Source organism: Eschscholzia californica, unplaced genomic scaffold (genome assembly GCF_041429995.1).
Source record: "Eschscholzia californica isolate CP2 unplaced genomic scaffold, dmEscCali1.0.p SCAF_5, whole genome shotgun sequence".
NCBI lineage: Eukaryota > Viridiplantae > Streptophyta > Magnoliopsida > Ranunculales > Papaveraceae > Eschscholzia > Eschscholzia californica.
Window position 1 is genome coordinate 37,450,851 of NW_028238472.1, and position 120,129 is coordinate 37,570,979.

The 120,129-nt window shown below is 36.9% G+C and overlaps 4 protein-coding genes and 3 long non-coding RNA genes across 13 annotated transcripts; 3 read left to right on the top strand and 4 right to left on the bottom strand.

Annotated features, from left to right (window-relative positions):
• Positions 1-2,777: 2,777 nt before the first annotated feature.
• On the bottom strand, positions 2,778-17,142 carry LOC147538974 (uncharacterized). The gene is made up of 3 exons (XR_015226102.1): positions 16,688-17,142; positions 3,265-5,809; positions 2,778-2,845 (listed from the first exon to the last, which is right to left on the bottom strand). It is a non-coding gene; the product is annotated as an uncharacterized LOC147538974 (long non-coding RNA).
• On the bottom strand, positions 6,965-9,861 carry LOC147538975 (uncharacterized). Its single transcript, XR_015226170.1, has 4 exons — positions 9,544-9,861; positions 9,411-9,458; positions 8,471-8,551; positions 6,965-7,251 (listed from the first exon to the last, which is right to left on the bottom strand). It is a non-coding gene; the product is annotated as an uncharacterized LOC147538975 (long non-coding RNA).
• A 232-nt stretch (positions 17,143-17,374) lies between the features above and the next one.
• Positions 17,375-22,389, top strand: LOC147538976 (TOM1-like protein 9). The gene is made up of 10 exons (XM_086644432.1): positions 17,375-17,626; positions 18,745-18,823; positions 18,977-19,075; positions 19,164-19,277; positions 19,358-19,524; positions 19,599-19,680; positions 19,876-19,961; positions 20,245-20,430; positions 20,873-21,159; positions 21,800-22,389. Exons 1-10 carry the CDS (start codon positions 17,526-17,528, stop codon positions 22,312-22,314), a joined length of 1,716 nt encoding a protein of 571 aa, XP_086500558.1. The 5' UTR covers positions 17,375-17,525; the 3' UTR covers positions 22,315-22,389.
• Positions 22,390-25,958: 3,569 nt separating this feature from the next.
• On the top strand, positions 25,959-30,475 carry LOC147538977 (CURVATURE THYLAKOID protein). Of its 2 annotated transcripts, none has more exons than XM_086641608.1 (7): positions 25,959-26,226; positions 26,367-26,478; positions 28,047-28,141; positions 29,000-29,086; positions 29,361-29,423; positions 29,895-29,932; positions 30,251-30,475. In XM_086641608.1, exons 2-7 carry the CDS (start codon positions 26,376-26,378, stop codon positions 30,303-30,305), a joined length of 441 nt encoding a protein of 146 aa, XP_086497734.1. In that variant the 5' UTR covers positions 25,959-26,226; positions 26,367-26,375; the 3' UTR covers positions 30,306-30,475. The 2 variants fall into 2 exon arrangements, with proteins under 2 accessions (XP_086497734.1, XP_086497735.1); XM_086641609.1 differs by having other exon boundaries at positions 26,068-26,169.
• Positions 30,476-51,669: 21,194 nt separating this feature from the next.
• LOC147538978 (cycloartenol synthase 2-like) lies at positions 51,670-92,403 on the bottom strand. The gene is made up of 16 exons (XM_086639880.1): positions 91,982-92,403; positions 91,649-91,837; positions 91,446-91,535; positions 89,252-89,446; positions 89,067-89,151; positions 66,044-66,210; positions 60,271-60,459; positions 56,963-57,076; positions 56,534-56,782; positions 54,999-55,160; positions 53,716-53,762; positions 53,476-53,619; positions 53,205-53,382; positions 52,577-52,657; positions 52,394-52,477; positions 51,670-52,190 (listed from the first exon to the last, which is right to left on the bottom strand). Exons 1-15 carry the CDS (start codon positions 92,180-92,182, stop codon positions 52,397-52,399), a joined length of 2,172 nt encoding a protein of 723 aa, XP_086496006.1. The 5' UTR covers positions 92,183-92,403; the 3' UTR covers positions 51,670-52,190; positions 52,394-52,396.
• Positions 63,155-64,599, top strand: LOC147538979 (uncharacterized). Its single transcript, XR_015225050.1, has 2 exons — positions 63,155-63,289; positions 63,526-64,599. It is a non-coding gene; the product is annotated as an uncharacterized LOC147538979 (long non-coding RNA).
• Positions 92,404-110,029: 17,626 nt separating the features above from the next.
• Positions 110,030-115,459, bottom strand: LOC147538980 (uncharacterized). Of its 6 annotated transcripts, none has more exons than XR_015224895.1 (8): positions 115,147-115,418; positions 114,450-114,721; positions 113,714-114,365; positions 112,920-113,119; positions 112,547-112,791; positions 110,677-111,999; positions 110,409-110,596; positions 110,030-110,312 (listed from the first exon to the last, which is right to left on the bottom strand). XR_015224895.1 is itself a non-coding variant. In XM_086638996.1 (6 exons), exons 2-6 carry the CDS (start codon positions 114,719-114,721, stop codon positions 111,155-111,157), a joined length of 2,214 nt encoding a protein of 737 aa, XP_086495122.1. In that variant the 5' UTR covers positions 115,147-115,459; the 3' UTR covers positions 110,030-111,154. The 6 variants fall into 6 exon arrangements, 2 of the variants coding, with proteins under 2 accessions (XP_086495122.1, XP_086495124.1); XR_015224897.1 differs by having other exon boundaries at positions 115,092-115,326; XR_015224894.1 differs by having other exon boundaries at positions 110,030-110,596; positions 115,147-115,431.
• Positions 115,460-120,129: the final 4,670 nt, after the last annotated feature.

Below are 120,129 nucleotides of genomic sequence, written 5' to 3' on the forward strand. Positions count from 1 at the left end.
TCGGGAGTCTACTATATTGGAACGGTGACTTCACTAATTCTCAAATTAAAGAGATTGGGAGGAAAAAAAGCTTCGCCAAATCTTTCTCGAATTGATTTCTCAAATCCCTCCTCTGTAAGTGATCACAAGCGTTATTTCTTCTTCCTCAAAGTCGTTTCGTCGGTCAATCCCATTAATCCGACGCCCAAAGTACCGCTAAGATTTCACTTCCAAAAAATGATTGAGGATTAACTCACATTTACTAATATAACAGTGACACAGTCATCGAGAGGCTCCCGAGGGTTCTGTGAATTGTGGTGGTATAGAAGTCACTGATCGGGAGTTAGCTTGTCAAACTAACCTAGAAATCGTCGAACTATCACGAGTGCATCGTCAAACTCTCTCTACTATGATTCACGCTGACATATTTGATCTTCAGAGGGACGACTATTTTCTGAGGGATTATAGTATCGTCATCCCTTACTGTCGACTAGCGCATTATGAGTCTGAGTGGCGAGCTTATGGCTTTTATCGTCATTTTTTGGATAGTGGCTTTATTTGCCCCTTGATGCTTTCATTTGAGCTCTCCTAGGCTTTTACGTCTTGGTGTCATGTCAGTTATTGCTAAACTCCATTATCGTCATTTATTATTTCATCCAGTTACGTGAAATTTAGTTGGAGGGTTCTTTAAGTAAGACGACCTATGAAGAAAAAGTCGGGACTAGTCCCCAGTATGCATCAGCCTGACTCGCCTAGGGTTGAAAACCCTAGTCGAGCCCAATCCCGCTTGAATCCCCGACTCGACCCGACTAGGTCGACTGAGTTGACTAGCTAGTCAGGATTTATAAGAAGCAACAATTTGTTTTTTATTCTTTGCTCGATACAACTACTCTAAGGTTTCAGAGTTTGGCTTCTTCACCAATCTTCTCATCTCCAAAATCACCCAAAGAAGATTCAAGTAGATTTTAAAGTTATCTTCATCTCCAAACAAGATTTCAAGTAAGTTTCTCTCTCTATCTTCTTCATTTTTTTAACTACTTTTTCTCTCTCTAGAACACATATGTTATTGTTTTTATGTCTAAAAACACAAATAAACGTTAAGTTTTAGTATTTTATGCTTCAATAATGTTGTAGAAGTTATTGATAATTAGATGTGGCTTCTTAGGGATGAATTTTTAGTGTTTTATACTTCATTATGAACTGATTTTGTCTCTATTATATTAATTTTGCTGAGCTTTCTCTACGAACACAAATAAGTAGGTTTCTTTTGATCATTAATATTGTAGAACTTGTTGATAATTAGATGTGGCTTCTTAGGGATGATATTTTAATGTTTTATACTTCATTATGAAAGGATTTTGCTGATTTTTCTCTACTAACACAAATAAGCAAGTTTCTTTTGATCAGTAATGTTTTATATTTCATATAATGTACTAGTCTTCCCAATTTCTTGTAAATTCAAATTTGACCCCCTTTTTAAAGATAAATTTCTTAAAAAAGGGGTTTCCCTCTCTCTCTAGAAATTCTGGCGAAGGGAAACCCCTTCGCAGGAGTTTCTAGAGAGAGTGAATTTTTTTTTTTTTATCTTTCCAGATCGCCGGCCGAAAATTTTTCCGACCAGCGAACTGGTCTGAGAAGACAGAAACAGGGGTTGGGAGAGAGAGAGGTGAGGTGGGGAAAGAGAGAGGTAAGGTGGAGAGAGAGTGAGGTGAGGTGGAGGGTTTTTTATTTTGAAACATATAATTTGTAGGAGGGGTAATTAAGGAATTTATCTTAAAAAATGGGGCCAAATTTGAATTTACAAGAAATAGGGGGCCAAGAAGGAAGCTAGCTGGTCACAAAGTAGGGAGCCAAACAGGAATTAACTCTTTTTAAAATTTCGACAAAAAAAAACGGGACTACGACCCCGAACCCCCGTAAAAAGACACGTAATGTAAATAGTTTGTAATTCATCAAAATGTAACATACATGGTGTACATAAATTGAGTTCCTTGAATTAACATCTAAGTTGCAAAAGGATTCTAAATTTATTTATTTGGTGACTTTACAATCTGGTATTCAGTGGTTTGTAAACTGATTTGCAGTGATTTGCAAATTGATTTGCAGTAGTTTGCATTATGGTTTGCAGTGGTTTGCATTGTTGTTTGAAAACAAGTCAGTTTCAATTATTTTTTTCAAAATATTCACAACATACTCACATGTTTATATAAATATTTTTCAATAGATGCAGGAGGAACGAAAGATTAAATCTTTTTTGAAAGATTAGTTCTTCATTTTTTTTATTCTAATAATTATTTTTAAAATTTCTACAAAAAAGAACGAGGGCTACGCCCCCGAACCCCTGTAAAATAATGTGTGAATTTATCAAAATTGAAGGATATGCAAGTATTTCCAAAAGTAATTTCCATCGAAGTTGCGAAAGGATTCTGAATTTTTTGATGACTTCGCAATCTGGTATGGAGTGGTTCCAATATGGTATGCAAACTGAATTGCAATATCGTTTGCAATATGGTTTGCAAACTGATTTGCAATATGATTTGCAAACTGATTTGCAATATGATTTGCAAACTGATTTGCAATATGATTTGCAAACTGATTTGCAAACAGATTGGCAATACGGTTTGCAATATGGTTTGCATACTGATTTGCAATATGGTTTGCAAACTGATTTGCAATATGATTTGCAAACTGATTTGCAAACAGATTGGCAATATGGTTTGCAAACTGATATTCTATATGGTTTGCAAACTGTATGATCAGCTGCGAAGACCAAGATTTAAGGTTCACATACTATTATAAGCAATTACACCGACATTGTTCATCCAATAAAAATGAAGACACTATATGCAAAAAAGGCAAGTGAAAGCTAAGAGCATCTCCAATGGGACACTCAATCTCTAACACTTAGAGTGCCACATATGACTTTTTGAAATTTTTGTTTAAAAACCATCTCCAATGGAACACTTTGTTAGACACTCTAATATGAGATGGACACATTTATTATAGAGTGTCTAGAGAGAGAAACTCTAAAATGAGAGTGTCTACTTGAGACTCTCTAAGTGTTACTTTATCATTCCAACCAATAGAAAACCTTGTTTTTCAACTACTTTTTATCTATTGGATTGAGGAGGGACATGTGTATTAAGTATAGAGACTTTCGAGACCTCCATTGGAGACCAACAAAAATTAGAGTGTCTCTATATTGACATTTAGGAAAGAGAATCTCTTTTCACCCTTGACACTTAGGATTTTTAGAGTGTTTGTTAAGTGTCCCATTGGAGATGCTCTAATGAAAACTAATTTATGAATTAAATTGACATGTCTTATTGTTAAAAAGTAATAATGTAATGAGAACTGGTTCAAATATCACGTTTATAAGTCTTCTTGTTGTGACCAGATGTATGACACACGCTACACTTTATCGACCTCTTCCACTTTGCTCCACTGTTTGGTATCCTCTTTTACCTTGGTCTTCCAGGTTTCTTCTTCTCAGTCGGTGGTAAAGCAATAAGCTCGTCGGGATGATGATTCGGAAGATCATAATCAACCACAGGTTCAATAACTTTCTCGTACGACGCACAATAATGAGAAGCACGATAGAAATCACTAATAAAGTCGTATGGACTATAACCTGCACCTGAAATATAACATAGAGCATGATAGCAAGGAAAATCGTGTACTCTCCAATACCCACAACTACATGTACGATTCTCAAGGTCCACTCGAAAAGATCTACCATCAACAACCTCAAAAGTCGAGGATGAAGCCCGTACTGCTCTAAAAACTCTACCTTTATTCAAATCTTTATGAAGTTCTTTTTCCATCTCCGGTCCAAGAACAGTGGTCCAACTATACCCAAGATCACGTCTAGTAAAAAACCAAAACCATCAATTTTTTGCGAATGTAGTCAACCAAAGGTGTGATTGGATAACTGCGACTTTCTAAAATCCATGAGTTAAAACTCTCAGCTATGCTGGAACATGTATCACCATATTTGTTGCATGGAAAGTAAGCATTTGCCATTTCTCAATAGGTGTTGTCCTAAGAAATGCTTCGAAAGATTGGTCACCAACAGTTTTTAACTCTTCAAAAAGAGGTTTGAACTCTAAATAGTTTGGTGCATAAGCACATCGAGTGAAAAGATCAAGGATGTGAGACGATGCATAGTTATTATCTCTTGTTCTAGTAGATATATTATGCTTTAAATGCCAAACACAATAATCATGGTGACTCGAAGGGAATACAGTAGATATACCATTTATAAGCCCAGGATGTCTATCAGTAAGAAATGTGTAAGTTCTTTCGGCGCGGGAATAATCTTATAAAGAATCTCCAAAAACCACAACCAGTTAGTTTGATTTTCCACATCAACGAGGGCAAATGCAAGTGGATAAAAACCTTCAAAAACAATAAAAGGAACAACACTATAATCAACATGTTTGCAATGCATTTGTAGAAGAGTTGCAAATCAGTTGGCATAGTCTTGCAAATCATTTTGCAAAGTCTTGCAAAATCAGTTTGCAAAGTCTTGCAAGTCAGTTTGCAAACCAATGCAAATCCGTTTGCAAACCACAATGCAAATCAATTTGCAAATCAATGGAAATCAATGCAAACTACAATGCAAATCAATTTGCAAACCAATACAAATCAATTTGCAAACCAATGCAAATCAATTTGCAAAGCACTGCAAACCAGTTTGCAAAGTAATGCAAATCAGTTTGCAAAGGCTTGCAATGATTTGAACAAAATAAATACAAGAACAAAGCTGAAAAGAACATGTTTTACCTCCTTCGACATTCTTGCCCGTTGCAGCTAATAAACATCCACTAAACTTTCCTTTAAAAAATGTTGCATCTAAATAAAGAATCAGACGACAAAATCTTAATCCATGAATACAAGCCCCAAATGCAACAAATAAACGCTGAAATTCTTTCGAATTAGGGGCAATCTCAAGTTTCACAAAACTATTTGGGTTACTTCTTTGTAGAGCATCAACATAAGAAACTAAATGATGATAAGACGATGATGCATCCCCGTGAATATCCTTCGAAGCTAGTGTCTTGCCAGTATAAGAGTAATAGTAACTAACATCAAACCCATATGTATTCAATATATAATCAATAATTTGCCTAGGCTTGATAGATGGATCACTTTGAACACTATGCATTACTAATGTTTTTATAAAAGCTCTTGTGAAACGACGTTTCTTAATGTCTTTTAGTCCAGCACCACAAGTATGACAATTATTCATCGTTTTGATAACAAAGATATCACTCTATTTGGAGAATTTCGTGGAATGAATTCCCCATTTACACCAGTTTCTTTTCTAGCACATTCCACTGTAACCCTATAAGGATCATTTTTTACAAAATGAAATCCATAACCCAACTCAAGAGAGTATTTTATTAACTCCATACATATTACATGTACACCACCTGGAAATTTCTGACCTACATGTTTAAAATTGAATGCCCAAGTACTAGAAAGTAAAGGAACAACACTTGGACTTGTGTTATGATTTGATGATGACGCGGTAGTAACGATAGGTGAAGAACAACTTGCATGATTTGTAACAGTAACTTTTATTTCAATAAGGTGAATATGTTTCGCCAAATAATAATAAAATATTGAGTTTAAATGTAAATCAGAATCTACCTTCATAACTTGGTTGTTTATTTCGCAACTCAATTCGAAAAGTGATGGAGTCAAATCATTCCATTGTTTGCATAAGAACTCTTTCAAATGGAGTATAGTACTATCACTTCCAATCTTGAAACAAACAAAATCACCCACATGTTGAAATACTCCAAGAACGGTCGGAACCATCAAACTGTAACAAAGAAACAGTTATGAGTTATTATAAGGGTCCGTTTGATACGTTAGCATGTATGGGTAAGAAAATCGATTTCTTTCTCGTGGGTAAGAAAGTCAAGATTTTCTTACCCAAAGTATATTTTTTTGTGTTTGATAAGTTAGGAAAATATCGAACTGATCTGGAGTTTTGACATGGGTTTTTTAGGAGAGAGAAAGAGTCGCGTGACGTCAGCCATGCGATTCTCCCCTTTCTCCTTTCCCCCAAATAGAAAACCCTAATTTCATCCCAATAACCCCAAATCCCATAGTTCTCAAGCTCATTCTACAATAATATCTCAACTATAATCATCTATAACCAATTAATAAGTAGGTTTAATGACAAGAATCCACTGGTAAGAAAATCAAGACACTTTTAGCCCTCTTTCCACAATCACGAGGCAGGAACAACAAGTTTTAAACAAAAGGAAGAAGAAGATATGATCTACCTAGGGAACTAGCACAAAGAAGGAAGAAGATCAAAACAAAATCAACGCTATAATCAAGGTTTGTCAATAACTGAATTAATTTCGTCTTAAATGTACTTTGTAGATGTGTCAACACTAATCTGAGAGAATTGGACTGTTCATCGCCCAAACCACTTGCATGCGCCGAACTGAATGCCAAGCTGACTCCTGGCTGCCTTTCACCGGTTGGGTTTTTGATTCCTCCAAGTGTTAGTTCCTTCTCTTGTTCCCGAGAAGCACGAGTGTAATGATGCTTCTTTTCGTCTGAATCTAACCTTGGTGGAGATTCCAAAGTCGGCTTTAGGCTGTTATACCCAAATGCATTCTTATATTCCCATGGTTGTTTCCACCACTATTAATTACCTCATAACTTCCAACCAGACTAAATTTCTCCTCTGCCTCTTCTACCTCTTCATATTAATGTCGTCCCCTTCATCAGAGTTCAACATAGACAAACTTACTAAAAGTATGGCCTTACAACTTAACCTTTCGGATTATGGAAACCTCACCATCACTTACTGTGACGCCCCGTGTCCCAAAATAGACACGACCACGCCCCGGCAATTCACAGACGAGACAAAAATCCGGCAGAGTCTCCTCTGTAAATCGAACCGGTCGCACCTGTAACCTGTCATGCAAACCATATATTCGCATACACATACACAACGGAAGCTAAAATGAAACATAATTAACTAACAGACTCTGGTTCCAAGCCGAACCACCAGAACTCGGTCAACTCATCCTGAACAACACCGTACATCCCTGTACAACCTATGTGATACATATATATTTATATTACATGGTGTTCAGTGTATAAAAGTATAACTTCGAAGATAAATCAAAACCGAAATGAAAAGGAATAACACCAAAGTGGCACCGCGCCACAACCCCTGCAATCCATCTGCTAACCCTGACGCTGCAGATGCTTCTAACTAGGAACCTGCATACTAACACACTGGTAGGGGGTCAGTAACTCACCGACACGAGTTAACTGGTAGAGGAGTCCCAAAACAAAACTGCGATAAACCTTTTCTCGAGTCAAATATGCACACATATAAATATATATCAATCCTAATACTAGCATACAATAGCAGACTTAACTGCCCACCCTTGGTATGCCTCTCAATTAACAGAGAGTTACCCAGAGAATTCTATAGTACTTTGGCTAGTACCGTCCCATTTCCGGCACTAACCAAGGTACTCAAATTCTCTCGAGAAAGTGGCTTACCCCTAGGTAGGTAAGCCCCTCTCCCACTAGGCGACTCCACAGTCATTGAAAAGCTAACCTCGTGATAAATATATACACCTAGCTTAACTAGATACGTTTTAGCTTCACCGAAGTCGAATAGTCAGGTCGTCCCTCCAGTGTTCGTGTTGGGACGAAAAGCATATTCTCATCGGTACCCTAGCATGCAACTATTTCTTCTGGTTATAGAAAAACATTTATTGTGTCAACCGCCGAGATAATACTCTTTTTTTTTTGTGAAAACATCCTTCACCCACAATCTCAGCAGATTCAGAACTCACCCATTACGCCCTCGACTGAGATAGGCTTTTTAAAACATTATTTATCTTGTCACACAGAAGTGGCACACAACACAGAGTCATATCATAACGTGCAGAGGGATCCCAATCACCAAACCAGTCGGGCGGTCAGAGGTGTACAGCCTCTGAGCCCCGAGGGTAAGAACAAACAGGCTTACAGTCCAATCGAGCGGTCAAGGGTAGCAAATCCCTGAGCCCCGAGAGTCCAACCTAAACGAGAATCCTGGCCAGAGAGTGGAGCACTACAACTGCCAAGACCCTCATGACTCGTTTCAGTCCACTTCACCAATCACATACAACATACGAAATCGTTACGTTTTCAAAACATCGATATACAATCCGTTTAGAAAACCATTTCTCTAGAAATCATTTGTAAGATATTTTTCATATATAAACCATCACATCAATAAGGAAAGTTCACGATAACAGTTCCATTGAAAACAGAGTCTAAATCGTTAACCCATCAATAATCAATAATCCAAACCAACGATACTATTTTCATTGAAATCAAGGGTTTAAATCATGCATATATGATCACCTACCATCTACATATAATGATGCATGCATATCTCCTACTTCTAGCATGAATCTAGACAATAGTATAAAAGAAAACAAGAGGTATCCCCTACCTAGCGATGCAGGACTCCGTCCTCATCCGATTTGCTTCGAGCATCTTGCTCCCAACTCGTTTCGGCTTTCCTTCTGACCTCCTAGACAAAGATAAACTTAGATTCCTCGACAAGAATCTTAAGATGACATAAATAACTCTGAAAAGACAATACGACAAGAGGGACAAAAGAGACTTGACTCGCATTAACATCGGAAGACCCCGAGTGACTCTATTCTGTCTTAGATTCATTCTCGTCACAATTTAGTCCCAATTCAAGCATATCTTATATCGTTGAAAAGCTACTTCAGTTTCTAACATTTCAGTACTTAGTATCTCGGTCAAACTTAAAGTGTACGGTCCTCGAAATAGCAAAATACAAACAGCAGCAAATCTGAATTTCCTAACAGCGCGTTGCGCGCTATAACAGTCATAAATCTCTCATCGCTGATCGGTTTCAGTCCATTCTTTCGTCTTCGGAAAGTTTATCTCATCTACAATGTTTTGCTCTCAGGTGGTTTCTCTTAATTCCCCCTCAAACATCTCCGAAAACCACAAACTGTACGCAGCAGTGCATCAGTTTCACTGATCGTACGCTGCGTGTTCTAACGGTCATATCTTTCTCATCCAAACTCGAAATAACATGTACCACACCATTTCGGAAAGATAACATCCTAATCTACGAGTCTCGTGTTTCCGGAAAATCCGTCCGAACAATCTACAAGGCCAGAAATACTAAAACAGTGGACTGCTCGTAACAGTCCCTCACACAGTTGTTTGATCGATAATCAAACACCATTAACCTCTCCAACATCATTTAAATCTCGTAATTAACTAATTCCCTTCCATATTAACCTTAAAATTCCATTGACTATGAAAAATCCCTAAATTTCATACTCATAAACCCTAGATTTTAGAACATGATCAATTAAATCAATTTGGGTGAAATTAACATCATTTACCTTCTCTTTGATGTTGTCCCTTTGATTTCTTTCATCACTTCTTTATCTCTACACATGCAACAATAAACCTCCATTAAAACTAGTTAATTCATCTCACAATCATCACCTAGAGAGAGAAAGTAAGAATTCTTACCAAAGCTTCCATAAAACCTAGCTCAAATCCCATCTTCCATCCTTGAATCAACAAATCAAGCATTTCCCCTTTGAAATTCTACCCGAATCTTCTCTTTGACCAATTTTTCCTACTCCAAAAACCCAACACCACTCTTGAACTCGGTTGCAAGATGAAAGAAAACCCGGTTCTGATATTTTTCCCATTAAACAGCCGAATTTCATTTTTAGTCCCTGATTTAGTACTGATTGCGAAAAGACCCCTGATTCTGACCCGATTGCACATTTAGTCCCTGATTTCACTTAGTCTGAATCCAGAATGGTCCCTCATCTAACTTCAACTCGTGGGATGTTACACTTACCCTAAGCCCTTTGAGATTAAAGAGCTACAGGAGATTTCTTCGGGTTTTGTGGCTAGATTATGCTGCCATTATGAGTATGGGATAGGATTTATCAGGAGGTATCTCTCTCATCAATTTAAGTTTTTTAGAGAATGCAAGATTGACCCCCTCAATTTAGGACATAACTTTTTCATTATCCGTCCTAGAAAACTCATAGTGATGAATGAGATTAATCAGGGTCGACCTTGGATCATTCGAGGGCCATTGGTAGTCATGCAGGAAATAGATTTCCCTCTTAGTGGTGAGGTGTCCGAGCTCATGCAGGAGCCTATGTGGTGTAGTTTCACTGGTCTTCCTTCATCCATCCAGAATCATCATGATCTTGAGATTATTTTTTCGTGTATGGGATACATCATGCAGGTACAGCCTAAAAACTTTAGTATGGTTACAAACTCATACATAAGAATTCAATTTATGTATGATGTTCGCACCCCTCTTCTTGCCACTTCGAACTCAATCTTTACTGATGGAGGATAGCCAGTCAAATTTAGCTATGCCAAATTCCCTAAAGCCATATGCCATGTCTGTCGGATCATAGAACACCCCATCACTCCATGCATGAGAGCAAACCCTCACCCTGTGTTCACTCCTATGGAAACTAACCAACCACAACCTATCACCCCAGCCCACTGGGCGCTCTCTGTCGCCAACTCTTCTGTCAATTCTAATCCTCATATCCCTCCTCACGAGTTATTCCAGCAAAGAGGCAAAAGAAAGGAAGGTCAGACTTTAATAGAGGTTAAAATTGAAGAAGGAGAATACAGAAACAACATGAAGAAGAAACAGAGAGAGATGTTCAAAGGTGGTAGCTCTTCTGGTGCTTTTAGTCGACCTAACTGGACGTCAAGTAATTCTTCCGACTCTCTGAGTCTCTTTCCTATCATCCCTGCCAATTAGTACTGCCCCTCTCCTGAGTCCATTGACAGTCAGGAGGAGCGAAGAAGACACATTTTCGCGGATTCTCTCTTTGAGTCTTCTGGCAACATTTCTGAAGCAAGGGAAGGAGGTCCAATTCTCACTCATTATCCAGCAGGAATAGTGTTTAGTCATATAGGTTTTATTTTGGTTTTCTGTGTTATGTATGATCTTATTAGGTTTTTACTGGTTAATCTTGTTTTGATTTTTGTTTTAACTGGAGATAATCCTTGGCTAATATAAGATAGTCAAGTGATATTAGGTATTTTGTGTCTCTACCTCTTATGGTAGCTTTTGTTAAGTTTGAAAGATCATCTAGCTATAATTATCTTTCTTTGTACTCTTTTCTAGTTTAATGTTTAGTGACTCATTTCAGTTATAGTTTAATTTTAATTGTTTAGTGTTTTATTTCTGTTATAGTTTTTGGCCAGGGTTATTTCTAGAGTAATTTTAGGTTAGTTTAATTTTAATTGTTTAGTCTTATCTTCTGCAGCTCTTTCTCTTGTTAATTATATTTTATTCCTTTTCTTTTGGTAGCCAGTTTTAATAGTTTATTCTTCTTTCTAGTAAACCCTGGGAGTGCCTTTATATTGGGCTCTCCGAAAATTGGCTTAATCCTAGATTTTAGGATGTCTAATAATACTCCCACCATAGAAAACCCATTCATATTAAGTTGGAACGTGAGGGGAGCTTCCTCTTTCCTCACCAAAAAACACTTGCTTAATCTTATTTTGCATAATCAGCCTGACATTATATTCCTGTCAGAGACCAAGAATAAATCCATTAATATGAACAAAAACATCCCCCTCCAGAAAAACTACTCGTGTTACTACGTTGATCCCATTAACAAAGCTGGAGGCCTGGCACTTTACTGGAAGCATCATCTGAACATAAAGATTACTTACTCGGATAACAACATCATTCAAGCGGAGATGCATAATAACAATGTTCACAATCCCATAAAACTTACAGGTTTTTATGGATCCCCATACAACAAGAACAAGCTTAAAACCTGGAAGACCCTTAGTCATCTCAATCAAGATAAAGACATCCCTTGGATTGTGATCGGAGATCTGAACTGCATACTGGACCCCATGGAGAAAAATGGGGGATCAAATGGATCCAACTCCCTCACCACTAAAATTCTGGAGATCATCAATGAGCTTGGGTTATTGGACATGGGTTACCAAGGCAATCCCTACACATGGAGCAACAAACAATTCGGAGAACATCTGATACAAGAGAGACTAGACAGAGCTCTAGCTAATCTACCGTGGCTTCAACAATTACAATCTTCGGGTGTCACTCATCTGGAAGCGGTGGGGTCTGATCACCTGCCCATTCTTCTGGATAATAGAGTTCTTAGTCAGAATAGGCCTAAACCCTTCAAGTTTCTCAGAACTTGGATGACACACCCAGACTGCTTCAACTTCATAGCAGATAATTGGAATATCATTAAGAGCAACCAATACCAGAATAACATCCAAACTGATCTTAAGAAGCTGAGCAAAAAGCTTACTAACTGGAACAAAAAAGTGTTTGGCAACATAGAGAATAACATTAAAAGGGTTACCAAGAAGATTGTAGACACCCAGTCCAAAGAGGAATACAATAAACTTAACATGGAATTAGAAGAGCTTTACAATCAACAAGAAAGTCTATGGAAGGAAAAATCGAGAAACAATTTCATTACCTTGGGAGATAAAAATACCAAATACTTTCACTCCCAAGCCATCCAACGTAATAGAAGCAACAAAATCAGTGCTATCAAAGACAATAACGGAGATTTGAAGGAAGACGTTAAAGACATTCAAGATACTTTCACCTCCCATCTTCTCAACATCAGCACATCTATAAACCCTCGGGTAGACCCTAATACCCATAACCTGTTCAATCAATCTATATCTCTTGTCCAGAACCAAGAGCTTTTGGCTATCCCTAGCAAAGATGAGATTGACTGGGCTATCCAAAGTCTGAAAAAGGAAGCAGCCCCAGGCCCAGATGGATACCCCCCTTTTTTTTCCAGTCTAACTAGGATACGATTAGTTCGGACATTTATGACCTGGTTAAAAACTTCTTTCAGACAGCTTACCTACCCCGAGAGATTAACCACACCCATATCTGCCTCATTCCCAAAACGCCCACACCTCAAACCCCAGAGGACTACCGCCCGATTAGCCTGTTTAATACTACCTACAAAATCATCACCAAGTTGCTAGCTGAGAAATTTAAAAAAAAACTTTAAACCCGATTATCTCCCCTTTCCAAGCAGCTTATGTCCCGGGAAGACAGATCAGAGACAACATCATCATGGGACAGGAAATAATCCACTCATTCAAGAAAATGAAAGGTGCGGTAGGATATTTCAGTCTCAAGTTAGACATGTCAAAAGCTTTCGATAGGCTTGAATGGAAATACATTACGGATATCATGGAAAGCTTAGGTTATGTCGAACATTGGATTCAGATGATCAATACTTGTATTTCGCCATCTTCTATGTCAGTTCTCATTAATGGCCGTCCAGGACAGGCTTTCTACCCTACTAGAGGCATTAGACAAGGAGATCCTCTATCGCAATTTCTCTTCACGATTGCCATGGAAGGCCTTAGTCGAAAAGTAATGTCGGAAAACAGCCAAGATAGGTTTTTGGGATTCCCGACTAATCACTCTGATCTTGAGATCTCGCACCTCCTTTTTACAGACGATTGCATCATCTTCGGCAAAAACACTATCGACAACATTCATAACCTGAAAAATATCCTTCAAGACTTCTGTGATAACTCGGGTCAAATGATAAACTATGCGAAGTCCAACATTTTCTACTCAAAGAATTTGCACCCTAAATTCAAACGCCTCATTATGCGCACTCTCAAAGTCAGACATGTCTTCACATCAGAGAAATATCTGGGGGCGCAGTTATTCATTGGGGTCCAGAAGACTGAGGTTTTCAAAGACATCCTTGAGCATATTAAGAATAAACTGAACAATTGGAATCACACATTTTTATCCCAAGTTGGGCGCACGGTGGTCATTTCGGCCATAGCTGCAGCCGTACCCCGATATCAGATGCAATGCTTTGCAATTCCCAAAGGGATAAGCAAAAGCATCAAGTCCGTTCAACGGAATTTCTGGTGGGGTAAGTCGAAAGGTATATGCACTAAAGCATGGTCATATATTTGCCTCCCAAAAAGAAAGAGAGGGCTAAGGATTCATTTGCCAGAGATAGACAACACAGCTTTACTTTCCAAGATGGCCTGGAGACTCAAAGCTGAACCAGAAGCGATGTGGGTTAAACTCCTCAAAGCTAAATATTTCCCTCATTCCGATACCCCTGGCCCGACGAAAGCTCATCACTCTTGGAACTGGAAAATCATAAGAAAGCACTTCAACTTCATCGAAGACCTTTCCACTTGGGAGGTGAACTCTGTAAATGATATTAACATTTGGACCGATAATTGGATCCCAGAGATAAATGGAACGGTTCCAAATAACTACAACTCCAATCTGACTAAAGTAGCACAACTTATCACCAACAATAATTGGAATAATGAAGCCCTCAATGCAAACTTTGATGCCAACACTCAAGAACTTATTAAAGCTATCCCAGTGAATAGTGAAGGAAAAGATCAACTTAAATGGAAGCTAACCAAAACGGGGATATTTACGGTCTCATCTATGTACCAGCACTTAATCACCAACACCATCAGCCAGAATCCTAACACCCATAACTGGAAGTTCATATGGTCGCTTCCGACCATTCCTAGAATCAAGAACTTTATCTGGAAAATCTGTACCAAAGCTCTCCCTGTTAGAGAGAGAATAGGAAATACATAGACAACAACACTACATGCCCGAACTGTATTAATATCGAATCCATCGAACATGCGCTTTAGCTAAAAATGTATGGTTCTATTTTAATATCATCTCAGAGAATATTTTTTCCATATCGGATTGGATTTTCTCGTGGGAAGAAAATGCTCATCTCTGTTATACGAAGGAGAATATTCACTTTTCCAGTATTCTCTGGATTGTATGGAAAGCTAGATGCGGCTACTGCTTTCAACACGAAATCAATGATCTTAATAAAATCATCAAAATGATTGAAAACTTTTGGAGAATCAACAAAAAACCGGAGAAAAACAAACACAAAAAGAACGATAAATGGCAACCCCCTTCAAATAATTGTATCAAAATTAATGTAGACGCATCGTTTATGAATATAAAATCTAATATAGGAATCAGCTTAATTGCTCATAATGCAGAATCTAAATTTATCGAAGCTCAGGTGAAATCAGATAGAGCAAGAAACAGCGAAGAAAGCGAGGCTATGGCAATCCTTCTCTCGGTATAGAATGGGCAATAGAAATGAATCTTAAGGATATCATAATAGAAAGTGACAACATGAATCTCATCAAACACCTTCAGAACAATAAGCATGCAGTGCAATGGCAATCACTCATCCACATCAACAAAATCCAGAAATGCAGAAAAGATTTCCAGACGATTAAATTCAATTACACCAAAAGAGAACTCAACTCGAATGCAGACAATAAAAAAGGTAGGAAATCATTTGAAATAAATCCTAAGGGCACTTGTATATATTACTATTCGCAGCCATGTTTTTGCATGTAACTGGGCGCCTACTACAAAATACTCGGGGTGCCTATAGTCTTCCCCAATTATATCCCTCTTCCCCGTTCTATCTCTCTCGCTCCCAATTCTATCTCTTTCCAAAAAAACAAATCAACAAGCTTTCCATAATCAGCAAGCTCTCCATCAATTTAGGTTACGAGATTAGGGTTATAAGAAGCAATTAAAGTTACAACATCAACTTGTTTCTAATTTTATCTCTATTGAGTATTGATGTTGTGTTGTTCATGGGAAACAATCAGATTTTCAGGAATTAGGGTTTGTTCATGTTCAAACAAAGTGGATGAGGATTTAAATAGATGAGGTCAGACTAAGAAAGAACATACAGTTCCATTTGCTTCAAACATCAAGCTTCATCAAACAACCGACTTCATCGAGGTTCAAAATTAAACTTCAACAAACAATCGATTTCATGAAGGTTTAACATCTAACTCCAACAAAAAATCGATTTCATGCATGAAGGTTCTAACATCAACCTTCAACAAACAATCGATTTCATCAAGCTTCACAAACAATCGATTTCATCAAGCTTCAACAAACAATCGATTTCATCAAGATTCAACATCAAACTTCTACATATTTCTGGTTCAACACTTTTGATGAAACTTCAACATCCTTAAGGATCATGGAAGCAGTACGATTTGCTTCAACCGATCGATTTTCAATTTGGGTTTACGTTTTTTTATGATTTTTGTTTTCAATTTGGGACTAGAGAGAGAATAAATTCACTGATGGAGTTGGAAATAATGAGACAAAGTAGAGGGAGTTTACCTGGAGAGAAAGTTACGACATAAGTGAGGAGAGAGAACGCGTTATGAACAGTGAGTGAGTGAGAAATCAATTTGACCATCTAATAGGTGGGAAAAAAATTTAGTCCATTTTCACACTTTTCTTTTCTCAAGAAATCGTTTTTCTTACTCACAATGGCGTATCAAACAGACCCTAAATAACAACCGACTATTTGCAAATCAATGCAAAAACAATGCAAACAATTTACAATGTCTTGTAAACCTCTTCCTAACTCTTGTAAACAGAATTAATCTTATAGAACGGAATTTAAAGAAATCAAAATCAAATTGTATTTTCAAATAAATTATCATGAATAACTCTAAATTATTATTCATAACTCATAATCTATTGTGCAAAATATTTCTTATATTTGTTGATGAATGAAAATAAACAACTAAGAAGAAATTATACCTTGAAACAGCAGATTCTCCTTCCATTGTTGTCTATGAGTCCAATAATGAAGAAAACAATGTTAAACCCTAGAAAAATCTTCCAATAGTTGATCAAAACGTACTTTCTCTCTCTAGATTTTTTTTCCAAAAACTAATTGAAAACCATAAAATTCAACTTTTAACACCAAATCCAGAAATTGTAAGCTAAACCTAAAGTAAATTGTTGATTTGATAGAGAAAATCGATCGAAACCCTAGCAAAGCTATCGCCCAACCCACATGTCTCGTTTTTTCTCTCCCACTTAGAAATTATACCAAATCTTAGGGTAGTCGTAAATTTCCCCAAATACAAAGGTTAATTAAGGTATAAAAAATGAGGGGCTTTTAAAATTGTCCTTCAAACTTATTTCTAAAGTTTTCATGGTGCCTAGAAGAAGAAAATTTTAATTTGTCTTTTTAACAAAATAAATTTCCTCCTTAACAAAAAAAAAAAAACAAAATAAATTTCCTGAATTTCAAACTTGCAAAAAAATACTATACCCATAAGGTTGGTTTTCAAAATTCTCTAATAGAACTTGTGAACCAATAACCCCCCTTAACTAATTTTCTATAACAAGAAAGTGTATTTCATTTGGTGGCTTTATTTAGAACATTTTGTCATGACCATCCATGCAGAAGAAAAAGGGACTATTAACGATCACAAAATCAATGATTTCTGTTGGCAAAGAAAGAAAGAAGAAAATACTCCATAGAAACAAGAGCTAGAAACCAGAAATTAATGAGAAACCAGAATTACATGAAATGAGTTCTTGAGAGATCAATTTTTTGTGATCATTTTCAAGACAAGAAAACAAGAAAATGGTGAATCCATTTGTAGAACGAGCGACAAGCGATAAGCTAATCGGTCCTGATTGGGCAATGAATGTTGAAATTTGCGATGCTATGAACCGCGATCCTGGGTAAATTGGTTATCCTAATATCTCCTTCTTAAGTATTCAATCTGATGCAAATAGAATTTTTTTTTAATATGATTCTGAATTTTAATAGGCAGAAGAAATAGCATTAAAACAATGTGTTAGTTTCTATTTGGAAACTCTAAAAAGAACAGATAAATGTCAATTTAATTGGTGAATAGAGAGGTATAGTTCTTGAGAGTTATATGGTTTCTTAGGGAGTTATCAAATTAGAGTATAACTATCTTGCAAGGTTTTGTTGTATTAGGGTTTGGTACCTTAAGATTAAATCTGTAGTTGTGCTGCATTGCATAGGCAGGAGGGTTAGAGTTTCCCATCCTCAAATCAGGTTTAAACCGTATATAGGCTGCAGGTAAGCGGAAGCGGGGATGCCCGTACACGTGAGTGTGTCATAGATGGTAGGTCCGAAACTATAGAAGGGTCGAGCTCGACTACTACTGATTCCTCTTATAGAGATCTTAATAGGTTGATATATTTGGATTTAACTAATTAACCCGGTTCATAATATCCATTAGAGTAGCCTGTATAGATGAAGTAGCAGAAAATTCAGAAATTTTTTAGATTTATGTCCAAAACTTAGAAAACTCGAAAGGTCACAGAGAATATAAGAAATACTGAAATTTTATTGATAAAACTTAATGCATTAAATAACTACTGAGTACCCTTTATATAGTATTAGGGTTTCCTAACCCTAATCAAATTCGAATTAACAACTTCTAAATAAATAAATTACGTAATATCAATAACATTGAGTACCATCTATAAATTGGCTTTAATTAATTAGTCTAGATGTAGAACTTTAGAGGTCAATAGAGAATATGTAGAGAGTTTCTTAGAGATCTTTGAAGCATTAAACCATGGTTCTAGTTGGAAAACGAGAAATGTCATCTTGTCTAGACATCCATTACGAACGCTTAAATAAATTAGAACGTCCACAAAATTTCTTATCACAACTTAGACGACATTGGCACATTGCATATTCGGGTGAATCTCAATGTCTATCATGGATGACTTTTCATCTTTGTATTTGGAAAACCATATTTTTCTAATTTTGCAAGCTAACAATCATCTACAATTTGATGTTTGTTATTGGGTTTCATCAGGCAAGTAAAGGATGTTATTAAAGGCCTTAAAAAGCGGCTTAAAAGTAAAAATCCGAAAGTCCAAGGTCTTGCTCTCACAGTAAGCATCACTACAACTCTTTCTAAATGTCTTCAACTCTTAAACTACTTGACCCTGGAAACATTTCTATTTGTTACCTTCTTATCGAAAATTTATGAATAAGATCTTGAAGAGAACTAACTTGGTTGTACTTTCTTTACTTCAATATTCAAGCTACTGGACACTCTTCTAAAGAACTGCACAAACATAGTCCTTAATCATATTCTGGAGAAAGATATTTACGTCGTGTTGGTGAAGTTGGGAAGGAAGAAGGTTAAGATTGTTCATTTCTTGGCTAGTAATTTACTTGTGATTATAAATTTATAACGCCTTTTAAGATATTGTTTGTTTCGTTTTGCAGACTGAAAATTCTGTAGCAGATAAGTTAGCGGGCGTATTCGAAACATGGAAAGAAGTTTATGGAAATTCTATGACAGGAAACCTGAATCGTTATGCTGCACATAGGGATTCTGGTGTATGTTTTTTTTTTCATTTGGTATTCGTCATTGTTAATCTTTCATTTCTTTTACGAGTCATATCATTTTCTAATTTCAGCATGCTTTTGGGCCTGTATTTACGAAGAAATCTGATAGGTCTATGCCTATATATACTACTTCTTCAAGGACTCATCCTCATGCATCTTATCCAAGAAATACCAATAATATTGACTCCCGACGAGAAGATGCTGATTCTTCTCTTAGTTCTGAATTTCCAACCTTGAGGTACAGTGAGGTACTATTTCAAATGCTGGCTTAAAAATCTTATTGGTTTATTGATATATATCTTATTGCTTTAGCCTGGAAGAAATTCAAAGCGTGCGTGCACTCGTTGATGTCCTCGAAGACATGCTAAATGCTTTAGCACCAGAGGATAAAGAGGTAATTCCTATACGTGGTGACGAATTCTAAGCAGGTCCAACACGTTTATCTATTTCGTTTCTTGACTTTCTTCTTGATAGTTGAACCTGAATATATATATATTAAGAATATTGTTCGAATATTGTTAGACAGTATTAAGTTCTTTTAAAGCTGTAATATTTTGCATAGACCATGATTTCGACGACCATTCTACAGGGGCTGAGACAGGACGTAATTGTTGATCTGGTTGGACAGAGTCGTTCCTACAAGCAGAGATTACTGCACCTCATCAATGAATCTTCGTGAGTCTCTCTACGTACTCTTCTGATTTTGACGGAGGATACTACTTTATTTCTTTCTAATCATCTAATGAAATTCTTTTGTTGTATTTGTTTTGTTAAGTTCTGCTGAACTTTCTTTTGACATAGTTTATTAGTTTATAAGTTCTTCCAAGGAAATTAAAAGTTAATATCTTCTAGTCTAAGTATCTGAACATCTTTTCTCAACGAGTGTCAAACTCGGAATATAAGTGTTGTTAAGCACAGAAAGTGAGTGCCGAAGCTGCTCGATTGTTACTTGTTTCAGGGATGAAGAGCTAATTCAAGAAGGATTAACACTGAACGATGACTTGCACCATATATTAGCCAAGTATGAAACCATGGTTTCTGGAACTCCACACAAAGTAGAAAAGGGCAAAACCGACGGGCCACTAGTGGATATCGAGGATCTGATTGTTACAACTGAAGATCATCCTAAGCTGCAAAATAATAGGTAATAGATCTACTTTTATAGGCTCCTCTCTTGTGTTACTTTATGAATGGTAGCTCAATATTGCCCTCACTTTTGCACTAAAGGCCAAGCCTAAGAGGTAACAGGTCTTTGCTCCGAGTTGGTGAAGGCTCCACGAGCTCACCCAAATGGCCATCTAAGCTTGAGCGCGTACCTATAGTCTAGGCTTTCAAAGCTCCTCGAATGATATGGGACTATCACAATTCTATATCTATGTATCAACTTCACCTGAAAAGCTAAGAGTTTGCACCAAATGGATTTCACAATTGTTTCAGTTTGTTGGAAAAATTAAACATCTATACTATATAACAAAGGGGCATTAGTACATCTCAAACTGAAGCATGGAAGTGCATATATATATATATATATATATATATATATATATATATGAAGTGAATGATGGAAGTATGATTGATCTTTGCAGGTCTAGTTCGAGTGATGCCGCAGCAAATCCTGCTCCTCCGTCTAATGACTCAAGTGCTCCGATGATAGACCTCCTGAGTGGCGAAGATAGTAATTCACCGAAGGCAGAAAACCAACTAGCTCTTGTTCCCGCAAATGAGCCACAACCAACTAGTCCTATATCTCACGCGAACAATATGCTTGCGCTCCCAGACATGTTTTCTCAGTCAAGCAGCACCGCAGATTCTTTGAACTCGCAACCAAACTACCCTTCCATGCAAACATACTCTTCAGCATCACAATTTTATGGTATAGTACATTCTTTTTTTTTCTTGTTCAAATTAGTCAATCAAACCGCAAGCCATGGGCGTTATAGTTTTAGTAAGTAGTAGGTTTTATCCGCTCCGATTTTTTCCGTTAAACAATTTTTACTTTATCGTTTGCTGGGATATTAAGAGAGATAGGCCCCTTTCATATAGGAGTAGTTATCAAGGGCAGGAACAGAATTCTCATAGAGGGGGGCTTGTACTTGAACTTGCCAAGACGCCACTGGGCCCTCGCTCAAGCCGAGTCTGATGAACTCGGCCAAACTGTAATAGTCTCACATTGCTCGCAAGAGTGTCCAGAGACTTGGTTAATAGGTGTACGCTCAAGCTTAGTAAGTACCGAGGCCTTTTGGGTAGGCTTGTGGTGCCTTCGCCAAGAACAAAACCCCGTACCTGTGTGAGGTGGTTAAAGCGGGGCCAATATTGGCAACTGCTAAGGCTTGGGGCGTTACACAAACTTACCTCTTTATTAATTCATTATAATATATCTTTCCCTATGGTGACGAGATTGTGTGTGTGTGTGCGCGCGCGCGTGTGTGTGAGAAGCTCAAGAAGAAGTTACTTATGTATATTTTATATTCTTTGATTTCATTTTAGCGCTCACTTCGATAAAATGTGAATAGGAGGAGAAGCTCAAAACGGTGGCGCACTTCCACGACCACCATGGGAAACTGAGACAACAGACGATAACCAGGCAGTCGGAATTCATCTACCCCAACCACAGCAATTCACTCAGGTTGGAATGTATATTCAGCCAATAACTAGTGATCACTTGCAAAATCAAACAATACAAGGCAACCAACTAACTGGTTTTCCTCAAGGAGGCCAAATGATGGTGATTGTCCCTCACCAAATTAATGGAAACCAAATGGCATTTATAAATCCACAGGCAATGCAGAACCAGCAGTTACAAGGATATGGGTATGATCAAAATCAACAAGTTCAGTATCTTAATCAAAGAATGTATAGTTTATCTGTGAAAGATGAAAATACCACGAGGAACTCATCGTCTGAGACCACTAGTTACTTGGCGATAAATAGGCCACAGAATCCAAAAGATAAGTTGTTTGGGGACCTTGTCGACATGGCAAAACTAAAGCCGAAGAATCAAGATAATGATAAAGGTGGAAATGTGTAAAAGATCTCTGCAGCAGTGTTGTATTTTGTGTATGTTTATATGTTATAAGTATTGCAACAAGAGACTTGTTTGAAAGTTTGGCCTTGCAGATTACTAAAAGATTTGATTTTTTTTTTCCGGAAAAGGTTCAATCGTATTCAAGGTGCCAAGATGGCAACATACACATTATTCTCAGTTGTCCGTTTTGACATTCCGAATATGGGAAACATAGGCCAGGGTCAGAACCGTCAAGTGATTTTAAAACGCGGCTAACATATGGACAAAGAATTATCTTATATGGACAAAATTTTAAGAGCAATACAAAAATTACACATCTTATATGTACAAAAAAAAGTATATGGGACACAATACAGTACATTTTAACTGATAGCCACAAGCAGATTTATTTTTCAAGATAAGTCTCTCCCCTTTCCCATAAGGTCCTTCCGTAAACCCTAGATTAATTTTAGAGAGATAGAGCGTGGTAAAAACATTGTTGAAGAATGCAAAATCAAAAGCACACATGGTTGAAGAACCTTCACAAAGAGAGATACTTTCATATTCAAACCTAAAACATCAAACACGCTAGGTTCTCCATCAACATACTTGGATTTTTGTTAAATAACTCTAAACAATTGGATTTTGGGGAAAGACTTGGAACTAAGATTCTAGGATTTTGGAATCCTAAAAGCCAAGCAATTTGTTGCTTTTAACGTGCAAGGCACATTGCTCTGCTCGTGTCTCGTGGCATCCGAATAAAATTTGGTCAGTCAGATGAGCTGTTACCACGAAATTTGAGGCAAGGAAGCTTCTCACAAAATTTTTGCCTTCATTATGTCGGAAAGTGGTTTCATAGATATCTTCCCGAAAAGCGTCCTTGTTACCTCAGTTTCAGTTGTTTCTCCTTATGTTGTTTCTCCTTGTGTCGAAAAACATCAAACATCAAAGACACGTCGACACTCAAGTAGATTAAGTTTTCCAGGTTAAGAATCAATGAATAATTAAGGTTTGGGATAAGATCTTTTCAGGGAAAACCTGTGTCGTTTATATAGGTTTGTATGACGGTGGTAAATCGTCGACTTAATGAAGGCCATATCGTGGGGTCGTTAATGGAATTTTTCTAATCATAGTTGTATCATTGTATCTTCTCGATATGACAAGTGGATATTCGGCGATATCAGGTCTTCTGCATAATCGACATATCTATCAGGCAGAGCAGAGATCAAGGTGTCGACCTTACATTTGTAGATCTCCGGTCCAGGGCTCAGGTTGTAGAGCTTGTCCTGATCCACCCTTCTATTGGCCTTTAAGTCAAGACAGAACTAAAAGTGCTTTCGAGACTCGTGTTGACTTTCTGTTTCAGGGCTCAAGTGGTAGAGCTCTTTGGGTCCACCCCTCTGCTGGTTCTATCGAAGTCTCCCTTGTGCGTATCCAGGGTCTCGCGAGTGTCACCCAAGTTAATTGTTTGATTTATTTTCTAATTAAGGCTGGCCAATATTTGGCTCAACACGAGTCCCCTATCTTTAGCAGAATGCAGAGATATTACAGAGTAGAAGATTTTTTTTTTTACCTATCACGGTTAGTTATAGGCTAAATTCATATTATCAATAATTTTAATTTATAGACGTAAGTCTTACCTTAGGTGGAGCAGGAGAGATTGTTGTGCTTGTTTGTTTCTGACTTTCCACGAGGCAGAGCATTCGTAGTCAATTTCTTAGATCCTCAACTCCCAATGAGTTTTCTTTTGACATCATCATGATGCCATCGTCTATAAGATCGGTTTCGTCTTGAGGCCTGAATGTCTCTTTGTTCCCTCGGAGTGTACCTCATTGTCGGTAAATCGACATCTTAAACTCTGGTCTATCTGATAACCGACAAATTTCTTTTCTATAGAAATGCTTTTTTGGCCTTGTGCGTCTATCTATACTCTGGCGGATCGATTTTGCATCTGCCAATCGAAGATTTACCTCATGATGAATCTCGTACTTAATGCGCATGTGTGAACATTGTACCTTCCCAATGCTACATTTACTTCACGAAAATCGGGCTTTTACTACAGGGATCGTTGCCTTATAAATACACTGGCCTACGTTTTCTTAGATATGAGGGCAGCCTTTTCTCTTTTCTTGAAATTCTCGAATGATCTTTTTATTTTATGCTTTTCATTCGTTTCATGGAGTTTGATCCCAGTCCATGGGGTTTGGCAGCATTGTCCTTTCTGACAATCATGGGATGGGTATTCGCAACATCTTACTGAATTATGAAAGAAACCCATGTTAAGTTAGAGAACCACTAGAGGAGTCTATGCTAACCTAGCTGCTTGCGTTTCCGTTGTCAGCATCTACCGAAGACTCCGTCTCTCCGAGCGCTGGTGGTAGTGGAAGAGCTTAGGACTAGGTCCCATCTTTTTGTCTCCTTCACTTTTTCTCATGTATTTCTTCTTTTGTCTTTTGTTTGTTTTTTTAGTAGGATTTGAAGCGAGTGTTGGAAGAAGATCATGTGCCACCGAAGGGTTTCTTGTTGAAGCTCCTGCTCATATTATGTTTCGATCAAGCCGTCTGATTCCTCAAGGGCTTCTGATTTCTCATCACTAGCCTCCTTCTTACATGAGGGAGTTTTCATTGCATTCTTGTTTTTCTCCTTCTCTTATCTGTACCCCGTAAGTTCTTCTGTAATAAAGCTTTGCTCTTTTTTTAGGGTACTTTTGTCTGTAATAGAGTTCTAATTATAAGTGAAGGAACTTTATCGATGTATTTTTATTTATTTCTACTATATTTGGTTTTGTCCCATATATTATAATGTTCATTGAACCTATCCTAATTTTGATCTTTGAACGGAATGCTCTGCTCTGACGGTTAAAACCTTGTGATCGAGGATTTTGCCTGAAGCAAAGATTTATCTTTTTAAACTGAAAGCTTTGCTCTGACCTTCAAATTTTTGGACTAAGAGTTTTACTTTGACCTTAAGATTGAAAGTTCTGTTTTGACCTCTGATTTTGAAATCAAAACTATAATTTCTTAAATTTGGAGCCGACTAAGCTTCTGTTTTAGGAACGCTGCCCTAACATTCACCGCGGTTGAGTTACCCCCGACCTTTAAATGGTTTGCATAACAAAATTCTAAAGGCAAAGTTATAAAAGTTAGTGAAAATAAAAAAAGATGTACTTAATGAGTCGATCTACAAGATTTGGCCCAACGCTCCTTTCGCCCGAATATGCTGGTATACTTGTAGATAAGATATAATATTATTTGTGCCTCCGTAGCAAATCTTTTCGATGTTTGTTATTGTTCGTAAGATCATTGAGTTGGGGTCTCTTGTCACGGGACTTCTGGTGTCTAGCAGAGTAGAGTTTTATGCATGGATGGCTGAAAACACTTTCATGTTAACCTTAGGGGACTTTTCTCGGTGTCTTTGTTATTGCTTTAGCAGTTCAATAGCTAAGCTATCAAGGCTTGATACCTAGTTATGGCATGACAATTTTATCATCACACTAGTAGGGCATTTATGGCGGTCTGGTGGCTTTTTTGGTGGGGACACTTAGATATCTAGAACGAACCTATGCTAAGCAAGTCGTGTTTTTTCTGGTGGTCAGCCGAAAACAAAATTTACTACGTGCCTGGTGAAGCAGGGCTTAATATGTGGTATGCTGAAACATGGCTTACTCTGTCACTGGCATGCCGACGAACTCTATGCTTGACGATAAAAAAAAAAAAAAAAAAAAAGGTGAAACCCATTTTTCATACAAGTACAAGGATTTGTCATCTCATTACATTTAGGACTCTTATTCCACCAAATAAAAGTAATTTGTGTGGACACCGTCTTAAGACTTCTCCTCTCACCCACTTCATCTTTCTCTCTCGAAACCCCAAATAAGAGGTAAAGCTTCCATTCTCCACAGGCATATCTACCAGTACCTTTCTCTTCAATATTTGGGTTAGTTAAATTATTTTTCTTTTTGTTTAAAAAGTAGTTAAATTATTTTTCTTTTTGTTTAAAAAGTAGTTAAATTATTTGATTCTAAATTAAATTGAGCTGAAATTCTTCCCAAAATTTTCCTATTTATCCCCTTTCAGGTACAAAAGATGGCATCATTGACAGCTGCAACCCTATCTCCTTCATTATTCTTCCATGCAAGAAAAACCCACTTTAGAATTTTACCAGATTTTCCTGTTTCTACTACAGGAGGTAAACTCTTCCACTTCCCATATTGAATATCTTATCTTTAGTATTCAATTGTGGGTTCTCAAAAGAAATTCAATCATACTGTAAATGGGGTTCTTTTCAATCACTAAAATTTGATTCCATTAGCATATAAAGTAATAAAGATTATGTTCTAATGGTTAGAGGAGGAATACAGTAGTAGACTGCCAATATAGCTTCCATGTGTGTTAAGCATCTAAGCCTTGTAATCTTAAGTCATGCTTTGATCTAAAAGCTCGAACTTGTAGAGATAGTGTCAACTGATTTGTATAGTGTAATAGATCAAAGCCTTAGCTATAACCATGTTTGGCACGCTAGAATTGAATGTCATTACCATGAATCGGATTCCAAAATGGTGTTTTGAATATGGCCCAATGTCTAACCAAAGAGCAACTCGAGACCGAAATTTTGGGCCAACTGGTTTACATAATGTTTGCTTGCCCCAGTCTTAGAAAGGGCGATTATCAATGTAAGGGGTGTATCCTGTTTTCTTGGTTTTGGGAGAGAGTTCGTGGAGGCGGAGTGCTAGGGTTTTAGTGTGTTACATATACTGAAGTCCTTGAGAAATCTTATGTAATCTGGTTCTTTATACGTAAAATCATCGCACCCTTGTTCGCCGTGGAGTAGTTTTTATTACTGAATCACGTTGATCTCTTGTATTTTGTGTGATTATTTACATTCACTTCTTATCTAGTTCTCTAGATCATCATCATAACGGCGGGAATGCATCGGGAATCGTATTTCGAGGCGGAATGTTATTCATCCTCAAGGGGAAATCCCAAATCTAGGGGGTGGATGGGTTTGTGGTTTCTTTCCCCCTGGAATCTCAAATAAAAAATCAAGGCCAGAAACAATCTCTATCATTCATATTCCTAACCGAACCAAATAATGTTGTAGGGTATTGGATTACAAGGAATCACATTATGGGATTGTTATCCTTGTAGTCACATTCATTTCCCTTGCACCAAACATGGCTTTGGTGTCGTATTTGCTTTTGTCACCGAAGCCCAAACCCAATGCATACAGGATCTTCTTCTTGGCATATGCTCCACTTGCCCACCCAAAAGGCGTTAACCTTAGCTTTAGTTTGCACCTATACTCAGCCTTTCACCACTCCCCGAATGATGTGGGATAACATGTAATTATGCAAAAGTAGGAGTACGTGTTCAAGTCCTCCAGTATAGCCTCTCTAGCAATGAATCGTCTTTCATACTTATGCAGTGGTAGAACCCTCTTGTAACCCTATTGAACACTTGGTTGCTCAAAAAGCTGAATTTGTTAGAAATTACCAACTCTTAAATCCTTATTCGTGAATGTGCTTAAATAACTGAGATACTTCACTTTCCATCCCTTAGAGGTGGATTGTTCACAGATGGTATTTGTCAGAAAGATTTGCTACGTTTATTAAACAGCATGCCTATAGATAGAATCTAGTGACACTTTTGCATAAAATAGTTCTCATTGATACAAAAAATGAGTACAATTTCGATGTAAAACAGAGATATTAGATAGAACATCAATCTTTCTTACGCTTGGGTTTCTTGTTATCACAGGAAAAAGAAGATGCCTCACAGTTGTTGCCCAGGCTACAGGAGAAAGCTCTGATTCCTCAACTTCCCTGAGTATAATAAAATCTGTACAAAATGTCGTAAGATTTTCAGCCTCATTTACTGTGTGAAATCAATTCACTGATATTTTCTTTGAGAAAGCATGATCTAGGATGCTTGACTTATATTATGAACGACAATTTTATGCCTACTGGTGAAGTAGTCAATCATGTACCTCCTATGGATGGAAGAATGTTTCATTACTTTTACATGTAAAATGGAAAATCCTTTTTAATATAAATGTCGTGCCGGAGAATGAAACCCGGATACTTCTCAGATACTTGCAGAGTCATAATCACTTCAATGGACGTCATTAGTTATACAATTTGATGGTTGATTCGAATTCAATAATAAAAAAAAGTGATTTTAAGATATGGGAAAGGACCTAATAACTAGAACCAGAAAATAAGTTCTTAACGTTCCAGAGACCTCACTATAGAGGATATGGACATTAGTACCGTATTTGTGCCCATCTACAAAGGTAATATTTATGTAACATGTTTAGGAACTTTATCATTGTCGAACATATAGTTACTCTTCTCAAGCACGCTCAGTCACTCAAGTTGGCATAATATAAAATTTTGTATATACATTTTGTCTGTACAAACAAGATATATTTCCTTGACTCTTATTACAGTGGGGAGGATAAAATGCAACTCTAGGTCAAAGGCTTATGTGTAATGTAAAAATGGTCGACTCAAAAGCAAAAGACCGAATAGCGAGCCACGAATACATAAATATACAGTGGGTCCTTGGTTTAGCACATTTGTCTACTCACCGTGTCTTACACCTCATATGGGTGTATGGGTAGCGACACTTGTACATCGTGCATGTTACGTACTAACATATGTTTTTATCCATAAAATATTTGACTTGATTGGTTTAGAATCTTGTGACAGTGGGACAAGTCTGAAGATCGAGTTGCTCTTATAGGTTTGGGATTTGCAGGTGTCGTAGGTCTCTGGGCATCAACTAATCTAGTGTCGGTAAGTCCCCAATTCCTTTCTGTTTTGGAAGGAACTTCACAAAACCAAAATTGTTAACATGAGTTGTATCTGTCTTTTGAGATGAAGCCTGTGTAAATAATTCAAGTTGCATAAAAACTTGTTTTGTCGATATCATATTGGCAGTCTTCATAAAACTCCATAATTCAACCATTATTAAAGAACCAAACTATAAGAAAATTAGAATAAGAGAATGCTTTTGGGAACTACTTTGGGTCGTGCTATGTGTAATGATCGCAAATTTCTCTCTGTGTAGGCAATTGACAAGCTACCTATCATCCCAAGCACACTAGAATTCATTGGTATATTATTTTCTTGGGTAAGTACTCTCAAACCTTTGTTGGTTCTTAATTGTAAATCTTTTTCTTTCAATGTTCACATCTGACTCGTCCAAGGATCAACTGAGGTCTGAGGCAGATATTTATACCTCACTCAGTCTTGAAAAGTTCTAGCTATTGTTTTATTTTAAGTCAGATCTGAAATCTGATTCGTGGTCCAAATTGACTCGATTCAGATTTCTGACTGTTTGTTTTTGTCTCACTCGTGTAAATGACTGATTTTGCCTAATTTGTTGTCTGTTTGAGTCACACAAATCAGATCCACCATCAATAATAAAAAACCAAACACCACTAACTCAATTGGGTCCAGACCCCAGAAAATCTTCGAGTTCAACTATTTCACGTAATCAAATTTGACATATGAAATTAGAAAAGCTAAAACACTAACATAACACCAGTACATATGGTCTTCAATATTCTCTTTTAATATGTTTTTCCCTGTTCCTTTTCAGTGGTTCATATATCGCTATCTCTTGTTCAAGCCAGATCGGTGAGAATTTAATTTTAAACTATCTTACAATCGTTAAAGTTCTCTAATGACCAATACAGCTCGATTGACTCGGTACTAAACTTCCTCTTTGACAGCCTGATGTCATCTTACCATTGATATCAATATTTTGGCAAATCTATAGAAATTGTTGGTAATGAAAAATAAGATGATATCAGGCAGTTAAATAGGTACTTTGAGTAGAGGAGCTACTGTTCCAGTTGTTATAATCTCATAAACAAATGAATGAATTTTTGAGGTCACATTAGGTCAATTTATTTTGTACTGTCGGTCATGTCTTTTTTGTTTTTCTTTTTACAGGGAAGAACTGTTCCAAATTGTCAACAAATCAATATCGGATATTTTAGGCCAGTGAAATGTGCACAAGCTCCGAGTGAAACCAGAAACGGGACTCAGTAGTGCTGCTGAATGTAAATTTATTTGTGTATGTGGCCAATTTCTACGCAGAATTGAAGTGTTATTATGATGTATATGAAGCTTAGAACATAACAGTCACCTTTTTCTAATCCAGAATTTTATCTCGAACGTGCATTAGATATCGGAATATTAGGGTATATAGTGAAAGAGCACCGAGGAGGGTTGAAAAATGATTCTCTCAATATTAGGAATGGAGAATTTGACATACACCCCCACTATTATATGAATATTAGGACTACACCCCCACTTTTTGAAAACTTTTGATAACACCCCCATGTGGACGGAAACTGTCAACTCAGAGTTAAGTTGGGTGTGTGCGAAACACACGCATCAACCATTACGATTTTACCCTTTTGTAGTTGTTAAAATATTTTCAGAGATTTTGACATACACCCCCAATATTATATGAATTTTTGGACTACACCTCCATTTCAAAAACAAAATTCTCCAATTTGCCCTTCAACAGTCATCTTTTGCCTCTTGTCTTATAAACTTATTTATCTTGGACAAGCTAAAAGATCAAAGCGAAAGAACTATTTGGGATATCAAACTATAGAAAAGATGGGAGGAACTATTTGGGATATCAAGCGAAAGAACCTATTTATCTTATATGTCAAATTCTTCGTTTCTCATTGCTCCAGAAAATTGTTCTTTCTTCTCTCTAGAGACAGGAACAACTGAAATCCCTTTCGCGATTGTCTGTTTCTTTCTCTAAAGGCACGAACATTAGAAACCCCTTTGGTGATTTAAAAATAGTTTTTTTTTTTTTAAAGAATACCATCAATGGCAGAAGAAGGAATGTATGGCAGTCATCGGTAAGTTTTTTTTGTTGAGCATTTCATCAATGGCAGAAGAAGGAAGATATGTCATTCATCAGTAAGTTAATTCCTAACTTTTTTAGTTGTTCTAATTAGAATTTTCATGAAACCCACTCTAGTTAATCCACCAAACAATTAAAACTTCCACCAAGAAATGGTGCATCTACCTCCCATCTTTTTTATAGCTTGATATCCCAAATAGTTCTTTCGCTTTGATCTTTTAGCTTGTCTAAGATAAATAAGTTTAAGACAAGAGGGAAAAGATGACCGTTGAAGGGCGAATTGGGGAATTTTGTTTTTTCAAAAAATGGGGGTGCGGTCCAAAAATTCATATAATATTGGGGGTGTATGTCAAAATCTCTGAAAATATTTTAACAACTACAAAAGGGTAAAATCGTCATGGTTGATGCGTGTGTTTCGCACACACTCAACTTAACTCTGAGTTGACGGTTTCCGTCCACGTGGGGGTGTATATCAAAAGTTTTCAAAAAGTGGGGGTGTAGTCCTAATATTCATATAATAGTGGGGGTGTATGTCAAATTCTCCTTATTAGGAAAGAGCATCTCCAATGGGACACTCTAAGAAAAACTCTAAAAGTCCTAATTATCAAGTGTAAATCAATATAATTTCATCAAAAAAAAAAGTGTAAATCAATATTCTTTTTCTTCAGTTTCAAAATAGAGACACTCTAAACTTTGTTTGTCTCCACTGGAGATTTCTAAAATAACTCTACTTAACACACATGTCACTCTTCAATTCAATAGGAGAAAAATAGTTAAAAGCAGAGCTTTTTATTGGTTAAAATTTTAGAATTACAATTAGAGTGTCTCAACGAAGAAAGTTTCTATATTAAATTCATCCACATTATCATAGAGTGTCAAATAGAGCGTCCCATTGCAATAAAAAAGAAATAGAGTGTCCTATTGGAGAAGGTTTTCGGCCACACAAAGCAACATCCTTGTCATAGAATGCCTTTTTCCTCTTCACTTGCCAAAATTTATAATTTAATCAAACAAAAGAAAATGCAGCAACGCATTTTCGGTGGGTCTCCTTGAATCTTCAACACTCTTTATCGGAGTTATGGCCTCTGATGCCCAACATTTGTCGTTTGGCTTACAGAGAAAGCGACCTCGTCCATATTGTGATTTTAGTAAGATGAATGGTCCTTCAACTGACAAATGCAATAAGAATACTGTGAGTGAACACTGCAGAAAACCAGACATCCCATTGAACTTCTCTTCTAGTTACACAGTTATCTCGCCGTAAACCAAGTGGACCCAAGACTTTGGTTGTCTAGTCCCTCCAAATCAAGCACCTCTGCCACCATGTTCTCTCTCAAGCAAACGATGACAAGAGTATGGCTCTTATCAAAGGGGCTTCTGGCAGAAATTCACGGCTACGACTTTACTCACAAGTAAAATTCTCGTTTCTCAGTCTTGGGTTGTTGATAGTGGTACATCTAACCACATTAATTTTTTCTTGGGTGCGTTTAGCTCTTATGACACTGCCCTCCATCTTGCTATGTCCAAATTTCTGATGGGAGCACTTAGTTAAACGCATCGCTAAAGTTGCCTTTTGTACCACTTTTTTTATAGACACTATTTATCATATTCCAAGTTTCAAATTTAACTTATTTTCGTCGGTCAATCAATTAAAGCTTTGAATTGTATTGTTCACTTTTCTTAGCACTTTCTCCGCTTTATCTTTGAAAAAGTCAGCACCAAAATTAGCACTGTCGTCTTGGCATCCTAGCATTTACGTTTTTTGTCTAAGAGTTTTGACATTATTCTTGCGATCCTTCCGATGAGTGTTTTGTTTGTATTATGGATGAACAATTCAAATTATCATTTAAAAGAGTATTTCTCGTAGTACATTTTTTTCAACTTATTCATTGTGGCATATGGGGCCCTTTCCTGGTTACGTCCAATGCAAAAAAAGAAAATATGTCATCACCGTTGTTGGATGATTATTCTCGCTTCCTGTGGACTATTCTAATGACTTCACAATTCGAGATTAAGATATATCTTTACTTTTTCTTTAATTCTACGACTAAACAATATCAGTAATCTATCACATCTATCTCTTTCGAGTCGCCATCTTCTCAGCTCTGCGTTGTTCAGACTTTTCGCTCCAACAATGGAGTTGAGTTTCTCACCAAGAACTTACAATCATGGTTCCACTCTAATGGCATTCTTCATTAATATTGTTGCGTGTACACCCCTCAGTAAAATGGGATAGTTGAACGAAAACATAGACACTTACTACAAGTGACATGTTCTAGAAATTTACGACGGATCAGGTTACCCCATAATTTTTCTTCATAATTATATACTATCAGGAGTTGGCCACTACAGACGAATCAACCAAGTGTTGTGTTTTTCTCGCTATCTTGAAACGAGTAGCCAGATCATATACTCCACACTGCAGTCAGGTTTAATAAAATCACCTGGTTTCCCTGGCAATGCAGCAAATCCCTCCTGGCTAACGTCGTTATGGTATATCACATTTAATTCTAATTTGAGAAAATGAAACACAAAGCTGAAGTGAAAAAACCATAACTTGAAGATGAAAATTAAGAAAAAGAAAAAGTATATAAACTAAAAATTGTATATTGGACAGAAAAGAAACCGTTCCAACTTTTAGATTTGAGAAAATTCGAAGGGGAGAAAAATAATGGCAAAAATCGTTGGTTGTATGAGAAATAGTGGGAGTAGTTATGTCAGGAATATTGTAACTGATTGCTGACACTAGTACCAAACTGTTTTGAGTCGATTTACATAATATATCAGCCATTGGGTGTGATGTTTATCAAACTCCCAACAGAAATAGACGGTCAGACTTATCGCGCAGGATAATCGAGCGACCTATTTTATTATAATAGATTTGAGGAGCTTGCTTCGATTTTTTGTACCGCCTTCCACAACAAGGTACCTGAAAAGAGTTCGGAGAACTTTTAACATAGTCCACAGCAAAGCAGAAATTAATGGTTCAAAGTTTTTGGCAGGGAATCAAAGATGAAATGGTCCAAATCCCTCGCTAGAATATAGATCTCCATAGGATATATTTGAAAGGATGAATCTGTAACAATTAGTTACTCCGTGACATAGCAAAGCAACAGCCAGAGAACTTGGCCGAGCTGATTAATTAGCCGAGTTCAAGTTGTCATAACAACCGTGGAAAGGTTTCAAAAAATGAACGAGTGGAATAAACCTCATAACAAGAAAGAACGTCCCGAGGGGACAGAGAGAAAGAGAAGAAGACCAACGCTCAACCGAGCACGACCATATAAAAGAGTTAGGCCAGAATATAACGAATATACCCTTAACACGGAAGAAGGAGGAGATCCTAAAAATACTTCTAAAGATAAAACAAGTGCAATTACCTCGACTAAATCCAGGAAAAGGGACAAATGGGCCAAAGATCAAACAACCTCGGGCACTTTTCATAAAGAGTGGTCACGAAAAAGAGGATTGTAAATATCTCTGAAATGTCATAGAGACCTTGGTCTGGAGTGGAGAACTCAAGTCAACATGTTCGTCAAAAGGGGATGTCTGACTAAGTCAAATGAGTACCGCAGCCGAAGCGTCTCTGTTGACTGGTATAGGAGGAGTAAGGTCTGCGCTAGACACGGAAAACCACCACTCTTCCGTTTGAACTCATAGTAATCCCGCGCTGAAAAGGAAGAGGTTGGCTCTAAAAATAAGTTTGAGGGGGATCTCGTATGTATTTGATTGATTAATTTACCCTAAATAAATAGAGACTTCTTAGGTTTTATAGCCCATTGTCGAGATAATTACGAAAGAGCCAATTGTTCTTCCATAATTACCTTCAAGGACTTATCTACTTTGCAAACTAGAAATACACACTCACACTCATAACTGATAATTATTGAATTTTTCAGTCTAATGTCCAAAAATAGGGAGGTAACTAGTCACATATCTACTCTTAAATCAATAAATATTATAAGACCAAAATAAAGCATGAAATAGAAAATAAGTCCAAAAATGTAGTTTTTAGCGGACCCCATACTTCAAGCCATTTATTCTCTCCCATTGTCGCCATTTTGTAAATATATTTCAACCTATAGTAAACCAAATGTTTCTTTGTGGTTGAGTTAATAAATATATTCTTTCTATAAATTTTAAGAGAGAATTTATGGTCTTTATTCTCAATATTTATTTCTAAAATTTATAGTTGCCAAGGTCAACATACCACATCAGTCGTTCTTGTCCTGAAAATGAGATTCCCTTTTCTCTCTATGTTCTTACAACGTTTATATTTCTACAAACTATTTTTCTTGAAAATCATTATGAAAATTATATATATGTTGATTAAATTTTGAATCTTCTTAAAACATTTATTTAATTCTAACAACATACTTAAACGTAACATTTTTTATCACTTTTTTTCGTAAGAAAATAAGTTGAATTTTCCATCACTTCAATCTTGTTTTCATAAAAAACATAATGCAAACTGATATTTATTTTGCTAACATTTTGATTATTTTTCTAACATTTTATTGATTCTATTAGCATAATATGCGTGACATATATATGTTACGAATTAGTTAGAGTATGTGAAGAAAAGTTTGATTGTTTATCTAACATCTTATTGATTGTAACAACATTTTTAGAAATAACAGAATTTTAAATTTTTCTAACATTTTATTGCTTTTAAAAACACAATTATATATATACTTACACAAAAAAAATACTTCTAAGTAATGTATCATATGTGTTCTGATTTGCTTATGTTATGTTAACCAAATTTTTAACATTTTTCTAGCATTTCTTTGACTCTACTATATTACTTCAATTAGGAGAACAACATTTTAAATATTTTTCTTAAATTTTCTTTATTCTTATTACACGTAATGTTTTTACATTTTTATGGACACCTATTCAATCATTGAATGGATTTCAGTGATGCAAATTCTTCTAGTTGTTAACTTAAATGGAAATTAACGAAGGCAGATTATGGGTCAAATTTTCACCCACATTGGTCAAGAGTTTGAGGGTGGGGTTCAAGCTTTCAAGATGCTCCCAGTAATTACTCTATCAGTACAAAAAAAAAAAGCTACAAATTTATAAAAATTCAATCTTGTTTTCAGGCATTTTATTAATTTTAACAACACACTTATATCTTAGAATAAAAATTCAATCTTGTCTTCATTTAAAATATGCATGTAAACTAACATACATATTTTGCTGACAATTTCAATATACTTGTAGCATTTTATTGATTCTAACAACATAACATGCGTTGCTAAAAAATTCTCCAAAATTTTCTTTTAGCATTTCTTTGCTTTTAGCATAATTTTTCTTGTAGCATTTCTTTGATTTTAGCATAAATTTTGGCAACTTTACCAACATCTTCTAAACTCCGAGAAATCCATCATATTTTTACAAACACAAATAATTGGGTTTAACTACAATAAAATTATATAGATTTTCCGTAAAGTTTTACATTTTTATTCTTTTACGTTGATGATTTCTTATCATTTAATGTTTATTTATTATGTAAACAAACATGTCACCCGATCATGAAATAGATGTTAGCACAAAATTCTACTACTTCTTACATTTTTTATTCTTTTACGTTGGTCCTATCTTCCCCCCATATCGGCCAAGCATTATATGGGTATACTAAAAGATAATTAAAAATATTGCCGCCATCGTTGTGATATTTCTAACATTTGGTGATATATGCTAGCATTTTCCATTAACTCTCAACATTTTTAACGTATTTCATGATATTTGTAATAAAACTTAGAGTAATTAAAATTAAGAGAAACTCATTATAACATAATCAATTACAACATAATCTATTACAACATAATCCATTACAAGACTAATAACTTACAGATTTTTTTTTCCATTTATCCTTCAATTCATCCAGTAACAACCAAGTTAATTCAACCCTCTTCCTTTGTGCTTTTATTGTTTACTCTTTTGCTAACATTTCGTGTGAAAAATGCTTATAGTTAGGGTGGCCAATACGTGCACAACCGTTTTTCTTATATGGACAACTATCTTATGTGGACGACCAAAAAAATAATTTTTTTATATGGACACCAGTTTTTAAGGGGAAATCTCTTTATTATTTTCACTCAAGTCCTCTTAAAATTAGATGTACTATTTTAACTCCTCCATCTCCATAAACTCTGAGTTAGTTTGGTCTTCTTCTTCCTACTACTTCATCTTCATCACCAACACCCAAATTTCTAGAGAGATAAACTTTTGGAGAAGAATTGTCGATTATGGCATCAAACTAAGGGAAGGGAATTGTTGAAGAATCTACCCAAAGAGAAAGGTAAGATCTAAGGACCCTAAAACCCCTAAAACTTTTAGAACTTAGAAATAAAAAATTTCAAAACCCTAAAAAGCTTTTTTTACAAAAAGTAAATATGTTCGTGTTTCGCGGAAAATCGACGAAACACGAGCAAATCTGCTCGTTTAAGCCCGCGAACTGCTACTGTTTGTGGGCTTCAAAATCCCGAAATAGTAGCGGTTCACTGCTATTGTTTCGAGAGTTTCTCCCGAATTCAGTAGTTGCTACTGTTTCGAGAGTTTTTCCCCACACATTTTGTTGAAGAATCTTCCCCCCACATTTTGTTGGACAAACCTAATCCAATCTATGGCAGATTTAGTCTTCTTTATGAACCTAGAACTTCTTAAAATCAAAAAATAAAACCTAAAAGTTTGATTTTTTTTGTATGAAACAAAAAATAGCCGGGTTAACAGCTGTAATTTGTTCACATTATTGATCAAGTGTTTCTATCATTTAGCCCAAGAAAACTATGTGTTACGGGAGACTATGTATTTTTGTTGTTTCATGATTATATTTTTTTGTTTATTCTTTCGCTAATAGACCTCGTCTTAAGATAACGTGTAATCGTATTTGAGTAAATCGAACTACGATTTTATGAAAATCTAAATGTGCAGGGAAAAAAGGGATAATGTATGAACCACATCACAGCAAAAAAGAAGAGCAGAGTTAAGTTCGAAGAGCAATGCCGACCAAGCAACGAATCCCGCGACCAGAAAAATTATCCCAAATCCAATTGAACCAATGTCAGATGAATACATTGATCATAATAATGATAGAACAAACGAACAAATTTCGGAGTCAGAAGAAGGATATCCAATAGAGAGGTCGTTGTTGGATATGTGCAAGTGGCATATAGCGAATCTGATATGGGATGGATCAGTAAGTCGTTGACCTTTTAAATTTGGGTTTTTATTATTAAATTTTAATTGTAATCAGGTGGTCAAATTTTTTTCTTATACTTGCAGATCACCCAGAGGGTCTTAATGGTTAAATCGCCAGTTAAATGGTTGGACAAGTGGGACTTGGGAGAGGAATGTAGGATGTACAAAAAATGGTGAGTAATTTCGGGTTCCTTCCTTTTATCGAAACCATTCACTGTAAGATATCAAGTCCTCATCTCTGGATTTGTTCAGAGATTTTAACCGGAAACGAATACTTTTCATCTCCCATTCGGAGAAGCTGATTACTCTTGAAGATGTGAAACACATCACAGGTTTGCCTATTGAAAAGACTAGTTGTAAGTGGCACATCTAGTGGTAACTGGAAGCTCGAAGGAGTTCTTAAGTTGTTGAAGGACACACTCGGACTCGCCCCAACACATGCAAAGTCAGCATTATCTGGAGAAAACTATAACCAGTGAAACTAGAGTTTCTTCTTACGAAGTTTTGTAGGTCAAAAATATATTGATCCTAAAGTGAAGAAAGAGCGATGTGATTGGGCTTACCTTCTGTACGTCATTAGGTGTTGCATGTGCCCTGATAAAAGTGGCAACCGTATCAATGTATAGTACTTAAGCTGCATCCGCAACATAAATAGTGTTGGAAGTATAGTTGGGGGTCAACTTGCTTAGTCTTTTTGTAGCACAAGTTTGTCTCAAACTACTAGACAACCTGCAAACAGATTTCAAGATGTATCTCCATTTTCATGGTAAGTTGGTATTTATATATTTGCTTCTATTAATATGAAAGTTACGGATCAGTAACATTTTTTTATACGTCCTTAGGTTTGGATATATGAGCACTTCCCTACCATTGCTAGACGGATACAGAAACCTAATTTACGTGAAGGTAATCCTATAGCTAAAAAATGGGTGGCAGAGTTGTCGCAGTACAAGGATGCAAAACAAAACCTTAAGAATCCGAGTGAATACCTTGACGACACAAAGGTCACACAGGTAACTAAAATATTTACTTACTTATGGAACATTTTGTAACTTATTAAATATCATATAACAATCATTTTATAAATATTTGTAGGTCGTGTGCGACCCTTATGCCACTTCACATGATTATTTTTTGATTTAGAGATTGGCATTCTAAACATGTATGGTTATTTGCTTTGATATGGGTTCTATCTTATACCTAAAACGTGCTTTGCGTCAACTAGGCTATTGTCAAACTATACCGCCGCCACCTCACGTACACAATGTAGTTCGGTCAACCTTTACTCCGCATCACTATATTCCTCATTATAGTCAGTGAGCTTTATAGGATTGGAATGATTTGGGATATCACTCGTTGAGTAATGATCACTGTGTTCCTGCAAGTTTCCCTTACGAGAGTATTGAAGGTTATGATCAGTGGTTTGCACGCAATTCACATCCTGTGAATTCAGACCCAAGTCGAAGAACGACAGGTGTATTTGTCGATCCTACGGTGACCCTAATGGACTACAAATAAATAATAGGAAAATTAAAACTTTTACCATTCTTTCTTTGTATTATAAAAAGAACGAGTTAAAAAATTCGTTTCCACGCTTAAAACCTGTGGCGGAGGTGAAGACCCTCCTATCAATCCAACCATGAAGAAGAAGATGGTTTTGATGACATAGAGAATCGAAGAGGACGTTGATGAGGAAGATAGATTTGGTGGTTTCGACTCTAAAGAAGATGGTGCAGAGGAAGAAGAATCTATTAATTCGAGTTCTGAGGAGGATGACGATGAGTGATATGAGCTTTAGTTTTTCTAGTGATAATATTTACTTGCTATTTGGATTATGTTACTTACTTTACATTGATACTATGTTGTTACCGAAAACCTTTAGTTTATGTTTGGTTTATGTTTATGACTTGACTTCTATTTGATTCGAACTTCTTATTCACCTTGTTTTGAATCTCCCTTCAATTACAATTGTCCGTACTTTTTTCATTTTCTCCAAAATAAGTTGTTCAAGTCCGAAATAGAATAAAGGTTCAACTCGTTGCAAATTTAAATAGCATCCGCAACATATTTAAAAAAAAAAAAACCAAAAAAGATAATGACAGAAAAACAAAAGTCTCAAACCAAATTAGTTGCATCTTTACTTAATTTCGACTTTTTGTCAAAAAAAAAAACTTCTGACTTGCCACGAAATCTGGCAAGTTGTCCTATGATGGGCCTAAAAAGTTTCCTAAATAAGTCACCACCCGCAAGTATACGGGCGTCAAGTGATAATTCCGGTAAGACCGGTTCGTTCCTCAGAGACTAAGTGAAACCTATTCTAAGACTTGGAAGTAACTTGGTTTTTTTTTTGGTTTTGATGAGGTTTTGGTAATAAAATAAAATAAATAAAATATTAAAATAAAATTACGGAAAGAAAATAATTACAAATGATACAAGGAACTCAAATGGTGGAGAGCCTAGGGTTTTCTGAATCCGTTCTCCTAACAATTCTAAGGACAAATTAATTTGGTCTAATTCGATAGTTCTTTGTATAACTCAGGTTTTCAGTCCATGGACGGTTTAAAAACCCGGAAGATATTATCGTTAAAATAATAAAAACTGTAATAAATTTATCATTAGAATAATTATTGAAACTTCATCTAAAACCCTAGATAGGTAAGATTAGTTACTCATAGTCATTATGTAAAAAGAATTGGAAAATAAAGTAAAGAATCGGAGATAAAACACCTTTTTTCGCTTTTTTTTCCTTCTGCGCAGCCAAACAGAACCTTAGGGAAAATTATTTTCTCGTCTTCCCGGAAACGATTTCCAGGTGAGAAAATAATTTTCCTTCCCTGGTTTTTCTTCTCCTTCTCTGTTTTCTCTTATTTCTCTTTCCAAACTTCTCTCTTTCTCTCTCTAATGAGTACAGAAACTCTCTCTAATAGTTATAACCGATTAAGGATAAAGAAAGAAGAAGAAGAAGATGATAATGGATTTTATAAACTTTGATTCAATCTTTCTCTCTCTACAATATCTCTCTCTCTCTCTCTCAACTCTCTTAATCTAACTCTCTCTTTCTCACTAAGAGAAGAACTAGAAGAAGAAGAAGAAAAGAAAAGAAAGAACAGAACTCTCTTTCTCACTTTCTCTCTCTAGCTCGGTTATGATCCTTCAATGGTGGAGAGATGTTATAACCGTGGCTCCTCTTTCTCTCTGTCTAAACTCCCTTTTCTGTTTTCCTGGCCGTGAGAAGATGCCAAATAACTCACACTCAATTCATTAACCTCAATTGCTTTCTGTGAATTCCCTCTCTCTCACTAAGAAGTCAATTCCAAAAACCCGAGATGATGAAGATGATGAGAATGGGTCTCCTCTGTTTTTCCTTTTCTACCGTGAGCCCCCCTTTATCTCTCTCTATCTCTCTGATATTTCTGTGTTGATTGAGCTAGAGAGAATGATCTCCAAACCGAGATGTCTCCTCATTCCCCCCTTCCTCTGTTTTTATAAAGAGATGAATAAAAATCATATCCCACTGTCTATCTCTGTCAAACCGAATCTCTATCTTTCTTTTGTTAGAGATACCCAAAATATCTTTCTCTCTCTAATCTTCTAAACCAGCCGAGTTCTCTCTGAAAATGGAAACGATGGAGAAACCGAGAGCTCTCTCTCTCTAGAAAATATATATACAACACCATTCTTTCTAACATTCTTCTCAACCTTTCCATCTTTGCCGAGCTCATGTTTTCCTTCCTCTTTAATTGAAGATTTCTTTCTCTATCAATCTCTTGCAAATCTTTCTTTTAGTTGTGAATTTGAAACCTTCCATTAATTTGAATAGAGAAGATAGACAAAAGGGAAATCCGGATTTGGTTTGATCGTGAATGGCTAGGGCGACATGATTTTGTGCTTCTCGGGTTGGTAAATGTTGTGTGACGCTCCTCTTCAGATTAAGCCATATTTACGAAAGTTAAACTAGCCGTTAGATCTTGCATAAGTAGCATTTGGAGTACCCGAGTATCTTGCGCCGCGTATACACGGAATAATATTCAAATTAGAACCGGAATGCCAACAGATTGCACGCCACGTGTCCCTTACGCTCCATGTTGACTTTCAGTCAACTGATTTTGACTAAAACTTTGACCGATTCTAGTTTCGTCATCCGGGCTTCGATTTCACTTCTGTTTTCGCCTACGGGATCGTGTTGAAGTCTAATTTTATCCGAGCATCAATATTAGCCGACTCACCCGACTACCATAATCTCCAAATGACCAAAATGCCCCTCAATTGTGTCTTTCTCCTGATTTTAGCATTTTTTCGCACCGAAGTCCGTAAAAGACACCTGGAAAAGAGAAACAAGTAATTCATGAGAGTAACTGCTCGAAATAGACTAACAAGCCCAAATTAAGAGATTCAAATGAGGCATCTTCATGACTCATCAAACATCCTCAAACTTAGATTTTGCTAGTCCTCGAGCAAAACAGAAAAATGAAACCAAACCCAATTCACCACTTTCGTAGGGAATCACGATTGCACTTAGCACGTGCAACAAGCCGTTAAACCTCTAGGTTACCCTATAGGACGAGTTTTGTCTCGTGAGGGTTTGCAGTGAATGTACCCACAAAATTCAATGTTTCAAAATCCAAAAGGATCTAAATATGACATGGACTAAAAATGTTAAGCCGATAAAAATTTTCGAAAGTTAATGGAAATGAAATCCAGGTCGGCCAAGCCATACAAATGCTAAAAATCTTTTCACTAGTGATCATGACTCGAAGTGCACGTGACCAGCCAATATAAGTATCATTTCGGTTCTGAAAAGACAAGACCTCGATTACCGTCTCGATACATTTCGCCTCGACTACTGCCTCACGGTCATACACTCAAAAATTAAAGTTACTCAAGAATGGTTCACTCTATGTGCGAGTATGAGTATGAAGGAAAACTCAACACATGACAAAAGATGGACTAAATTCTTCGTGGACGACTGATCTCATAGGAAGGAAACAACCACTAATATGGAACGGGGAAGCTTACCAACTCTTCTCACCTGATCTACTTTCTAACAATGCTTCCTAGAGGTCGATGACTAAGGATGAACTAGAACTCCTGAGAACTCGACGTCTTCAAATCTTCAAGAACTACTTTGGGATAAACATTTAAACACAAACAAACATTTTTCTTTTTCTTTTTTTCCTTTTTTTTTTTCTTTTCTAATTTTTTTTGTTTTTTTTGTTTGTTTTTTTTTTTTTTTTTTTAACCGAAAAACGGGGAAGCACTACGAAGATCCTAGGAGGAAAACAACCACAATCAAGCTGACTCAACCAAGCAACCTAAACAAAATCTAGACGAAAGACAAGTTGGTCAGATTCAGCCTAAAAATCTAGACAGCTCCTACTTCGTTTCAAAGCTTGAACTATAATTTTTATGAGGGTTACTCCGTCCAAGTACTACGATCAAACAACTCTTGGAGACGACCAACGATAAACGTTGTGATAGCCGTCCAACCTGGTAACGTTTCCTCTTCTCGAGGCGACCTTATAAAGAGTTGAGTGAACTTTCCCTTTAGGAATGCCCAAATAAAAATCAAGTCCCTGAATTGTTCCAAAGATCCTATGAGCTCGATACCCTAAGGCCAATGTCTAAACCAGATTTTAATTTAAGTGAGGTTTGGGATTCGCAACGTTGTTTCCTAAATGGGCAAGAGATCGGTGATGAAATCCGACTCCTATCTTGTAATGGGGTTTGTGCCCTTACTAAAGACGATTAAACTAAGCAGTTCGTCAAATCAATTAGGCACACAAAACACATACAAGGACCCACTTACAGGGGATTCGTGGGTGGTCAGAGAAATTACCTCCCGTTCAAGACGGGCGATGACCTTTGATGACGACCCGGGCCACTCTTCCCTTAAGTGTCCGAACCCGAGGCTTCGTTTGATTTTCGGTTACAATTTATAAGCCCTCTAATTTAGGGTCAAAACTTTAATCCAAATAAAAAAAATTAAGAAAGTCTAAAGTCTCTCTCTCACCAAAAATAAAATAAAAAAATAAAACTGTAAATTTCTTCTTTTCGACTCCTCCCCCTTGTTTGCGCCTTCTCTTTCGCTCCTTAATTCCCTAAACACCAAAAATAGAGAAGCAAGTCAAAGTGGCCAAAAATAAAAACTTACCAAAAATAAAAACTTTCCAAGATTAGAACAAATTTAAAACTAGTCCCCGGCAGCGGCGCCAAAAACTTGATAGGCCTAAAAAGTTTCCTAAATAAGTCACCACCCGCAAGTATACGGGCGTCAAGTGATAATTCCGGTAAGACCGGTTCGTTCCTCAGAGACTAAGTGAAACCTATTCTAAGACTTGGAAGTAACTTGGTTTTTTTTTGGTTTTGATGAGGTTTTGGTAATAAAATAAAATAAATAAAATATTAAAATAAAATTACGGAAAGAAAATAATTACAAATGATACAAGGAACTCAAATGGGGGAGAGCCTAGGGTTTTCTGAATCCGTTCTCCTAACAATTCTAAGGACAAATTAATTTGGTCTAATTCAATAGTTCTTTGTATAACTCAGGTTTTCAGTCCATGGACGGTTTAAAAACCCGGAAGATATTATCGTTAAAATAATAAAAACTGTAATAAATTTATCATTAGAATAATTATTGAAACTTCATCTAAAACCCTAGATAGGTAAGATTAGTTACTCATAGTCATTATGTAAAAAGAATTGGAAAATAAAGTAAAGAATCGGAGAGAAAACACCTTTTTTCGCTTTTTTTTCCTTCTGCGCAGCCAAACAGAACCTTAGGGAAAATTATTTTCTCGTCTTCCCGGAAACGATTTCCAGGTGAGAAAATAATTTTCCTTCCCTGGTTTTTCTTCTCCTTCTCTGTTTTCTCTTATTTCTCTTTCCAAACTTCTCTCTTTCTCTCTCTAATGAGTACAGAAACTCTCTCTAATAGTTATAACCGATTAAGGATAGAGAAAGAAGAAGAAGAAGATGATAATGGATTTTATAAACTTTGATTCAATCTTTCTCTCTCTACAATATCTCTCTCTCTCTCAACTCTCTTAATCTACCTCTCTCTTTCTCACTAAGAGAAGAACTAGAAGAAGAAGAAGAAAAGAAAAGAAAGAACAAAACTCTCTTTCTCACTTTCTCTCTCTAGCTCGGTTATGATCCTTCAATGGTGGAGAGATGTTATAACCGTGGCTCCTCTTTCTCTCTGTCTAAACTCCCTTTTCTGTTTTCCTGGCCGTGAGAAGATGCCAAATAACTCACACTCAATTCATTAACCTCAATTGCTTTCTGTGAATTCCCTCTCTCTCACTAAGAAGTCAATTCCAAAAACCCGAGATGATGAAGATGATGAGAATGGGTCTCCTCTGTTTTTCCTTTTCTGCCGTGAGCCCCCCTTTATCTCTCTCTATCTCTCTGATATTTCTGTGTTGATTGAGCTAGAGAGAATGATCTCCAAACCGAGATGTCTCCTCATTCCCCCCTTCCTCTGTTTTTATAAAGAGATGAATAAAAATCATATCCCACTGTCTATCTCTGTCAAACCGAATCTCTATCTTTCTTTTGTTAGAGATACCCAAAATATCTTTCTCTCTCTAATCTTCTAAACCAGCCGAGTTCTCTCTGAAAATGGAAACGATGGAGAAACTGAGAGCTCTCTCTCTCTAGAAAATATATATACAACACCATTCTTTCTAACATTCTTCTCAACCTTTCCATCTTTGCCGAGCTCATGTTTTCCTTCCTCTTTAATTGAAGATTTCTTTCTCTATCAATCTCTTGCAAATCTTTCTTTTAGTTGTGAATTTGAAACCTTCCATTAATTTGAATAGAGAAGATAGACAAAAGGGAAATCCGGATTTGGTTTGATCGTGAATGGCTAGGCGACATGATTCTGTGCTTCTCGGGTTGGTAAATGTTGTGTGACGCTCCTCTTCAGATTAAGCCATATTTACGAAAGTTAAACTAACCGTTAGATCTTGCATAAGTAGCATTTGGAGTACCCGAGTATCTTGCGCCGCGTATACACGGAATAATATTCAAATTAGAACCGGAATGCCAACAGATTGCACGCCACGTGTCCCTTACGCTTCATGTTGACTTTCAGTCAACTGATTTTGACTAAAACTTTGACCGATTCTAGTTTCGTCATCCGGGCTTCGATTTCACTTCTGTTTTCGCCTACGGGATCGTGTTGAAGTCTAATTTTATTCGAGCATCAATATTAGCCGACTCACCCGACTACCATAATCTCCAAATGACCAAAATGCCCCTCAATTGTGTCTTTCTCCTGATTTTAGCATTTTTTCGCACCGAACTCCGTAAAAGACACCTGGAAAAGAGAAACAAGTAATTCATGAGAGTAACTGCTCGAAATAGACTAACAAGCCCAAATTAAGAGATTCAAATGAGGCATCTTCATGACTCATCATCCTAGGGTGCCAGATTTCGTGGCAAGTTCACTTCTGTATTGCCCAATTTTCGTTGGAAATTCATGAAGTTAGCAAGTTAGAAGTTTGTTTTTTTTTCGTTTTTTTAGAGTTTTATATGTCGAAAAATATTGAAATATGAACTATCATTCACTTAAAATAATGAATGGTAAACATACGATTTTATCTTAAGAAAAAATAACTAAAGAATATAATCATTGCAAGTTGGCTTCTCCGACTATGACGATTGGGTTGTCGGCCTTCTCTTTTGGCATCATTTCTTTACAGTTTTAAAATTGACCTTCGAACTTCTTGAACCATAGATCAAAATATGAGCCTTGCACCTTCTCATAATAAGACGTTTGTGGAACGGAAGGAAGCAGACTGTGTGGATGGAGCTTGACTGAAACGTAGTGGTTATGATTTACGTGACACATTACCACTATATCATTTCGCATTTCATATGGAGGATTCACTACTGGTAAGAAAGTGTGACTCATTATATGGGATATCAACACAACTGGAATTTGAAAAGCCTCCGCTGTAACATGCCCCATTTCCGGCATGTACATCTAATATGGCTTCTCCGCTCTTTTATCATAGCAACCTAAGGTAATTTTCAAATTACGCACTTCAACTTCAGACCATATACACAAATTAAATTTTTCGTTATTTACAATGTGATCATACATTACTTTTCGAACTTCTTTTTCGGCATTCTTTGACGAACTAAACACAAAGTATCCAACAACATGAAAGCCAAGTGTCCATCGGAGGGAACATTCTTGACGTCGATAACATATTTTCGCATTTTGTCAGTAATCCAACCCAAAAACTCAGAATCTGTCATTGGCAGATGTTCTTCCTTCTCGGTCGACCTTTTCTTAAATATAGGGAGTTTAGCTGCTTTCCCCTTGAACAATGTTTCTATATTAGCATCAAGTTGGTTTAAGGTATCTCTATACGTACTTAGATCTTTAGACATTTCATCAACTGATATCTGCTTAGCCCATTTTTTAGCCATTGCCTTATCCTTCACAACCATTTTATCTACAACTCCAAAGTGTGTCGGTTTCCTTTTGGTAGAACGATCATTTTGACTTGATTTATTTGGTTGACACCCTTTTCCAACAATTGGTTCAAATGACTCCCTCATATTAGTTGTTTTTGGAGCACCCAATAACCTAAGTTCAATCCTCATTTGTTCTCTTTCCGTTTCGAGGCGTTAGCCCATCTTTCCTTAGCCATTTTATGTTCCAGTGGGTCTTCGTATTTCAAGTCTTCTACCTCTGCATACACATTATATGATAGTTATCTTCAGTAACGGTCTACGACATCAAGTGGTATTGGTGTTTCAGAACGACAATAATCTTGCAATTCGTGTTGACAAAGAAACCCATGGGTACTACGCACCACGCAGGATGCGCATACAAACATTATTGCTCTCTCAAGTTTCAACCTTGTGTAGCTCTACCAACATAGCTTCCATTGCACGATGGGCAACCACATTTCTTAAATTAGCAAATATAATTGTCTGGTGGGGATCTTTAACATTCCTCATATCTTTCTCAAATGAGTCTGTTAATCCAATAAGTTCGTGTGTAGAACGCTTGTGAGCTGCTTCTCAACAAACAGTAAAACCACCAATAGAATTAGCTAATAACTTTTTCAGCCTATTGTGTTGTCCCTCTGCTCTACTTGTGGAGGTGGTGCAGTAGTGCCGTATTTTGACAGTCCAGCAACGTCCAAAGCGTTTCTTATACAATGTTAACCAAGTATTTCGACAATATGCTACCAACCTCCCTGAGACTTTACTCCACTTATTTGCAAACCTATCACATTTATCTGTAAATGTTTTTCTATATCCGACCATGTTATCATTTTCCATTCATCGAAAAACTCATCCACAATCTTATTAAGCTCATCTGTTTCATCATCGGCATTTTTACGATCACAAATTACCTTCTTTAAGAATAAGGTTGCATGAGCTCTGACATTATTGTTTATATGCCATGAACATAAGATGTGATTAACATTCGGATACACAAATTCTATTGCACTCATCAAAGCTTGTTCTCTGTCAGTGATAATAACGGAAAGAAGATCATCAACTTTATACAACTGTCTGAGACATTCTACAACCCATACGTAGTGTTATGTAGTTTCCTTAGACAAAAAACACATGCTATTGTGAACGATTTTCATGTTGAAGTTGTGGAGACGGCCTGAAGTAGAGGGTGCTTATACCGATTTGTCTTGTAGGTGCAGTCAAGGATCAATATTTGAGGAAAACATTAAGCGAGATCTATGCACTTTGGATGCGCGAAAAAAAGTTCTTTCATCTTATTAGAGTTTTCCTCACACATATACTTCACGAGATAGTGGTAGTCAGATGACAACTTCATAAACTGTTGCAATACTGACCACCCTTCACTCTAATCTACTCTCAACTTTGTCATCTCGTTTTACAGAGTTATCATTGAAGCAAGACTTTCTGAGTTATGTTTTTTGAGATGCAACAAAAGTTCTTTGTGTTGCACTCCACCTTCTGTTAATTTCCAGACAAATTCTCATTCAACTTTCTTCAACCAAGCAACAAATGTATGACCTGTGAGATTTTGCGCCAGCGCGTGGTTGTGACGTCCATTTAATACTACTCCACTTGCCGTATTCCAAACATTTTACTCTGATAGAAAAAAGACAATCACACTTTGAAAAACTTATGCGTCTTTTTTTGGCGGGGTATGTGTTGGATTTGAAATTCTTCGCCTTGTGACTTGCATATGTACCACCCCTAGAACACTTAAGCAAACTGAATGACCCTTTGCCTTCATTGTTCTTATTTCTTCCACATCTTTTAACTAGGACGAATAGATTTTTCTTCCATTTCTCCGTGCACCAGTCGACAACTAACTCTCTTGACTCAGAAAACTGTAAAATTAGAGAAATATTTCCATCGATTCGTAAAAATGGATGGTTGAAAAAATATAGGAAGCGTCATTTAGGAGAAACATACCCTCTCAGTTGTAAAGTGTTCACTTAAGTCAGGAAATTCAGCTCATAAAGGTACGGCCTCATCTCCAAAAGATGATGTTTGTGAGTTAAATTTGGTGCTCTATAAGATAATTTTAAAGAATAAACAAGTAGGATTGGAAAAAATAAAAAATTATGATTTTAGATGTACTTTTCCAATTTTTTGGTAAAGTACAAGAAATCCAACTAGAATTTCGTGGGAAATCTCAGAAAGTGTAGGATACTTTCGGGGATTTTCCACAAAATTCTGGGAGTTCCTATTTCACCTCGAATTTTTGTCATGGAACCGTTTTGTATTCTTCCAAACTACTTGAAAGAAAATACAAAATAAAATAATAAAAACGCTGAGAAAAACTTCTTTACGGGGAGATTGAGGGGTTTTATCTTCCTAATCTATCCAAGGTTTGATAAATAAGATAATGAAGTGGTAGAAACTATTCTTTTAGTAGCAGTAAAAGAATAAGAATAAGAGTAAAAAGAAGAAGAAGTAGAAGAAGAAGAAGAAGAAGAAGAAGAAGAAGAAGAAGATGATAATGATGATGATGATCACAGTTTAGGTTTTCTGTTTTTAACTATTATTTTTGTTAATGGTCCACAAGTTAGTAACCGTTAATATGTAAGACTTTATGGAGTTGTCCCCTTATTAAATCAAAGTCAACTGAGTCAAGCATAGTTGACTCGCACCGGCCCGAAAATAGTTATCTATATAAAAAAAACGGTTGTCCCCGTATTGGCCACCATAGTTAGATTCGACCACAAATTCATCTACGTGCAAAATCACACACAACCACAATCTTCCACAATCTCATCAGTAAATTTGTAAAAAGTATTAGTTTTCAAATAAGCATTTGTAATCCATAGAATGATAAAATTAAAAAAAATAAATAGAATAATCGAAATGTAAAATTTTAAGGAAAGTCCGTACAATACCGATAAAGTCATTTTGAGAGTAACGTTGTTATGTTTGTAAATATGTTATGTTTTGTCAAAGGTTGGAAAATGTTGGTAAAATTTCTACAATTTATGCAAAATCAAAGAAGTGCCACAACAAATTTAAGGGGGTTGCAAACTGCAAAAACAAACTCGCTCATTCAAAGTTACAAAGGTAAATGATTTTCTGGGCAAGTCAGAAAATTATAAAACGTAAATATGTTGTTAGAATCAAGAAAATGCTATGAGAATATACAAAATATTTGCAAAATATATACTATGTAAATTTTCTGAAAGAAACCAAGATTGTAGAGAGAAATACAGTGGGACAAGATCTGAAAGATTTTTTTTTAAGAAAAAGATAGATATCCTAAATTTAAGAATAAGAACAAGAAAACCATGCACGGTGCAACAATCTATCGTTGAAAAAAACGAGAATGTGGTAAAAGAAGAAATTTAATCTATTGAGCATCATGTTCTTCTAGGTTTTCTCTAGGTGAAGACTAAAAAGCGTAGATGGTTTTTCTCTGCGATTTCTCTAGGTTTTCTCTCGGTGAATTGAAGAAGGGAGAATTATAATAGATTTTCTTTGAGTCAAAAAATTACGAAAACATTCATTTAAAAGGAATCGACAACTTTTTGTAGGGATGAAAACTTCTTATTAAGGGATTATTTTCATGAAACTGAAAAGACTATTTTTATCTTCTAATCTAGGTAATTTTATTTAACCTGTGATAAGTTAGGTAGTAGTAGAGAATAAAGAGGTTAAACATGTAAATTACTCCTAGTTGGTTTATTTTCTATTTAACATTATTTTTTGGCTCTAAACCATTGACCCTGTGATTTTGGACATAAAACATATCCCCCATAATTTTATAGCCTGTTAATTGACAAATACACTCTCACACTCACTGACATAAATTAAATAGTACAATATTACATATATCTTAATCCATATAACAATGCCAACACATAAACTTCATGAACAGCAATGTAAACAACATTACACACCCTAGAAGGCAAGAAGCCATGATAAGCCATGAAGCTATTTTACTTCATTTGATACATATACACTTATAAATTACACAAAATAAACTTAGAGGAAAAACTAAGGCTCTTATGCTTGGAGGCCTAAACCTCTCAGGTTAGTAAGAGGCATGGTCATCTGATAGGAACACTATTATTCATCAACATTTATTCTCAATTATCAAAGAGCAAACTTTAGGTATACAAGCTTAATTTTCCATGAATACATCTTCACTGTGAGTCTGTGACAATAGACATATTCTAGCTAATGGCCCTTTTGCACAACCCGACAGCGATACTTTCCCAATGCCCATATAGGAAAAATGTTTCGGTACGCAGCGTAGTTGATCGTGCAGTTCTTATTGAAAATACCCATTATATCCTGTAATTAAAAAGACAAAAGGTAATCACAGCTGATAAACGTATAATACGTATTCATAGGTACAATAATTTATGTCTTTAGTTAATGCTATCAAGAAATTTGAGTGATCAAACATGGCAACAAGATTAATCCTAGATTTGTATATGTAAGAGTGTAAGTTCAAAATACTTTAACCTAACTACTTATTCTATAAAACGATATACCTCCTATGGAAAATCACCATTCTCCATTTGCCAATTTATTAAAACCTTGGCAGCTCGATGAATTGGAGTTGCATCTCTCTCCGCCTGCACGGAAATAAATTAGAAAGATTGAAAAATATACAACTTATCATAGTTAGTTAAATAAAAAGTGAAGATGATTTATCCAATTGTAGCTGCTAGTACTTGTCCAGCTTCAATTAAAGCCATCATTGCCCATGCTGTATTGACCACATGTGACCAATTGCCATCCAGATTCCTATACACCTGCTTCAAACATAAGTATATTTATAATTATATTATACTGTAGTGATAGGGTATCCCAAGGTGGCAAGGGGAAAGTCTATATCGTATCCTTTTTTGTTTCGAGTGACGTAGAGCACGTGTGACTTTTAAGTCTAACACTTGCAGGTCTAACTATAATATTATTAGGAATATGACTAGACATTATATTAATCTTGATTGTTATATTGCATTTCTCTCATGTGGGACTATGTACATGCATTTACTGTTAGGAATAAAAATAATGAGAAAGTTGTTTGAGTTGTAGGGCCAACCGGCCAAACCTTAACATGATGTTAAAGTTAAGCCCACATGTGAAAGGCCAACAATAACACCGCTCCACATCACCATAACAAAAGATACGTTGGGCTCAAAGAGCACCATAAGTGAGGGGACGTACGTGTGAAATAATCTAACATGAGAAAAGTGTACGAGAAACTAAAAATATAATATCTAAGTCAACTAAACTCATTGACAATTAGTTTGATGTACTTAGACTTAACAAATACAAGTAATATGGAAGTTGAATAACCTTATTCTGACAAGATTCATAACTTTCTCCCCAGCCCCCAGAAGGCAATTGTTTAGTCAACAAAAATTCACACGCTTTACGGATTGCAGAGCTATTTTGAAAGGTTTTCCCAGCCGCCACCAATCCCTCTATCCCAAACCATGTTCCATAGGTAAAGCAGACACCCCAACTCCCATACCTTTTACAAACGAAAAGAGTTGACAACATACAAATTTTAGTGCTTAGTTGCAAAACGAATGTCTAATTGGATATAACAGAAGGAAAAACAAACCATGAACCGTTTTCAGCTTGGGTTTTTTCTATGAAGTTGACAGCTTTCGTGATAAAATGTTGAATCTCTCTGCTTCGATAGCCAGGGTATAATTTCTTAAATGATGTAAGAGCTTGAACTGACGATGAGGTACACTCCACGTACCTAAATTGTTACAATTGAAGCTTAATTTACCTTGAACATTCTATAATACTATAATCATATGCTCAACAGTTATACTATCAAATCGTGGTTTCTTACGGATAATCAATCATTATATCTCCAAATGTTTGCGAAGGGTTCAGTAGCTGCATGGGAAATATAAGTGTACTGTTAAATTCACGATTGTATGGTAAATCGGAGAGGTAAGTTGAAATAGTGACAAGTTAATTTAATGTGGTCCGACTGCATAATCACGACCTACATCCACGGAGAAACCAGTAATAGATTTATTACTAATCCCCACAACTGTGGTTTGATTCGTTACACTAGTCTGACATAGCTGAATGAATAAATCTAAGACTCGAATCATATTTATAGAGTGTATTAGGGTTTCGTGGTTTCTTAATATTCCTAAAACAAGATAGTAATATGCATCTAAATAATATATTAAACTTAATATTTTGGATCTTCATATATTTTGGAATATTTTCAAGAATATTGAATTCTTCTTAATCCGTCAGATCTCATCTTGATCGTTGGATGTTCTTTTGTTAATATTTGTTAAATACTTTAGTTAGTTAAGGTTGAGAATAGCTACAAATGAAATACATATCTTTTCGTATGTACAAACTATTTTTATTATCGATGTTTAAACTCGTTTTAAGTGGACGAATCAAATCTATTTGATCATTGACAAGTTTTATTTAAAAATATTTGTCTTCATGGAAATTCCTGCAGTATATTCAGGGATAACTCTTAGCATTCCTAAATGTAAGCAGCAGAAAATTCCCGCCGAATTTGACGGGACGACAATTAATTGTCTCAAACTCAAGCTAGAGAAAATTTTCGCCAAACTTTTACGGACGGACATATTCCAAATGTCCCCAATGCTAACGTGAGGATATTCCAGCCAAACTTTTAGGGACAGTAACAAATCATCGCAAAAACAGTATTAAGGAAAGAGCTATTCGTCACTAGAACCGTCCCAAATACCAATGAGATGCCGCTTTCTACGGCGGGAACAAACCGTCCCTAATACACTATTAGGACGATGTTTATATATGTTTTTGGACGGTGTTTGAGTGTCCGTAATGGCCCTATTTTTTGTAATGATGGTAATGCTAGATTCGTAAAAAAATAATTGACAAATTTTATGCCAAAATGATATTGCAAGCTCTATTTAAAAGTTTGATTGAATTTCAATCGTTAAAAGACGAACGGCTTATAAAAAGAACGGTCCAGATTTAGTCAAATTTTTTTTAAAAACTTGGCACATCATCTAGGCATAAAATTCGTCGAATCAACACATGAACCTAGCATTTTCTGATATATAATGAAGTACGATCGTAAAAAAGTATATAAAAAGTATTAGATGTCTATACCTCTAACCACCCATAGGATCTTGACGGTTCAAATGCTGGGACACCGCCTTCATCTTCATTCTGCATAGAGATAATGACATTTACAGCTTCCGCTAGTCGTGTTGCCTCAATCGGTTCGCCAAAATCATTTTTCACTGAAATCTGTGATATTAAGAGAGCAGCCTCCAAGATGCCAATAGATAAGAGAGATGATCAGTAACTCTATGTATACACTGTTGGAATCAGAGCCTATTTTGGCTCGACCCGACTCGTCAAACTCAGAAATGGAATGCGCCATTGTGTTCGTCTCGTCAAGCTCTTCAAATTAGAGCCAAGAATCACTCAAATCCGATTCCGGATGAATGAGAAATTCAAGTTTAAAGTTTGGACGAAGATCGGTCAAATTAGAGACTAAAGTGTCAAACCGGACAAGTCAGATAAGGGGGCATTTGAGCGAAGAGGACGCGCTAAGATCTGGACGGTGGGCGTTCACTCCGCGGAAATGCTTCAGATCTGACGGTCGCGTGTTTGTGCATGCGGGACAATGTTAGGACGAAGCCAAACACGTTGGATCAGCAAGATCCAACGGTCTTTTCTCCTCTGCGGTGGGACAGCTTCGGCACAGAAAGATCCATCGGATGGCTGGCGTTCTACCCGAGATTTTTAGAGAAATTGGATGGCCCAAAATCCAGCCGACTCTAATCTGGTTTGAAACTTCACATTTAGTCCTCCCTTCCGAACAGTTGTGTCCTAATGACCCCAATAGATACCTATACCCATTCACTTCCTATATAAACAACCTAAAACCATTCCAATTCTCATTAATCAATTCATTCTCTTCTCTTCTTCTCTTCTCTTCTAACAATTAGAGGTTCTGGTTTGCCTAGAATATCTAATTGGGAAGTAATTCTAGTATATCTAGAAAAAGGAAGAAAGAAATTTTTGAGTGAAGTGATAATCTTAAAGTGTCTAGAAGATCGAAGTCATTCCCTTCTTCTCCTCTCTTCTCTTCTAACGATCAGTATCTGATTGGGAAGTACTCTAGTATATCTAGAAACTCTTCTAACAAACAGTATTTGATTGGGAAGTATTCTAGTATATCTAGAAAAGGAAGAGAGAAGTATCCGAGTGTCTAGAAGATCTATTCGCCTCAAGAGCTCATATTATTTACGAAGGTTCGCCTGCTTTCAGAATATAGAAGTACCATCTTAAAATTCTGAAAGGATAGTCGTTGTATCCCGAAGGCATACACCCTAACGTTTGGTACTATTACGGGGGTGTAAAATGTCTTAAGGAAAGAGAATAAATTCTCGCCTCGACTCTATTATCTTTTGTCTATCTCGATTAATCCGAAAGAAGGAATTACTGATAAAGTCGGTATTCGCTTATCGTTTATCTCTCTATAACTTAGAGAAAGGAAGTTCCCTACTTCAACCCAGACTCTGACTTAATCAAGACCAGACAGAGTTAAAGTGAACTCAAATCATAACCAGAGGAACAACATACACAAACTTACAACATTTCATAATTTCAAAAATAAAAATTAACTATATTACCTTTAATCCTTCAGCTGTGCAATCTGAGACGGGATGCCCATGATCTGCAGTTGAAAAAGGCCAGGCCCCTCTTGAGATGTGGTGGTAATAGAAATTAAGATCATCTCTATTGACATCTTTTAAAATCTGTGAATCTTTTAAATATCTATGGGCCTTGTTTAGAGTAGGACCATATTCTTCGTACATGTTTGTTGAGATAATTGCTTGAATCGCCAAAGCACTGTCCCAAAGTGAACTAGTATTGGTTCCCTACATGCAGGTAGATTTAATTGTAATTCGTTTCGATAAGATATACATCATGAAAAATTACCCGACCTAATAAATGAAAAAAGTTGATCATGGATGTGAAAGAGAATTTAGCTTTAGTTTCAACCTGCTTATAATGGGATATAAAGGACTATAACTATTAACTGGTATAAAATTATTAACCTGCATTTTCATGCCATCTTCCGCAATCCACAAGTAGTCATGGATTCTTGGAAGGTGTAACTTGAATTCTTCTGAGTTGTTATTTTCTACCCAACAGCATAACATATTTAGTACCTGCAGACATCTCAGACAAATAGACAATCATTAGACAACATTGGACTCTATAATCATAAACTGTATACGGCTAATGTATAAAAAAGTTCATGAAGTGATGTAAAGGTGACATACGGTTACACTTGTTCTACGTCACCCAATAATGTAACTAGTGTTAGGTTTAAAATAATGACATTTCTTTTGGTGGTGTGTGAGACCTTCGGCCGGTCCTGGGCCTAGGCGACTAAGACATCGCCTAGGATTCCTAAATTTAAAAACTCTCAATTATATAACATCTAGAATATAGATAGTATTATAATATATTATTATATGCACACACATGTGTATATATATCAGGTCCGTTTGAGCAGCATAGGTGGTAGAGTAGTCGGTTAGAGAGCCTACCTTATAAGCCTATAAGGTTCTTCTCCTAAAATAACAAACCCTATCTCAAATTCTAATTAATTTGTGGCTTAGTGAAACCAATTAAAGTTAAAGTGTTAAACACACTCTAATTATGGGAAGTTTAAAAGACATACAAAATCATAACACTTAAACTTAATTAACTACTCATGGAAACCAAAAAGGCATTTAAAAAAAAGAAGAATAAAAATCGATTTAAATGCAAATTCTTATAAATTTTTTTGGCATTGCTAAAAGCACCTGAACAAGATGTTGTAAGCAGGCAAGACTTTTTTTTACTCGAATTAATGGCCATTGGTAGGGGTGGGAAAAAGATCCGGAAGACCGCTATCCGACCCGTTCGACCCAGATAAAAAGTGTCCATGGACACCCGATGGTCATAACGGTCAGTGTCCGACCGGCCCGAAAGAATTGGCGGACGGTCACGGTCAAAATTTTATGTCGAAGGACCGACCACTAACCGACCAGTACGAATGACCGAATAGGTTGACCGACTAAACTGTCCTCATTTTTAGAAGTTGACCGTTGAATTTTATAGACATATGAATATATGATGATCGTTAGCTATAGTCATATAGTCCTCTGGAAGACCAAATATTAGTGCATCGCTGAATTATATCTTGTCAAATGATGATCAACTGTGTTTTTTCTTTTTTATATTTACTTTTGATTTCTTGGCTAAACATCTTCATTTGTAAGTAATTTTGTTTGTGGTAATAAAAATAAAGTCCTGAATTAAGTAAATTTATTGGAAAGTCCGGACCGAGACCGTCCGGTGTCCGACTGGACCGGTAAAATAAACGGTCTTGGACGGTCAATGGACAAAGAATTCTTGAGAGTGACCGTCCGAGTCCGCCCGAGTAAATAGGTGGTCACCAACAGTTTATGTCCGAATCGACCGGTTCGATGAAGTTAGAGTTCGGTACCGACCGGTCCGGACCAATTCCCACCCCTAGCCATTGGCCGGTTGGCCCAAACTCTCTTTAAGCACTCAATCAACTGATCTGAGTAGTTAAGGGTCAAACTAACTTGAGTACTTAAGGGTCACGCTCACCTTCATTATCTCTTCTATCTTCTTAGAAAATCATTTAAACAAAAGAAAATTTAAATGGTTGATTTCTCAACTACTTCCTCTCTCTCTCTCTCTCTTTGAAACCAGTTATGAAGTGTAATATGTCATTCTTCCTCAGACAATCTCCAATGCAACACTCAACTTGAAAAACTCAAACGGACACTTAGTATTATTTGAGCTTTTAACGAAAAATATTCTCCAATGCAACACTCAACCTGAATTTCAATACGATGTGGCATTAATAAATGTTGAGATACTAAAAAAACTCAACAATTGAGTTTTCTTTTGAGTATCTCAACATTTATTGTTGTATCTCAATCAACCCACATCAGCATTTTATATGTCAAATTAAAAAAAACAAGAGTAAATCTAAAGTAAATGTTGAGCTTTTTGAGCGTTGCATTGGAGAAGTATTTTGAAGAAGGATCTCGATCGATAGTGCTACCTAAGAAAGAGAATCTCAATTCATACTTGACAAATTAGATTAGTTGAATTTTTTTCGAGTGTTGCTTTGGAGATGCTCTAAGAGCTCCTCTCCACGAGTAGAGGCGTGTAATACTTAAGATGGCATTTGTGCCTCTCTCTAGAATTTAGGGACAGAGACTGAAAAGATGATTAAAAGAGATCAAATTATAGCAGAAATTTTTATAATCCCGATGAATCTTGGAAAGATTATAACACCGCGGGAGGAGTAGTGCTGCCTGTATTTCTCAAACATTTAGGAAAAAACGATCAAAATGATTTCGCCCGAGTAACATTAGAACTTGATGGAGATGACTCTCTTAATGTTTGTAGCGTTGTTCCGAGGAAAAAAATTACCAGAAGTTCGTCAGTGACGTCGAGAATTCGCCGAGAATTTATTTGGTTATCATCTCCTTCAAATAGAACTTCAATTCCATGGTTATCATCTCCTTCAAATCGAACTTGAATTGATAAAAACGATTTTAGGCGGTAATACTCGAAAAGCAAAATTTGAAAGAACAAAAGCTAGTGCTCAACAAGCACTTAAAGACTAAAAGTTGAATGATGGTATAATTCTCTTTCAAAAGATGGTTTGGTTTCTTGAGAAGATTTGGGTGAATGTAATGGTAAAAACAGAGAAAAAATAACCGTGTTGGGGTTTTTCTTTTAGTCACTTGGGTGCCTAGGAAAAAAAGGTGCTTACAGAATTTCGTTGATTTCAGCGCAAATTAATAGTCCCCGCCACTTACAGCATTTTGGGCGGGTGCTTTTAGCAGCGCCTTTTTTTGTCTTTTGTAGTTTCTCTTGAAACTTCAATCTCACATTTCTATTTCATACTCTACAAGAGTATATTACACAGTTACATAGAGGTAAGTTTCTTGTTCCTTTATTTATTTTCTTTGTTCTTTTTTTATATTTAAATTTTTATTGCTACTTCTAGTAAGTTTAAAATATTTATGTTGATCAATATATAATTTGTTATTATCTCGCTAGATTGTTATTGCTCCAAAAAAAATAGGCTCCAAAAATATAAATAAAAAAAAAAAATTGATCAAGATTTAGTTAAATCACAGCTAGGATTTAAGGATAAATTATTTAAGAAAAAATCAAGATGTAGGAATTCCCGTCGATGCGTTTGCCTAAAAGCCCAAAAGTCAGACTCGTATTGGTAAGACTAGCCCTCAAACAATGGACACCTATTTTCCGCAGTAAGACTTGAACAGATTAGATAACCACAAATACAACATATGCGTGTTACCTTATTAACAGGTCCTAAGCATATGTAACAACTTTTCTTATCTTCGTGGTGAATGTGCTCCATGACTCTTTGCAAAGCTCTCTCCCTAAACAATTTTCCCGGCCACCGCATCAGAATAGGCTCAAAAACTTTGTGAAGAATGGCCCAGAGAACATCCTGCAGTAGTGGGGGCCGGTAGTATATGTCTTCCTGTTTATATATATATCACCATTACACAAATAGAAGTATAATTTATAGAAACAAGTAATATATACGTGTGTGTGTGTGTGTGTGACATTTAGATAAAATACAATTACTTCTTTTGAGGGTGGCAACCCGATTTATACTGCCATAATCTACTTTTAGAAAAAGGATTAAAACTAATTTGATGACCTTTCAACATCTCCTAAACCACCCATAATTTTCTTCAAACTCAACATAAATTTCATATTTCTTTCATCTACTGTTTACAATTTTGTCTTCATGTACCCAAGTTAAACTTGATGCAAAGTTAATATTAATAAATGGTGAACTGACTAATTTTTAGTTTGTAAGCCATTAACAGGTCAATTTAGTGGTATTATTTCTTTAATGGACTTCATGGCTATGTTATTGGGAATCATGTTAGTAGTAGTTGTTGTTAATAGGTTAATCTTTTGGTATATAAGTAGGTCGGTGTTTTTAGTTTAATTCGAGTCAAGTGAAGTAATCAAATTCAATTTTTCTTAATTCATTTTTATCTGCATTCTAATTTTCCTTTATCATTTGTAGATTAGTAGTTTTAATTCTTGAATTTGGCATCAACGATAGGAATATTTTGTGATTACTAACCTAATTGCAAAATGAACGAGTAATTCTATCCTTAGCTTCCGCTATTTTGTGAGAAATTTTTTAACTGATAGTGCATTTAAATGAAAGCATTACTTGACTTCTAAGAAATCTGGAAGGTTGCCGAATTTGGATATGGAGAACGAATTGATCAGGTAGCATGTGAAGCTCTCTCCCTAGTCCAAGAAGATAGTTTGAGAGAGAGCAAAAAGAAGGATAAGAAGGCATTGTTGTTTCTCTATCAAGCTCTTGATGAGAATATTTTTTTAAAAATCTCGAAAGCTGAAACAACTAAAGAAGTGTGGGATTTGTTGGAAACATCTTACAAGGATGATGTGAAGATAAAAAAAATGTATGGTTGCAGACTTTATGTAACGCCCCAAGCCTTAGCAGTTGTCGATATTGTCCCCGCTTTAACCACCCAGGCCCAAGCCCACACGGGTAGGGGGTTTTGTTCTTGGCGAAGGCACCACAAGCCTGCCTACCCAAAAGGCCTCGGTACTTACTAAGCTTGAGCTTACACATATAGCCCAGTCTCTGGACACTCTTGTGAGCAATGTGGGACTATTACAATCCCCCACTCTCAGCGAAGAGTCGTCCTCGGCTCTGATACCACTTTGTAACGCCCCAAGCCTTAGCAGTTGTCGATATTGTCCCCGCTTTAACCACCCAGGCCCAAGCCCACACGGGTAGGGGGTTTTGTTCTTGGCGAAGGCACCACAAGCCTGCCTACCCAAAAGGCCTCGGTACTTACTAAGCTTGAGCTTACACATATAGCCCAGTCTCTGGACACTCTTGTGAGCAATGTGGGACTATTACACTTTACGAGGTGAATTTGAATCTCTTCATATGTTACACTCTCTAAGTATTTCTGATTATTTTTCTAGATTTCAATCTATTGTTAATCAATTGCAGGTTAGTGGTGAAGTATTAACTGATTTACATACTATTGAGAGAATTAGGAGATCGTTGATAAGTCGTTATAACTATATTGTTGCTGCAATTGAGGAAGAAAAAGACCTCTCAACTATGTCAATTGAAGGTTTAATGAGTTTATTATGTTCACATGAACATAGGATGAACCAAAGAACTGATGGAGAGTCTATAGAGCAAATCAACGTGTCTTTTTTGAACATTTTTGTTCTAGTGGCCGACCTACCGAAAAAAAAAGTATGGTAAAGAATCTGCAAAAAAGAAGTTTTCGCTCTACAAAATTAGGTCATTATAACCTTTTAGCATTTCATAAACCACCCATAATTTTCTTTCTCGGAGACTCAATAAAATTTCATATTTCTTTCCTCATTTGTTTTCAATTTTTTCTTCACGTATGATGTAACCATGTTACATTTGATGTAAACTCAAATTTAATTACCCACTAATTCAGTAAATGATTAGTGGATTAGTTTCTAGTTTGTAAACAATTAGTGGGTCCATTTGGTAGTACCTTATTTCTTCAATGAGATGCCTAAATTAGTTGGGATCATATAAGTAGTAGTCATTGTTAATGATGGAGTTGATAGTTTGTCTTTAATTTGAAGTCAAGTGATGTGATCAAATTTAATTTTTCTTCTTCCTTCTTATTTTTCTTTTTCATTCTAGTTTTCCTTCATCATTTGGAGAATGATAGTTTTAGTTTCCAGCAAACAACTCATAGAATCTGTTAACTGTCTCATTGGGTCAAAAAGACAATTACTAATAAATTTAAGATTTATCTTCAATATGAATATTTTATATATAATTGAATCGACTGACTAAATTAACGCTCGTTTTGCAAAAAGCTTCTCAATCCAATTTGTAATCTCATTTTTGATGGTTCAACCTTTGTGTTCCATATTTTCTTTTAACTCGAACCTGTTTTTTTTTTGAGTTAATTCCGTTTTGGCCCCCAATTGTTGACCAACTCATCGTTTGACCTCCAATTGTGTCTGGCAGTTCGTTTGGCCCCAAGATTCACTTCTCGGACAGTGCAGACATCATCAAGGCATAAGCAATACTTTTCTATACCCGAAATACCCCTCTGACCAAATCAAAATCAAATTCCAAATTTTCAAATCAATTAACCCTAATTATTAATCTTATTCCTTCTCCCAATGGCCTTTCTTCTCCATTTCAATTTTCTCTTTCATTGATCTCTGTGAAGGAGATTGTTGTGTTTAGAGAGAGAAAGTGATCAGAGGACATGAAAAGAACTTCACAAAAATCTATGGTTGAGGTATGTTTTGCTATTCTGTTTAATCTATTTTTTTATTCCGATCCTAAATTATCTCTGTTATGATTTGTTTCTAGGTATGTTTTGTTTTTGTTTATCTTTATTGGGTTTCTAATTTATGATTTAATGATTGAGCTTTTTTACTTTCTTGGATTTCAAATTATTAAATTAGGTGAACTATTTTTTTCATGGTTTTCATTAGATGGGTGGTTGAATTTTAGTTCTTTTTTCTTATTTAGGTACAACTAGGATTTAGAGGTTGAATCTAAATTGGGTATTCATGAAAAAGTTGAAATCTTGATGAATATAGAAGTGGGTATGGAAGAATTTTTGTTTTAGTTCATTATTCAAATTGAGTTTGAGAGGAGTTATCGGATATGGCTTTGAAGAAATTTTCTATATGGAAGAATTCTATCATGATGCTAAAATCATCTGAAGATAGTTGTTTAGATCTACGGTGGATAATAAGAAAAATTTCATTGTATATTCAAGTTTCTAGGGTTTGAATTTCATACTGTGAAAAAATGGATGAAGATGCAAACTCTTGGATTAGAAGGATGAAGTATTCTCATACAATTTGTCATCGATTGGATTCATCGAGGTTGCAACCTTTTTCTTCTACTAGACAAACTTATTCGAGTTCATCAAATCTTGATTCTTGATGATCAAGATTGTTCCAATAACAGATCTGTCTCTTCCCTTGGTGGCTCTGCCTCTTCTGTCGAGTTCATTACGTCTGATTTATATGGTTCGTTAGGTCTGATATCTATGACACATGATCAAGATTACTTGCCCTAATTACTTCATTAGGTCTGATTTCTATGAGTTTAGATAGAAATTCAAAAGAAATTGACGAGTTGGTTGGATCTTTAAGGATGAGATCTTTGATGGAAACAACTTTTAAGTAGTTTTTGTAGTTTTTCATTATCCTTCCAAATCTGAGATCTCTGGTCTGGATGAAAATACTTGACCTGAAGTTGTTCATAGAGATTAATGAAGGAGAGAAAAATTAAAATGGAGAAGGAATAAGATTAAAAATTAGGGTTAATTGATTTGACAACTTGGGTTTTGATTTTGATTTGGTCAGAGGGGTATTTCGGGTACACGAAAGTATTGCTTATGTCTTGATGATGTCAGCACTGCCCGAAAAGTGGATCTTAGGGCCAAAACGAACTGCTGCACATTGGGGGCCAAAACGGTGAGTTGGTCAACAATTGGAGGCCAAAACGGAATTAACCCTTTTTTTTGCAAGATTGTTGTAAATACTTAAAAGGGTCGACAAAGAAAGTTGATGAAGATTAAATTTCAATGAATCCAAGTTAGTATTTTAATTTCGTGGGTAGTTTTAGTTTGTTTTTTTTGCAAGATTTTAATTTATCTTTTCTCAAGCTCTTCCGTGGCCCTCCTTCATTCAAGACTACGAGCAGCACTGGAAAGGAAGAGCTTAACTTTAGGTGTAAGTTAGTCTTGTCACGCATGGCTTTCCTTGTGTTACCATTCGTTATGTTTGCGTTGGATATCAGACTTTTACACGTTGTAGACACTTACTATACCTAGTATATATATATATAATAAAACCAAGGGAAAAATGTGGACCGGGACAAACATCTTTTTTTAATAAAGGATATTATCTAAAAGCACTACCCAAAATTTAAAATATAGTCCTTCTTAAAAATAAAATAATCTATTTAAAAAACAATTGTGTTCTTCTTAGAAATAAATTAACTAATTTAAGAAAAAAAGAAAGAAACAAAAGTATTACAAGGGTTAAAAAAAAAGAAATTTAAATCTCTCTCTCTCTCTCTCTCTCTCTCTCTCTCTCTTTCTCAATAAAATGATAACTTAAGGAAAAAAATAAAAGAAAAAAAACAATAAGTAGAATACTTTATAGAGTATCCAGAATATAACAATAATAAATATAATTTTTGGGGTTCTAGTCCAAAAATCTACACCTAAACACACATTTAGTCCACCCTAATATTAATATAAGATTTTAAGCCAAAATAATAATTATAATGGATATTTAGTCCAAATTGACCCATCTCTATAGAAAAAACAAATCTCTATCATTTCTATTTAACATAATATCTATTATAATCTTTTATATAAGAAAAATCCACTTTCGAAAACCAATCTCCAAAATTCTCTTTCTTTTTTTCTCAGATTTTTTCGATTGATTTCAAACTTACTATCTGTTTCGCAATATACACGTTATTTATTATCAATTACGTATATTTCTACAACAAAACACATTTAGTATAGTTAAAGTATGATGTCAAAATTACAGTTTATTGATTCTTGTTTTGTTTCATAAATAACGTGTTATTTATTGTTAAAGTTTCATACTTTATTTCATTTTTTTTATATGTGTCATACATAACACATTATGTATTAACAATGTTTCTTCGAAAATGGAAAAAGACTAAAATCTCTTTTTCTGGAAAGCTTGGACCTTAATCCCTTTTTGAATTTTATTTTGGACCTAAAAATTGTGGACCCTAATAAATATGGAAAGTCGGGTGGCATGTTTGGGGAGAGCGCCTAAAGCAATACTATGGGGCGCCTATAGAAACAATTGGGTTAAAATTTCTTTAAATTTGATCGATACAACTGTTCGTGCCCTGAGGCACGAGATATACCCTAGTATATATATATAGCAAATGAAAATCAATAGTAGAAAATCTTAAATTATTATTTCAATTCCCTACGGCAGTATTTCATGTTTGCAGATTACCATATCTAGATCTCTAATTGTACCTTCGCACATTTGTTACGCGCCTGATTCCAATCTATTTCTTTATAGGGGACAGTATGCAGCTCATCTCTCGGAGATAGAATTAGTGGTGTGATTGGACCAACGAATCTCTTTCCATATAAGTATGACATGGGCAAGTAAACCATCCGGCAGTTACACCAAAACCTTCCTGTCAGATGAGCAGTTCAGGGTAAAAAAAATTAGAAGCCCAAAGTATATAGTATGTAATAACATAGAAATGTTTTGGAAGTATGAATTACACTTAAATTTAAAGTTTGTCATTAGTTCAGTAAAATGCTTTTCTATGCAATATCAATCCAACTTAACTTCGACATGACGCTCCACTAGAAATATTTATGTTTGTGGGCGTGTGCGATATTTGAGACAGACGTCACAAATCTGACATCCCGCGACTGACAAATGTTCCTTCTAGATCCTAACACATAGGATATGATCAAATGATGTAATAGGTCTCCATTCAATATAGTGTGTTACTCTAGATGCATTTGTCTGATGTGTTGTAACACATTGAATTTCGAGACTCTGATATTAATATTGTCATAATAGTGAGGACTTTGTGATTTAAAATCTAGAGGAATTTGGGTTTCTTGAATTGCAGAGTTTGGACTCATTCAATACAACTCCCCACACTTATCAGAAATGATACACCTCCCGGCTCAATTCCCGGCCGAAACCCGGCCGGGTGAGTTGGCTTGCCAACCGGAGGTGTGTTATGACGTGGAAGTCAATTTTCTTTAGTTATTGGGGGAATTTAAGAGGAGTCCCTGATATTAGGTATAATTACAGTTGAGGACGCTTATTAAAGTAAAAGAAATCTGATTTCTTTCCAGCAAGAGGCTCCCGACTTTTTACCCATCTTCACGAACAGAAATTTTCCCCCAATCCGAGCTAGGGTTTCGTGGTTTCACCAAAACAAATCGACCCTTAGTTACAACCGAAAATCACCATCATAGGGTTTCTTGGCATCTCTCTCTCTCTCTCTGTCAAACTCTCATCTTCTCTCTCTCTCTCTATACAAGTAAGTTCTTCAATCTCTCTAGGTTTATCTTGAGTTTTTTTCAGTTTTGTTGGAGTTATGAAAGTTTATTATAAATCTGGTTCTTTCTTTTTAATAAAATAAGTGTATATTTGGGTTTATCATCTTGATTCTTCTTTACTCTTACATATATATGTTGGTTCGAGTTATTCGGTGTCTTATAAGGTACCCAACAGTGAGTGGTGTATTTATGAAAGAATCTTACTTTTCTCCATCTTCATTGAACCCTAAATGTCTTAGGACTGCTCAACCACCTCCATGAAAGAAAATAAATAATAGAAAAATTAGGTCCAAGAAGAACTTGGTGGGAGATAATATCTTCTTTTTGAAGGAATTACATCATAATAAGACTTCGGACTCCTAGTCATTTTACCATTGTGCCTTGTGCTGTCGGGTTTGGGATCGTCCATTGGCCGAACTTAAGTCATTTTCTCATGGAATTTGTTAGCTGAACCCTGTCTCGGAAGTTTGGCTAAGTTAGTAGGAATTGTAGTGGACTCGGCCAAGTCCACTGAGTAACTCCTTTCGTCCCGTGATTAGCTCATGCCCTCCCCAAACCTGAGTAAATTCCTGAGCTATTAGGCTGATCCAGCCGAGCTTGATTTCTTAGTGCCCTAACTGGGGGTTTTGTATGTAAGTCCAATGTGGGGAGCAATGTAAATTTTATTGATTGAAGTTCGTAAACATATAAGTACGGAGTTGTTAATGGGTAATGTTCTAAACTGCAGGTAGGAACAATAGGAGGCGGGACACAATTGGCATCACAGTCGGCATGTTTGAACCTACTAGGGGTGAAGGGTGCAAACAAGGAGTCGGCAGGATCAAATGCAAGGTTGTTAGCAAGCATAGTAGCTGGCTCAGTTCTAGCTGGTGAGCTTTCTCTAATGTCTGCAATTGCAGCAGGACAGCTTGTGAAAAGTCACATGAAATACAACCGATCCACCAAAGATACGTCCAAAGTTACCTCCTAGAAGAACAAAATCATCACAATATGTCATATACTTTTGATTATCATTCCTTTTAAACTTGTATGTAATATTGTTCCATTATAAGTTGTCGTGGTTCTTCCCCCAAATCAAACTCGTTTGCTTATGTTTTAACTAATGGATTGTGTTTTAGGTTTTGATTTGTCAACTGAGGGAAGGGGGTTAGAGAGTGCAGTTGTCTAAAAAAAACTCAATGTTGAATCAATTCTTATGTATAAAAAATAGAAAGTTTGGTTTTATTCACATGTTTGCTCTTTGTTCTCATATGTTTAATCAATTTTTAAGTCTAATAGTCAATGGACTCGCAAAAGATATTAAGAAAAAAGAATGCTCTATCCTTTTTAGGTTAAGTTACTGGAACAAACACATCCGTAGATGATATTGCTAAGAAAGATAGATTGAAAATAAACATGTCAAGATAAGAGCAAACACATCTATAAATGATATTGCTAAGAAATAACTTTAAAATGGAAAAGAAAAGTTGAAAGAACGATATAGGATAGATTGAAAATAAACATGTCAAGATCAAATAAATAACTCGACTTTGTATTACAGTTCAAAAAGAAAATTACATTTTCAAAATATTGTGATGTTAAAGAACATACCACATAAAAGTATGTATGTACACAAGTAAAAGAAAATGGATGCTAAGTAAATGGGTGTATTCATCTAAAGGAATCAAAAGTTGGCCGAGGATGATGGTGTTGATGAGGAGGTGGCTGGAAGAGCAGACGGTTGCAACTTGATAAACTCGAGACAATCGGAGATGGCTTCAGCATAGAATGAGTTTGAACGCCGATATGATCTTTAATCTTGTTGAATTTCTTCCATCAATATAATAATTGTCCTCAATCACCCAAGTACTACCATTCTTCCTCCTCTTCCTTCCCTCAACAGATCTTCTCCTACATAATCTAAAACGATTCAAGCATGATCCAAATTAATAGAATATCTTATATGTGATCACATATAAGACATTTAGGGTTCAATGAAGATGGAGAAAAAGTAAGATTCTTTCATAAATACACCACTCACTGTTGGGTACCTTATGAGACGCCGAATAACTCGATGCTTCAAGAAGCAACAGCTAAATGGATAACTCTCCGTAGGTTAAGTGTCAAAATCAAGATTCAAACATATCCCAATTATACTAAAATTGGACCAAATTATACTAGAGACGAATTTCCTTAACCATAATTTAAGGAATGAAGCTTGTATTTCTTCAATACTGAAAGAAAAATTTGCAGTAAATTAAAAAAACAACAACAATATATAGGAATAAAGAACATAAGTATCAATTTCATCACCTAAAACAGGCAATGATATGCATCCCAAGAACTCTATTGAGAAATGTCCATTAATTAAACTAGACTAAAATATCAACCTCATTTTCCCTCAAACCAACATATATATGTAAGAGTAAAGAAGAGTCAAGATGATAAACCCAAATATATACTTATTGTATTAAAAAGTGTTGTTTCTCTGGTTATCAAATCGATAAGTCGATTTCTGTCTTGGCTTGATTTAGACAGAGTTTCCTTTCTCTAACTTATAGAGAAATAAATAATTACAGAATAATGATATATCAATATTCCTTCTTTCTAAATATGTAGTCGAGGCGAGAATAGATTCTCTTTCCTTAAGACATTTTACACCCCCGTAACAGTACCAAACGTTAGGGTGAATGCCTTCGGGATACAACGACTAACCTTTCAGAATTTTAAGATGGTACTTCTATATTCTGAAAGCGGACGAACCTTTGTCAGTATTATGAGCTCTTGGACTAATGCAGATGATCTTCTAAATGCTTCTGAAATTCAAATTTCACTTGAGACTTCTTTCTTCCTTTTCTAGATATTCTAGTCTATCCAGAACCTCTAGAAAATACTTCTTTAATTAGATATTCTAGGCTAACCAGAACCTCTAATTGTTAGAAGGGAAGAGAAGAAGAGAATGAATTGAATTGATAAAAAAAGAAGTGAGTTTGGGTGGTATTTATAGGAATTGAATAGGTATAAGCTTTTGGGACACATCTCTAGAGTTTTGGGGACAAAACTCTTGGTTTTTAGGGACACAACTCTTTGGGAAGAGTTGGTTATATAACTGGGATTTTCGGGTGAATTTTTGGCCATCAGATCTGGCTCAAAAACTCGGGTGAAACAGCAGCCGCTAGATGGGCGTGATCTGTCCCGAAAGTATCCCACGCGCTAGCCACGTGTCTATCAAAGCACAGTCCCGCTTCTGTCCGGACGCGGAAGGAACGCGGACCATTAGATCTCGCGCAATCTCGCGGAAAGAACGCCCACCGTTCAAATCTGAGCGCGTCCTCTTCGCGCGAATGCCCCCCAACGTGACTTGTCCTCTTTGACAATTTAGTACCTATTTCAACCGATTTTTCGTTCAAACTTTAACCTTGAATTTCTCATTCATCCGGAATCGGATTTGAGTGATTCTTGGCTCTAAATTGTAGAGCTCGACGAGACGAACGCAATGGCGCGTTCCGTTTCTGAGTTTGACGAGTCGGCTCGAGCCAAAATAGGCTCCGATTCCAACAATCCCCCACATGAATGAAAATTTGAGGTTTTATGCTATGATATATGCAGACATACTATACTGACAGACTGACACTGACAGAGCTCATAAGCGGAACTTCGCTGCATCGGAAGAAGGTAGTCTTTCGACTTTGAACCTTTCCTAGTGAATAACTACAAGGTCTACAAGGACGGCAGTGAACTTTACGTCTTGAACTGAGTCCTGGGAATTGTAATCCAAAATAGCTATCACATAGCTAATCCCTTACTAACTTAGGTTCTCGGTTGTGTTCATTTCGGCCCTGAACATTCCCGATTTCGTGTGTGCTTTAGAGAAGTCTGCCTAGACGACCTTCCCATAGAACCGGCATCAATTCACACACATATAGGTTATCCGTAATAAGGTATCCTGCTATACCTCACGTTAGAATCAAGTTCTAAGTTTTCGGATTCATTAAAAGCTTAATGTTTAACCTCTCAATGCAGGTAACACTGTTGTCATCCTAGGAATGGGTAAGAGATAGAGATCTCTTACAGTGTTACTGTCGAGTCAGGATATAGCTTCAGTTGCCCTTTGAACCTAGATCGTGGGATCTCCAGTCATCTAGGTAGGGTTTCACCATGCCTTTACTCATTTACTTTAGGCGTTAGCCCCATTCCCCTTGATGATGCAACTACTAACTCTCTAGATAACCCTCTTGTAAATGGATCCGCTAGGTTATCTTTGGATCTTATATAATTTATAGTTATGATCCCTTCAGAGAGAAGTTGCTTAACGGTATTATGTCTCCGACGAATGTGTCGAGACTTACCGTTGTACATCTTGCTTTGTGCCAGTGCAATCGCTGTTTGGTTATCGCAGTGTATGTTGATTGCAGGCACCGGCTTTGGCCATATTGGAATATCTTCAAGGAATTGTCGCAGCCATTCTGCTTCTTCCCCTGCTTTATCTAGAGCAATGAATTCTGAATCCATTGTTGATCGAGCAATGCACGTTTGCTTCGAAGATTTCCAAAATATGGCAGCCCCTCCCAGTGTAAACAAATATCCACTGGTAGACTTAGTGTCGTCGGTATCTGATATCCAATTTGCATCTGCATATCCTGTTGTTTCTCTGGTTATCAAATCGATAAGTCGATTTCTGTCTTGGCTTGATTTAGACAGAGTTTCCTTTCTCTAACTTATAGAGAAATAAATAATTACAGAATAATGATATATCAATATTCCTTCTTTCTAAATATGTAGTCGAGGCGAGAATAGATTCTCTTTCCTTAAGACATTTTACACCTCCGTAACAGTACCAAACGTTAGGGTGAATGCCTTCGGGATACAACGACTAACCTTTCAGAATTTTAAGATGGTACTTCTATATTCTGAAAGCGGACGAACCTTTGTCAGTATTATGAGCTCTTGGACTAATGCGGATGAACTTCTAGATGCTTCTGAAATTCAAATTTCACTCGAGACTTCTTTCTTCCTTTTCTAGATATTCTAGTCTATCCAGAACCTCTAGAAAATACTTCTTTAATTAGATATTCTAGGCTAACCAGAACCTCTAATTGTTAGAAGGGAAGAGAAGAAGAGAATGAATTGAATTGATGAAAAATGAAGTGAGTTTGGGTGGTATTTATAGGAATTGAATAGGTGTATAGTGTCTTTTGGGTTAAAGAGCACAACTGTTCGAAACCAGGGGCTATAACTGAATATATAAGGGTCGGTTCATCTTGGGCCATCAGATCGCGCTTGAAAACGCGGACGGAACGCTGGCCGTCAGATGCGTTCGCGCGTGCCCGCGAGATGCCCGCCCGAGAAGAATCGCGACCGTTAGATGTAGCCCGGAGTGTGCCCGAACGCGGAGAGAACGCCAGACGTCAGATCTCGCGCAAATCCGCGCGATGAACGCCCACCGTCCAGATCTGAGCGCGTTCTCTTCGCGCGAATGCCCCCCAACGTGACTTGTCCTCTTTGACAATTTAGTACCTATTTCAACCGATTTTTCGTTCAAACTTTAACCTTGAATTTCTCATTCATCCGGAATCGGATTTGAGTGATTCTTGGCTCTAAATTGTAGAGCTCGACGAGACGAACGCAATGGCGCGTTCCGTTTCTGAGTTTGACGAGTCGGCTCGAGCCAAAATAGGCTCCGATTCCAACATATCCCTCTAAGACTGCGGGATATGTGGTATAATGGAGTCCGTACTCCTTCGTCTTTCTTAGATACCGTAACACTCTCGTTATGGCGTTCCAATGTGTGTTATTCGGGTTACTCGTAAATCTACTTAGCTTACTGACTGAGTAGGCTATGTCTGGTCGAGTACAGTTCATTAGGTACATTAGACTTCCAATAATCCGAGAGTACTCTAATTGTCTTACTGCGCTCCCTGTATTCTTCATTAAGTGAATACTTGGATCTATCGGAGTATTCGCCACTTTGAGGTCATCTTTGCTGAATTTTTCTAAGATTTTCTCAACGTAGTGCGTTTGAGATAAACTTATCCCTTCAGCCGTCTTGGAAACCTTAATTCCAAGAATGACTTCCGCTTTCCCTAAATCTTTCATGTCGAAAGTTTTCGAAAGCATCTTTTTAGTTGTATTGATGACATCTAAATTATCTCCCATAATTAGCATGTCATCCACATACAAACATAGAATAACACATCCTTTAGCAGTTACCTTTGTATAGACACATTTATCACATTCGTTGATCTTAAATCCGTTTGATAATAATGTGTCATCAAACTTTAAGTGCCACTGCTTTGGAGCTTGTTTTAGCCCATATAGTGATTTCACTAACCTACACACTTTCTTTTCTTGACCCGGAGCTATGAACCCTTCTGGTTGGTTCATATAAATCTCTTCTTCGAGTTGTCCGTTTAAGAAAGCGGTTTTCACATCCATCTGATGAATTTCTAGATTATATAAGGATGCTATAGCTACTAACACTCTTATTGAGGTGATTCGACTAACTGGAGAATAGGTGTCGAAATAATCTAACCCTTCTTTTTGTCGGAATCCCTTTGCGACAAGTCTTGCTTTATACTTGTCTATAGATCCATCTGTTTTCAATTTTCTTTTGAAAATCCATTTGCAGCCTAGAGGCTTGCAACCCGGTGGGAGGTCTACTAGCTCCCATGTATGATTTTGCATGATGGATTCTATTTCACTATTAACAGCTTCTTTCCAGAATGGAGCTTCTGGAGTAGCCATTGCTTCTGTGAAAGTTTGAGGTTCATTTTCTACCATATAGGTTAGAAAATCAGGACCAAATGTCTTAGCTTTCTTTGTTCTTTGGCCTTTTCGAGGTTCGAGTGTTGTTTCCTCGATTTCCATGTCATCTTCTTTAGATGTTTCTAGATTTTCCTCTTCCTCATCTCTTACACGTTTTCTACTTTCAGATGAGACTTCTGAATTCTGTTTGAAAGGAAAGATGTGTTCAAAGAACTTAGCATCTCTCGATTCCAGAATGGTGTTTACGTGTATATCTTCGATTTCAGACTTCTGTACTAGAAATCTATAGGCGCCACTATTTATTGCAGGCCCTATGTATACACAGTCCACATTTTTAGGTCCTATCTTGACCCGTTTAGGAGGAGGAACTAATACCTTTGCCAGACACCCCCACACTTTCGTGTATTTAAAGGATGGCATCCTTCCTTTCCATAATTCATATGGAATTTTACCGGTTTTTCTATGGGGTAACTTATTTAATAAGTGATTCGCCGATAATATCGCCTCCCCCCACAAGTTCTGAGGTAAACCAGAACTTATCAAGAAAGCGTTCATCATTTCCTTTAATGTTTTGTTTTTCCGCTCTGCTACACCATTTTGTTGAGGTGTATAAGGAGCCGTTGTTTGATGAACTATGCCATTCTTCGCACATATCTCGGCGAAAGGAGATTCATACTCTCCACCTCGATCGCTTCTCAACGCCTTAATCTTTTTATTAAGTTGAGTTTCCACTTCGGTTTTATAAAGCTCGAACTTATCGATTGCTTCATCCTTACTCCTTAGTAAGTAAACATAACAAAACCGAGTGGAGTCATCGATAAAAGTGATGAAGTACTTTTTACCACCTCTGGTTTGAACCATCTTTAAGTCACAAATATCACTGTGAATTAAATCTAGAGGTTCTGTGTCTCGTTCTATTGATTTGAACGATGTCTTAGTCATCTTTGATTCTACACATGTTTGACATGTTCGTTTTGAATCAATTTCGACTTTCGGAATTAACTCTAAGTTCATTAATTTCTTTAATGACTTGTTATTCACATGTCCTAGTCTTTCATGCCAAATATTAAAGGACTCAGCAATATAAACGGAATTATTAATTTTATTAATAATAATAGACGCCTTTGGCGTTACAGAGGTTACATTTAGTTTAAATAACCCCCCACATAAGTAGCCCTCCCAACATACATCCCATTCTTAGACAAGACGAAGTTGTTTGACTCAAAGACTAGCTTGAACCCATTCTTACTTAGAAGAGAACCAGAAACCAGATTCTTGCGGATATCTGGAGCATGGAGTACATCGTTCAAAGTTACTTCCTTTCCTGAAGTGTACTTTAGTATGATCTTCCCTTTTCCTCTGACCTGGGTGGTTGAGTCGTTTCCCATGAACAGGGTTTCTCCTTCACCTATTTCGGTATAAGAGGAGAAGAGGCCTTTGTCACCACAAATGTGACGAGTTGCTCCGGTGTCGACCCACCACTCTCTCTGGTTGTTAACCAGGTTGACTTCAGATACCACTGCACAGAGGTTCAAGTTCTGAAGTTTCTCAGTCACTTCTTCGGCTTCAGTAACCATAGCACATAGGTTCTGAGTTTCGGTATCTTCTATCAGCGAGGCTTGGTCATTCGACTTCTTATGTCTTTTGCCGGTTTTGGAACGACAATCCTTTGCCATATGGCCTCGTTTGCCACAGTTGTAGCATAGGCCGAACCTCGTCTTTTTCTTCGGCTTTCCTCCATCTTTAGACAGATGCTTACGCTTCTTACTTGGACCGGTCTCTACGACGTTCACATTCGAGAGTCTTTCAGAGTTCTTCTCGGCAGTGCGACTGTCCTCTTCGATTCGAAGCTTTAGGATGAGTTCTTCAAGGCTCATATCCTTATTCTTGTGGCGGAGATAATTTTTGAAGTCTTTCCACCCCGTGGGTAATTTTTCAATCAGAGCTCGGACCTGGAAAGGTTCATTCGTTATCATGTTCTCTGCCTGTAGTTCCTGTAGGAGACTCTGCAGTTCCTGGACTTGGGTCATAACTGGTTTTGAATCAGTCATCTTGTAGTCCAAGAATCGTCCTACGATGAACTTTTTGACACCCGCCTTTTCAGTCTTATACTTATTGATAAGGGTGTCCCACAGTTGTTTAGATGTTTCTATAACCGAATATAGATTATAGAGCCCGTCATCTAAACTATTCAGGATATAGTTCTTGCACAAGAAGTCTTCTTGTTTCCACGCCTCTATTTCAGCGGTACGCTGTGCTTCATCCTCTATTTCTGCATAGGTGGGTTTCTCTTCGATTAAATATTTAACCAGGCCCAATGTTGTGAGGTAGAACATCATCTTCAATTTCCAACGATTGAAGTCAGTTCCCTTGAACTTCTCTGGTTTTTCCCCATTCGTGGTGTTAGGCGGAATAACCCGTAGAGTGGTTCTTGTTCTTGCCATTTCTGAAACACACAGAATTTAAAACAAATCAATTTCTTATAACTAGAGAAATAATGTAAAATGTCTTAAGATTGTTGTTTCTCTGGTTATCAAATCGATAAGTCGATTTCTGTCTTGGCTTGATTTAGACAGAGTTTCCTTTCTCTAACTTATAGAGAAATAAATAATTACAGAATAATGATATATCAATATTCCTTCTTTCTAAATATGTAGTCGAGGCGAGAATAGATTCTCCTTCCTTAAGACATTTTACACCCCCGTAACAGTACCAAACGTTAGGGTGAATGCCTTCGGGATACAACGACTAACCTTTCAGAATTTTAAGATGGTACTTCTATATTCTGAAAGCGGACGAACCTTTGTCAGTATTATGAGCTCTTGGACTAATGCGGATGATCTTCTAAATGCTTCTGAAATTCAAATTTCACTCGAGACTTCTTTCTTCCTTTTCTAGATATTCTAGTCTATCCAGAACCTCTAGAAAATACTTCTTTAATTAGATATTCTAGGCTAACCAGAACCTCTAATTGTTAGAAGGGAAGAGAAGAAGAGAATGAATTGAATTGATCAAAAATGAAGTGAGTTTGGGTGGTATTTATAGGAATTGAATAGGTATAAACTTTTGGGACACATCTCTAGAGTTTTGGGGACAAAACTCTTGGTTTTTAGGGACACAACTCTTTGGGAAGAGTTGGTTATATAACTGGGATTTTCGGGTGAATTTTTGGCCATCAGATCTGGCTCAAAAACTCGGGTGAAACAGCAGCCGCTAGATGGGCGTGATCTGTCCCGAAAGTATCCCACGCGCTAGCCACGTGTCTATCAAAGCACAGTCCCGCTTCTGTCCGGACGCGGAAGGAACGCGGACCATTAGATCTCGCGCAATCTCGCGGAAAGAACGCCCACCGTTCAGATCTGAGCGCGTCCTCTTCGCGCGAATGCCCCCCAACGTGACTTGTCCTCTTTGACAATTTAGTACCTATTTCAACCGATTTTTCGTTCAAACTTTAACCTTGAATTTCTCATTCATCCGGAATCGGATTTGAGTGATTCTTGGCTCTAAATTGTAGAGCTCGACGAGACGAACGCAATGGCGCGTTCCGTTTCTGAGTTTGACGAGTCGGCTCGAGCCAAAATAGGCTCCGATTCCAACAATCCCCCACATGAATGAAAATTTGAGGTTTTATGCTATGATATATGCAGACATACTATACTGACAGACTGACACTGACAGAGCTCATAAGCGGAACTTCGCTGCATCGGAAGAAGGTAGTCTTTCGACTTTGAACCTTTCCTAGTGAATAACTACAAGGTCTACAAGGACGGCAGTGAACTTTACGTCTTGAACTGAGTCCTGGGAATTGTAATCCAAAATAGCTATCACACAGCTAATCCCTTACTAACTTAGGTTCTCGGTTGTGTTCATTTCGGCCCTGAACATTCCCGATTTCGTGTGTGCTTTAGAGAAGTCTGCCTAGACGACCTTCCCATAGAACCGGCATCAATTCACACACATATAGGTTATCCGTAATAAGGTATCCTGCTATACCTCACGTTAGAATCAAGTTCTAAGTTTTCGGATTCATTAAAAGCTTAATGTTTAACCTCTCAATGCAGGTAACACTGTTGTCATCCTAGGAATGGGTAAGAGATAGAGATCTCTTACAGTGTTACTGTCGAGTCAGGATATAGCTTCAGTTGCCCTTTGAACCTAGATCGTGGGATCTCCAGTCATCTAGGTAGGGTTTCACCATGCCTTTACTCATTTACTTTAGGCGTTAGCCCCATTCCCCTTGATGATGCAACTACTAACTCTCTAGATAACCCTCTTGTAAATGGATCCGCTAGGTTATCTTTGGATCTTATATAATTTATAGTTATGATCCCTTCAGAGAGAAGTTGCTTAACGGTATTATGTCTCCGACGAATGTGTCGAGACTTACCGTTGTACATCTTGCTTTGTGCCAGTGCAATCGCTGTTTGGTTATCGCAGTGTATGTTGATTGCAGGCACCGGCTTTGGCCATATTGGAATATCTTCAAGGAATTGTCGCAGCCATTCTGCTTCTTCCCCTGCTTTATCTAGAGCAATGAATTCTGAATCCATTGTTGATCGAGCAATGCACGTTTGCTTCGAAGATTTCCAAAATATGGCAGCCCCTCCCAGTGTAAACAAATATCCACTGGTAGACTTAGTGTCGTCGGTATCTGATATCCAATTTGCATCTGCATATCCTGTTGTTTCTCTGGTTATCAAATCGATAAGTCGATTTCTGTCTTGGCTTGATTTAGACAGAGTTTCCTTTCTCTAACTTATAGAGAAATAAATAATTACAGAATAATGATATATCAATATTCCTTCTTTCTAAATATGTAGTCGAGGCGAGAATAGATTCTCTTTCCTTAAGACATTTTACACCTCCGTAACAGTACCAAACGTTAGGGTGAATGCCTTCGGGATACAACGACTAACCTTTCAGAATTTTAAGATGGTACTTCTATATTCTGAAAGCGGACGAACCTTTGTCAGTATTATGAGCTCTTGGACTAATGCGGATGAACTTCTAGATGCTTCTGAAATTCAAATTTCACTCGAGACTTCTTTCTTCCTTTTCTAGATATTCTAGTCTATCCAGAACCTCTAGAAAATACTTCTTTAATTAGATATTCTAGGCTAACCAGAACCTCTAATTGTTAGAAGGGAAGAGAAGAAGAGAATGAATTGAATTGATGAAAAATGAAGTGAGTTTGGGTGGTATTTATAGGAATTGAATAGGTGTATAGTGTCTTTTGGGTTAAAGAGCACAACTGTTCGAAACCAGGGGCTATAACTGAATATATAAGGGTCGGTTCATCTTGGGCCATCAGATCGCGCTTGAAAACGCGGACGGAACGCTGGCCGTCAGATGCGTTCGCGCGTGCCCGCGAGATGCCCGCCCGAGAAGAATCGCGACCGTTAGATGTAGCCCGGAGTGTGCCCGAACGCGGAGAGAACGCCAGACGTCAGATCTCGCGCAAATCCGCGCGATGAACGCCCACCGTCCAGATCTGAGCGCGTTCTCTTCGCGCGAATGCCCCCCAACGTGACTTGTCCTCTTTGACAATTTAGTACCTATTTCAACCGATTTTTCGTTCAAACTTTAACCTTGAATTTCTCATTCATCCGGAATCGGATTTGAGTGATTCTTGGCTCTAAATTGTAGAGCTCGACGAGACGAACGCAATGGCGCGTTCCGTTTCTGAGTTTGACGAGTCGGCTCGAGCCAAAATAGGCTCCGATTCCAACATATCCCTCTAAGACTGCGGGATATGTGGTATAATGGAGTCCGTACTCCTTCGTCTTTCTTAGATACCGTAACACTCTCGTTATGGCGTTCCAATGTGTGTTATTCGGGTTACTCGTAAATCTACTTAGCTTACTGACTGAGTAGGCTATGTCTGGTCGAGTACAGTTCATTAGGTACATTAGACTTCCAATAATCCGAGAGTACTCTAATTGTCTTACTGCGCTCCCTGTATTCTTCATTAAGTGAATACTTGGATCTATCGGAGTATTCGCCACTTTGAGGTCATCTTTGCTGAATTTTTCTAAGATTTTCTCAACGTAGTGCGTTTGAGATAAACTTATCCCTTCAGCCGTCTTGGAAACCTTAATTCCAAGAATGACTTCCGCTTTCCCTAAATCTTTCATGTCGAAAGTTTTCGAAAGCATCTTTTTAGTTGTATTGATGACATCTAAATTATCTCCCATAATTAGCATGTCATCCACATACAAACATAGAATAACACATCCTTTAGCAGTTACCTTTGTATAGACACATTTATCACATTCGTTGATCTTAAATCCGTTTGATAATAATGTGTCATCAAACTTTAAGTGCCACTGCTTTGGAGCTTGTTTTAGCCCATATAGTGATTTCACTAACCTACACACTTTCTTTTCTTGACCCGGAGCTATGAACCCTTCTGGTTGGTTCATATAAATCTCTTCTTCGAGTTGTCCGTTTAAGAAAGCGGTTTTCACATCCATCTGATGAATTTCTAGATTATATAAGGATGCTATAGCTACTAACACTCTTATTGAGGTGATTCGACTAACTGGAGAATAGGTGTCGAAATAATCTAACCCTTCTTTTTGTCGGAATCCCTTTGCGACAAGTCTTGCTTTATACTTGTCTATAGATCCATCTGTTTTCAATTTTCTTTTGAAAATCCATTTGCAGCCTAGAGGCTTGCAACCCGGTGGGAGGTCTACTAGCTCCCATGTATGATTTTGCATGATGGATTCTATTTCACTATTAACAGCTTCTTTCCAGAATGGAGCTTCTGGAGTAGCCATTGCTTCTGTGAAAGTTTGAGGTTCATTTTCTACCATATAGGTTAGAAAATCAGGACCAAATGTCTTAGCTTTCTTTGTTCTTTGGCCTTTTCGAGGTTCGAGTGTTGTTTCCTCGATTTCCATGTCATCTTCTTTAGATGTTTCTAGATTTTCCTCTTCCTCATCTCTTACACGTTTTCTACTTTCAGATGAGACTTCTGAATTCTGTTTGAAAGGAAAGATGTGTTCAAAGAACTTAGCATCTCTCGATTCCAGAATGGTGTTTACGTGTATATCTTCGATTTCAGACTTCTGTACTAGAAATCTATAGGCGCCACTATTTATTGCAGGCCCTATGTATACACAGTCCACATTTTTAGGTCCTATCTTGACCCGTTTAGGAGGAGGAACTAATACCTTTGCCAGACACCCCCACACTTTCGTGTATTTAAAGGATGGCATCCTTCCTTTCCATAATTCATATGGAATTTTACCGGTTTTTCTATGGGGTAACTTATTTAATAAGTGATTCGCCGATAATATCGCCTCCCCCCACAAGTTCTGAGGTAAACCAGAACTTATCAAGAAAGCGTTCATCATTTCCTTTAATGTTTTGTTTTTCCGCTCTGCTACACCATTTTGTTGAGGTGTATAAGGAGCCGTTGTTTGATGAACTATGCCATTCTTCGCACATATCTCGGCGAAAGGAGATTCATACTCTCCACCTCGATCGCTTCTCAACGCCTTAATCTTTTTATTAAGTTGAGTTTCCACTTCGGTTTTATAAAGCTCGAACTTATCGATTGCTTCATCCTTACTCCTTAGTAAGTAAACATAACAAAACCGAGTGGAGTCATCGATAAAAGTGATGAAGTACTTTTTACCACCTCTGGTTTGAACCATCTTTAAGTCACAAATATCACTGTGAATTAAATCTAGAGGTTCTGTGTCTCGTTCTATTGATTTGAACGATGTCTTAGTCATCTTTGATTCTACACATGTTTGACATGTTCGTTTTGAATCAATTTCGACTTTCGGAATTAACTCTAAGTTCATTAATTTCTTTAATGACTTGTTATTCACATGTCCTAGTCTTTCATGCCAAATATTAAAGGACTCAGCAATATAAACGGAATTATTAATTTTATTAATAATAATAGACGCCTTTGGCGTTACAGAGGTTACATTTAGTTTAAATAACCCCCCACATAAGTAGCCCTTCCCAACATACATCCCATTCTTAGACAAGACGAAGTTGTTTGACTCAAAGACTAGCTTGAACCCATTCTTACTTAGAAGAGAACCAGAAACCAGATTCTTGCGGATATCTGGAGCATGGAGTACATCGTTCAAAGTTACTTCCTTTCCTGAAGTGTACTTTAGTATGATCTTCCCTTTTCCTCTGACCTGGGTGGTTGAGTCGTTTCCCATGAACAGGGTTTCTCCTTCACCTATTTCGGTATAAGAGGAGAAGAGGCCTTTGTCACCACAAATGTGACGAGTTGCTCCGGTGTCGACCCACCACTCTCTCTGGTTGTTAACCAGGTTGACTTCAGATACCACTGCACAGAGGTTCAAGTTCTGAAGTTTCTCAGTCACTTCTTCGGCTTCAGTAACCATAGCACATAGGTTCTGAGTTTCGGTATCTTCTATCAGCGAGGCTTGGTCATTCGACTTCTTATGTCTTTTGCCGGTTTTGGAACGACAATCCTTTGCCATATGGCCTCGTTTGCCACAGTTGTAGCATAGGCCGAACCTCGTCTTTTTCTTCGGCTTTCCTCCATCTTTAGACAGATGCTTACGCTTCTTACTTGGACCGGTCTCTACGACGTTCACATTCGAGAGTCTTTCAGAGTTCTTCTCGGCAGTGCGACTGTCCTCTTCGATTCGAAGCTTTAGGATGAGTTCTTCAAGGCTCATATCCTTATTCTTGTGGCGGAGATAATTTTTGAAGTCTTTCCACCCCGTGGGTAATTTTTCAATCAGAGCTCGGACCTGGAAAGGTTCATTCGTTATCATGTTCTCTGCCTGTAGTTCCTGTAGGAGACTCTGCAGTTCCTGGACTTGGGTCATAACTGGTTTTGAATCAGTCATCTTGTAGTCCAAGAATCGTCCTACGATGAACTTTTTGACACCCGCCTTTTCAGTCTTATACTTATTGATAAGGGTGTCCCACAGTTGTTTAGATGTTTCTATAACCGAATATAGATTATAGAGCCCGTCATCTAAACTATTCAGGATATAGTTCTTGCACAAGAAGTCTTCTTGTTTCCACGCCTCTATTTCAGCGGTACGCTGTGCTTCATCCTCTATTTCTGCATAGGTGGGTTTCTCTTCGATTAAATATTTAACCAGGCCCAATGTTGTGAGGTAGAACATCATCTTCAATTTCCAACGATTGAAGTCAGTTCCCTTGAACTTCTCTGGTTTTTCCCCATTCGTGGTGTTAGGCGGAATAACCCGTAGAGTGGTTCTTGTTCTTGCCATTTCTGAAACACACAGAATTTAAAACAAATCAATTTCTTATAACTAGAGAAATAATGTAAAATGTCTTAAGATTGTTGTTTCTCTGGTTATCAAATCGATAAGTCGATTTCTGTCTTGGCTTGATTTAGACAGAGTTTCCTTTCTCTAACTTATAGAGAAATAAATAATTACAGAATAATGATATATCAATATTCCTTCTTTCTAAATATGTAGTCGAGGCGAGAATAGATTCTCCTTCCTTAAGACATTTTACACCCCCGTAACAGTACCAAACGTTAGGGTGAATGCCTTCGGGATACAACGACTAACCTTTCAGAATTTTAAGATGGTACTTCTATATTCTGAAAGCGGACGAACCTTTGTCAGTATTATGAGCTCTTGGACTAATGCGGATGAACTTCTAAATGCTTCTGAAATTCAAATTTCACTCGAGACTTCTTTCTTCCTTTTCTAGATATTCTAGTCTATCCAGAACCTCTAGAAAATACTTCTTTAATTAGATATTCTAGGCTAACCAGAACCTCTAATTGTTAGAAGGGAAGAGAAGAAGAGAATGAATTGAATTGATCAAAAATGAAGTGAGTTTGGGTGGTATTTATAGGAATTGAATAGGTATAAACTTTTGGGACACATCTCTAGAGTTTTGGGGACAAAACTCTTGGTTTTTAGGGACACAACTCTTTGGGAAGAGTTGGTTATATAACTGGGATTTTCGGGTGAATTTTTGGCCATCAGATCTGGCTCAAAAACTCGGGTGAAACAGCAGCCGCTAGATGGGCGTGATCTGTCCCGAAAGTATCCCACGCGCTAGCCACGTGTCTATCAAAGCACAGTCCCGCTTCTGTCCGGACGCGGAAGGAACGCGGACCATTAGATCTCGCGCAATCTCGCGGAAAGAACGCCCACCGTTCAGATCTGAGCGCGTCCTCTTCGCGCGAATGCCCCCCAACGTGACTTGTCCTCTTTGACAATTTAGTACCTATTTCAACCGATTTTTCGTTCAAACTTTAACCTTGAATTTCTCATTCATCCGGAATCGGATTTGAGTGATTCTTGGCTCTAAATTGTAGAGCTCGACGAGACGAACGCAATGGCGCATTCCGTTTCTGAGTTTGACGAGTCGGCTCGAGCCAAAATAGGCTCCGATTCCAACAAAAAGAAAGAACCAGATTTATAATTCTCTTTCATAACTCCAACAAAACTGAAAAAAACTCAAGATAAACCTAGAGTTTTTGAAGAACTTACTTGTATAGAGAGAGAGAGGATGAGAGGTTGACAGAGAGAGAGATGCCAAGAAACCCTATGATGGTGATTTTCGGTTGTAACTAAGGGTCGATTTGTTTTGGTGAAACCACGAAACCCTAGCTCGGTTTGGGGGAAATTTTCTGTTCGTGAAGATGGGTAAAAAGTGGGGAGCCTCTTGCTGGAAAGAAATCAGATTTCTTTACTTTAATAAGCGTCCTCAACTGTAATTATACCTAATATCAGGGACTTCTTTTAAATTCTCCCAATAACTTAAGAAAATAGACTTCCATGTCATGACACACCTCCCGGTTGGCAAGCCAACTCACCCGGCCGGGTTTCGGCCGGGAAATGAGCCGGGAGGTGTATCATTTCTGCACACTTATATAGATGTTTCTTGTGGTGGCAGTATCTTCTTGCAAGCTTTAAAGAATTCTGTACGGTCTAAAGCAAGCACAGTCTGGTCCAGCAGATTTGCATGAAAGTTTTTATGTCTCAGCCTCCTTGTTTTAAAGATGCTACCTGTCCCTCCTATGTTTGCAAGCTTTAAAGAATTCTATATGGTCTAAAGCAAGCACAGTCTGGTCCAGCAGATTTGCATGAACGTTTGAGGGGACATGTTAATGAAGAAGACGATGTAAGAATAAATAACAAACATAACTAAATAGTCAAGGGTGCCTAAACGAGATATTGGGTGCCTAACGATAAATAGAGTGGGTTGATACAGTTAGTTGTTAAGAAGTTAGTTAGTTGTTAAGAAAAATTTGTTACTCTAACAAACTTTGCATAACAACTTTCTCTCTCTAACTGAGGTCTATAAGTAGTTGTAATCAACTTGTAATTAAACTTAACGATTTCATTAATAAAATTCTTTGTATAGTTCTAACCGTCTCTCTCTCTCTCTCCCTCTCTCTGACCATCTTCATCACTTTATTCATCACCATAATTGATCATCACAGATCATCACTAATTATTACTAATCTTAACAGAAGCATTATCTTAGCCATAATTTGTGATCACATATGTAATTGTCTCACATAGTTTAGAGAGCGTCTGGAGCATGGTTACAGGTACATGTACAAACTTAGTAAGTGTCATTGTCTTTTGGTTAGAGTTGTAAAACTTTCTCCATGAATAACAACAAATTTTCTTCCTTCTTTCTTAATCTTCCACTTTTCAATTGACTTTAATATTAAACTGCAAGGTAGATTTTTGTTTTTTTTTTATTGGCAAACCTACTTCTAGAATTCATGTGAAGTGCCTGACTCATTACATTTTGATTGGTTATATTTAGTTAGAACATACTAGGCTAGAAGATGGAGGAAGATGTTCAAAAGATATATTGAAAATTTTAGATATCTTGAAATTAAGTAATTTTAGAAGTTGTTAATTAAAGTCTGATTAGGTTCAGAAAACCCTATTGTTATGTAAACCTTTGGTCAGTGGCGAACCCATTACTAGCCCAGGCTGGAATTTGTACAATTTTGTATAGTTATGTTATAGTAGTTATTTGTCTCGGGCGCTAAAGGTCACGGGTTCAATTCCCGTTCCTCCCTTTTTTTTCTTTTTCACTCATTTTCTTCTTGAATTTTTACTTCTGTTTTGCCTTTGGACTATAATAAATTCACCTGTGTGACCCTAACATTTTGACCAGCTTTCAAAAAATCCCTTCAAATAACTCTTTTACTTTTTCTTTCACAGTAATTATATTTCATTTTAATACTATTTTTACCTTAATAGAGCAAAAGATTTAATATGTTTCCTCTATTTTTTTCTCCTCATATCTTAAGTATTTATCTCTTCTTTCATCTTCCTGTAGGAGAAGACAAAATTCGTTCATAGAGACGGACTAGTTCTTGGTTGGCAAGTCTTGTTTTCATCCCTTTTCCCTCTCTCTCCTTCTTCAAACTACTATTTACTTTATTTCAATAAAAAAATGTTATCAAGATTTAACACTAATTTGTAATTGAGTTTATCCCCCTCAATAATGCATAATTTGTTACCCCTTGAACTTACTATTTTTAGGCAAACTACTAAGGTCATGTTTGGCTAAAGTAATTAGAATCATAAGTTAAATAATCTACAGAAAAAAATAAGTTTTTACGTATCAAAATCTTGACTAAACCTAAGACTAAAGTAAGATATTACAAATTACCGAAACCATATTGCACAATCATTAATATTATTTTTAGTAGTCATATTCTTTTTCCACAAGTCAAACATTGTGTTAATACATTGTGTTAATGTTTTAACAAAAGTTGCAAGTTGGGTATACTCAATTATTAATTATTGAGGGGATAAACTCAATGACCAATTAGTAATTTGGGAAATTCGTACAGATATTCATGATATCTACATGTTTGATTTACAATACTTTAAGCCTGCTCCGGCTAGCTGAAAATCTTAGTTCTGCCCCCTGCCAGTAGTGGTTTATTTCAATGAAATTTGATTATTAAAATTTAAGTATTTTCTTTATTCTTTCAGAGTTTCGAGTTTTATAAGTTTTTAGAGACAGATCTAAGACTTTTTCTGAGTTTTATTAGTTTTAAACACGGATCTAAGGCTTTTCTTAGTTTTTCGCTGCGTTAGTTGACATCAAAAGCGAGGATTCGTCTGGTTTGATATAATCTGCGCGAACATCACTCTAGAACGCATTGATATATTTTTTAAGATGAATCTAAAGTTGGTTTAGAAAAGAAAAAAAATAAATAAATAAAACCATTCACATTATTTTTCCTTTCTTAATTTTGTTATCAATCAATATGAAGAAACATTCTCATGGTGATTGGAAGAAAGATCGATACTTTTAGTACTTTAGAAGATAGATAGACGGCTAAAACAATCTTTACTAAAGCGTGTCAATAGTTACAAATAAATTCAATTATTACAAATTTTGAGGTAATATCTAATTGTGATGTGTCTGTAGTTGGGGATGTGATGTTAAGCCAATTATCTTTCTTCAAGTAATAAAAATTTACATTAATTCCTGTGGATGTGATGTTAAGCCAATTATTCAAGTGTACATTAATGAGTTCAGGAAAGAGTTTAATATCATCAGTTATCAAAATGAGGGGTTTGTAATTCTTGAAGAATTTGTTGAGAAAGTTGATTCGAAGGAAGATGAGAAACTTTTTTAGTCGGATTTCGGATTAACTTATTGTTCTTCATATGAAGATCCATTTAGTACTTTATGAATCTAAAGTTGTTTCTCATGGAATGTTTAGTAATTTGAGCGTACAATCTTTACTAAAGCGTGTGTTTTTCAATCATCATATGCATGATTCTTACAAATTTATTTTTTGGGTGAAAAGAAGAGTTAAACCACATTATAAGTATAGACGAAAGAAATGTTATAGCAATATTCAATGTTCAATCAAATCTGAATATTTGGTGATTCCAATGCATAATTCACGAAAAAGGTATATGAAGGGAGTACTGATCAAGATACGAGTCAAATCGATTAGTAAACTTTAGATGAGTTTCTTTGAAGCGGAGAAGACTGATGCAGAGAGAGTTTTAAAAGATATTTTGAAAATCTTAGATATCTTAAAATTTAATATTTTAGTAGCTAAATATTTTGGGTTTGTATAGGATAATTTTATTTTCTTTGCAGCTATATATGTTTAAGAAACTATATAAGTTTTAGGGCCGAAATAATCATAGTGTATACTTTTAAATAGCTAGTGATTGTGGTCATCCACTCTAGCTCCATGTTGGGTTTTCCTCCTAGTGGAGAAACCTAGTTGGGTTTGGTCTTGTAAATCAAATTCGGGTCCAAGTCGAGTTTCTTAGGGTCGGTGACTTAGATCGGTGGAATTAGGGTTAAGGGGAAGTCTATAAATAATACCTTAATCTTCATTAGAAGTAGAGAACCCAATTAGAAATGCACAAGAGAAGAGAGGAGAGAGAAGAGGTTGCCGAGAAGAAGGGGCTGAACTTTTTCAGCACGCTTAGTCTTCGTTGTTCCTGATTAAGCTGAAATTTTGCAGAGGTGTTCCTGACTTGTTCATCTAGTATTTGTACGGTGCGATTGATATTTAGTGGTCGGAATCCTAGTGAATTTAGAGTCGTTTTGGGCTGCATATATTTGGGTTGTTTTTGTTCTTTCTTGTGAGGGTTTCTTCGTGTTTCTTCGTGTTTGAGATTGATTGATTCCTTCTGGAGTCTGAGTGTCGGGTTTTGTTTTTTGGAACAAGGAGGGCATAGTCTGTAACTCAATTACTTATTATAGTGGATTTGGAGTGGACTACTAGTCCCGTGGTTTTTACTTCTCATATTGAGGAGGTTTTCCACGTGAAAATTGTTGTCTTATTTACTTTCAGTTCTTTGTTTATTACTCCCACTATTCTTCATATTATCCTCATAACTAACATGGAGGGTGAAAAGATATATTTCCGCTGCGTCGACTCACTCGTTTTTCCCAACACTCCATACTCCCCCGACCCAGGCCTCTCTCTCTCTCTATCTCTCGGTTCAATAGAGTTATTCTTCCGAGGTTCTAAGGAAATAACAATGATGCAAATCTTTTTCTAATAAATGATTTGAGGAGAGTAATCTGAAGAAGAAGTAAGTTTTTCATTGGGAGATAAAGAAGATCATATATATATATATATATATATATATATATATATATATATATATCTGAAATCTCCATACTGTGTTTGCAATTTTTGTTAATTTCTGCAAAAAGGCATAAAATTTGCATTTAATTATCCGAAAGTATAGGTGTAAACCTGGATGTATAGGAAGAAAGTAAGGAAGTAGCCATATTTCGGGAAGCATAGGATTGTTTCCAGACCATTCGTATACTCCAAGTACCTGTTACCATTGTCTTGTACTCGTTAAGAAAACTAAACTCATATACTTATTTTTCAATATATTGACTTGTGAGTTGTGGTAAAAATTAATTGGTACGTACCGAAAGCAACATCTTCCCCCATGATGATACAGCAGTGGCACCACCATGGTCTATAATCCATTTTCGTGCATTTTCCATTGCCCCTTCTCCATCGTCAGCGCCTTCACCAAGTATCCTCAAACTAACATAATTTAAGGTTGTACCAAACATAGTACTTGAACCTACAAAATGCAGACCCCACCCTCCATCTATGTTCTGCATGTAACACATAATTGTCAATTTCGAGTGCCTGTTTATAGAAAGAAAAATCCATACTAAGGTTGTGTTTGTTTTTTTTTTAATGACTGAATCTGAATTGGCTGAATCTGAATTGGCTGAACTGAATTGGCTGAATCTGAATTAGCTAAAATACTTTGCAAGTTAGATGTTTGTTTTTTACATCTGAAATGTTAAGTCTGAACTAGAATTTTGACAATTATACCCTTATATAATATTTTATACAAACAAAACTCTAATTTCTCACTCATCCCTTGTTAAGGCCAATAACTAAACCCTAATTTCTAGATCTCCCTCATTAAGTAAAAAAGAAAACCAAAACCTAAACTTTTCATCTCCCTACCGTCTCTCTCTCTCTCTACCTCTTTAAAGCAGAAGGAAATCCGGCGATGGAGCTCCGGTGGAAAGGTCTCTCTCTAATCTCAGTACATCTCTCTCTTTCTCTCTAATCTCAGTACATCTCTCTCTCCCTCTAATCTCAGTACATCTCTCTCTCTCTCTTTCTCTCTAATCTCAGTACCTCTATCTCTTCGAGTTCCTCTCTCACTCTCTCTTAGTCCCTCTCTTTCAACAGATCGGTGAAGTGATTTTAATGGTGGTTAGTGATTGTAATTTGTGGTTATGGTCTTTGGTGGTGGTGTTGTCTTTTGAAGCCCCGGTTTGGTCCATGTTGGTTGGTGGTGTTTTATGATTTTGAGGTGGCGATGGTGGTGGTTTTTTTGTTATAGTTTTCTGGGGGTGATGGTGGTGGTTTTCTAGTTATAGTTTTGTGGTGGTGGTGGTTTTATGGCGGTGGTTTTCTGGTTATAGTTTTGTGGTGGTGGTGGTGGTGGTGGTTTTATGGTGGTGGTTTTCTGGTTATGTGGTGGTGGTTTTCTGGTTATGTGGTGGTGGTTTTATGGTGGTGGTTTTGTGGTGGTGGTTTTGTGGTGGTGGTGGTGGTTTTATGGCGGTGATGGCGGCAGCGTTTTGGTGGTGGCGGCAGCGATCTCTTGTGTTGGGCAGTAAAAAAAATTTGATGAGAAACTTTTTTCTAAATTAAAAGGGTATAACAGTCTTTTTACATTTTTCAGCAGATGGACCTTTATTTCAGACTTGTTTTGAAGTCTGAAATATTTGGTCTTCATTTCAGCCAATTCAGACCAGGTCCCAATTCAGATCAGATTTTTAGATTTCTTTAAATAAAAAAACAAACATCTGACATCTGAATTGACGTCCAATTCAGATTTCAGATCTGAAAAAATAAAAAAACAAACAGCACCTAAGTATCCTATATAGTTTCATTTTTTTTCTTGAGTTAGGTGAACCGTAGACTGCTTCAAGCTTCATTTGGTCAATCTAGGCGCTATAGTGGTATAGCCCAAGTTTTGTCCATCTTCGGAAGCAACGCCCCGCAAGTGCTTGCAAAACAGTCTTATGTAGACATATACTAGGTCTAGCATGTGTTCACGGCATGGTAAAAATCTATTTCAACCCTAAAGGCCGTTTTTAATTGTTGAAAATCGATTCTCACGGCCTTTAGGGTTCACAGATTCGATTTCGCCATGGATAGGTTTTCATGATTGTCTATTCGAAAAGCGTCCGTATCACTTACCTTCTACAAATCAAGCAACAGTTTCAAGGTAATAATCCCAAAGTTATCTTAAGGTGGTATTAGGGTTTATATTGGTATTCGTGTCTGTTAGGGTTTGTCATTTTCCTTCGAGTCTTGGGTATTTTATCGAGTTATATTCTTGATGGCAGCTTCATCCTCGATTCCTGAGAAAATTTCCGAGGATTCAATATTGACTCAGTTGACGGCATTAACGACGAAGGAACATCCCCCATTAGTCGTTGATGGTTCCAACATAGAGTCAATTCAATCCAAACCTCAGAAATGTTTTGTGGTGAAATTTTTCGCAGTCAAATCATATTCTTTGTCCCAAGCGACAGATCGTTTACACATATCTGGCGAACACCACATCCATAGATATCTCACCTGATGATTGTAAATGAACCGACGCATTTCCTTTTGATGTTCCGACGTCAGTACCGTATTCAGTGATCCCGTAACATATAAAACAATGAGCTGTTTCATTTAAAGAACCGCGAAAAAAATAGGAAACCATATTAATTAGTCCTTAAACTGCATATAAGAAGGATTACTTACAAGCTAAAACTACTCGAAGGAAGTGAACTTACCAAACCAGGCATTAGAAACATTGGGCCTCCGAAGTCCCCTGGCCAGTGACCATCATTTCCCTGGATACTTGAAAGAAAATTGACAGCTCTTCTTAGGGTGGTTGTTACTGCCTCCTCTGTAACAACATCTTCCTTATAAGCTACTTTCACTTGTGGTAGTTCTATACCAATTGCATTTTCCTTTGCAAACTAGGTTTTGGGAAATGACTTTAGTTAGTGTTAAACATAAAAGCTCACTTAATTGTCAAAAATAGTCTGTGGTCTAAACACAAAAATCACAATATGAACCAACCGTTATTAACACCTCCGAAAAGTAATCCAATAATTATATACCTGAAATCGCATGAGGAGATCAGAACTAATCTTCTTCTCTAACCGTTGGTTAAGAAACCCTTCACGGGCCTTCTCAATTGCCAGCAGTTCCTCTGGCGTTCCAAGGTATGGATCAAACTCCCAAACTTGTCTACCAATGTGATTATTCGTTGTTCGAAGCCATGGATTTCCTTGCCCGTCAGCTATCTTAAGCTTCCACATTTTTGGTCGCAGATAATGATCGTTAGCCAAATGTAGCGCTATGGTGGATGTATAGCTTATTAACCAAAAATTCTTTTGAGGTGAAACTATTAAAAGATGAAAACCATCTAACAATTGCTAATCTTGGTTGTGTACCAATCTTATTTATAGAGAAACAAGATCCAAGACTTCTTCCTTAGTTATGAATTAATTACGAGAGCGATAGGGTACCCGCCCAATTCACTTATGTGGTGGGTGTCAGCGAATGTGTATAAAAGGACAAACTAATTTGTCTTAAAACTTAGAAAGTGAACGTGGAGACAATTTTAAGGGATGGAAAGTTTAGAGTAAATTTGTCATTTTCCCTCTTGGTTTTTTTCTTTCGAGTTAAACCAGATTTTTTGTTCATATGTAGACTCATAGAACTCTTATTCGTATGCAGACTCAATCCAATATATTACATGCTTTTGAGATTTTTGACTCTTTTGATTACAACATGAGATTTACAAAAGTAATGAGACTCACCAAAGTAAAGTACAACATGAAACTAAATGAGTGCAACATTACAATAACAAAATGAAAATACCTTAAAACTCACAAAATTAAAAGACCCTAAAGCTCACAAAATGAAAAGATCCTAAAGATCACAAATGAAAACACCCAAAAGGTCTTAAACTTTACCATACTTAAATATATGTAGTAACGATGAACCAAGTAGAAATTGTTGATTGAATAAGATGTTGTCCTCCTAATTCAATTGTAGTCCTTTTGATTTAATAGATGTTGTTCAATCTTATTGTTGTGCTCTTCCTTTTTCTTCATCATTGTTCTAGCCAAATCTAAATTGGTAAATGAAGATGAACCAACAAAGACCAACATAATCAAATAATGGGAAGTTTTATATGTCCCTCTCATTTTTGTTAAAAGGCCTCCCCATGAATTCATTGACTTGGTAAATAGTCATTGACCTTGTTTGGTTAAAGGACCCCATGCAACGGTTAAAAAACCCACTTTGAGGGTGTACATCACCCACATTAGCAATCTACATATCTCAACCCTAATTCTCTCCAATTAAATCCTTAAACATTCCTCTTCTTCCACTTTGGTGATAACCAAACTTTCAAAAAACCAAACCTAGGTTTGAGGAAGATGAAAAAGAAAGGGGTGAAGATGAAACTGGCGGTAGTGATAGAGGTGATGGATTTTACAGAGAGAGAGAGAGAGAAGATAAACTAAAGAAGAAGAAGACGAAACAGAGCTACTGGCGTAATTTTCAGTGGGATCATGGCGAATTATAAAATATTTACGGATCGAGTCCACCGTAAAATGTTGCATAATTCGGCCTGAGCTAACCGTACAATGTTACATAATTCGATCTGAGCCCACCGAAAATTGATCAGACATCTACTGGTGCTACTGACCCAATTTTTGGTGGGCTCAGATCGAATTATGCAACATTCGAGCCCACCGTATTTATCTCCAGTAGCTTTTCGGTATGGTGCGACCGGAAAGCTCACTTGGGGGTTTTCTTCCTCTCTTGATTTTCACCCGCTTCCAAATAAGGTCCGCAAATCTTCTTCCTTGTGTTGCTAACTAGTAGATTTAAGTATTCAAACAACGTAGTTTAAAAAAATCAAAAAAAAAAACTAAACCTAATGTTATGAGGAAGATTAAAGAGGAAGAGATGGAGATGAAAAGCGGGAGAAAGAAAGAGAGAACGAGAGAGAGAAACCAAGAGAGAGAATGAGGGAGAGACGAAGATGAAAATGACGGTAGTGATAGAGGTGATAGATTTTGCAGAGAGAAAGAAGATAAACTGAAGAAGAAGAAGAAGAAGAAGAATGATGATGAAACATAGGTGACGAAAAAGATGAAAGAGGGGTGGGGTTTTTTAGCGGTCAAGGGACTTTTTCATGGTTTGAATAATTTTGACCTAATGACCTTAACTTTACCGTTAGGTCAAACTAGAGAAGAGATAATGTCTTTTTTTGGAGGGGCCTTTCTAACCAAAATGGGAGATTTGGAGGGCGTTTGTAAAGGAGGGGCTCTTTTAACAAAAATGGGGAGCCCTATAAATCTCCCAGGGGACAGATTTAGATAGAAAGAATGTTGAACTCCATTTCACTGTCATAAAAAAAACTTAAATTAAATTGTTTAATTGAAAAACTTTCAAAATCTTCAAAAAAGTACTTGAAGAAAATAACCAAATCAAACGATTACTTTAACTAATTAAAGCGATTAGATCAGATGATGGCTTATCAAGAATGGAAAAACGGTTATCCTCTTCTCTTATCTACACCAAAAAACAGAAATCTCGGATGGACAAACTAACTATAATAGTAAATTGGCAACTTCCACTATGAATGCGAGGGGCATCCGGCGAATGGGAGACCCTTCGCCAGAGAAGATAACTTGATTTTCGGTGGGAGTTTTCTCTCTAGACTAGACGGTTTCTGCAGAACGGTGAGCAAAATGGGTTTTTTCCCTCTTGGTTTAGAATGGTTGGGTATTGACTTTATTTGAGTTCCAACTATAAGTTTTAATCTCACCTATTGATTAAATGTCCGCATGAGATTAAATTTTTAATGAAACCTAAACACCCTACAAATCTGGCCAATTATTTTCATTGTTGTTTTTCTTGGCCGAACTTACTTGTTTTTTCTTTTCCATTTCTTTCCAATTTGATGCCACAAAAGCTTAGACATGTGTATGAAATTTAAAAAATTCAGAAAAAAGAATCTACATTTGCATCTAAGAACTTACAAAACTCGAAACTCACAAAGAGTAAGAGAAATACGCAAATACTTAAATTTTATGGATTAAGCTTCATTGAATTAAACAACTACTCGATCCCTTTATATAATATAAGGGTTTCTTAATCTTAATCAAACTAGAAATAATAATTTCTAAACAATAAAGGGTTCCTAAACATAATCAAACTGTAATTAACAACTTCTAGATAAATAAAATACTGGAATCTAAAATTTAGAAAGTCTCTGAAAAATAGAAAACTACTAAGACTCTTAAATTATCTTCCGAAAATCTCTATACATCAGTTTCTTCCACTAAAAAGAAACTCGTCTCGAGTTTACTAACCGACTTGAATATTATCTTGATTGGTACTCCCTTTATTTAACTTTATGACGAATTATGCATATTCAGATTGGACGGAAGGTTTTATCATGTCACAAAGAATTCTTCTTTTAGGATTATTTCCTAAGTAGCCCTCAACTTTATGACCAACTTCCTGCCTAGCTAGCCCCCTACTTTATCGAAAATACCCAGATTACCCCTTTTTCAGTTACAGTTACATGTCTGTTAAATACACATCACCTCTCTCTCTCCCATCTCATAACCTCTCTCTGCCACTTCATCATCGTCTTCACTGGCGAAGGTCGCTAGCGGACAATATTTTGGCGACATTCAAATATTAAAAATATTTTTTTCTCTCTCTCTCTTGTTCTTCTTTGTCTCTCCTTTTTTCTCTCCTATTTTTCTCTCTTCTTAATCTATTTCTTCCATCCAATTAAGCGTATTCTTGGTCACATTACAACTTAAAAAAAGAGTGTTCTCTATTTTCCATTGAAACCCCATTTGAAAATTTTCTAATCTTCAAAAACTAAAAATAGATTTTCAAAATCACAGTTCTAATAAAAACCCTTACAAATCTGAACTTTTTGCTTCCATCCTTCGTGTAAAATTGCAGAAAGAAACCCATTTCTCATTTCTTCATAACTTTAGTGAAAATCCAGAAAGAAAGAACTGTTAGGAAAAATAACCTAATTAACTTGTTCAGGAATATGAAGATAAACGATGCGAAAGTAAAAGTAGAGACACCAAGATTATTTAACGTGGCAAAAAACCCCTCCAAGATAGAAGGTAAAAAACCACGGGACCTAGTCCAGAAATCTTCCACTATAAAATAATGGGTTACACAATTCTTCACCAAACCTATGGTGGATAAACCAATTGTTCAAGATGTGTAGAAACACTCTTGGATAACAATTCTTCCCTAAACAAATAGAGGATTAACCAACTGTTCAAGATGTGTAGAAACACTCTTGAATAACAACTCTTCACCAAAACTATGGTGGATAAACTGAAAAAAGAAACAAAGAAATAGAAATCTCTTACTCCTTAGGATTTGAACAAATCCTAGATTACTAAAGGTTGAAGAAGATAACCACAAACTAAATTGCTTCACAAGATTAATAATATTCTTTTCTTCAAACCAATATTCTTCTCTTTCAATCTCTCTTGAAAGAACTACTTCAGAAATCTCTCTTTCACTGACTTCACTTTAATCTGGAAGTTGTTGTTCTCATCTCTCTTATCTCTCTCTCTAACCTGAGAAGATATATCTGAGAGGATTCTCTTGTAACTCTCCCAACTAGGAGCTCCCAACTAGGAGGATACCTTCTGACTTGAAAGTATGATACTCTCTAACCTGAAAGTATGTTTAATTCCATCCCTTTCATTCTATTTATAATGACAAATAAGGAGGTTTACCAATAGAAATAGGAATTCCTTTTTAGGCTTGAAAAAATAAAGTTTCTTTTTTTCCCTAAACAAGGAATAAGGGAAATCCTATTCCAACTAGGAATCCTTTTCATATAAGGAGGGATCCCAACAAACTCCCCCTCCCGACTTATGAAAAGGACCCACCATTCTAAAGCCAACAATATTACTATATAGCTCATGCTTGCCTTTGGACAATGGTTTTGTCATCATATCTGAAGTACTGTCTCTTCTATATGGATTTTCTTGATCTTCAACACCTTTTTTTCTTCAATAACGTCTTGAATCCACTGATATCTCACATTCCATCTGTATTCATCTATCATTCACGAATTCACTTGAATCATGTGTAAAGTGCACTACTGTTTTCCTTCCATATTTCTGAACGATAAATTTAGCCTTGGCTCTGATACCACTTGATCCTTCATGAACGATACGAACTTTTTATACCACTATCTTGGTGCTTGTTTTAACCCATATAAACTCTTATCTAACTTGCAAACCAAGTGTTCCTTACCTTTAACTTCAAATCCTGTTGGTTGTTCCATATACACATCTTCCCCCAAGTCACCATGAAGGAAAGCGGTTTTGACATCTAGTTGTTCAATTTCTAGGTTCATACTTGCAGCCAATCCTAATACTAATCGTATAGAGGACATCTTCACCACCGGGGAGAAAATCTCATCAAAATCAATACCCTTCTTCTGCCCAAATCCTTTCACCACTAGGCGTGCCTTGTATCGGGGTTGCGAATTTCTTTTTTCGGTCTTGATTTTGAACACCCACTAATTTTTAAGAATTTTCTTATTCTTAGGTTTTTCAACCAACTTAAAAGTGTTGTTCTTATGCAATGATTCAATCTCATCTTGCATAGCTTTCAATCACTCCTTCGTGTGTTCATCATCTAGGACTTCTTCATAACACTCTGGTTCTCCACTATCTGTAACCATCACATACTCGTGTGGAGAATACTTGGTAGATGGTGCTCTCTCTCTAGTCGATCTTCTCAATTCAGCTGGAGGTTCATGTTGAACTTCCATTCCTTGCTCAACATCATCACCCATAGGAACATCTTCATGAGCTTCATCTTCATGATTTTGTTCTTCACCTGCATTATCATGCATAACCTTAGAAGAGATATGTGGATCTAGATCAATGAGATCATTACTATGATTCTCTCGTTTCTCAACTTTCTCGAAGTCCGCAATAGTTTGATCTTCAAGAAAGACCACATCTCTACTTCTAATAATCTTCTTATCGACTGGATCCCATAACCTGTATCCGAATTTCTCATCTGCATAGACTAAAAAGATGCATTGCTTGGCATAATCATCAAGCTTTGCTCTTTGATCTTTAGGTATATGCACAAAAGCCCTGCAACCAAACACCCTTAGGTGTCCATAACTGACTTCTTTCCCAGCCCACACTCTCTCAGCTACATCTCCATCTAATGGTGCTGAGGGTGATAAATTGATCAGATAACATGCAGTACGCATTGCCTCACCCCAGAAGCTTTTAGGCAGCTTTGCTTCCGAGAGCATACATCTGATCCTCTCCACAATAGTGCGGTTCATGCGTTCTGCTACACTATTTGATGTGGAAAGCAAAAATGATTTGTTATACTGCAAAGACCTAGCTGCACCCATTGAAAATCACGGTACAAAACCGATAAAGATAGATGAAGAAGACTGGAAGGTATTAGATCGAAAGGTTGTTGGATTTATTCGACAATGGGTAGAACCTAGTGTTTTTCATCATGTATCGACGGAGACTTCCGCTTTTAGTCTATGGAGGAAATTAGAAGAATTATATGATCAGAAGACAGCTGCCAAAAAGGCTTACTTGTTCAGAAAGCTAGGAAAATTACAATATAAAGAAGGAACCTCAATTGCTCAACACTTGAATGAGATGAAAAGTCTAGTAAATCAACTTTCTGCAATGAAGTTAGTTTTGGATGATGAGTTGCAGGCCTTACTTATTCTAAATTCTTTACCAGATAGTTGGGAGACATTAGTGGTGTCTCTTAGCAATTCTGCTCCTGATGGCATAATGCGTATGAATCACGTAACAGGTAGTTTGTTGAATGAAGAAAAAAGAAGGAAATCATCGTCAGACGAGTCTCATTCCGAGGCACTTGTTACAGAAAGACAGGGGAGAGGTAAAAGTAGAAAACCTCATAACTGTGATAAGTCAAGGGGAAGATCAAAACCAAAGAAAGAAGTTAGATGTTTTGGTTGTGGAAAAATGGGTCATTACAAGAGTGATTGCAGGAAACCAAAGAAGGAAAATAAAAAGGATGATGAAAAACAAGATAATGTTGCGACAGTTGCATCAGGTGATGACATTATCTTACTCTCAGATTGTGGAGACACTTGCTTACGTATGGCTGAGTCGGAACCAGAAACAACATGGTTGGTTGACTCAGGTGCTTCGTATGATGTTATTCCATGTAAGGATTTCTTTAACTCTTACAGAACTGGTGACCTTGGCAAAGTCAGGATGGGAAACTTAAGTTTCTCAAAAATCGTAGGAATTGGAGAAGTGAAAATTGAGACGAGCACAGGGAGTACATTGATTCTTAAGAATGTGAGGCATATACCAGATCTTCGATATAACCTAATCTCTACCGGAGTATTAGATGATGAAGGGTACCATAGTCACTTTGGTAATGGAAAGTGGAAGCTCACAAAAGGGTCAATGGTGATAGCAAGGGGGAAGAAGTGTTGTACTTTATACAGGACTCAAGTAAAACTGTGTAAAGGAGAATTGAATGCAGTTGAAAAAAATTCTTCCACTGATCTTTGGCATAGAAGACTCGGGCACATGAGCGAGAAGGGACTTCAAATCCTTGCTAAACGACAAGACTTACCGAACATGAAAGGTATAAATTTAAACACTTGCTCTCATTGTTTAGTAGGAAAGCAACACAAAGTTTACTTTCAAAGGAATGCATCTGAAAGAAAATCCAGTGTTTTGGAGCTTGTTTATTCTGACGTTTGTGGACCTTTAAAGGTCAAAACACTTGGTGGTGCTTTCTATTTTGTTACTTTTATAGATGATGCTTCCAGGAAAGTTTGGGCATATGCCATAAAGACCAAAGATCAGGTACTTACAGTTTTCAAGAATTTCCACAATATGGTAGAAAGGGAGACAGGAAAACAAATGAAGTGCATTCGCACTGACAATGGAGGAGAATACATCGGGTCGTTTGAAGAGTATTGCAAAACCCATGGTATTCGACATGAACAGATAGTTCCCAAAACTCCACAACAAAATGGTGTAGCAGAACGCATGAACCGCACTATTGTGGAGAGGATCAGATGTATGCTCTCAGAAGCAAAGCTGCCTAAAAGCTTCTGGGGTGAGGCAATGCGTACTGCATGTTATCTGATCAATTTATCACCTTCAACACCATTAGATGGAGATGTAGCTGAGAGAGTGTGGGCTGGGAAAGAAGTCAGTTATGTACACCTAAGGGTGTTTGGTTGCAGGGCTTTTGTGCATATACCTAAAGATCAAATAGCAAAGCTTGATGATAAAGCCAAGCAATGCATCTTTTTAGGCTATGCAGATGATGTTAGAAAGGTTGTGAGTCTTAGACACTCAATTGCAACTAAAGTCGAATATCGAATAACACGAAGATGAACAATTTTGTAGATAGATTCACACTTAGAGATGAATTACTTACAACTTCTTCTCTCTAAATAAAGAGATAACAATTTTGAACAACCTCTCTCTTATTCTAGGAGATATACTATCAACTCTCTCTTTACCAAAGGAAAGACAAGTATTTAGAAGAAACTAAACTCTCTTTCTAATACTAACTCACTTTCTCGTCACTTGGCTTGCTTATGAGATGGAATGGATGGGATGAGAATGGGATGATTTTGAACATCACCATTTCTCTCCTTTTATAGTGTAGAGAATGGACATTATGGTGACACCTCACCATTGAGGTGTCTTTGTACATATAGGGTGTCTCATCATGGGATTGGCATTTGTCATATGGTAGTCTCATTTGAGGACACCTCAAATGAAATGGACACCTCAACATGATGAGGTGTCCCACTCAAATGAAGACTCACATGAGAAGAAGACACCTCAAACTTAGTATTCCCATATGTTGCCACCTACACCTATATGGATGCCACCACACCCATATGATGTCACCTTATCCCATAGTGTTGCCACCTCTTGTTTGAGCAACAAAAGTATCTTTAGTTTCAACATTCTCCCACTTAAAGTTACTTTTGTTTGTAGCTTCTCCATCCTTCTACTTTGCTCTTATGCTGCTCACGTTTTCTGCTAGGCCGATGGAGGATCGACACCATATAAACTTGTTACTGTCTACTGGCTTTGTATATATGTCTGCTAGGTTCTCTTTTGTATGGATTTTCTCCATACTAATGCTTCCTTCTTCCACCTTCTCACGAACAAAGTGATATTGAGCTCGTATGTGTTTCGTCCTCGAGTGAAATGTTGGATTCTTTGCTAAGTACAAAGCGCTTTGACTATCACAAAACAAAGTTACCTTCTCTTGTTTGTGTCCAAGCTCCTCCAATAACATTTGTATCCAGATTGCCTCTTTGCTAGATTGTGTAGCTGCCACGTATTCTGCTTCCGTCGTAGAAGTAGCGACGATAGACTACAGTTTCGAAACCCAGCTTACTGCTCCTCTAGCAAGAGTAAAAACATACCTGTGGTGGATTTGCTTTTATCAAGATCACCTGCATAATCAGAATCAACATAACCTCTAACAAGAAAGTTTGGTCCTCCATAACATAATGCAGCATTTGAGGTACCCTTGAGATATCTCAGGATCCTCTTCACCGTATTACAATGCTCTCTACCAGGATTTGCCATGTACCGACTAACCGCTCCCACTGCTTGTGCAATGTCTGGTCTTGTACATACCATGGCAAACATTAGACTGCCCACTGCTGATGCATACGGTACTCGAGACATCTCCATCTTCTCTGCTTCACTGCTAGGACACATACTTGAAGATAACTTGAAATTAATAGTAAGAGGGGTAGAGATTGACTTACTATCTTGCATATTGAAGCGTCGCAAGATTTTCTTCAAGTAGTTTTCTTGAGAAAGCCAAATCTTCCTATTACTTCTGTCTCGGTGAATTTGCATCCCTAGAATCTTGTTTGCTGGTCCCAAGTCCTTCATTTCAAATTCCCTAGCCATTTGAGCCTTCAAATTTTCAATACGATCTTTGCTGGGGCCTGCAACCAACATGTCGTCTACATACAACAGCAAAATTATAAAATCACCATCACCAAATCTCTTGTTGTAAGTACAAGGATCTGCATTAAGTCTGTTGTATCCTAGGCTCGTAATGAAGGAATCAAATCTCTTATACCAACATCTCGGCGCCTGTTTGAGACCGTATAGAGATTTGTTCAACCTGCAAACGAAGTTTTCTTTTTCTTCAAAACCTTCTGGTCGGAGCATATAAATTTCTTCTTCAAGTTCTCCATGAAGAAATGCAGTTTTCACATCTAACTGCTCCAAGTACAAGTCATATGTAGCGCATATCGCCAGGACAACCCGAACTGTTGTAAGTCGTACAACAGGTGAGAATATTTCGTTGAAGTCAATACCTTCTTTCTGAGCGAACCCTTTCACTACTAGTCTAGCACGATACCGCTTCACTTGGTCATTGCTATCCCGTTTGATCTTGAAGACCCATTTGTTTCCGATAGCTTTCCCTCCATGTGGTAGATGAACAAGATCCCATGTATTATTTTTATGGAGAGCTTATACTTCTTCTTGCATTGCCGCCATCCATAGAGAACCTTCTTGACCTTTTATAGCCTCATGATAAGTTGAAGGTTCTCCATCTTCCGTTAGCAGACAGTATGCAATATTCCCTTCCATAAAATAATCTGAGTGCCAAGCTGGTTCTCTCCGCTCTCGAGTTGACTGTCGAATTAGTGGAGTTTCAGTCTCAGCTTCTTCTTGTTCTTCGTGCCTAGTTCCGCTTCAGAAGAATTTTGATCCTCTTGTTCATTTCTAACATGAACTGTACTAGTCTCTGGTTTCTCCTTTGAAGTGCTATCATTTGTATGTACTTTGTCTTTTGTAAATATCACGTCCCTGCTGATTATTACCTTGTGGGCAGTGGGATCCCACAGGCGGTACCCCTTCACTCCATCAACATACCCTAAGAAAATACATCTTCTAGATTTCGAATCTAGCTTTGATGTTTCTTGGGTGTTGTACATCACGTACACTGGACTTCCAAACATATGTAAGCGAGAATAATCAGCTGGTTTACCTGTCCACATTTACATTGGCGTCTTTAGATCAATTGCGGTTGATGGAGACCGATTGATCACATAGCACGCGGTCTTGACTGCTTCCGCCCAAAAAGATTTGTCCATTCCTGCAGCTCTCAACATTGCTCTTATTCTTTCTAACAAGGTTCCGTTCATCCGCTCTGCTACTCCATTTTGTTGTGGAGTGTATGCCACTGTGAACTGCCTTTTGATGCCTTCTTCTTGACAAAAGGTATCAAACTCAATACCAGTATATTCTCCTCCATTGTCTGGCCTTAGACACATGATCTTCTTCTCAGATTCAAGCTTTATTTGTGCTTTGAAATTTTTGAAAACTGGAAATACATCTGCCTTCCTCTTGATTGGAAACACCCAACATCTCCTGAAGTAATCATCAATAAAAGATACAAAGTATCTTGCACCTCCTAGGGATATAACCGGTGATTGTCACACATCAGAGTGAACAAGTTCTAAAATAGTCTTGCTTCTAGCCTTTGAACTACTGAACTTTAATCTGTGCTGCTTACTAGTAACACAATGCTCACAAAATGGTAAGGAAACATTTTTGAGCCCTGGAAGAAGGTTTTGTTCGACAAGAATCTTCATACCTTGTTCCGACATGTGACCGAGTTTTTGGTGCCAAAGATTTGTTGACTCTTCTATCGAACTTGTTGATGCAACTGAAACTTCTCCCTCTTGTTGTGTTTCTCCTTGAAGCATGTACATATTAGCAGCTATCTTTTCCGCTTTCATGATCACAAGCGCGCCTTTGATCACCTTCATTTTCCCACCTTCAATATGGGTTTTACACCCGAGACTATCTAATTGTCCTACAGACAATAGATTTTCCTTCAAACCTTTAACATGTCGTACCTCCTGGATAGTGCGAACGGTACCATCATACATCTTCAGTTTGATGCTCCCAATACCAGCAATCTCCACAACATGATCATCTCCCATGTACACAGATCCTCCAGAGGTGGGTTCATATTGATGGAACCATTCTCTCTGAGGGGTCATATGCCATGTGGCTCCTGAATCCATTAGCCAAACTTCAGCAAAATTTCTTCTGCCTTCATGAACTGTTGTTGCCTCGCTGTATAAAATTTCGCCTTCATCCGAGATACCTGCTACACAACCCTGAGCGTTTGACAACTCAGGACTTTTTCCTTCTTTCTTCTTGAGATTCCAACACTCCCTTTTGTAATGCCCTTTCTTTCCACAATAGTGACTTTTCACATTCTTCTTACTCCTTGATTTTGATCTACTTTGCTTCTGACTCCCACTTGAGCCACGTTCCATTGATCGCCCTCTCATCCTCGTCAAAGCTTCAACATGTTGTGAGTTTTCTTGTCTATCTTCTTTGTTCTTTCGTCTATTTTCTTCTTCAAGAACCGCAGCAGCAATATCATCAAAGGAAAGAACTTCTATATTGGTGGTAATATTGATGATGAGTTGATCATATGAATCCGGTAGACTTTGAAGTAGAATTTCCCCACGTTAAACCGTGTCCATGTTATGCCCTATTGATGTAAGTTGAGAAAATAAAGTATTAAGGGTGTTGATGTGGTTTGTTACCGTTGTTGACTCCATCATTCTAAGAGTGTAGAGTCTTCTCTTCAAGAAGATTTTGTTGTGTAGTGATCTGGTCTCGTACAACTTTGTTAAAGTATCCCATATTTCTTTTGCTGACGTCTTCTCAGCTACATTTGATAATACTCCATCGGCTAGTGCTAGGTGTAGATTTGCAATAGCATTGCCATCTATCTCGTTCCACTTAGCGTCATCAAGCATATCAACCCGCCTATCTTCAATTGCCGCCAAACAATTATCTTTTCTCAAAATTGCCTTCATCTTCATTTTCCATAATGAGAAATTATTCCCATTGAATGTTTCTATATCGTACTTTGCCGCCATTATTTTAGTGTCTTCTTCCACTAACCAAACCGACAAGAACCTGGGCTCTGATACCACTGTTAGAAAGGTTGTGAGTCTTAGACACTCAATTGCAACTAAAGTCGAATATCGAATAACACGAAGATGAACAATTTTGTAGATAGATTCACACTTAGAGATGAATTACTTACAACTTCTTCTCTCTAAATAAAGAGATAACAATTTTGAACAACCTCTCTCTTATTCTAGGAGATATACTATCAACTCTCTCTTTACCAAAGGAAAGACAAGTATTTAAAAAAAAAACTAAACTCTCTTTCTAATACTAACTCACTTTCTCTTCACTTGGCTTGCTTATGAGATGGAATGGATGGGATGAGAATGGGATGATTTTGAACATCACCATTTCTCTCCTTTTATAGTGTAGAGAATGGACATTATGGTGACACCTCACCATTGAGGTGTCTTTGTACATATAGGGTGTCTCATCATGGGATTGACATTTGTCATATGGTAGTCTCATTTGAGGACACCTCAAATGAAATGGACACCTCAACATGATGAGGTGTCTCACTCAAATGAAGACTCACATGAGAAGAAGACACCTCAAACTTAGTATTCCCATATGTTGTCACCTACACCTATATGGATGCCACCGCACCCATATGATGCCACCTTATCCCATAGTGTTGCCACCTCTTGTTTGAGCAACAAAAGTATCTTTAGTTTCAACAGATGAGAAATTCGGATACAGGTTATGGGATCCAGTCGATAAGAAGATTATTAGCAGTAGAGATGTGGTCTCTATTTTCCATTGAAACCCCATTTGAAAATTTTCTAATCTTCAAAAACTAAAAATAGATTTTCAAAATCACAGTTCTAATAAAAACCCTTACAAATCTGAACTTTTTGCTTCCATCCTTCGTGTAAAATTGCAGAAAGAAACCCATTTCTCATTTCTTCATAACTTTAGTGAAAATCCAGAAAGAAAGAACCTTTAAAACCCTAGATCTGGCCGACAAACCCTTGAATCTCCGATCATTCTTCGGCTACATATTTGGGAACCAGATCATGAATAAGACAATCAAACCCCACAAAGAAATACTTTGGTTTCATACTGTGATAATAAATTCATAAGAAATTTAGTGGGATGATCGATCTCTGCTTGACTATGGGGTAATCATTTGTTTGATAAGAAATTTCGGATTTTTAGGTTGAGATATTTAATGTGTTTGATACAAAAGTTTGAGATGGAAAGAAGGATTGGTATATTCATGAGGATACCAATACTTCCTTATGCAAATGTTGATGATGGAATTTAAGTTGCTTGTCAAAATGGGGTTTTGACTATAGATTTCAATTTTTCATCATCAAATGGGAATAATTCTAGAGAGAGAAAGAAAGAGTTTGCCTTGTTGGGTTTGCCCCTGATCTTGACTGCGTAATCGATTGGGAAATTAGGTCAAATGACCTTTGACCCAATTGACTTTGGTGGAATGACCCTTATTTCTCAAGTTCCTTGAAATGACCCTATTTTGCCATTTTCTTCCAAGTTTGCCCCTCAATATAAAATCGAGTCTAGATTTTCTAGACACCCGATTTTGATCCAAACCGAGAGTACAGTAGTCTAGACTCATACTGCAGGTGTCTAGACTCGAACTCCAGGAGTCTAGACTCGGACTCCAGGAGTCTAGACTCGAACTGCAGGAGTCTAGACTCAGACCGTCTCAGTCTAGACAGACCGTCTCAAGGAGTCTTTCAATGTCTACTCTCACACTGTGTGGACAAATCCATAAGAAATTTAAGCATTCAAATTAATATTACTAAATTGTAATAGATATCAAAGTAAAATAAGTCGAAGTATTTCCATAGGTGAAGTACTTTGAATTGTCTCCGGAACCATAAAACTCAATTTTGTCAAGCTATTCTTCCTATCTTCACATACTATTTTATTAAAAACTTCACGAAGTTCTCTAAGTGTTTTCCCGTCTGATAGAACTTTTTCGGTTTGTTTACACCAATATACTTTATTTCGTCATTCACATTTTACAATCTACCACCATGGAATAACCAACCGCTAACGGATTCCATTAGAAATTATCCTACAAAACAAAGATAAATTCATTATTTGCATGTATTAAAAGTACTACCAACTTCCAAAATACATACAAAACAAGATTTTATGCTTGAAGATTATTAAGTAATACAAGGAAACACAAGGTCAAACATCAACAAAAAATAGATACATTGAGAAGCTATATATATAACACCGATTTCATCGAGGAAAGTAAACTTGTATAGGTTATAGTCTAGACTGAGTCTGAACTAGTATAGGTTACTAATATTGAGGACTATTAACAAATCATGTCTAGCATTCTTTCAATTGTTCGTCACGTTGCGAATATTTTAAGTGGGATCATTCACAAAAGGTTATCTTATGTGTCGCAAGACATTAATACCTAAAGATATGAATATGGTAGCCATTGAGGACAACTATCAAACACATGAATGATGAACAAACTTCAACAACATTAACAATACTTTCATTCATTGAAGACTATTAACAAACACATGGTGAACATTGTCAAGCAAAGTAATCAATCCATAAGATTAAGGTCAAACCCAAGCCAAAATTGAAAAATAAGCAACACATAAGATGAATTTAACATTACACAATAGATAAACAACCAAAACATAACATAAAACAATGTAATCATGTACTTATTACAAGGTAAACCCTAGGAAGATGAACAATACATAAATAAATCAAAACTCATACAAAACCAAACAAAACGACCTATAATATGAAACAAATTAACAATGAAGATGAAATATGGTAAAACCATAACAAAGATGAACTTACCTCAACAAATCGACCAAACCCTAACCAAGTAAAAATTTGGGCGAAATTTCCGATGATGAAGAGATGGGAGAGAAGATTCAAGATGTTTCATGATTGAGACTCAATTGCATTAATTAATGCCATATAAATTGAAGAGGGAAGGGTGGAATGATTTTGAAAACTTTAAGAACCCATCAAATTTCGTTCTAGAGAGAAGGAGTTTTCTCGGTTTGGATCAAAATCGGGTGTCTAGAAAGTCTAGACTCGATTTTATATTGAGGGGCAAACTTGGAAGAAAATGACAAAAATAGGGTCATTTCAAGGAACTTGAGAAATAAGGGTCCTTCCACCAAAGTCAATTGGGTCAAAGGTCATTTGACCAAATTTCCCTAATCGATTACTAGTTTAACAACTACCATGGTCTTCATTTTTTTTTCAAAATTTTACAGGAAGATTGAATTGAAGAATGATTTAAATGTTGGAAATGCTTTTCTTTACTATATATGGAAGAAATTAGAAGTTGAAGAATAAGAGTATCTGCTTCTGAGATATGGGCTCGACGAATTTGGTTACTTGGACTGTACTTCTACTAGTATTGGTGAAGAACAATGATGGATTGATGGCGAAAAAGTCATTGATGGGTTTATAGAGATGATTCACTGGGTTATCTTTCAGATGTTTATGTAGGAACTTCTCTGATTGATCTGTATGCAAAATGTGGAGAGACAGAAAGAGAAAAGGAGAGAGAACATGAGAGAGAAGAGCAGAGAAAAAGAAGAAGTGAGAAAAAATAAAAATAAAAATAAAAAAATTTAATGTTTGAAGGTCGTCGACCGAAAAATTGGCCGGTCGTCGACCTGAAATTTGGCCGGTCGGCGACCTTCGCCGGTGAAGACGATGAGGTGGCGAGAAGATGAGGGGACAAAGAGAGGTGATGACTATTTAACGGACATATAATTGTAACTGAAAAATAGGGTCATCTGAGTATTTTCGATAAAGTAGGGGGCTAGGCAGGAAGCTGGTCATAAAGTTGGGGGCTATTTGAGAAATAACCCTTTCTTTTATTCTTGTAATGCGACTCAAACTCCTTTTTCATCCAAAAGATAAACTTGTAAAGATCATGAATATGGTAATTGAAAACTACAAATGTTGATGAAAACTTTTCGATAAAATTACTTACCAATCCATGTGACATAACTTGAGATTCACAAAACACTTAGAAGAATCTTCAAATGAAAAATGTATTGGAATGAAGTCCGACTTCCAAAGTATTTCACCTTCCTTTGACTAACCCTCATGAACACTTTTCCAATTTTTTCACCTTCCTGAACAACTTCCTTTTACTCGATTTCCTGAACAACTTCCTTTAGCCCAACTTCCTAAACAACTACATCAAAAACAACAAACCCTACACCGTGTAAGTTGATATTAGTAGACTATCGAATTTTGCTTCATGAATAATATTATTTGATTGCCTACAATCACAATTTGTGGTGGTTCAACATTCTTAAGAAGAGTTTCTTTTTACCTTTTTTATATATTTAAGCGAGGTTGTCTTTCCCTCCAGAGTTCCTACAGTCCTGCTCCCGGAACTTCGACGTTTAGGGCCAAGTTATATGTGTCTTGAATAATCCCAACCTTTTTTATAACTATCCCAACCTTTCCTCTCAGACTAAATTTTAATCCTTTTAGAAATCAATCTACTACAACATCTTCATATTCAGTAATATTTTGCATTGTGTTTTTTAACCAATCTTGAAAATTCCTCATAGTACTCGCCCACTGAATGCAACATTTATCCACAGTTGTGGTACATCCTGAACAAGTGATGTTAATAATCAGGAGGTAAGACTATCTCTCTCAAAACCTCTTTCATTGAAGGCCAACTCTCGATTGGTGCCTTTCCTTGTCTCATTTTTAGACGTAACTGATCCCACCAAACAACTACACTTCCTTTTAAATTTACAAGCAATGATTTTAATCTTGACATATGCTCCACATGCCAACCGAAAAGGCGTTAACCTTAGCTTCAGCTAGCACCTATACTCAGCCTTTCGCCACTCCCCGAATGACGTAATTATGCAAAAGTAGGAGAAAAGTCCTCTGTAGCCTCTCTAGCAATGAATCATCTATCATACTTAAAGGAGTGGTAGAACCCTCTTGTAACCCTATTGAACACTTATTTTTTTGTTGAAATACCCTATTGAACACTTGGTTGCTCAAAAAGCTTGATTTTGTAAGATGGGAATTTGTGAAAAAGCTTGATTTTGTAAGATGGAAATTTGTCAGTAAAAGCTAAAAGTCAATCTTTAGTACTAGGGATGGATATACTTGATCTTTTTTCCATTTACCCAAAAGGAACACATGAAAAACTCTAGAAAACATAGTGCACCTCTTTGTTTTGAGAGACCAATGGCTCCAATATCCGAACTAAACTTTTTAACATTAAATTCCAGAAACAAAAGCTTGAATATGCTAGTATGCTTCTTTCAAATAACCTATGGTTTAGTTCCTTAACGAAGTAGTTAACTGTTGTGTCACCAACGGGCACAGATCATACATTCTTCCGCCTTGTCTCTGGTTGACAGATTGTTCCGCCTTGTCTCTGGAATTCAGCAGAAAGGATTGAATTCTAGCGACTCGGAAAATTGCACCATTTAGAGAGATTATGTTATTTTTCTTGAAATGGATCATTGCTTACCAATTAAAACCGAAGTCATTATGGTTTTAAATTTTGCCCAGTGTTGTAATCTGCTCCAATGAAACAATAAGCCTTTGATTGAGGAGATGATGTTCTCCGTGGATGTTATCTTCTCTTTGGAAATTCTGTTGTTTCTTTCATTCCATAAAGTCCACAGGATAGCCACTAGGATTATAAACTAGTCAAATCTGCACGATGAGAAATTTGTCATTTTTATTGACATCTAGGACCTTCCATTTCAAGAAGCCTGATTCCAGGAAGATCTTACCTCGAAATGCCTTCTCCCTTATCAGAAATTGCCATTTAGTAGATGAGTTGAATTCCTGAGGATATTTGTAGAGTTTACATGGAGAGAACAACAAGATGATAACCTAGAGAGAACGACATATGCAGGTATTCTGTTTTCGGAAATTTATCCTGACTCTCTTGAGTGGCCTTGACCAGTTTAATTTGTTGCCCTACTTTATTTAATACCTTCATTTACAACTGACTCTAAATCAATTCTATCTTCTAAGTCACAATGGATAGAATGAATCTGATCAAGAGACACCGTCTCTACTGGTACAAGTGGGTAATGGATCAACATTCATCTCATTGCAGCCAATTACTTCACCTGCAACCCTATCACCCAACCCATTTACTCTTACTACTTGATCAATTACCTTTTTGCAAGTGGAAGTGGTTGGAAAATTGTCTTGATCTTTACTTCCAACTCCAGAATCCGTTTCAATAGAAGATAATATGCTCTATAATTGAGACTTGTTCCCATTAAGAACCTGTTTATCCGAATCAACATATGCAATCTGATCAGGAACTCCCAACTCAACTGGGGGGCAGCTGATTGATGGATCAACATCCATCTCCTCACCACCAAACTCATTACAGACACTGTTTTCTCTTGTTAACTTAATCACCTTGTCTTTATCTTTATTTGTTGATCCCCCGCCAGTACTCTGTTTTTCAACTGAATTGCCCATTTCCCGATTATCATCTTGATCGATCAATGTATTTAATTGATTCTGTACAGATACAGCTAAAGATATCGCATCAGCTCGAATCAAGGAATCATGTGGTACGCAGTGAAGAATCTTCATCAAAGTATCTTTATACTTTGAGAGGCTGATGGATGAAGTAGACCCCTTCTTCCGACAGATTTCACTCACTTTAATCACGTGCTTGCAAAGATTCCCCATTAGGGACCAATTGCAGTTACATAATGCAAATTCACAACCTGGGTTTTGTACAATGTGAGCCTTTTCTTGTTTATGCTGGCTGACCACTTTTGCAGAACCACCTTCAAAGACCACATCAGAGTCTGGAATTTCTAGTGATCGACGCCAAGAAGTTGGACCGCTCATCCATTCTTCTTTCCTGTAACGAGCAAAATCTTCCCTTCCTGAATACTCATCAAGCCAGAAATACGAATGCACTTTCGTACCCAACTTCTCAACTAGCCAATCAGTGCGTTTATAAACATTTGGATCCTTCTCATTCAACAATCTAAGCTTCAATTGATGATGGTAACATTCCAGAGCAGCACAAGTCTCCTGGCTAGCAACCGACATACTTTTCAATGCAGTAATCCACATCCCTAAGGGAAAACATAACAAGTAACTACTAAATTAGTCATTTAGGATAGACATAAATATTGACGCACAAAAACAGTTAATCTATGGTGCAAGTTTCACATGATAGAAAAGAAAGTCGAAATTCACCTCATTCCTTTCACATTCTCCAATGATTAACCTGTTTGGATCCAACTAATTGGTATCACTTATCTTGGTGTAACAAAAAAAGATATTATATGTGACTGATAATGTATAAGACCTACCTATAACCTAACCAACTTCATTATGTGGTATGCTAGGGGTACACTGTATAACTTCTGTTCAGGTTTATTTCGGGTCGCATCCTAATCCCATATTATCTATGAAGAATGTAGAACAGATACACTTCACATCCAAAACATTCCAGTTTCCACCACCATAAAACTAACAACTTTGAAGGTTTTAACTATTCAACAGTTTTGTTGGGATTCCAATAGTGGGCATGGAGCAACAACAGGATATTACGTTTAAAGTGGAAAGCTCTTACGGAATATGACAATGAACGAAAACAAACAAAACGAGAGGTCTAACCTAGCCTTGGAATCCAAGTTGCTTTAAAGTAATCCAAGAAATCTGAGCAATCAACAAAAACCTCCATGAAATCCTCAAACAATTCTAAACCGCCAAGTCCTTTGGAGATGCTATATATTATATGACCAAGATGTTTGAACATCTCATAGCGCATCTCAGTTCGCGGACATCTCTTTACCAGGTTTTTATGCCAAGCATGCCGAATACGCCAAAAACATATCAACACAGAGCAGTGAAACACCTCCCTGAGACATAATGAAAGCATGAATTATAATTAGATTGACAAAATGGAGTAGTGCTACAAGAAGAGAGATCAAATGAATCTCAAAAGTATCTAATATTTCAAATCAGAAGAAAGGCTTAACGACATTACTTGATCGTGAGAATATCGGCAGAAGGGTCATCCACTATGAACCCGCCTAACTTCCACAAAGGATCTTTTGAATGGACTCTGTTGTAAAGTGCTCTAATCCACTTATGGGCGTACTCATTTGCATCCCGTGTTGTTATGATCCAAGCAACTGGAATGGCCTTCTTGTCCGAATCATATACAAGGAGACTGTGAACAGGATACTAGAAAATAACACAATGAGTCAACCCGATGTCAACAATATAAAGTGCATTAACATCACAAAAACTAAATCAAAGACCATACCGAGGAAGTAATAAACCTACTGATATACATTACATCTATGCAGTTAGATTCTTGAGATCCCTGCGGCTCAACTTGGGTGCGAGATAGGCTGAATTGATCCTAGCCGAGCCATGGTCTAGACAACTCTCGAGTAAGTCGATGACTCACGACTAGCAAACCTGATTATCTACTCGGTGAGCTACTTTGTACCTATAAAGTTTCTAGAGTTTTATTGATTCCCTTGGAAAAGTGACACAAAAAGGGACATAAGAGAAACTTTTTTCTATTCAACGTTTCTAGCTCAGGATTAAGCTACAACTGAGTAAGGTCCAAGTCTCGAGCTCAACTGCACAAAACTAATCTTATAATATTACAATTTCAACTATTCTGAACTAATCTTTCAAACAAGTGAACAACTATTTGATAAGGCTAATCCCATTTAGGACGAATTAAACTTCTGTGCAGATGATAACTCATCAACAGGACTTAATCATAAGGAGATGAGGAACTAATGAGAGAGCAGGGGAATATACCTTCAATTTATTAGTACCAAATCTTGAATCAGATACCACAAGGCTGCAATTTCCAAACCGAATCATCTGCTGCAATTGCCACTCTGATTGAATTCCTAGAATAAAAGGATCTGACTCGGTAAAATCCTCGTAAAGGAAAACATGACTCCGGTGGTTGTCGACCCACATTTTGATGCTAACCATGTCATCTTCATCCATTTCATAGCTGGAACGACGAATGACTCTCTCTAATCTCCTTACATACCTATGTGTGAGAAGATCATCACGGTTACATGGACCGCCTTGTTTCTCTACAAACTCATTGTGTCTTTGCATTATAGTTTCTACTGAAACTCCTACATGAAGTAGTGATTGTACTCGAAGACGAAGATCATCTGAGATGTAAGGCGCAAACATGGCTTTCGTCCCAACGGCTTTATTATCTTGTGGACCATGGCAAGGTTCATCATTCTTGTCTACATGCTTATCTTGATTATATATTATAAGCGCAATTGATGGATCTGCAATTAGGCGCTTTACAATAAAATGACAAACACAACCTCTTTTTGTATTTGGTCGGCCCGCAGATTTCTTCTTTGGGACATAAGTATTCCTGCTAGGTCGTACAACACCACCCTTCCTATGATCGTCCGGACCAAAGGAGCACCAATACCTACATATTTAACTAGATCAGCTAACAGATGGACCTTCAGGACTTGATAAAAAGAGCATTGAAAAAATAATAGTCGGGTCTTACAGAATATATTCGAGAATGCCATCAACCTTTTGCTTGCATTGCATATCTGGAGATCTTTTTCTCCTTGCTTCAACATGAAATCTTGTGGGACATTCTTTGTTTGCAGATTCACCCCTTACAAAGTCCCCCACCCTCGGAAAGGGAATTCGAGCAACCCTATCAATCTTGTCACGCCAACCAACCACCTTAGACCACACAATATCAGAGGCAGAGAACTCCGACGTCGGAGGGCTCTGCACGGGAAGAGAAAGAATCTCATCCCAACGGAGCATCTTCCACATACATAAAAACAAAACAGTCAGAGATTTAACCTACTACTACTAGATGTGAGGTCTTTCATTCTATTTCCAAAATGAGAGTAAAAAAGGGAATCATGTTTACATAAAGATTATGAGAAGCTTAATAGTTTCAGGGCAGGCTAGGGTTTCCATTTACTCTTGAAAGATACAATTAGCTCTACCTTATAAAGTCATAAACCTCCTAAAAGAAAAAAGAGAAACAGGAGTTGAAAAAAACGAATTTTGGGTTCAAGCTATAACCATTCATTCAACTAAATTTCAAGGTAGAAAAATTGTAAAATCTAAAAAAGCAAACATGTTTCAAAATCGTCAGATATAAGAAAAAACAGGGTTTAATACAGACAAATCTGAGGAGACAGCGTGTAGAGAGAGAGAGAGAGAGAGAGAGAAAAAAAAACCTTGTATTTTGGGTGTTACAGAAAATACACAGATGAACTTCACTGCCCTAAGCTAAGAATAAGAATTAACGTTGGGCAAAATTACTTCAGCCTGTGCCACTAGGTTTACGGCAACTTAATTCATTTTCAAGTGGGAACCGTTCTACATGTCACACTCACCCTTATTTGCACTCACTACTCAAACCTATTTTTACCTTCATATACACTAATAAAATTATTATCAACACGACGACGGTTGACGGCGAAGGTTGACGGTGACGGTTGACGACGAGAAGAGAAGAAGGTGGAAGAAACAGCGGTTAGAAAACCACCCATAGATGGGCGTGGTGACTGCACCAGAAAAGCAGCCCACTAGTTGGACCAGGCAGCTCTAGAGGCACCCCAAGTGGGCATAACTTGACTTGTTTGTCTGTATTGGTTGTGTCTTTGTTTTTCAACTTCATGATGTAATTCTCATTAGCCTTTTGGCCGTTAAATGAAGTTTGATTCCAAAAAAAAGAAAGATGTCTATGATTTAGATGGTCAACCGTCAGTATTCATCTTACCGACGAAAAAGTAAGAGCAATATTTTACAAGGGTACTCTCGGTTTTTTTAGTAAAACGATCACCAATGCCACTTGAACAAAATCAGAAAGATGGACGCTAATGTTAGTATGTCACTCATCTTACTGACGGAAAACCGAGAGCAATATGCAACTATGATTTTTCGTCGGTAAGACATTTACCGACTTCATATGAACTAAATTGAAAAGATGCCTCAAACTTTGTTTTGTGTTCGTTGATACTTATCCTGCCGACGAAAACACGAAACAATGTGAAAAAAGTGTAGATCAAAAAGTGTATACTTTCATTCATATTCATTTGTCAATGGTTTAACATTTACTTGTATATACAACTTCGATCATAAACAAAAACTCAAAAACAGTTGCCTACATTTACTATTGACAAGTTAGATGACTATTCCGATCTCACGATTTAAAAAAAATGGACCATATGGGTCGAAGAACCCCTCCTTTCACAATTGAGTTTTAGTCTCTGTTTTCCACCATTAACCTGGTTGCTTGAATTGCTTACATAAAGGACAAAGTTGTGTTGCTTATTAATGTAATTTCTTTAGACCATGTTACAAGCTTCTCCCGACTTTTAAACACTTTCTCCATTTCAAAAAGATTATGAAGATTTATAAACACTAGTGATGATGTCTAAAAGTGGCTATTTCGGTTATCTTCTTCATTTAGAAGATATCTGATCAGGCGATTAACTATTTCATGATTCCGATTAGATTCAAGTTACCAGACCTGCAAAATACAAAGATAACGTTCTGACACTCAAGTTAGTGAGGTGTTTTTGTGTTTGTAGGAAAGAATTCACTAAGTCAGAGTTTAGAAGATGACCTTTCATCTCTTTTTTAGGGAAAACCTAATATACTTATATAGGTTTGTGTGAGCTATAGCAGCACGGTTGAGGTGATGCAGTGGTAAGGCACCAGCCTGGATGGTGACCACGTGTCGGTGACCGTATGTAAAATGGATCAGTGATTCTATTTGGCCTTCCACGTCATTGGTGTTCTCTTAAGGTAGATATGAACCTGGGAAAGGTTGGGCTTATTCTGGCAGACCTCTTTCTTCTTCAGGTTTTCGAACAAGGCAGGGCTCAGGTCCACAAAGTAAGCTCAAATCCACCTTCCCTTTCGCCTCGAGGCTGAGCAGGCTCAAGGTGTCGAGGTTACTTTTGGAGACCTCCCACTGCTGTTTCTGGTTTGGTCCTTATGGTTAATTTCCTAAATCACGTTCACAATGTTGAGCTTTTAGGTCAGACCTTCGGCCTGGCAAGGTGATGCCACAAAGTGTAGACATAGAATTTTGGATGGGTCAAAATACCGACTTCCAATTTCAGATGAAGAACATAAATATGAAACAATATTCAGACGGCCAAACACATAGGAAAGTCAGGGACACTTTGGACTAGAATACGAATGTGCTCAGACTCTTTGCCGAGCTATCTCGTACTTCATTTCCGAGATAGTATTGGATAGAGCTGGGTACTTCATTTCCGAGATAGTTTTGGCATATGATTCTAATGCCTAAATGTTTGAAAGTTTTTTTTTGAAAAAAAATAATTAAAAATTATCGGACTTGTAATCAGTTTAACATAATATAAAGTCATAACTTTCTTCTTTAAACGATTTTAACACAATGATAAAAGTTAATCAAACTTGACTAGATGCCAGAGGTTTTGAATCCCAGTGAAGGGAAACCTTCGTCTTCACGAAGGGTTTACGAAATTGGAAACCTTTCATCTTCACGAAGGGTCAGAAACCCTTCATCCTCACGAAGGAGTTCCAGTTCGTGAAAACGAAGGATCCCCTTCACCAGTGCTCATGTCGGCGAAGGGGAACTAGAGTGAGAGATAAAACGGTCAAGAGAGTGCGGCCATGAGAGAGAGAGGGAACATTAGAAAGAGAAAACGACCATGAGAGAGCGGCCACGAGAAGGAAAGAGAGAGGGCAAGAGAGAACTGGAGGTGGTGGTTGGCTAGTGGTCGTGGTGGTGGAATGAGGAGACGGGGAAGAAGATCATAAGAAAAAATTGCGAAAATTCATAATCTCACCCAAATCACCCACTTTAACTTATTATTATTATTTTTCTAATGATTCCAAGAGTCATTACATCCAATATGGCATGGATACACAACGAAGTAAATACGTAAATAGAATGAACATTATAATTACCATCACCGAGTCATCTTGTGTTTTAAGGCCATATAAAGACCCTTAAAGGTTTTCTAAGGGGGCATGAAATTACATTCATACATTTACTTTATTTATATCTCTTAACATAATTAAATAAATATTGACTCCACCTCTACCATTAATCATATCGGTGATTTCCAGTTTTCGGGGATATGAACAACCAACTGGCCAGCAATTATCGACACAAGTTAAATTCTCGATTAGGTGATAATCAGAGATGTAGGTTGAAAAAGTGACACGATAATTTGACATAGTTCGATCGGAGAATCACGACCTACATCTACGGAGAAAGCCATATAATATCCATAAGTGTATTCATATAATACCTATCTAATAATAGTATTAGATGACTACAAAAATTATTCTAAATTTAGCCAAAACTCCCTAAAAAATTTGAGTTTTGGTTAAAAAGGATTTATCAACTTTTTATAGGCTTCAACTCCCTATGGCATTTTTGTAAATAATCTAATATAGGGAAAAGACGAAACTGACCTTATTGCAAACCAGATTGCAAACCAGTTTGCAAAGCTTTGCAAGACAAATCAAATTGCAAAGTAGTGCAGACTAGTTTGCAAAGCTCTGCAAACCATATTGCAAAGTGTGTGCAAAGTCATTGCAAGGCAAACCAGATTGCAAAGCAATGCAAACGGGATTGCAAAGCAATGCAAACGGGATTGCAAAGCTCTGCAAACCAGTTTGCAAAGTTCTGTAAATCAGATTGCAAACCAGTTTGCAAAGCTCTGTAAACCAGATTGCAAAGCACTGCAAACCAGTTTGCAAAGCTTCGCAAGCTAAGATTCCAAGGGCAATTTCGCCATTAGAAATGGGAGTGCTTTTAGAATTGTCCTTCAAGCCTATTTCCAAACTATATATGGGGACTAAAAGGACAAAAAGATAACTTGTCTTTTTGACAAAAAAAAAACATGAAATTGGGCCTCCGACCCAATTTCCTGTATTCAAATATCATAGAATGTCCAAAAATAGATTCAAATATCTTGAACTTTTGTTGATCGTCGGACCTTCGTCTTCACGGTCTCTCTCGTTATTCACGAATCTCAATAGCAAACTTTAGTACAAAAACCAGAAATTTAGAAAGAGAAACAAATTAGAAAGAGAAATCTGATAAAAATAAAATTTACCCAAAGTAATAAAAAAACTTCGAAATCCCAAAAATTCTACCCAAAATATAAGGAGAGAAAGTTAGAGATTAAAAAACTAGTTAAAGAAAAAAATGTTTATAGAAAGAGAAAGTATAAAATTGAATGAAAATGTCAACATTTAGTAGTCCAAGTGGTCGATAATATTGACATAAACTCCAAAACTCTAGAAGTCCCAGGTTCGATTCTCAGAGGACGTGGATTCCATGGTTTATTGAACTTGAGTTATTATGGTATTAATGATGTAATAAATTTGTCGGGCTTTAGGCCACGTCTAGTTGGGCTTTAGGCCTCTTTCATTATCGATGTAACTTAGGCGGTTATCGTGTTTATCACATCTTCATGATGTATCAATGCTTTGTAATGACCAACGCATATCGTAGTCGATTTCTCAAAAAAGAAAAATTGAATAAAAATATTTAAAAGAAGAAAGTATAATAGAAAAAGCAAAAAGTCTAGGCCGGGAATGCCCGACTTATCAATTTGTCCGGTAAACTACTCGGGGCTCACGTAGCCCACGCCGGATTAATCGTATTCTGGGCTAGAGCAATGAACTTATTTGAAGTGGCTCATTTCGTACCAGAAAAACCCATGTATGAACAAGGATTGATTTTACTTCCCCATCTAGCTACTCTAAGTTGGGGGTAGGGCCTGGTGGAGAAGTTATAGACACCTTTCCATACTTTGTATCTGGAGTACTTCACTTAATTTCCTCTGCAGTATTGGGCTTTGGTAGGGAGAAAAAATTGTAAACGGAGAAAGAAATTTGTTCACACTCGAGAGAGAAAAAAAAATTTGAAAAGAGGAAAGAAAAATCTAGAGAGAGAATTGGGATAAAAAAATAAAAATTAAAAAGAGAGAGAATAGTTGTAAAAGAAAGAAAAATTGAAAAGTCAGAGACAATAACGTGGGAAAGAAAGATAAAGGTGAGAAGAAAACACATGCCACGTGTGTGTAGAGAGTAAAAACGTAATTTGTAATGGTAAGTCTGTAAATACGTCGAAAGTACAAGACAATATAGTAATTTCTAAAAATATATATCATCATGATTTTGACATGAAGACGTGCCACTTA

Coding starts and splice junctions, on each gene's coding strand:
- LOC147538976 (XM_086644432.1), top strand. CDS start 17,526: ATGGTGAATCCATTTGTAGAACGAGCGACAAGCGATAAGCTAATCGGT. Junction 19,681..19,875: donor TAGCACCAGAGGATAAAGAG/GTAATTCCTATA, acceptor ACCATTCTACAG/GGGCTGAGACAGGACGTAAT. Junction 19,962..20,244: donor CACCTCATCAATGAATCTTC/GTGAGTCTCTCT, acceptor TACTTGTTTCAG/GGATGAAGAGCTAATTCAAG.
- LOC147538977 (XM_086641608.1), top strand. CDS start 26,376: ATGGCATCATTGACAGCTGCAACCCTATCTCCTTCATTATTCTTCCAT. Junction 28,142..28,999: donor TAAAATCTGTACAAAATGTC/GTAAGATTTTCA, acceptor ATCTTGTGACAG/TGGGACAAGTCTGAAGATCG. Junction 29,087..29,360: donor CATCAACTAATCTAGTGTCG/GTAAGTCCCCAA, acceptor CTCTCTGTGTAG/GCAATTGACAAGCTACCTAT.
- LOC147538978 (XM_086639880.1), bottom strand. CDS start 92,182: ATGTGGAAGCTTAAGATAGCTGACGGGCAAGGAAATCCATGGCTTCGA. Junction 57,077..60,270: donor GCTTAGGACCTGTTAATAAG/GTAACACGCATA, acceptor AGATGTCTGCAG/GTACTAAATATGTTATGCTG. Junction 53,763..54,998: donor GATCCTATGGGTGGTTAGAG/GTATAGACATCT, acceptor TTTCCCATGCAG/CTACTGAACCCTTCGCAAAC.
- LOC147538980 (XM_086638996.1), bottom strand. CDS start 114,721: ATGCTCCGTTGGGATGAGATTCTTTCTCTTCCCGTGCAGAGCCCTCCG. Junction 113,120..113,713: donor TTGGTACTAATAAATTGAAG/GTATATTCCCCT, acceptor GTTATTTTCTAG/TATCCTGTTCACAGTCTCCT. Junction 112,000..112,546: donor AACTTGGATTCCAAGGCTAG/GTTAGACCTCTC, acceptor GTTTTCCCTTAG/GGATGTGGATTACTGCATTG.